The 117,557-nt window shown below is 33.9% G+C and overlaps 14 protein-coding genes and 1 non-coding gene across 18 annotated transcripts; 8 read left to right on the top strand and 7 right to left on the bottom strand.

Moving 5' to 3' along the window:
* Nucleotides 1-3,404: 3,404 nt before the first annotated feature.
* On the bottom strand, nt 3,405-4,181 carry LOC18037134. Its single transcript, XM_006426032.2, has one exon. It carries the CDS (start codon nt 4,075-4,077, stop codon nt 3,577-3,579), a length of 501 nt encoding a protein of 166 aa, XP_006426095.1. The 5' UTR covers nt 4,078-4,181; the 3' UTR covers nt 3,405-3,576.
* Nucleotides 4,182-11,978: 7,797 nt separating this feature from the next.
* On the top strand, nt 11,979-14,489 carry LOC18037656 (U-box domain-containing protein 30). Its single transcript, XM_006426031.2, has one exon. The coding sequence runs from the start codon at nt 12,547-12,549 to the stop codon at nt 13,897-13,899; it is 1,353 nt and encodes a 450-aa protein (XP_006426094.1). The 5' UTR covers nt 11,979-12,546; the 3' UTR covers nt 13,900-14,489.
* Nucleotides 14,490-25,453: 10,964 nt separating this feature from the next.
* Nucleotides 25,454-26,317, top strand: LOC18036590 (VQ motif-containing protein 9). The gene has a single exon (XM_006426030.2). It carries the CDS (start codon nt 25,558-25,560, stop codon nt 26,140-26,142), a length of 585 nt encoding a protein of 194 aa, XP_006426093.1. The 5' UTR covers nt 25,454-25,557; the 3' UTR covers nt 26,143-26,317.
* Nucleotides 26,318-29,684: 3,367 nt separating this feature from the next.
* LOC18037433 (GTP-binding protein At2g22870) lies at nt 29,685-32,360 on the bottom strand. The gene is made up of 4 exons (XM_006426029.2): nt 31,787-32,360; nt 31,640-31,709; nt 30,329-30,491; nt 29,685-30,095 (listed from the first exon to the last, which is right to left on the bottom strand). Exons 1-4 carry the CDS (start codon nt 32,244-32,246, stop codon nt 29,886-29,888), a joined length of 903 nt encoding a protein of 300 aa, XP_006426092.1. The 5' UTR covers nt 32,247-32,360; the 3' UTR covers nt 29,685-29,885.
* A 2,439-nt stretch (nt 32,361-34,799) lies between these two features.
* On the top strand, nt 34,800-37,854 carry LOC18037543. Its single transcript, XM_006426024.2, has 3 exons — nt 34,800-35,592; nt 36,183-36,370; nt 36,949-37,854. Exons 1-3 carry the CDS (start codon nt 35,001-35,003, stop codon nt 37,666-37,668), a joined length of 1,500 nt encoding a protein of 499 aa, XP_006426087.1. The 5' UTR covers nt 34,800-35,000; the 3' UTR covers nt 37,669-37,854.
* Nucleotides 37,855-38,872: 1,018 nt separating this feature from the next.
* On the bottom strand, nt 38,873-45,507 carry LOC18037520. The gene is made up of 5 exons (XM_024180582.1): nt 44,297-45,507; nt 43,173-43,637; nt 41,997-43,064; nt 40,922-41,102; nt 38,873-39,996 (listed from the first exon to the last, which is right to left on the bottom strand). Exons 1-5 carry the CDS (start codon nt 45,356-45,358, stop codon nt 39,002-39,004), a joined length of 3,771 nt encoding a protein of 1,256 aa, XP_024036350.1. The 5' UTR covers nt 45,359-45,507; the 3' UTR covers nt 38,873-39,001.
* Nucleotides 45,508-48,815: 3,308 nt separating this feature from the next.
* LOC18035841 (cyclin-D5-1) lies at nt 48,816-50,679 on the bottom strand. The gene is made up of 5 exons (XM_006426022.2): nt 50,171-50,679; nt 49,986-50,072; nt 49,601-49,892; nt 49,383-49,516; nt 48,816-49,245 (listed from the first exon to the last, which is right to left on the bottom strand). Exons 1-5 carry the CDS (start codon nt 50,456-50,458, stop codon nt 49,033-49,035), a joined length of 1,014 nt encoding a protein of 337 aa, XP_006426085.1. The 5' UTR covers nt 50,459-50,679; the 3' UTR covers nt 48,816-49,032.
* Nucleotides 50,680-57,085: 6,406 nt separating this feature from the next.
* Nucleotides 57,086-60,763, top strand: LOC18037442 (BTB/POZ and TAZ domain-containing protein 4). 3 transcript variants are annotated; one of them, XM_024180053.1, is made up of 7 exons: nt 57,086-57,470; nt 57,951-58,057; nt 58,674-58,947; nt 59,324-59,454; nt 59,665-59,971; nt 60,060-60,373; nt 60,468-60,763. In XM_024180053.1, the coding sequence occupies exons 3-7, from the start codon at nt 58,696-58,698 to the stop codon at nt 60,601-60,603; spliced, it is 1,140 nt and encodes a 379-aa protein (XP_024035821.1). In that variant the 5' UTR covers nt 57,086-57,470; nt 57,951-58,057; nt 58,674-58,695; the 3' UTR covers nt 60,604-60,763. The 3 variants fall into 3 exon arrangements, with proteins under 3 accessions (XP_024035821.1, XP_024035822.1, XP_006426081.1); XM_024180054.1 differs by lacking the exon at nt 57,951-58,057 and having other exon boundaries at nt 57,086-57,484; XM_006426018.2 differs by lacking the exon at nt 57,951-58,057 and having other exon boundaries at nt 57,087-57,470.
* A 192-nt stretch (nt 60,764-60,955) lies between these two features.
* On the bottom strand, nt 60,956-61,037 carry TRNAS-UGA. Its single transcript has one exon. It is a non-coding gene; the product is annotated as a tRNA-Ser (tRNA).
* A 1,420-nt stretch (nt 61,038-62,457) lies between these two features.
* LOC18037717 (formin-like protein 6) lies at nt 62,458-67,161 on the bottom strand. The gene is made up of 4 exons (XM_024180052.1): nt 65,449-67,161; nt 65,160-65,362; nt 63,622-63,863; nt 62,458-63,512 (listed from the first exon to the last, which is right to left on the bottom strand). Exons 1-4 carry the CDS (start codon nt 66,909-66,911, stop codon nt 62,724-62,726), a joined length of 2,697 nt encoding a protein of 898 aa, XP_024035820.1. The 5' UTR covers nt 66,912-67,161; the 3' UTR covers nt 62,458-62,723.
* Nucleotides 67,162-74,150: 6,989 nt separating this feature from the next.
* Nucleotides 74,151-76,334, top strand: LOC18037713 (glucan endo-1,3-beta-glucosidase 12). Its single transcript, XM_006426016.2, has 3 exons — nt 74,151-74,492; nt 74,595-75,812; nt 75,932-76,334. The coding sequence occupies exons 1-3, from the start codon at nt 74,435-74,437 to the stop codon at nt 75,961-75,963; spliced, it is 1,308 nt and encodes a 435-aa protein (XP_006426079.1). The 5' UTR covers nt 74,151-74,434; the 3' UTR covers nt 75,964-76,334.
* LOC112096763 lies at nt 75,972-77,420 on the top strand. The gene is made up of 2 exons (XM_024180427.1): nt 75,972-76,039; nt 76,835-77,420. The coding sequence occupies exons 1-2, from the start codon at nt 75,972-75,974 to the stop codon at nt 77,418-77,420; spliced, it is 654 nt and encodes a 217-aa protein (XP_024036195.1).
* A 5,526-nt stretch (nt 77,421-82,946) lies between these two features.
* LOC112096762 lies at nt 82,947-83,663 on the top strand. Its single transcript, XM_024180426.1, has 2 exons — nt 82,947-83,288; nt 83,373-83,663. The coding sequence occupies exons 1-2, from the start codon at nt 82,947-82,949 to the stop codon at nt 83,661-83,663; spliced, it is 633 nt and encodes a 210-aa protein (XP_024036194.1).
* Nucleotides 83,664-91,681: 8,018 nt separating this feature from the next.
* Nucleotides 91,682-97,583, top strand: LOC18037007 (BTB/POZ domain-containing protein NPY5). Of its 2 annotated transcripts, XM_024180428.1 has the most exons (6): nt 91,682-92,259; nt 92,816-92,851; nt 93,386-93,507; nt 94,709-94,778; nt 95,265-96,443; nt 96,685-97,583. In XM_024180428.1, exons 3-6 carry the CDS (start codon nt 93,446-93,448, stop codon nt 97,258-97,260), a joined length of 1,887 nt encoding a protein of 628 aa, XP_024036196.1. In that variant the 5' UTR covers nt 91,682-92,259; nt 92,816-92,851; nt 93,386-93,445; the 3' UTR covers nt 97,261-97,583. The 2 variants fall into 2 exon arrangements, with proteins under 2 accessions (XP_024036196.1, XP_006426078.1); XM_006426015.2 differs by lacking the exon at nt 92,816-92,851.
* Nucleotides 97,584-110,464: 12,881 nt separating this feature from the next.
* Nucleotides 110,465-112,574, bottom strand: LOC18037006 (probable N-acetyltransferase HLS1). The gene is made up of 3 exons (XM_006426014.2): nt 112,182-112,574; nt 111,776-111,957; nt 110,465-111,612 (listed from the first exon to the last, which is right to left on the bottom strand). The coding sequence occupies exons 1-3, from the start codon at nt 112,392-112,394 to the stop codon at nt 110,748-110,750; spliced, it is 1,260 nt and encodes a 419-aa protein (XP_006426077.2). The 5' UTR covers nt 112,395-112,574; the 3' UTR covers nt 110,465-110,747.
* Nucleotides 112,575-117,557: the final 4,983 nt, after the last annotated feature.

Below are 117,557 nucleotides of genomic sequence, written 5' to 3'. Positions count from 1 at the left end.
CAGTAAGCTAGAGCACTAGAGGATCCTCACTTGGATTCCCTACTGATTTAAGTAGGAGAACAGCTGCTGCACATCTTCATTCTCATCCACTCCAATATATCGGAAGACATAGGAAAAAAAAAAAACTCTTTTTATATACAAATAATTGCTGACTAGAACTTTATCTAGGCTATGAATGATTGGCAATTTACTCTCCCTGTCTCAAGCTTGAAGGGAAGGGGACCAACAAATTCAGGCAGACAATTAAAATAGTTGAAAAAGAAGCCGCGAGTCTGGATGAAAGCATCATAAGGATCTCCAGGAAACATATCAGAATAAAATCGATGGTCCTTGCTAGATTCTTCTCAGGAATCGGAGCTGCCATATTGGCCGATGATCATGAATTTGTGACCCTCAAACGGAATTTTTTTTTTTTTTGAAATTCTTCCAAGTTTTAAAGGATTTAAAATTTTAGAGAAGAGCAAGCATATGTCAGTTGCATGGCCAATACAGATGACCATGCGTTACCAAATTTTCCTGCACGTCAGTTCAAAATCACATGGGCTACTTTTGTCACATTTTGCACAAAGCGGCCAGCTTTGTCTTGAATCAAACCTGCGCAATAGTTGGATTAACTCTCGCTTCATCACCTTGTGACTAACTCTGGTCCCATATGTTACGGAACTATATATAGCCTATGCACAATCTTGCATCGAGTTTTTTGTACGTGCCCATAATTCTGATATTCTCCAATTAATTTCTAGTTCTTGAATCTTGACAGGTGAACAGTGAATAAATTCAGTTTCTGTGGAAGTTGTGATTTCCAGCAGCAAGTTACAAATCAAACAATTGAGCCTTCATTAATACTTCCAGAAAATTGTACAAAAACATGTTCCTCTCTTGTGACATGATTATGTATGATCTGCACTACATAGGTTCGGTTTTTCTGATGTTCTGTTATCCTGTAATTCTGAGTTTCTTTAGTTTTGAGAATTGAGAATTCAAATGGTTGGTCCAATAAATAGGGGACATTAGTTTTGAACATTTCATTCGTCATTCATTCCGCCGAAATTCTCTGTCTAGCTCTCTCTCACAAATATCATAGTCTATACTTCTTTTTTTACAATCTCTTTTATAAATATGAGGAAATTTTCTATTTCATCCACAACATTCTCTTCGTTATAAACTTGATAAAACATAGAACAGAAAATCCAGGAGGATGAGTGCCAAATTTGTCATGCCAAAGTCTATCTCGAGACTACATTGATGCTTTCTGAAATTCTAACAATGGCATATCCATAAGGCGACTAAAAGAAGTTTTTAAGAAAATCTAAAATAAAATTGATCTTTTACTTATATGTTAATAGACATTATTTTGTTATAAATCTTTCCGAATTTCCGTCTACTAGATTTATAAAATAATAATAGAGTTTAGGGGCCAAAAAAAAAAAGCCTAAACACGGCTACTAAAAATATGGAAAAGAGAATTACATATTTCCCGTCAAATATAGGTAAGAATCACTCACACCCAAACTCAAATGAGGCCTTTAATATCTTTACATTAACAGAAGTTGGTATATTCAGTTAAATTATAATAAAAAATTCCATGTTGCCCTAATTCAATTTAAGTTATTTTAGAAATAGTAAACATCCATAAAAATGAAATCCTCTATAGGTGTTATAACAATATTGTCCTTTATAAATTGAACTAATTATCTAATTTCTGTATTCTTCAATTTTATTTATTTTCATATTTTCTAGGCTTAAAAACTAAAAAATGTAAATAAATTGCCAATATAGTATTTGAAGGTATGGTGAAGCTTATTTTATGTGCTATCAATGAGAGAAATGCATTATTTTGTGCAAGAAATAAAATTAATATATAATCGGTGAAATTATGAAAATGGAATAAAATGAGGGTTTTATGAGAAAATTCAATACACAAATATCTTATGTTCATGCAAAGATTCAAAATTAAAAAACCAAATTAGGTAATTAACTTAATTTATCAACTACAATAATGTTATATCACACATACAAAATATATAAATTTCATGGATGTTTACAACTTGTAAAATAATTTAAATTGATTAGCAGTAGTACGAACTTTCCATCATAATCTAACATAATATATTAATTTCTATTAATTAAGTGGATTAAGATTGGCATTTCTAAATTTGGAGAAGGTAAATATCACAACTCAGGTAAGTTTAGGTATAAGAGTTTTCTACCTATAAGGGGAGAATGTAAAATTTTCGCATAAAAATGTTTTACTTCGGTTTTTAGCGGGTTGAGCACCATAATCACATTTAATCTTTACAGGTGTTTTTCTAAATCGAGAAAGGGCTCTATTAAATTTTTAATACAAACAGTAAATTTCATTGGTTAAATTTGTGTGGTTTTTAATGCCAAAAACCACACAAATTCAATTACGCATTGTTTTATTGTTTTACGACGTCATTGTTTTATTTGTATTAAAAGATTATTTTCAATTACGCATTTTATTAAAATATATTATCTGTAACTTACCTTAATTTAAAATTAATTATTTTGTATGACTTAATTGTTGTTCATCAAATGATTAAAAAAAAATTATAAAAAGCCTATTTTTAAGTTTTTAACTGTAAGTTATGTACCGCTGTGTTTAATTGCTTTCGCGCGACAGCGTAAGCCGTAAGGGGATTGCACGATTCTACAGCTAAAAAATAAAACATGATTAAACACATGCATAATAAATAATTCAAAAGTGACCAACATTAAAATATCGGAATTTTTTTTTTCAAATTTTCTACCAACCAGATAAAGAAATGTAAATTACAGTAACTCTTTCTTTCTTTTTTCTTTTAAAGTTTTATTGTAAAAAATGATAAAATTTATAAAATAAGAATTTTCTCCTAATCTGATTATGTACTGACTAAATAATAACTCAATTGTTTGTTAATTAATATTAAGAGGAGATTATTAATCGCGTGGATTCATCCAATTGTGCCTCGTGTAATTGTAGGTTGGTCGGCTGTTATCAAAGAAAAAGTTTTGGAATCAACCCCGCAAGTGGATCTGTTATTATTACAAAAAAAAAAAAAAAATCATTTATGATTGGGTCCTGTGCGACATACGCATGAATGACGTGATATCAACTAGTAGTTCAGTTACTGTGGTCAGTGCTGGCGTCATAGAAGGTCATTCAGGTAATTGATGATTCCGAGAGACATTTATGATAGGCATGCCGGGTGCCACAGCCCCACCACTTTATATTCTATCAGCAGGATATAGAAGTGGGGCCTTCACTTCAAAGACATCCACTGACCATCGACGATCTACGAAGTTTTGATTATAACCGGAGATCTATAAATTTCTACGATTTTTCTAATCGGAAAATCCCGAATACCTCAAATTAATTAATTTGGAATCAAAGTCGTCGAGAAATTACATACACATGCATAAGAAGATGCAAATTTGCATAAGATAATGAAAGAGTACTGGGAATTATAAAACACAAATGAAACATGCAAGAAGATATGGTTAATTAAAATTAAAGAAATTAATCAAGAAATAAAGTGGCATTTGGTTCGGCAGCTTACTACTGTATTTGATTAATTAAGCTGAAACGACGGCGGCAGTTGATCTCCTGGAAACAGCATAGCTTTTGCTTCTCGGGAATACGACAGCAGGCTTCATCTGCAAATCATCTTCGAAGTCACAGGGCTTGTCTTCATCAATCCTCCCAATAGCAGCACTACTGTTACTTCTGGGCATATGGTTCTTACCAGCAGCAGCCTCCTGGTTTTTTGTCCGATGAAACTCCAAGTGACCAATTTGATTTTGACTGGCAAGAATCTTCATAGAATTAGCTCGAACAAGCTCTCTGAAATCTTCATCACCCCTTGATGATCTGGAAGAGTTGGTGCTATAACTCCTAGGCAGAGTGTTGACTGAGCCTATTGGGACGCCCCCTGCCGAGCTAAATACAACACTGTCCGAGCATGCGGTTATGCTCCGGATGTAAAAATCCCTGGCCTTTATCAACATCTTTACAGGTGCCTTTAGGTATCTGCTCAGCTTATTATTTCCTTCTTTGTTCCTCTTCTCGCTGCTCATCGTCTTTAATTTACACAGAAGAATTCATGAAGAAACAAGAGAAATTCAATTAGAAGCTACCAGGCATCACCTATATATATATATATATATATATATATATATATATACAGAGAGAGAGAGAGAGAGAGATGAGTTTGGTTTTGGGAATTTCAAGGGGAAATAGTCGTTAATTATAAATGGACTCAACTGTTGACTCTATATATCTGTAGCGGAAATTGTCAGGCGTTACTGCGGCCTGATTGCGAATTAAAATAAACGACGAGACGTAAATGAGGATACAAAATATGCGAGGCCAAAGCAATGGAAATGGTCTTTATTTGCGATCAAACGATGACTTCATGACTTTGCTAAGTGAGTTATTTATAATTTAACATACAGGCTATAGCCTATTATTTTTATTATGATAAACACGGATTAGTTTTTGATGAGTTCGTATAATTACCAAAACACTTCCATAGCGTTTTTAGCATTTTCATCGTCATGCTGGTCAACAAGGCAACAAAAACCTGAAGCTAACTACCAAATAAATTTTGTAATTATCAAGGAATTAACAGCAATGAAGTTTAATAAGGTAATGACTCCAAGAAGCAGATATTCATGAGTAAATTTGGTTTGATTTTATTCGACCAAAAAAAACATGATCCGAATAACACCTATACCACAAAAATAAGGTAACTGATTTTACACACACACATGCATATATGCATACACATTATGGGTGCTTTTGATGCATTACATTTTATTGTATTAGTCGCATTGTATTATATTGTATTAAGTACTAATATAATATTATGTTTAGTGTAGTATGGAGTGTCTTATATAAGATAATATTTTTTTTTAATTTTAACATTTATATTAAATTAATAATTTAAGATTCATTTATATTTTATTGTTATTTATCTTCAATTAATAATTTGAATTTTTTAAATTAAAATGAATGATTTTCACTATTGGCCGCTATCATATTTTGGTGTCATTTGTACTATATTTTGTACCATTAAAATTCTTGTTGTTTAAGCTAGGACTATATAGTTGTTATGGGCAAAGGAATTTTTAGTTCATTGTAGATCTACAGTCCAAATTTTAATTTTCAATTTTTTATCATAAATTTATGACAAACGAATCCAACGTTAGCTGCATCAATGCATAGTTCCAACAATTAAGATTCTAATGATACTAAATTTTAGTGCAAAAGATGTTATTATGAGACCATATCATTGGTGTGCTACCATCAAAATGTCACCAACAATTCAGCAATACCAACAGTAGTATTTCTGAAATTTTTATTTTAGTTAATAATTATATTTATTTGTTTATTTTGTTTTTACTATTTTAATTAAAGAAAAAAAACTATGTGATTGGTACCCACATTTAACAAATCCAATCTTCACTTGGGTTTGTTTAATGCGAATAGTATTACATGATGTTGTATGACAATTCACCACAATGCAACCTTAAAGATTTACTAAATATAAGATCATTGCATTAATGCAATCTTATATAATACGAATGCGAAACACATCCTATGGCCATATTTGGATGGTAGGATTAAACATGGGATTAGACTAATTTCAAAACTAAATATTTATCCCATGTTTAGCAACCATAGTTAGATTGGACTAAGAGAGACTAAATTTAAATTTATCTTAAAATCATGCGATTAGTAAATCCTAATTCACGCACGGGCTTAGTTGGGATAAGATTAAAAAAAATAGTTGTTCATTTATGAGACTTTCATTTATAACATTATTTTTTTATTTTTGATTTACTTATTTATTTATTTAATTTATTTATTATCTATGATCTAATTAAATTGGTACTTTGACTTCTACTAACTATTGAGATTAAATTTTCATTACTTGTATATTTAATAATTTATCAATAAAAATAACTGTTTAATAATTTATTGCATTATTGATTGTATTAAATTTAATAATCACTAATATAATATTAAAAATGATCTTGAAAATTATAATACAATTAATTAATTGATTTTATATAATATTTTTTAAATATTTGATAAAATTAATTAAATACTTAAATCATTTTATTCATTTTTATGACTACCCAATAACTTATTTATAATCTATTTAATTTTAATTAATTACCTTTTAAATTTATTTTAATTATTGTTATCAAATTTCTTGAATAATTAGTATTTATATTTAAATATCAACTTAAATACTATTTAATATTATTCAAATATAATTTATCATATTTCTATCCGGCACTGAATTAAATATAAAAAAAGTATAATATAATATAATTTAATCCAATTTAATCTTGCAATGACAATCTTACCGTATGTGTACTCAATTATTGAGTCACCCTCGTGCATTTTCTGTAAACACTACTTCAAGCAAATAGAAAATATGACGAGGAATGTCAAAGTATCAGAGAGAATAATAGCGTGTAACACGAGCCAGGATACGGCGACTAGTTTAGTCGAATTAATTAATTAGCCAGCCGGCCGGTGGCCTCAAAACTGACTGTCGAGTCAATAACCCGCAAATTGCGAACCAATTCTACTTATAATAGTTGCTTGCTAAGTTGCCACAACGCCACCCCCTTAAATGACAACTCATGCGTTGAATTTCTTTAATTGCGGGAGATTGTTAATTAGACATTTCTATCACTTCTCTAGTTGAAAGCTTTACTTTCTCATCAAAATAAATAAATAAACAATTGATTTTTTATTTTTTTTTCTCTTTAGCGATATATGATAATATGAGCCGTTTATGAAAATTACTTTCAAAATAATATTATTCAATCATTACTTCAATTGAATAATATAGATATCTGTGTAATATCCACTGAAATATTCCTCTTTATTTGTAAGGTAGGTGAAAGAATCGCTTAATTTTTAATTATACAAGTTTATTCAAATACATATTATTGGCTGCTTGAAAAGAAAAAAAAGTTGCATGCTGTTGGCTGTCGACCTCATATTGGTCTGCCATTTTTTGTCCAATATAATGGACAATAAAAGTATTAGCGGATATGTTTTTTATTAGGATCAAGCAATCGATTTTATAATAAATAGTAATGCTATGCTTGGACCGACCCCTTTAATCAATTGAATTGAAAAAGAACCTGTGATTCAAACTTGAACCTACTTTTTGGCTATATAAACAATAAAATATGTCATTTTCACTCTTCTTTTGCTTGAAAAAAGAAAGGCCAAAAAGAAAAAAGAACCAAGTGCAAATAATAGATATAATTTACAAGATGAAATTATTAAGAAAATTTGTGTTTCAACTATTAAGAACTTTTAAATTGATTTAGAATGTAATTTTTTTCGTGTGTGTATACAAAATATGATAAAAATATACTATAAATATTTATGATAAGAACAATGTTAACATCTTTTTACAAGCATCCTGCCTACTTTATCATATTGTCGTGGTCCTCGTGGAACTTTTAAATATGATGCTAACTTATAAATGACCCAACAACATGTATGTAGTTGAAAAGAAGAAACACAATAAACAAATAAATAAATAAATAAACAGAAACTCAGATATTAGTTAAAGCGCCACATTGACAAACATTTTCACGCAAATAAATAAATAAATAAATGATTTCATTATCTATGTTAAATAATAACAATAATAGGCAACAAACAACACAAAAGTGCAAAAGGAGAAATAGATGTATAAAGTAGAGATTCAATGACATGTTGAGTGATCTTGTGTAGATAAATAATCTTTTCAAAAAAAAAAAAAAAAAGAGATGAGCACATTAATTCTTTTTGTAGAGAAATGCACATACAATAAAGTAAATAAATAATATAGGAACACATATAAGTTTTTATGAGATTGAAGAAAAAAAATTGCTAGATAAAAGATCACTTTGATTGACATCACATAAATAATTTCATTATAATCTCATCAACTTCCCTCACAGATTTCTTTTGTATTAAATCTGCGGGGCCAAATTATAACATAAAATTTTCAAAATTAACTATATAATTTAAAAAATAGGCTCACTTATTTCCGAAGAAGGAGGGAGAAAAGAATTTGTTAATAATAATTTACTAATTATAAAGCTACGAGTTATTATCAAAATTAATGTTCGAGAGACCATGTAACTTAAATGTTATTTTTCTCCAAAGTTTAGAAAATTTGTGAGAAAATGCGTAATGGCCAAAATGAAGATTGTACTCCTAAAATTCATACTATTATCATATTTTATTTAGGAATTTATTGATTCTACAAACATCTGCTGATGCTATGGCACCCTCTGGACTCTAGTTTAAATGAAGCTCTGGCCCAGAGTTTTTAACTTCCAATCCGTGAACCAATAAAATAAAATAAATAAAAATAAAGGTTTGGCCGTGAATTATAAATGTCAAATATCGGGACGAAGTCAAGGATTATGTTCTTTAGAATATATAGTATATTTTCGTTAATTAATGAACACTTGATTTTTTTTTAAGATACTAATCAAGCATAAATAGATTTAATCGCCTACATATATATTGATATGTTAAAACTCAAAACATAAAATTTTGCATCTGAGTTATATGGTGCGTTTGTGATTAAAGTTTGACAGTTATAGTTTAAACGTTACAGTACTAAAGTGTTTAGTAAATACTAGCTGTTGTAATTTGAAAACTATGTTAATATTGTTTTTCACTTATATCATGGAAAATCTATTTTTTAAAAATAATTTTGTCAAAATTATTATTTAAATTTTATATTTACTATAAATTATTAAATTTTGTTTCACAATTATAACTTTTTTTTTATAGTAAATGTAGTTTAAAAGTTACAGTACTTCAATTCTAAACAGAACCATAGTTGATATTTGAGAAATCGAGGAAACCATTTAATGTTATGAGTTTCGATATGATATTAGATGGAGCATTTTTATTTTTTATTTTTTTAAGAAATACACTTAAAAAATCATATTTACAATATAAAATTTTACGCGTATAACAACCATAAATTGTAGCTACAAGGAGTGGCAATACAAATACGATTTCATTATGTATCATATGAAGATGTGAATATAGATAAACAAATACGATTTCATTATGTATCATATGAAGATGTGAATATAGATAATGGTACAACAGGAGAGAAACGAATTGCAGATATTTACAAATCTAAGAAACATACGAGGCAAGTGCCACCCACCCTTTGTATATAGTCTGCACTTCCTAAAAATTTTATCTCAAAATTTTATGGTATTTAGTAATTGGCTGGTGAGATAATATAATTAATTAATTTAAATCTTAGAAAGCATTACTAACTAAACACCCACTAATCGATACATTATTTGAGATGAAATTAAGACCAAAAGTTTAAAATATCTATCATTATTCATAATAATTTATATGTTTACATATTACAATCTGTAATCTTAGCCAAACCGCTCCAAAATAATACATAAGGAAAATTTTTTGAGTGCTCTTAAAGTATTGCTCATTTCTCATTCACTTATTGTTATGTGTATATTTTGTTCTTTATACATATAGAGAGAGAGTAAATAGTGAACGAATAAGGGGCAATGCTTTAGAAATACCAAAAAGCTTCCCCGTAACTAAATTTCTGGTACTTCAAGATAGAGGCCCAAGAATTGGCAAAAATTGGGCTGAAAACTATATGCCCATTGAGACTGGTACGCGTGTGTCCGCTTTCGGCTTTGCAAGGCCTACTTAATTTTCGGTGACAGCATATCGGCATTGGGCAATGCCGGCATATCCCTCTTGGCCTATAAGCATATTCCCAATCCCAGCAACCATCCATTTGGTAAGATCCGAATTTTAAAATACGTTCGCGTCTCTTGTTTTTCACACAAGTATCAGTAAACAATTAGGCAAAGTTAATGTGATATTCATATATTAAAGGGAAAATTTTTAATTTTGCTCATCTTAATTTTGATTATAATACTGTTGATTTATTTGAATTAGATATCCATTGGTGAGGTTTTCTTTTCTGTTACCTTGTTTAAAAATTTTAGAGGAGTTATATGAACGATTTCAGGATTCTTAAAACAGAGTCAGTGTTAAATATTTGAAATGTCAATGAATTTTAATTACGGATCTAATCAAACTCTTGTTAAGATTAGCCACGTGAGGATTCTTTTTTCTCCTTCTCGTACTAGAAGTAGTCCAAAAAGCTCCTTGTAATGCTTATTCATAAAACCACGTAGTCACGCATTCAGCATTATGGTCATGTGACTGAAAAAATTTTTGGGCACTGAAATTAAGATTTGGATCAATTTTAAACTCATATTATCTTAAAATTAATTTACTTTGAATCTTGAAGTTGGAGGAGACTAAAGACCAACCTTACTTTAATTATATGGATCAATGGCAAGCATATGAATCCCAATAAGATATTCATTTTGCATCTTTAAAATAAATAAATTAAATAGAATCTAATCCAAACCCTACTGTTCCAGACTGGAACCTACTCAAAACCTTAATACCGAAATCCATGCCTCTGCCTCAAGCTCATCTAAATTTTTGAAGCAAACCCACCAAATTCCCCATCTAATTACAACACATTCTTCTTTTAGATTAAACACTAATTAGGCCAAATGCTGATTATTTTGTGAATAATAAAATACTTTTAAATTAGGAAAAACATTTTTTTATGTTTGGTTGGTCACATAAAAATTGCAATTGAATTAGAGACATTGAAATTGCATTTTGATGTGTTTTCATTGAAACATATTTTCTAAAAGCACAAAATAAAGTGTTTTAAAAAACGCTTTCTAAAATTGTGTGCCCATTGCCGTTAGTACTTATTTTCTCTGGAGAACACTTGAGGGTTTTTATTTTTTTTTCTCTCAAATTCTTCATTGATTTTTTTCCCCTTAAAATAGCTAACATATAATTCTCATAACAACTTATTTTTAGCATGAAAAGACTTTGAAATATTGTTCATAATTTTTTATTTTTTATTTATCGAAAAAGTATTATGTACAGCCCTACACTTAGAAATTCACTTGAACACTTTTACACAGTGACTCTGCCTGCAACAAAACAACATCGGTTTTAGATCTTTGCCCCCCCCACTCCCTCATTGAAAAAAAAATATATATATATATACAATTCCCAAAACGAGAGAATATTAATTTTATTATAAATAAGCTATAAACAGAGAGGTAGCCAGATAGACACGTGTGCCGTTGCCACGTATCGGTAGCAGATTGGGCAGGTCCAGTCAAACCTAAAGACCGGATAAGCCAAGGAGAGGCATAGGCATAGACAGCCGAGGCGTACAGTCAAAGCAAAAAAACTGTCACGGTCAAACGCTTGGGCTGGCACTTTTACCTAAAATAATATTTTTTTTAAAAAGCAACATTTTGTGGCCCCACCCTCTGCTTTTGTTGTTTCAATAATATTTTTTTTTTGTGGGTGTTTCGAGAGTAAAAATTTGTTAAATCAATTTTTATAAAAAAGAAATGTCGACGATATTCGATTTTGTTAAATCGAGTGGTGGAATCGTACACTTTTAGGCAGTGATTAAACAATAAAGCTAAACGAGCAAACAAAATGTAAAAGTAAACAAAGAGGAGAAGCGGGAGATTACGGCGACAACTGATATGACTGCACGTGTGGTGCGCGCTCCAAGGGGTTCGTTTACCGGCTGCAGCCCGTGCCTCCCGGTCACCACCCCTATTTTTACGAATTTCTATTTTTAGCCGATAAGATTTTATATTTTTTATTATTTAAATATTTACCGTGAAGGGTTATCAAATTTTCAAGTCCTGCGACACAAGCAAAGTGGACCCACAAAAGAAGAGCAGTAAGAGAAAGGCTCCAGCAGGTCATGGCTTTTCTCTGCTCTTTTTATCTCTCTCTCTCTCTATTGAGAATTGACCTGATTAGTAATAGCATGCCCTCTTTTCTTATTTTCTTTTCTTCATAAAATTTCTCCTAATTTATTATCTGGGTCTGTGCTATTTTTTCTCAAATGCATCTAAGCTTGTAGTATTACTTCTTCGACAACAACTACTGCTACTTTTTCTTTTCTCTTTCTTTCTTTTTTTTTTTTTGTGTCAAAGTTGGTGTTTTGAAGGGTCAAGTATTTATTTTTTTGAGCTGTTCTGCTTTTGGTATCTTTTATTGTTTTGGTGTGAAGCTTGAGCTACAAGTGAAAAGAGCTTGCTTGTGTGTTTATGATGAGTGTTATTATGATGGTTAATGAGTCTTTTGACCATGGAAAATAAAGCAAATGAACAGGAGATTGTTTGTGTGCAATAAAGAGAGACCAGTCTTTTGCTGTTTTTGTTGCTTCTCATTTTGTCAATGAGGGAGAAATTTCGAGAGAAATTTCATTCATCTGCTTCGTTCTTTTTTGTTTTCACTTCAGTCACCTCTCATGTCCAAAACCCAGATGTAATATGCCTTGAGGGGCTCTTGTCACTGCTTTGATTCTTGTGGAGGGGAGGGTGTGTTAATCTTCTCCTTTTTTTGGTTCTTTCTTTGAGCTTTGAGAGTTTGTGTCAAAGATGCCTATGTTTCAGCCTTCAAAAAGGGATGTGGTTGTTGGGTTTGAGGGTAGTGGTGATGGGCAAATTCTAGATCTGGACACCGCGGTGAAAGATGGGGTTTTGGGTGGTACTGTTGGTGCTGGGGTTACTGGGGCTGGTGTTGGTGAGAGGTTGGATCTGAAAAAGATGATTGCGGAGCTTGATTTAGCTGAAATTCCTTCAGTCTTTGTCTGTCCAATCTCCCTTGAACCAATGCAAGATCCTGTTACTCTTTGCACCGGCCAAACCTATGAGAGGTCCAACATTCTCAAATGGTTCAGTTTGGGGCGCTATACTTGCCCCACCACAATGCAAGAGCTCTGGGATGATTCTGTTACTCCTAATAAGACCCTTTACCATTTGATTCACACTTGGTTTTCTCAGAAGTATTTGCTTATGAAGAAGAGATCAGAGGATGTACAGGGGCGGGCGAGCGAACTTCTTGGGACATTGAAGAAAGTTAAGGGTCAAGCAAGGGTTCAAGCCTTGAAGGAGCTCCATCAAATTGCTGCAGCTCATGCCTCTGCCAGAAAGACAATGGTCGATGAAGGTGGTGTTGCTCTAATTTCATCTTTGCTAGGTCCATTTACTTCGCATGCCGTAGGTTCCGAGGCAGTTGGGGTTCTTGTGAATTTGACACTTGATTCCGAATCCAAAACCAATTTGATGCAGCCAGCAAAGGTTTCATTATTGGTAGACATGTTAAATGAAGGTTCTGTTGAGACAAAGATCAATTGTACGCGGTTGATTGAGAAATTGATGGAGGAGAAGGATTTTCGTCCAGAGATTGTGTCGAGTCATAGGCTGCTGATAGGATTGATGAGGCTGGTGAAAAATAAGAGGCATCCCAATGGAATTTTGCCTGGATTAAGCCTACTTAGATCAATATGTTTGCTTAACGAAGTTAGGAGCTTGGTTGTGAGCATTGGGGCTGTTCCCCAGTTGGTTGAATTGTTGCCTTCTCTGGATCCTGACTGTTTGCAGTTAGCACTCTGTATCTTGGATGCATTGTCTTCCCTTCCTGAGGGAAAATTAGCTTTGAAGGATTGTGCGAACACAATACCAAATACAGTGAGGTTATTGATGCGGGTTTCAGAGGATTGTACTCAATATGCATTGTCCATATTATGGTCAATATGCAAAATTGCTCCTGAGGAATGCTCATCAGCAGCTGTGGATGCTGGTCTTGCGGCAAAGCTTTTCCTTGTGATCCAAAGTGGTTGCAATCCTGTCTTGAAGCAGAGGTCTGCAGAGCTATTAAAGTTGTGTAGTCTAAACTATACAGATACCACGTTCATTTCCAAGTGCAAGCTTACAAGGACAATCCAATGAGAGTGAAAGTTTATTTAATGTCTTTTGCACAATCCCTTTGACGCCGAAGGCCTAATGGAAGCATCGGTAATGGTGGTTTCATGAATTTGATCTCCTGTACATAAGTTCTTGAATTGCAGTTTGATTCAACAAGCATGAAGATGAAATACATTATGGACATAACATAACATCAACACTTTTGTATGTTGTGGTAAATTGACATCCACTGATCGTTAGTTCCATTGCCAAGGCTTTATTAAAACAAACCCCATGAAGAAGTGATGATGTAAAATGTTGCTAGTTTGTATTGGGGTATAGTTGTTGGATAAGAATATTTTGTATGGGTAGGGAAATTTGTGCAAGTATTTGGAGGTTGCATCTGCAATTGCTTAGCTCCGTCTGGGGGGGTCCCTGTTTCTTCCTATCTTTTTCCTTAGTCTCTCCGGGGGGGCCTCCGATTTTCCTTTTGATTTAGTGGGAGTTTTGCTTTTGACCCCACAAGTGTAGAGACTTTGGAGTGCCTTTGGCCTACAAATGTCAATTCAATGTGTACAATGAAATTAGCTCTTTCAATTTTTCGTTTGATCTTATCCTGCACTGTTGTTCTTTTATCCTCTGATATGTTACATTTTAATTAATTTTATTTCATCTGTTACAATAATTATGAGATGAGGTCCGTAAAAATCTTTCATCACTGATTGCTAGATTGCTTGTGATTCATGAAAGAAGTGTAAAGAGAGAGAGAGAGAGAGAGAGAGCGATTTTCAGGTCTTCAGCTTTGGTACAGTTTCAGAAGAATTACTTTATCAGGGATGGAGTGGTGACAGCCAGAGGCATTGTGTGCACCTTCTTTTACGCTTTTGTGGGAGAAAGTTGAGGACAAGACCTATTGTTGCTTCTCCCTCAAGTCACTGTTGGTTTTGAAAAGAAAGAAAAAGAAAGTTGAATGGTTCTAGTCCTGAATAGTCTGTCATTGAATTACTATTTACTAACAGTAGCCAGTAGTAGCTCCAAATTATGAGGGCAGCCTTGGGCCTTAGGCCTTGGCTGTGGCAAAAGGGCATTGATAGTTTGATACTCCTGCAGGAACACAATGTAACCATGGGAAAAACATTACTTGTTAAACAAAATAGGCTTTCCATAAAACCAAATTTTGCAGACTGTCTGTTGGATTTACCAAATTGAATTGTTTCTGTCCACTGTCCTATATATTGATTTATAGGGAAGCTATTTCTCCCTTTTTTTTTGAGCTTTTCTTTTCATCATCATTTTTTTTTTTAAATACTAATAAATTGAATGGAGAAAAAGCAAAGAAAAGATCCCAACTTTTGAAACCTTGTGTGTCCGTAACCGTAAAGCCTAAGGGGCCCCCTAGTTAAAGATTGTCCCTGGCCATGGCATCTTTGAATAATGGGTTGAAACCCAAAAGCTTGGGGAAAATATATTCACTCTTAAGTCTTAAGAAAGAAGCCTCCTACAGTAATACAAAGAAACTTTGACCCTTCTGTTATCTTGATTCTTGTATCACATTCTACAAGAAAAAGAAGGATTTATCTTACAAGTAATCAAAATTCATATTCAGCTATTAATGTTAATTTCTATTGCATCTTAAACCAATTTGTTCAAAATTTTATTTAAAGTTAAGAATAGATAACTTAGTAGTACAATAAAGTGTATGGGAGAGGAAACAAACGACTTGGCTATAATTACGCACTTTTTACTTTAAAGTGGGACCAATTTAACCATGAAATCTTGTCGATCCATGTAGAGTTAACCATTTAATTTTTTAATACTTCATAAATATATCCACCTTCACCAGACGTGGAGTTACCCATAGACCAATAGGTGCTACAACCAAAATAATAATAATAATAATAATAATAATGCATATGTGTATAATAAATATATAATCAGCTTTCGGGATATTAGTTCAACAATGTTGTAAAATGTATTTTTTCATGCAATGATAACATTATAAAATTTACAACGTTGTCAAAGGATCTCGGATTTTATAAAGTCTACAGTTTAGTACTTTATATATATATATTTCACCGAGAGAATTCATTGCACATATGAATTTTCTCTCTTTCTACCTGTCCTCAAAGCAGGGATGCATATGATGCCTCAATAACACCCGTGAAAATATAGAAGGCTACATATTGAAAGAAAATATGAGATACTTGAGAAAGTAATTATTAAAAATGAATTAGTGACTTATGGAAATGCTTGTACGTGTATAGGGGCGGATCTATCATGATCTGTGGAGGCTTAAGCCCCAGTTCAGAAAAATAAATTCTAAAAATTAAAAAAGAAAATTATTTGAGTTTCCAATAGCCCCCGTTTAGTTCATTAAAATATCTATCATTAAATAAATAAAAGATAGCCCCGTAAACTCATAAATCCATAAAATTAAACCCTAACTTTAAAAATTATATATACCCATATTTTAATTGAAAAAAATAAAAACTCATAGTAACCTATATAAGTGATTTTACTATTAATTAATTTAACCGCATTAAATCTATTAAAATAACCCCTATAAACTCATAAATTCATAAAATTTTAATTTTTACATCTTTTTATTACATATTTTACCCTGATAAATCATTTTTTTATCCACCATTATAGAGCTGGTAAGCATTGAAGGCTTTTTTTTTTTCTATGAAAAGCCTTTACTTGGCCCATTGAGGCCCAAATTAACAAAATCCTAAACTTTGCCCACAGCGACAAAAGCAAAGTAGGAGGAACAGGAAGCAATAAGGACCGCCCTCCCCTGTTAATCACGTTCATGTTTTCAGTTTTCACATGAGTAATTGTGCATTCGTGCCTGTGTAGGGTAGGAATAGAAATCTCTCCTGATCTAAGTATTACTAAAATTTTAATGATATTTTATCATGTGTTTTTTAATAATAGTGTATGAATAAAATTTAACTTTTTTTAAATTTTTATTTATTAACAATCAATCAGTGATTGAATTATTTACTCAAGATATGATCAGATTAGAAGAAAATCTTAATCCGTACTGAATACTGTTGAAAATCGACGGTCCCCATTTACGTACATATAAAAACGATGTAGTACTAGTATTACCAGTACTGTACCACCATCCCTTCTGCTGTTTTGGATGCTTATGGGGCTAATTATGGCAAATGAAGTGAGAATTAAGCCCAAAAAAAAAAAACGAATTGAATTGATGGTTTTAAAACTTTTTAAAAAAATTGTTAATTATAACTATTGAATTTATGACTTTGAGGGTGATTTATGCATATAGGTGGGGCCGTTTTGATAAGACATGGGCTAACATTTTTGTCGTTGGTGGAGCCCTTTTGAATGACCGTTCAGCGGCTGCTTTCCTTGTCTTTGAAAATTGAGCCCAGCTATTATTGTATTTTTATTTAATTTCTGCTCTGTGCTGACCGCTGTATTGACGTTGGATTATCATGTTGTTACAGTAAAACTTTACTATATCCATATCATTCACATCAACTTAGTTTCTTATTATTATTATTACTATTATTATTATTACAAGGAGATTATGATTTAATAAGTGTATAATTATAAAAAATAATATTTTAATATAGTTATTATTTATTTAAGCGATATGAGAATAAAGTGGACATTACATTAATAATTAATCAAAGGAATATGTAAAATTCAATGTATAGATATTGATAAAAAAAAAAAAAGAGAGATATAGTTTTAAAAAATCTATACATGCATCATTGTAATATTATGAAAATTTAAATATTTACAATCTATTTAATGCTTTTCTCTCAATATAAATTTCATAAATATTTTACATCGTATAAATTATTATTCCAAATAACTTAAACAAATTATTTTGTTCCATTTTAAACTTCCCTTATTATTTTGTTCCATTTAAAAAAATTAAGAGGACGAATGAAAGAAAATAAAGGAAATTTTTAAAAGTTTTGTTAATTTTAAAAGACCTCATTTGTAATTTATTTTAACTAAAATGCTTAATCATAAATTAATTTTTTTTGGGTTAATGTCGTTTCAGTGATATATTTTTTTCACAAATATCAAAAAGTTAGTAGAACTTTTTAAAATAGGCAAATAGGTGATAATCCGTTAATTATTTGCCGTTAATTGTTAGGACATAAAGATAAAATGGAAATTGATACAAATGATAAACAACAAATGGTTAATGTCACTTGAGTGACACATGCTTCGACATTGATCAGGTGATAATTGTTTGAAAATACTTTTAAGTGGCAAACTGTTAAGTTTTGCCATTAATTCTGACGATACAAAGATGTTATAATTGATAGGAAACATGAGGGAAAGCTATTGATAGAATGTTGTTGGAAAATATATTGAATACCTTTGTTGTTTCAGAATTGGGCATGTAGATTGGTTGTTGTGAATAGGACTTTGAAAGAACATATTTACTATGAACAAGACTTTAAAAGAATAAATGTGTAACATCCTAGGCAAATCTCACATCAACAAAGCACATGAGAGATGCTAAGTTTATAAAGGGTGATCTACACCTTAATTGGCAGGACGCGTTTTGGGGTATACGAGCGCCTCAAGAACAAAACCATGTAGGTTTTGTTAAGGCCCAAAGCGGACAATATCTTGCTAGATCCGAGTTGGGTCATGACAGATGGTATCAGAACGGCTATGTGTGTCATCTTGAGCAATGGTGGGGCAAACCTCAGCGATGACACTGAGTTCTTAAGGGGGGTGTATGTGACATCTTAGGTGAATCCCACATTGGCAAAGCACGGGAGAAATACTGAGTTTATAAGGAGTGATCTACACCTTATTTGGCAAGACGCGTTTTGGGGTGTATAAGCGCTCTAGGAACAAAACCGTGCAAGCTTTATTAAGGCCCAAAGTGGACAATATCTTGTCATGTATGGGTTGGGTCATGACAAAATGTTCACAAAGCCATCATCTAGAATTCTTGAAGATTTGACAAAAATGTTATAATTGATAGGAAACATAAGGGAAAGATATTGATGCAGTGTTGTTAAAAAATATATTGAATATCTTTGTTGTTACATAATTGGGCATATAGATTGGTTGTTATGAATAGAACTTTGAAAGAACATATTTACTCTGAACAAGACTTTGAAAGAACAAATGTTCACGAAGCCATCATCTAGAATTCATTCTTGAAGATTTGACAAAGATTAATAATTGATAGAAAACATGAGGGAAATATATTGATAGAGTGTTGTTGGAAAATAAATTGAATACCTTTGTTGTTACAGAACTAGGCATATAGACTATAGGACTTTAAAAGAATATATTTACTATGAATAAGACTTTAAAAAAACAAACGTTTACGAAGCCATCATCTAGAATTCTTGAAGATTTGAGTCTAATATTTGCAAAATTAATGCTAATGAGAATTCTATGAGCTTTTTTATATTTGTTGAAAAAAGTATCACTCAGGTGACATTAATTATATGGCTTTGGCTAAGTTACGTTAAACGTAACTTACGTCAGATACAGCAACAGTGCTAGTGATGGGACTTGTCACTGTAGCTGTGCCTGGCGTAAGTTACGTTTAACGTAACTTAGCCGGCTCCTAATTATATTTCTTTTAGGCCTATTAAGTCACTTTTCATTGTCAATACTTAATGTGATAGTTTTTTACATTTTTAATTTAAAGGGTAAAATGGTATTATAGATAATTAAAGTCAATTAATTGATTGATAATTTATGGGTGAGGCTATTTAAGCCGACAAAAATACTCTCTAAATAATTTTTTAATTTAAAATATTATTACCCAAATACCATAAAGTAAAATTACTTAAAAGGATAAGATTTTTTTTTAGAAAAAAAAACCTCTCTGAACCTATTTTACAAACCGAAATTATCTTCTCTAAAAGAAAATAACTCTAATTCATGTGCAATTATATATATTCGCTCTGTATACAAATCATATTTCAAATTTTAATTATTGCAATTATCAGTGCTTCGCTATTGAATATTGATAGATAGTTAGGCAAATAACCAAATCTTTCAACTTCTTGCTCGTTGGCGCAGCCATGTCGGTATCGAAACTAACGAAAATAAAAGTAAGTTCGTGGCACGAATTTGCAGTAAAAGAAAATTCTCCAGTGTTTTTTGTTTTTATGAACCATTCAAAAATTAACAACACTTAAATCATTGATTGTTTCACTTTTAAATTATATCTAATATCTTTTTTTTAAAAATATTTTAATAAGGATATATTGGGTATATGGATGAATTTATAAAGTAAAAGATGAATTTTTAAATTTTATTAATGGGTTTTTTGAGTATATGGGTTTGTTGAGTATTTTAATGGTTTCAAATATTCTCACCCATGATTTATATGTCTAAGGCAATGGCTAACATTAAGATGATAAGGTTAAAATTAATTTTGTTGGTTTTCATTGTGGTGATATTGTAAATAAAATTTGTGATTATTATATTTATTTTATCAATTAAAATACAAGTAAAAGCTAATTTTATTCTTTTAAGGTCTGTTACTAATTTTTTCTATAAGGGGTTTTTATTAATGGATTTATCTTTGTCATCTAACTTAGGATATGTCATACCTCAAGGGATGGAATGAAATTATCATTCTAAACCCCACAAAACTGTCTGTTAGTATATTTAGTTAGGGTTGAGGGTATTTATTGTACTTTAATGAGTCAACAATAACAACAGTTAAATTTAATAAATTTTAAAGATCAAATTGAAGGATTTCATTCTAACCGGGTAAGTTAAAACTTAAAGAAATAGTATTTTTTTTTATACGGTTACAACAATCTTTTTAATAATCAATTATAAATTAATTAATACCAGCCAACTTAAGGCAACATTTAATGTCTTATTGTCTTGTTAATAATTATCTATAAAATTTAAATTATTTAATTAACCCTAAAAGTAAAATAATAATAATAATAATGCATTTACTTTAATTTTTATTTTTATTTTTATTTTTATTTTTATTTTAGTGCTAATTTGATAAATTAACTTTTTTTTCTTTTTATTAATGTCACCAAGGATATTATTACTAAGGTATTATTGTAAAAATAATAAAAAATAAGGGAAAGAATGTCACATATTTAATATTAGAGAAATTTTGTGATACTTTTTAAATTATAATAGTTAAACAAGTACTTAATTTAAAATATAATATAGTTTTGTGATACTTTTTAAATTATAATAATTAAACAAGTACTTAATTTAAAATATAAAGATTAAAAGAACATTTACTCAAAATAAATCCTACTTAATGACATCACTATCTTGCAGATAACTGGATTTTCCACTCTCACACTTCCTTCTGCATTTACCATAGCATACGTGCCAAACTTTTTTTTTTAAAATTTCTTTAATGAGCAAAATATCCAGTTAGCACTTGGCAGTAAAATTTTAGTCTTTGATCATCCATATCATAGCTTATAGTTGGAGCGTGAGTTCTAATTGAAAAATGTGTTCGGTAGAGTTTTTCCTTTTCAAATTTGTCTTCTAAAAATAAAAACATCTAAAATGTCTTTCAATAATCAATACTGTAAATTTAAAAGAAAATGAAAAATTGTGGATGGAAACAAATACTAGACATGTCAACTAGTATGAGGTATTCTAGAATATATTAGCGTATCATGTTAATCATACAATAAGTAAATGATGTTATGACATGTGTATTTATTTTAAAAATCTAAGTAATAGTTATATTAAATTGAATTACATATATTATACATGTATTAATCAATTGTATTACTTCTAATATATGTTAGAATTTTTAATTAATTACACTATGTGTCAAAGGTGTGTGGATCATTGTTGAATGATGGATATAATTTTTTGAAATAAAAAATTTAAAATGTATACTACGCTTTTATTTGATACGAGTACAACAAAATTTATTTAAAAAATAATAATAAAATTGTCTGGTTGGAACGCTTCAATTAGCTTTTAAACTATGGCTGTCTTAAAACTTATTTAAGATAAAGTATGAGTCATAATCACACGCGTAAAATAATAAATAATAATAAAATTATTATAATTATAATTTTATAATTATGAAAAAAAATATTCTACCTTGAAAAGGACCGTTACCGACCCTTTGAAAAAATATTGAAACAAAAAGTCGCGTCCCTTAAATTTTTGAACTCGTGTGAAAGGTTAGTACTCAGTAAAGCTGATTTGGAAGTCTTGGATTGAAAAATGATTTGGCATCTTTAAAAGCTAAAAACAATAACTGGGATTTTTAAGGTGCTTCGGGACTTTCTAGAAGTAGTCCAGCTGGACCTGAAAATCCGAGCAGATTTTTTTGAACAAAAGGGCATTTGGGGTCAAAGAATTCATCCTCAGATCCGATGATTGAAAAGCGAAATAATGAAAAACCGAGTCTACATTTCCGGAGAGAGCGATTGGTTTACGAGATATCGGAGCCGCTATGCGTGACACACGTGTAAACGTCGTTGGCTCGTGGGATTATTTAAGAAACATAAATGAGATGTGCAATTTTGTAGAAAGCATTTCACACTGTTTTGTACGTCACAAATATTAAACAGCGCCGAGCTGCCAATAAATTGACCGGTCACCAGTCGTCTAATTTTTTAAAATTGTTGAATTGAACGACAAATAATTATATGCCCCTTCATTAAAATCCGGATTTTTTTTTAATGCTTATACGATTTCCGTATATTTTTATAATCTTTAAATTACAAACAGTATAATACCGTTCAGAAATCTATCATTTATTAAAATAAAAAATTTACTTCTAACTTATATACAAAGAAATATTTATCTACCCAAGAGAGAATCAAGAATACCCATGGACTGAGGTCTACAAGTCCAAATGACCATTAAATTTGGATTATAATAATATATTGAGTTATGTTGAGTTACAACTTATGTAACTTTTTTTCCCTCTCGCCAACAGCAACTTTTTTCATCTTTTGGGATTGCAATTTCTCTCTCTCTCTCTCTCTCTCTTTATTTTAAAGCTTGGAATACAACTTCTTGTAGATTTACTGAATTCTATCAAAATTATCCCATCATGACTAGATTTGATCATAAACCAAAAAAGCAAAGGCCCAAATTTTATAAAGAAAAATGAATGAGGTGAAAGCTGCTTCATGAAGTCAAAATTTATTTTTTAGAAGGAGTAAAAAACAAACCCATTCTAAGTTTTGAAATCATGCATGTTAAAGATCTCTTAGGCTGTGAGCATATTTATTTGTTTATTTTCTAGATCATATTTCACATAAAACTTGTTAAAAAGTTTGTAAATGCAGAGTGTTTCCGACGGATTCTCGACGAGGACAACAGGCAGTACAAAAAGACAAATAATTGGCGTGCGTGCGTGCGTGTACTGAAAGTCGTAACTTTTACTCATTCAACTGAAATGCAAAGACTGTAGTAAAGTAGAAAATGATGAATGTTTTCTTAATTTGATAAACTGACGCAAATAGCAAGATAATGAGACAGGTGTTGTTGGCTTAAGGCGGCGATAGTGATGGCAACGAGAAAGGCCTATTTAATTCTCCACCGCCATTAAAAATTTTATTTTCATTCTCCATCTCATTTCTTAATAAATTTAATAAGGTGAAAATAAAAAATACTCGCATAGAGATCCCCGTTTCCTCCTCATTATTTATTTATTTATTTTATAATAAATATAAATATATAATTTTAATAAATTAAAAATTAAAGACTTAAATAAAATTAATACTATATTATAAAATATTTAAATTATTTTTAAAAAAATTCAAATATTTAAAATAATATCAAAATTAAAAAATATTTAAAAAGAGCGGTATCTTAAGAGAGAAAAAAAAAACATAATAATATTTTAGAGTTGAATAAAAATTATATTGTAGGGTTTTTTTTTAATTATAACCCATTTATATCAAGTAAAAATAAAAAGAATATTTATTAGCCAACACAGTAATTGATGAAATAAAAATTATTCAATAAAAATTAGAAAAATATTTATATATAATGAGGATTGAGGTGGGAGCGTGGTGAGGAGTGCAAAACTAAATCCCATCATATTAAAAATTTGGGATTATTTTTTCTCAATTTCTCAAAAATTATTTAAAATTCACAACATTTAAGGTGGACCCCCGCGAGACCCCAAACCCATGAAAAATTTTGTCATAAGTAGGCGGCGACTACAATAGATAAATTACTTGTATGGGTGACAGCTGCTACCATTGCTCCAATAGTCTATAACACATTAGACGTTAGTGTTCACTTTTTTCTTTTTAATACTGCTTTCAGAGCTTATTGAGTTAAATAACTTCTTGGCATAAAAATTGTTGTGTTACATCAATAATAAGTGGATATATTAAATCTGGGAGTTTATTAAGAGTCTAAGTATATATATATACTTATAGTCTTTTTTCTTTTGTAGTATAACTTATAGTCTTAAAGATCTATTAAACGAACATTAGTTCAAAATTTACTCGTAATAATATTTGAGAAAACATCTATCCTAACCCGAATTTTTAAGAAAGAAAATGAGATTAGTCCCGCAGAGAATTTGGAGGTGTGAGTAGGACAAGCACTGGGCCATAAGCTCCAGTGGCATATAAAATGCTTGATTGAAGCTAGGGTTTCCGAGAGAAGGAATTATTCACGTGTTGAATTTTCCTTTTTTTTTTTTGATTGATTGAGACAGCTGCAGAGAAAAATAAAAAGAGCAAAAACAAATGGTAGTGTTTATCATATGATCAATGATAACAAATTGAATTGGATGGATCCAAGATAACAATCGATTGAATAGACTTGTCCGATATTAGACCAAACTACAAAATGATCTAAATTAGCATTTGCTCTGAAAATGAATATACTGCACAAATAAACGCGTAGATCAAGTGACATGTGGTTGTTCTATCTTAATCAAGGTCCTCGGTTCGAGACTTGAGAATGTAGCTGCGTTAAATACTTATTGGGAGAGCTTTGACGCCCTAGTGATCCTACCCGGCTCGAAGCTGGATTAGTCGGGGCCCAATGTGGTGTTCGGATACCGGATGATTTAATACACCGAAAAATATATTGCAAGAATTCTTTCTTTTTTTCAGTTCTGTTTGACTTTGACCCTTCAGATCCAGAAAAATCCTTGAAGTTTTACACACATCGTAGCTTAATTAAATGAAATGCAAGCAAATAAAAAAGGTTTTGCATGCACTGCAATGGGAAGCAAATAGAAAATGGTTTTTGTTATCGTAATAATGAAATCTGGTAGCTAATTAACGTTCAGTTGCGTTTGCTCGGTCAAAGGGCCCACAACGAGTTGTGACATTTATCATAAATTGCATGAGTTGGATTGTGTCGCTGTTAGGAGGCGGCTATAGCACCTGCACGCATTACCAAAGCGATGACCGAAGGGAATACGAATTAATAATGAAGCGCACTAGCTGTGGCGACTATAGGGTAATAATCCGGATGGGACCCTATTTTTTATTGTTCATCAACAAAATTGGTCAAAAATTGAGCACTTTGACTACGCTGTTGTACCATGTCAGCAGTCACCTCTGTGGCGGCCGGTCTCAATTTTTAATTAAAAATAAAAAAAACTGATATTTAAATTTATGGGTTGCCTTGCCTTCTCAACGGTTGCATTAATATCTCTGCGTTAGCTGTTTCTATATAAACAAAGTCCAAGTCCATTAGGAATCACATGCATATGCTCATATTTACTTATTAATTACTAACATGGAAGCTCATACTTCGTCTTCATCAACAGCAGCAGCATACATGATCGGGAACAAAGAAGAAGCAATTAGGGGTGTGAAAGCGGTAACAACAGCAAACTCTTCTTATCAATCGTCGCTTCATTCGGTTCGTAAATCCCCGTTAAAGACAGTGAAGAAGCCAATAGCACCGCTGCCACCGACACGACCAAAAGTGTACAAAGTGGATCCTGTAAACTTCAGGGACTTGGTACAGAAGCTGACAGGTGCATGTGCATATGAGAATGAGAGTGAGAGCCAGCAGCCGCAGTCTCAGCGCCTGAAAAGCGTGGCACCCCCACCGATTAATGTTTCCAGTTCCCGAAGCCCATTTTCATTTTGTGGTGGAGAGTTTGCACCCCAACAGCTGCTTCCTTCACCAGCGAAGTCTCCATTCTCTGCTTTGTACAAGGATTTGATGTCAGAAGTATCATCATCGGATGCCAAACCTCAGAAGTTATCAGATTGTGGAATAGCATCCAATTCACTGGGGCTGAGCTTGTCGCCATCCTCTTATAATTGGTTTTCTTATCCTCTCCTGAGTCCTGCAAGTCTTTCCACTTTGTAGCTGAGAGTAGTTCTTTAGTTTCAGATCCCCTTCGGGATTTCATTTCTTTTTTCTTTTCTTTTTTACTTCCTACAATAAAAGTGGTTGATCTCCGTCACCTCGATCAATTTGTGCAAGACAACATTGGATTGTATTGACTTCACAACTTTTAATTTATTCAGCATTATGTTCGAAATTATGACTTTTGAATTATTGCTTCATTTTCAATAATTATTGTATGTATGTATGTATATAAAACATGGAGAGAGAGAGAGAGAGTTGCATGAGGCCAAACAGATAATTAAGAAGTAGCTTTAGACCAACAAGCGCGTAGATCAGCTGGTAAAGGGTTGTTCTATCTTAACTAAGGTTTTCGGTTCGAGACTTGGGAATGCAGCTGTATTAAATACTTATTGGGAGAGTTTTACCGCCCTAGTGGTCCTATCCGGCTCGAATCTGGATTAGTCGAGCCCTAATGTGATTTTCGAATATCAGATGGTTTAATATACCAAAAAAAATTAACTTTAGAAATTAATCTCCTTATGTAAGACTCCGTTTGTTATAACTTTTCAAATAATTTTTTTTAATTAGATATTTTATTAGAAAAACCTTTACAAGTAAAGTTTTCACTAAAAAATTTTTCTTTGTCTAGTTGTTAATAAGAGAAAGTTTTCTAAAGTTATTATGAAAGGGATGAAATAAGATTATAAAATAAGCAAAGTTTTCATCAAAAAAAAAAAAAAAGAGTTGAGCTATTAGCACCCCTTTATTGTTCTAATTAAACACCTTCAAGATAAAATTACATTAAAGGACATTTAAAAAAAATTAAACCTATTATTATTTCTCTTTCCACCAATTCTTTACACCACTCTTGCAAAATTTACCTTTTCTTTTTTCGGCCAACACTTTTGTATTCATCATCAATCCTGTTATGCTACTGTATTATTATAATCTCTTGCTAATTTCAAGATCGGATGAATACAAATAGCTTAAGAATTAGCAACCAACAAAAAGTTTTTTGAAGTCAAATACATACAAATTTTGTAAGGATATCTACAATTCACTCTTGAGAAATTGGTTCATGGACATCCAAAAATAAGAGTTTGGCTTTAAGAATTTTGAGATGAATTTGTTCTATTATTCATTTTTTGTTGTAGTCCTGATGAATTTAATTTTATTAAAGAAAGGAATTAAGAAGGAAAGAAACACATCAATTAAAGTTGAAAATTGTAAACTTGTAGGTTATCCTAGTTTACACGACAATAACTGCCACAGAAGCAAAAATGTTTTATTTGCAACACCTCATGAATCATGATTACCCAATTGTCAGTGCATAAACATCAAGAACAATCTCTCTCTTTCTCTCTTTTTTAATAGTTTTCTTATAAGTCAATCATTTCCTTAAGGATTAGTTTTAAACTCTAAATTAAAATGTACATTTGATTGAAATTAAAGATGAGAAGACTGATGGAAAGAGAACGAGAAACAAGATACCTGTATTTCAAATTTTAAGAGAGAGAAAGTTATTTAGAATAACTGAAATAATGATATTTTTTGAATTAAAGAGGGTGTTAATAGTTATGATGAATTTTCTAATATTATTAAATGGGGTACGCTTAATAGCAAGGTTTTTATAAGATGTAAGAGGGGTGCCAATAGCTCCACTAAAAAAAAAAATAGTTGTTTGATTGCTAATAACAACTTTTATTAGAATTGTAAAATTATTTTAATTAACAAGTTTCTCAAAGTTACTTTATGAAAGAATCAAATAAAATTGTCAAATAAGTAAATAAGATTTTAGAAATTATAATATTTTTAAAAAAAGGTTTTCAACCTATCCTCATAAAATGTTAAAATTTGAGCTTTTCAATCTCAACTGAAAATTTGAGCTTTTGCTAGTAAAAGGAAAATAACTTATTTAATTTTCAAAAGCTATACTTAAAAAACAAACAAATAACAACGTGAAATTTAAAAAGAATTTACAGGATTAAATAGACAATTATAACCATTTAATAACTCATACTAATCAGACACTAAGGCTATGTTTGGTGCAACTTTTCGAGTAAAGTTTATTTAAATATAGCTTTTATTAGTAGAGTTTTTACAAATAAAGCTTTTACCCAAAAGATTTTAATTGTTTGGTTATCAATGATAGCTTTTATTAAAAATTATAAAATTACTTTAATAGGTAAGTTTTTTAAAATTATATTATAAAAAGAATAAAATAAGATTGTCAAATAAGTGGAGGATATATTAGGTATTCTAACATTTAAAAAAAAAATTAAACTTCAACTTCTAAAAACCCAAAATTTGAGTTTTTTCTTATAGAGGTAAAATAACTTATTTAAATTTCAAAAACTCTACTAAAAAATCAACCAAATAACAACAAAATTTTGATAGCTTATGAGATTAAATAAGCACTTATGACCATTAGATAAGTCATACCAAACATGTACTAAATTACATGCTATCTTTTTTTTCTTTTTTTTAATGCTATAACATTAAAATATTTGGTAAATTTTCAAAAATACTACTGTCACTAAGTCACATGATCTCTTACTTTTTAAGTTATAACATTAAAATATATGAAAAATTTTGGTAAATACTACCGTCCCTATTGTGACTTAAAAGTTAATTTAATTTAATTCTATACTTGTAAGATTAAAAAAAAAAAACTTATGGTGTCTTATTATCTTTGCTATTTTTAAAAATTATTACTCAAAACTTATATTAACTACATTAATTTTTATTTTATGTCTATTTTATATCCACAACCTTTTCTCATATAGCATTTGTAGCTTAAAAAGTTACGGTGCTAAACGGGATCTTCGTTTATTGTGGTCACCGTCTTGTTCCTTTAGCTGCTTACTATTCATATCCGAGCCTCAAAGGATGAAGGTGGTAAATTCGTCACCTTAAGCATCGGGATTTTCATCTTGAAACTTGTGAGGTAGACATATACAATTGTCTTGGATACTTTCGACATGATAATTAATTATTCTGTATGTATAAAATAAAGCAAATCTCCAATATACCAATCTACCAACTACGCTCATTAATGTAATAATCAATATCTCCAATACACCAACAAAATAAACAACTAGCAACCAATCCATTTATGAATCCCTCAACCGATAAAGTATTAAACGTATTTTTAGGAACACCAAAAACACAACTCCATACACCTGTGGCTGTAACGCCACCATCCCACATCCATACTGCTAATAACCTGACCCGACATACCATCACAGACATTCACACTACAATTAGCAAGTACAAAAAACTTAATAATCAACATTGAAGATTTGTCTGCCCTGAAATATCTATTGCACAATTCCTGCTTGGACGTGTAGTAAAACTGGAAAAAGTAGTAGACTTGACCTGAGACAATGCATTTAATTTCTTTGTATTTGCCGATGACTATGATATGGTCCAAGGAGTTACTTTATTGACTAAAATTTTCAGTTTTGCTTGCAGCATGATTAATCTGCAGATTCATAAATCTCCAAAACCCACAGAATATTGGGCCCTAGAAAGCATATGGAATAAGAATAATACTGTAAGCCATAAAATATGGTTCATCTATATTTATATATACTCAGAATCACTGTACAAGTCATTTTCCGCATTTTGGTAGGATTCAAACAAGTTCATGAATTTGCCTTGAAATCAGGGAAACAGGAGAAATAAAAGGCAATTCAGATAGAAAACCTATGTGTTCATGTACTATTTCAAATTCAGTTACATGAGGGTTGACTCTGCTACTATTGATCCCAGTAGTTCCGAAGCTGTGACATATGCAAAAGAAGCTCATCTCTTCCCAAACCAGTGACACTGCTAGTCATGATCCAAGGGGGATGATGAGGGTAGTTTTCTCTAATCAGCTGTTGAAAACTCTTGATGTTCTCATCAGGCCTTCTTCCTTTTGCCACCTTCATCTTATCACACTTTGTGAAAACAAAAGTCAACGGTATCTGTACCAAGCAGAAATATCAAAATACTCTTAGAAGATTGAATTTTCACATTGTTTCAGTAGATTGAACCAAACCCCTCCTCAACCCTAGTGTAAACTAGATTGAACCCACAGATCTGTTATACCTCCGCAAGAGGTTTTAACAGTTGAACCAATTGATACCCACTACCTTGTTTCAGTAAGCTAGCAATATAATCTGTATATCAATGAAACTTAAGATAAAGAGCAACATACATTGTTGCGTCCAAGCCAATTTGCACAGTCTAGATCAATCTTTTGAGGAGGAACACTCGCATCGATGAGAAGTAGGACGCCGACCAAAGATTCTCTATTTAAAAAGTAGCCTTTTGTGAATGAGGACCAATCCATCCGAGTAACATCTGGTGCTTTAGCAAAACTGCAAACAAAGTGCACCCCCTAAACATTATGTGACTAACAAATAATCCATGCCTTCACTAGGTTTAGTTAAACTAAAGTGAACTATTAAGCCAAATTACAGATTACAGAGTTTTCAAACAAGGCAAACAAACTCCAGAAGGATGTAAGGTACACACAAACCCCTAATCTACAATTGCCAGTAACATAGTTGATGAAAAAGACACCCCAGGTATAGATCACAGACATGCAATTTCACAACACACCTTCCAAGGTTTACAAAACTTGGTTCAAAGTTCAAGCCAATTTCAAACTTTATGACGGAAGCAGAAGAATATATACTAATGAAGAAAAAACGGAAATAAGACAATGGACCAGATGTGCAAATTATAAGAAAGAGAACATCCTCAATGAACAACAAGGCCGTAACAAATGAACTGACATAAAACAGAGACCTGCCAAACATATCATCAAGAGAACTGTCACAGAGATTTCCAAAGAGTTTCTTACAATCACAAAATAATCCAAAATTATTTAAAATTTGACACCCAACTCCATTGATTGATGCTCATGGAGTGCAGAAAAGTATTAATTTTCTTCGGCTTTTCAGAAATGAAAAAGTCGATGGTATTTTTACTCCGTCCGGTCAGCTATCCAACCATGTCCACTTATATATTACAGAAACCTACACAGCTTCAAAAATAGTCTTCTTTCAGACAAAGATAAATCCGCGTCTTCCATCGCAGAAAAGTTAACATCGGAAACCTTTGATATAGTCAGTACAACAATGAAAATAATGCTTCGTTAGGTCAATTTCCCTGCACTTAACACAATTTCAACTAGGATCAGATACTAAGGGCAGTATACAAGAGAAATTCTATCCTATCTAACCTATGAAAGCCTAGAAAGTTCAACCCAGCAGATTCACAAAACTAGATTATTAAATGGAGTTTTGGATATAATTAGCAGAGGAAAATATAAAAGCAATACTCTTGTTGTTTTTAGACATTAAACTAGTTTTAAATTGTATCTGAAAACTGCTTATAAGAACTCCTGAGAAATCCATTTTCTTTCAACTATTTCGTACCCCCACGTTTTTTTTTTTTAATATTTCCGCATACACACAAATAGTATACTTGATAAATTACTTACAAAGACAGAAGAACTTACCCATAACCAGGCAAATCCACTATATACCAACTTTTATTCACCAAAAAATGATTAATCAGCTGAGTCTTCCCTGTAAAACTCATAATTTAATTACAGCGAACAGTTAAAAAGAAAAAAGTACATTAAACAAGCAACAAAACAAAAAACCTGGCTTTTTGGACGTGAGTGCAAGTTCTTTCTTGCGAACCAGAGCATTAATAAGCGACGACTTTCCCACATTGGATCGACCCAAAATTGCAAACTCGGGTCGGTCATCTTTCGGACAATCCTTAGCCCGACCACTGCTTTTCACAAACTCGACTTCTTTAATCTGGGAATGACCCGCGTAGGGTCCTACTACAATATTCGATCCGGGTAATATCATGTCCTCAGTTACCTCGTCTGGGTCAACACCAGGCGGCACGAATAGGACGGTCCGAACGAACCGGGCCGTGTCTGATACGGTTTGTGATTGTTTTGACGTTTTCGAGGCTGAAGTCGCATGGGGTCTCCGGTTCGGGCTTCGGGTGGAGAACACCAACTGGGTTTTGAGAGAGAGAGCAAACGGATATGGTTTTGGAGATGGTGAAGCTGAGAAGAGAAGGAACAGACGATTTCGAAGTAACATTTTTCAGTGGGAGTTCTTGGGGTTTTGGGATGGGGCACTGGGGCTATGCAGACTTAAGCACCGAGACAGAAACGACGCCGTTCCAGCGATGAATTGAAATTGCTGCCACCTTTGCTTCTCGTTCTTACCATGCTTTTCAGTTGCCAAGTAATTTGTACTAATATTAGCGTTACAGTTTACCCAAGAGTTTACCGAGGTGAACTCAAAAAGCAATTAAAATTTTATAATTAGAAGTGTGTATAGATATTAACCATACATGAGGGGTTGAGAAAGACTTGTTTTAGCGTTTGTTTGGTATGATTTGTTTTATGGTTATAAGTGCTTATTTAATCTAATTAAATTTATCAAAATTTTTATTGTTATTTTATTTTTTTAATAAACATTTTGAAGATTAAAAAAACTATTTTATGGCTTAAATTTTAAATTTTATGGTTTTTGAGAATAAATGGAATTTTTTTAAATGCTAAAATATCCTCTACTTAGTTTATAATCTTATTTTATTATTTTCATAAAATAGTTTTAAAAAAATTTACCTATTAAAGTAATTTTATAATTTTAATAAAAATTCTCTTTGACAATCAAACAACTAAATTTTTTTGAAGTAAAAGTTCTACTTAAATAAGCTTTACTTAAAAAATTATATCAAACGGAGCCTTACTTGGGGAACGGGTTGTGAAAAAGCTTGATATCTTTGGAATCGCCATTGTTGAGAGTGAAGAACTTAGTGATTGAAATCCTATAAAACAATAATCCACGTGCTTAAATCAGAAGTTAGAGTGACATGGTAAGCAAAGAAGAGAGAGTAATAAGAGGAAGCTTGTAGATATTGCACCCTTCCTCTAATATACTTGTCTACCTTTGTCTATACATTTGAGTGATGACGTCTTTATAGAAGAGAAATAATTAAGTGAGAAAAACCTATCTTTTATCTTGTATCATTTGAGTTTTGTGAGGACTACAACTTGTATTGTTTGATCATATTTAGATTAAGACATGTTATCATATGTGAGTTCTCATGAAAAAGTTATAAATTAATTTTAGTATTTGGTAAATTTTTTTACAAATCACTTTTGCAAAATAATATCTTCCTAAAGCATATTTTGAAAAGAAATGAAGAAGTATCTTTTAAAATTAAAGAAGTTTGCATTTGAAAAAATTGATTCATTTAATAAAAAGGAGAATTTGATTTGATTTGATTTGTTAAATAAACTGATTCGTTTATTTATTTAGGATCCATTTGTATTTTTTAGGATATTAATTTTATGATTTTTGTTAGGGGTGGGCAAAAAAAGCATGGTTTTAAAAACACCGAACCGAACCGGCGATTTTTTCTAATTTGGATTGGTTTTCATTTTTAAAAAAAACTGAAATATATCATTTGTAAAAAAAAAAACTGAAATGTCAGTTCGGTATTCAATTCACTTAGCTGAACTGAAAAACCGAACCGAAAAACCGAATTAATTTTAAATTTTATTCAAATCGATATGTGTTAAATTTTTTTTTATAGATCCAAATATTGAGTTGAAAAATGCCTAAAGTTGATGTTGATATTGATGAAGATGAGAGAATGTTGTTGGCGTTTGTTTCTAAATTTTATTTTTATTTTGTGTTGTAAGTTGTAATTGTTATTATTTTTATTTGTCTTTACAACATTATGATTATGTTTATGTAGATGGAGTATTGGAGTTTGGTTATGTATTTTGAAATTTTAATATTTCATATTTTGTGAGTACCTTATTAGTAGTTAGTAAGATATTAGTGATAAAATGTGTTTTGAATACTTTATATTTATTGTTAATATTTGTAATGAAATTAGGATGAACTAATTGTTGAAAAAAATTATTACACTCATGAGACCCAATGAGCTAAAAATTTAAAAATTTAAAATAGGCCCAATAGGTCTAGAACCGAAAAAACCAAACAGAACTGAACCGATCTGAAAAGATCCGTTTGAGTTCGGTTCTTATTCGGTTCTTTTTATAAAATAACCGATTTAAATCGGTTCTACTTAATTTCAATCTGAACTGAACCGTGTCCACCCCTAGTTTGTCATTTTATTTTACTTGATTTTTGCTCATCAATTATTATTTTTGTAATCTAATCCATATTCAAATTATTTTGTTATTAATTTTGCATAAAAGAATTAAATGAATTGTAAATAAATCCAAAATTTATTCGATTCATTTAATTGTACATCAAAAAATTAAACGAATATTTGATTAATAAACAAATTGAATTCGAATATAATAAATTTGGATCTAATTCATTTATAATTTGATTTAAGTTCAATTTGCTTATTCTTTTTGCTACCTTGAAGAAACGCATCGGAGTTTATTGAGTCAAACACATGTTTTTGTTTTTGAGGTGTATGGGCCGAACTCAGGGCTTTTGAATGAAAGCTCAGGTTTATGCTTGGCTCAATGTGGGTTCGGCACACTTGAAGCCCGAGCTCGGACCCTCGTAGACCGGGCTAGAAGCCCAGGGAGCTCGGGCCCCGGTAACCCAGGCGGTGAATGAGATTTTTGGTAAAATTTTCAATTTAGTGAGAATTTTCTGAAACTCGATCATCTGGTTGAATTGAAAGGTTTAATGGCAAGGCATCCGTATGATGTTTTCTGATTGAATTTTGTCCAATCATTGATAAAATACACAAAGCGACCAATAATTCGAAACGACGCCGTAAAGAAGTGTTATCCCTGGTAATAGAAAGTTCAACAAAGGGAATCGCTGGTGACAACTCTCACTCAACCGAAAATGTCATGGCTTGCTAGATCCATCGCCAACTCGCTTAAGCTTGACGATGACGACTACGAAGAAGGACACTCACCTATGAGCAACACCACCACTGCTCCAAATCAAGATCGAAATCAAAATCAGTCAACGGCCGACTCTCCACGCGGCGTCAAAGAGGACCTGACGGAGCTCACGAAGTCCTTCTCGCGCCAACTATGGGGCGTCGCCTCCTTCCTAGCTCCTCCCCCGGAGCCGCAAGAACATCAAACTCAAATTCGCGATCAACGCCAGCAGTCCGATGAATCTGACCAGCAACCTCAAATTAGCGATCGACACGATCCGGAAGTCTCTGACGAGGCCTTGATTGAAGGAATCAAAAGCGATTTCGCCGAGATTGGTGGCAAATTCAAGACCGGAATCTCGAAATTGTCGAATAATATTTCTGTTTCGGAGATCACGAAAATGGCATCTAATTTTCTGCAGTTTGGATCGGAGGCTGACCCGATCGATGCTGTTGGTGTTACTGAAGAAGTGTTGATGTTTGCTAGAAACATATCGCTGCATCCTGAGACTTGGATCGATTTTCCTGTTCCCGACGATGACGATTTTGATGGTTTGTTATTTCTCTATCAATGTGATCTTATTATATCGTAATTTTGCTTTTTTGAAAGTATTAGACTATTTCATTCTTTAATGTATTTACGATTTTGCTTGTGATATTAAGGGCTCCAAATGTAACCAATGAAAATGTATTTTCAAGAGCTTTAGGCATTTACTATCCCTTCTAAGGCGTGTTGTCTTTGGATTCCCACTCGTATGTGATCTGTGAAGCTTGAAATTCCTTAAGCACAAATGAAATTCTATTATCATTTTGATAGAAGTCTGGTCAATTATCATGGCCAAATTTGTTTTCCTTTGTTGTTTCTCTTTTACGAGATCTATGCCTGACATTATTACGTTCTGAACTTTTTCTTTCTATGCTCATTTATACTCATATGCCAAGGGCTCAATATTCTAAATGCAAACAGTGCATCAAACAAGAGTTTTGTTGCTTTTGGCACCTGAGAAACTGATTTGTTTTATAAAGAATCCTTTTGGTTGGGTTAGGTACAAGAGCCACTCTATTTTCATTGTGCATGACTTTTTCTTTTCCAAGAAAAGGAGTCATCCTGACATCAGTTGTGTTTAATTTGTTTTTTTCAGATTTTGACATGTCCGATGCTCAGCAAGAACATGCTTTGGCTGTTGAACGTCTTACACCAACATTAGCTGCTCTCAGGATGGAACTTTGCCCAGGGTATATGAGTGAAAGTTGCTTTTGGAAGATCTATTTCGTACTTTTGCGCCCTAGACTCAGTAAAGAGGATGCTGAAATTTTGTCAACTCCCCAAGTAAGTTGTTTTGTTGCTACATAGTTTTGTATTTCTTTCTTTTACAAATCATTCAATATCTGTTGGATCCAGAGATGCTCAACTCATCGGTTTGTTCTGGACTTCCATATTACCTACATTCGATGTCTGAAGGCAGTTTTGAATTCGTATTCCTCTTTTGCTTGAAATGATAGAGTGTTGATGTTTTTGGGAATTCTCTCTCACTTGTGAGATGTTTCTGGAATTGTTCCATGAAAAATTTGTGGTTCATATGGCTTCTACACCAGTTCACTGCTCCTCCCTTCTTTTTCCTTTTCCTTTTCCTTTTCCTTTTATGGGTGGTAAATATTATTAATGATTGTGCTGATATCTTAACAATTTTTAAGCCAAATAAAATTGTAGGCAACTAAAATGTTGTAAAATACATGGTATTGAATTGCAAAGGTACAGTTTTCCTAACAAAATATGTAGAGCCTTTGTGAAAACTTGACATGAATGTCAGCTAACCACATTCTTTCTGTATCTGTTCTGATGTTTTCCATTTTATTTTGAGCTTATGTTGCCGGTCATTTCTAATAGATGACTGTGAATGCCTGTAGATACTGGAGGCCAGAGCAATGTTGGCGCAAGACCTGCAGAACAGAGCTAAGTCAAAGCCTGAACCAGTTAATTCTGAAGTGCCATCTGGTTCCTACAAAACTGATGAAAGTGGTGCGTCCTGTTTGGGTGAAACTGCTGAGTTACCCGAGAAAGATTGCCATACTGTGCCGTGTCCTGTGCAGTCTGAGTCAGTGCAGAAATCTGCCACTGATGGAGACCCTTATATTGTAGCAATTGATTTTGAAACAGACAAGCACCCAGTTCAAAGTACTGAGGTGCAGGTTGTTGACAAGACTGTTGTCAAGGAAGAGACAGTGGACCTGGCCAAACATCAATATTCACTCTCTGGTTCCTCTGTTGGAGTTGAAGAGAAATTTGAGGATGATGGCGATGATTGGTTGAAAGAGGAAAGTTCAGAAACAGTTGGAATGAGTGGTTCCAAAATGCATCTGGAAAATGACGAGGACGTATCATTTAGTGATCTTGAGGAAGAAGACGGGGATGTGCCTATAAGTTATAAGAAAGTGACATCTGGTTCTGATTCTTCAGCAAAAGACTCACGGGACTGGGTTCAACTTAGCAGGAGCTCCTCTAATGCAGTAAAGGATATTAAGTCAGTAGGTGTCAACCCCACTGCTGCTCATCAGGGAAGCCCTCGCAATCCTGAGTCCAAGGAATCCAATGATTGGCTTGATGTTGATGATATTGATGAGATGTGAAAATGCCATACTCGCCTTCTTGGTTGTCTGTATTATCAATTGTTCTTTCGAACTTGTTAAATGTTAATAGCCTGCATATGGTTTCTCCAGTCCAAGTTAGGCTTTGGTTGCTATATGCTTGTACATAAAACTCTTATCAAAATTGAATAATGATATGCAAACGAACTATGCCCTTGTTTTGTTTGTTTTTTCGCATTCTATTATTTGAATTTTATGTGCGAACAATTCAGCACATTGCATGAGATCCCATTTTAATTCGATCCGGCAATTGCATACTGTTATTTTAAAATCGTTGGGAGAGAATTGAAGCACTAGAAACAGGCAATAATATGGCGACTTTGAAGCTGAAATATTAACCGAATAAAAGGGTTATTTATATTCTAAAGATTAATTTAAACATTCTATTACTCTTTACAGTCATGTATTAAATTTAAAATATTAAATTTTATTTTGTGCACTTAGAAATTTAAGAAAAAATCCTTATTTAAATTAATTATTTTTATTACTAAAAACACCAATAAAATAACACAACGTGCCCAAAGAAAATTTTTAAAGATATTTAGCATATATATATATATACTTACAACAATGGCCAAACAAAAATTTTTAAATGCAATTTTAAGATAATTAATTTTCGTTGAATTTAACAAATAAGTTCATTATTGAAATAACTTGCAGTATTGATTTTGCCAAAGGAAAAAAACAACAAAAAGAAAATTCGTGAACATGACACCGAGAAGAAGAAGAAAGAAAAAGAAGTTGAATAGGTTCAAGATCTTTCTTTTTTTTTTCATTTTTTGGGTGAAATAAAAAGGCAAAAATTGTACTTTTAATTTTAAATTATTTATATTTACGGTACTTTTATTCATTTTAGTTTTTTGAAAAATAAAAAACATCACTCAGTTATAGTTAAAATCTTTTAAATTTTGTTTCAAATGTTGAAAATAACTGTTCATTGTTTAAAACAAGAGAATTACATTTAGAATAATAGGTGTGTTATATGAATTTTCATAGCAATTAGGTTATATTAGTTCATAATATATATTCTTAATGGTAATTCATATGATAGGTAGTTTTAATTTTATTAAAATAAGGTTGTTCAGAGTATATACGTATGTCCTGCATTCACAAGAATTTTCAAATGATTCGTGATTCAACGAACTTTCAATAAAACCAGTATATTGTGTATGGGTAATAAAACATGTCATGAACAAGGAATACCATTTCATCGAAGTCTTAAGAGAATGTAGCTTCCGTAGATACAACGCAATTTGAGTTGTTTTCTACAACGAGGCATATTATATGCCCTTTGTAAACACAAAACCACATCCATTCAAGAATCCATATCTTCTTCCATCACAGAAAACCTCTCAGTTTCAAAAACATGATGCATCCAAACAGGTTCCAGCAACACCTTTGCATCAAGCAATTTCTGTCTTTCATCTTCTTGACTTTGTTCTTCAATTTCTTTCTCGATCCGAGGATATATGTCAGGCAGAGAGACCAACATTGCATCAAGACCATTCCACTCCCTATTATCTGCTCCTATTAACTTCACACAAACAAAGTGTACAAGTCCCAGAAACAAACCAAAGTCCTTCCTTTCCAGCCCAACCACTGAGCCAGTCAAGAAAACAACCCCAACTGCATCCAATATACCAGGATTTCCTTTCAGCAATGGTATTATCAGTTCCATAAATTTCTTAAACTCAGGAAATTCCTCTTGTTTAGAAACCCTGCCATTGTCCTCGTCTGAATTAACTTTACTTATTTCATCAAGCTCAGTCCTTGCCAAAATTAAGAGCCACCATGGAAAATGGACTTTGAAGTGATCAGATGCAGTAAAATGCACCCCTCCTGCCCGACTCTGATAAAATATACACCCAGATCCTAGAGCCAGGATCAGATCAAGCAGCCAAGCCTTTGCTACTACAACAAGACGTGCAGCATAACCAGAATCCATGTGCAGTTCAACTGAGCATATTAGGTTGATCAGTTCATTCACAAGGTCAAAAGCTTCTGCGGGGGGTGGAGAAGCTTCACTGCTATCTCTAAGGCACAGATTGATTAACTTGGCAGCATAGCTGAAGGAGCTCTTCAGAGGGATAAAAGTTTCTTTTAAGTCATTGTGGTTGACCAGCAAGCTATCTCTAGATTGTTGCCCTAAGGCAGATATGACATACTGTACATAAGCTGTAGTAAACTTGGCACAACTTCCTTGGATGTGAGAAAGAAAACCCAACGCAGTGGAATCCACTATGAACTTGAGAACTACAGTTAGCATGTTCACCTTCTTTGACGTTATTTTTTGTCCAGTACAGACAGATCCTGCATAAATGTCAAAGAATTATTGCTTTGAGCTATAAGAATGAAAAAGGCTGAGGAACAGAAAATGTGGAACTTTTCTAGCAAGATGATTTGAGCTAATAATTATGGGTGCACAATTGCTCTAAACTGAAGCAGTCAGAGAATTGGAATGTTAATCAGATGATCCCTTTAGCACCAAGGTCCTAAATATGGTAAAACTATAATCTCTTTAGCATCAAAATAGATGGTCTCTCCTGGCTTATCTTTTTAAAAGAATACAGCAAAATTGGTATCCTCAAGTGGACTAATAAGACATTTAAACAAATGCAAAATTATCTTAGGTATCCTCAAGTGGAATAATATGATATTTTAAACAAGTGCAAAATTATCTTTTCTAGATCAAGTAAATTTTGACAAAGTAAGCTACCTCTGTAGCTTAGCCTTCTAGTTGTGAAACAAAAGCATGGTCTCTTGTCAAAGCAAAATAATGATAGTCCACAATATATACTATCAGGAGAACCAATTAAGCCAATAGATATTCTAGAGAAGCATGCACAGATTTAACGCATCTTTATATGACCATTCCAGCGACCCTGAGAATAACATGCTTCTTACTTCTCTATATATGAGTGCCACCAGCGCTTTCAAGAAGTTTACAACACAAACTCTGGTGTAACAGAAAGTGTCGGTCAACCACCAACAGATATGTGTATCAGTCTTCAACGAAAAACCTGTCTAGTGTATCAATACAAATACATGTTATCTAGAAATTTAACTTTAGCCATCTTCGGAAGAAGTGAAATTAAGGATATTTCCTTTCAGCATCAAGTCAATATCAAACCTAGGCATCAACAGCTCTTCTCAGTAGATTACATGAAACAACTTGAGTGCTTACCCATGTAAGCATGCATTTGGATGATCTATGAACTTTTTCTATATCACTTACCATTGTCATTAGAACTGGAGGCTTCCTTCTGAAGTTCTCTGACTTTGTGTCCACGACCTTGACGCATATTGCTTTTGTCATGCTTAGAGCCTGGAGATAATTTGCTAGAGTTTCCAGAATCACCGCCAAGCAACTCATCTGTACAGCTAAGCAGGTGAACCATTGCCTGGTCTATCACTGTCTGCAAAAATGATAAAAAAAAAAAGACAGAAAACTGACAGTTCTTCATATCAGCATTCCTCAAAACCAAACTTAAAGCTGAAGTTTCAGCAAACAAAAGAGTAGTTGCCGTTTCAAAGCAGAGCTTCTTAGAAGGATCAAACCCATGACCTAGTATGAATTTCTACCAGCTTTCAATGCTAATTTTGACTATACTCAAAACTGCAAGTATCAAAATGATTCTGGTTAACATGGAATTGAGAGACCAGCTATAATGATGGCGTCAACTATTTTCTATTTTTGGATTTTAAAAAAGGCAGTAACAACAAGTAGAAAGCAAAGAGAAACATATGACTAAGAATGTTAAAATATTGACCCAGCCTAATCAAGCATCAAGCAGGATTGACACAAGACCAATATTAGCTACCAGTAGCTTGGCCAATGTTGAATTGGTCGTCAGCTTTCTACGAGTCATAACGAGCTAATGACCATAACGTCAACATAAGACCAGGTACTTTGGCATTTTCAAAATTCAATTAGAACTAGGTCCAAAACACAGTCAAGATAATTTGAAAATGGTCCCCAGATAAAAGATATTTCAGAGTAGCATGCAAATTGTTAGCATTTCAAATGGTGCATTTCAAAAAGATATGTTGCTTTGTAGTGATTTTTCCTTGAAGCAGAGCTTCTAAAACTTGGCAAACATTTTTTCTTACAGATATCTAATTAATATAACAAACAAACATGCAATTTCAGTATGAGCAAATCTTTAGAAAAGTAATAAAAGCAATTTCACAAAAGAATCTTCAAAAAATGATGGAGCAAAATGAAAAATAAAACAACTAAAATATTGATTCTACCTTGTATTGCAAAGACTGGAATTCAAGTGAAAAACAGCTAAAAGAATAAAACTTGCCTCTGAACTGGATCTTGTAGATTCAGTCCTATCATCCTTCTTGGAACCAGAACCACTTGGTCTACTTATCCCAATATTTTGAAGTGTCAATTCAAGAGCAAGAGCTGTATAAGCCAAAACAGGATATACATCCATGTAATCGCAATACATGCAATGTAGAATGCTGACCTCAGAAATGACTTTTAAAGCAAGAAACAACAATTCTAGATGTTGAGACCCCAACATGGCCTTCCTGGAGTCCTCAGATGTAAGCAAGTCTTTTACTTGCCAGGCTATTCCCACAGCAATCAAATAATCCTCCTCAAAACTGGATGCCTTTTTTCCACTCGCATATTTCCACTTACCTGAAATTTTCACTGCAGACTTAGGTTTCTTTCTTTTTACAGATGAAACATTGTGCTTGGGTATTTCAGTGCCAAATTTAACATGGCATCGATACACTGCTTTTTGCAAAAGCATGGTTAGAGCTTCAAGCATATCATCAAAGGCACAAGAAGACAGCAATAACTTGTGGGCAGACCTCACTTCAGCTTGCCTCTCCTCATCTTCTGATAAACCCTTGCATTTACTGATTAGCCCCATGCATTGTTCAAGAAGCCCAACCACATTGTCCGGGGAAACTGTGGAAACAATTTCAAATACAGAAGATCGAGCACGCCCAGTAGATGCAGCAGCAAACAAGCTCTTCACTTTATCATTGGCAAACAACTCTTTAAGGGCATTCTTGTAACATTGCTCACGAGCTATGTCCTTGCAAAGGTAGGAAACAGCAGCTAGTAATCCTTCAATCTGATCTTCATCCAGCTTATCATGGGACAAGACCAATCTGATGAATACTGTGACAAGTTCCACAAGAGATTCAAGTGGTGCCCCTTCTGATACAGCAAATTCACAGAACCTTGCACCAGCCACAGGAGACCTTTTCACAAGTGTCACACAACGACTGCATGCCTCTTTGATATTCACTTTCAGAGGAAAGTATGATGGCATTAGTAGTCTTGTGATTTTCTGAGCAACCTGAGATTGATCGTTTGCAAGAGCAGATAGTAATATATCTAATCCCACCACCTGCAGAAAAGTACAAATTCTAAATTTCAAATAACCCACGTAGGAAAGGTCATAAAAAATAGCAACTGGTGATGCACATCAAATTTTCAAAATTTTGATACCATATACCTTATTAAACTGGAAAGTTCGAATATCACGTAGCAGAAGAAGAAGATCTGCCATAGCAAGTCGGACTGAAAGGACGTTATCCTGCATCAGATGCCCCAACCTTGGTAGAAGCACTTTAAGAACTTCATGTGAGAGAGGGTTGCCTAGCAAATAAATGATGCCATTCACTGTGGCAAGTCTAACCTCATTGCATAGATCATGTGAATTGTCATCAAAAATTTTTGTGATTATCTTTGTAATTGTTGCTGAAGGAATAAGTTCCCAAAATAAATGAAGGATTCGGCAACACCCTTCCACTGCAACAACTCTCACATCTGGACAATCATCCGTGAGTAACTTTTCTAACAAAAAGAACTGCTTATCAAATAATGTATCTTTAACCTCTTTTGTGGCATCAGGATCTTCAAGAGGGAACAAGTCCAAAAGTAAATGCAATGCATTTTGACGAACATTTGAATTCGCAGCCTGCAGGAAGAACCAATCAAGCTCATCCATTTTGGTCTATATTTAAATGAAAAATGTTTCTGAGCCACCAGATTCTTTGAGATTTTTAATCCAAAGTAACCTAAGAAGCTTTCAAACAATTACAGGAACAACAAAGAACCTCCAGTTGTAGTAGCTTAACAGTACAAAAGCATTCAAATACCTCTGCGTTACACGTTTTTTGATAGAAAATAGCCTTATTCTTCAATTTGACCACAAGAATAAGACATCAAGGGGCCTCAGTTTCCAAATATTTACATTACTTTGCCACAGGGATAACATGGGATCATTTGCCTAAATCCATGCAGATGTATTCGATGAAAAAGAATGCACAATAGTAAATCTTTTAAGTCACAATGGTGTCATTAATCAACAAAATTGCTGGCTTGTAATAGTGACTTCATCAGCAGTTGTAAACCCTTCCTAATTCCTATATGGAACTTACTTTGACTTAACAACACACAACAGCCAGAGCAGTCATAAACAACTAACTTAGTCAAACAATCTCAGTAAATCAAAGAATAAAAGATGTTAACGTCAAAGAAACAATAAGAAAGACAAACATCACACTATCTTAAGCAAAACAATTCAACAAATACTTTTGTCTTCAAAACCAAATTACTAATGCAAAAACCACAAACCTGAAGTGATCGAAACATCACTGGCTCAGTTAAATTAAAAAGCATCTTCTCAACACCAGGAGTGGTCCTCTGATTTACAAACCCACCCAAAACCCTTCTAATAGAAGCTGCAAATGCCCTAGAACTTGCATGTATAGCCCCCTCAATCAAAACCTGCAAAAAGCCACTTTCAATATCCTCTCTAAAACCCTCTTCAACCCCTTTCCAAGCTCTGTACAAGACATCCCCATACGCCTCCAACATCGACTTTCTCTCAAAAGAAATCTGGGACTTAATCATCGCCAAAACGTCTTTCAACATTGGCTTACTCAATCCAAACAAAAAGGCTAGAAATTTCCTCCCGTCCTCAGTTTTCAAATAAAGTGGTGATATCACACAACGAATTAGCAACAATTTTAAATCCTCAATACTATTATCATCAAAATCAAACAAAGCAAACGCATCACGGAAACTATACACCCTATGGACATCAACTTTCTTCTTCAAAGTCAGAGACCTCGAAACCAAAAAGGGTAAAAACTGTGAAATCAACATTTCTTTACCTCCCAAGTCGTTTTTCCACCAGCTCTCGCATAAACTCGCAATCTCAAAAGATAAAACGGAATCCGACTCAAAAAGAATCAGATTGTTGTGCAGTAGCTGTACAGCTGGCAACAAGTCTGATGACGAAAAGACCTTTCTTGGATGAGCAGTACATAAATAAGCCACGTGAGAAAATATCTGCAAGTCTTCGAGAACTTTCTGTTTCCTTTCAGCGGCATAATTCTCGTTAGCATTGTCAATAGAACTCGAGGATTTTGCGGTTCTGGAATATCTACGGCACCGTTTTGTGGGCGGCGATTTGGCGTGGCCAGGAATTGAATCGTTCTGTAGGGTTTCGATGGCGTTAGAGATCGAATTGCACAGAGAGTGAGGGAGAGAGGTGACTAGATTTGAGGAACTGGTGATTGAATTAATTAGGGTTTTCAGGACTTGTTTCGAGGATTTGAAATTTTGTTTTGTGGCTGATATTAGGAATTCTTCGGCTGACGACTGGAGTGAGGAACGAAGCCGCTTCTCCATATCATACGCTTAAGTCTTAATTTGCTTCGATCACAGAACACTCCTGGGATTTAGAAAGGGGTGCGGGAACTGGGGAGGGAAAACGAACCGTTTGTGTTTTTTAAAAAACTAAAAAATTGACGATAATAGGGTGACGGGTTGTGACGAAAGTTGAGATGACGGGCCAAATATACATGAGGTCAAAGACGTCCGACTTTGGGAAGTTTTTGTATTAACGATAATGATTGGTTTGTCTTCGGAACTTAAAATCCCTTCGGTGTAACTTTGAATAGTTTAAAATTTTCAAATGGGTTTTTTGGCGCTGAATTTCAGCCTTTCGGATATGGCCCAGCCTTTTTCACCCTGATAAATAGCCATTACCCAGCCCAACCAAGTCAGGTGGACCCTCTTTGACAGCGACTTATGTACGTTTACAAATGTCCTTTATGGAATTTAAGTGTATAAAAGTGTTGAGTAAACAGTCATGGTTATAGTTTAAAAATCAAGTTACTTTAATTTTACACTTATTTGATGAAAAATTATTATATATTTATTAATTTTATTTAAATTATTATTTAAATTTTATATTTATTATATATTATTAATTTTTATTCCATAATTATATTTTTTTTGTACAACTTAAAACACACAACACTTTAATATCAAAAAGTGCTAAAGTATAAGAGATAATATTATAATAATGAATAAGTCAAGTAGTTCATTATAATTATTATTTAAAAATCATATTTATTATATACTATTAACTTTATTTCATAATTACAATTTTTTTACAGTATTAGTAGCTTAAAAGATACAATACTTCAATATAAAAAAGGGTCAAAGTATAAGCGACAATATTATGACAAAGTAGTTAGTTATGATCCATTATATTAGATAGCTACTTATTTTATAATTTTACTGTTGCATTTGAGGGCTACATATATACTACATTGGTTTGTAAAATTTTTAATGACATGTTCACAAGTAACACTAATGTACACTCTTTTCAATAACATAAAAATACCTTACAAATTGACTTCCCTCCTAATCTAAAGTGCCGATAATTTTTTTTATCTAAAATCTAAATAAACGTGAATTACTCTGCATTTTAAATAGTCTATCTGAATCTGAATAACATGTTTATTCTTTTAGCTTAATCTCTTAAAATAAGTACTAAATTGTTTGTTGTTTTAACTTTAAAAAAATTAAATATTTATATTTTCAAATTTTAAAATCTAAAAGTATATAGAATATAAATTAGAAAATGATAGATCACTTCCTAACCATAAAGGCCTAAACTCAAAATCACAGTTTAAAGCGTGAATTAAAATCCAATTTAGTAAAAAAAAGGTTTTATACATATACATTATATAATTACATTAGAAAACTTGAGGAAAATACCTCTTATTATTGATAATGGAAAATTTAAGAACTTGATAAATGAAGCAACTCCGTAAAATGAGGAGGAAATTGGCTGGAGAAAAAAAAAAAAACAAAGATGAGTTTATATTAGCTAGATAGATGTGTGTGAAATTTGGGGGTAAGTATAGAAAACAAATAATAAATTATGGATATTTTTGACATAGAATTTAGTTAATTGATTCAGATCTTTTTCATTCAGTAAAAAGCTAAAAAAAAGCTTATTTTATGCAGCCAAAAGTATATGAAAAGTCTCATTAAGTTATAAAAACAAACATCTCTAATTTACTTAATTAATTAAGTCAAGTCACATTAAGTCGTTAATTAAAAAAAAAGCCTCCTAATTTACATTTAATTTCAAAAAATAATAATAACAAAAATATGATATATTGCCATTATAAAACCAAGTGATTAGGATTTTGTTCATTTACTATTGTTATCGTTTTTAGGTTATCTTTTTTTTATTGTGGTTGGACATGAAATATACTATATTAACAAAAGATAAAAAGAAAAAATTACACCAAATTAAGGAGGGTAGAATAAACTTTACCCTGGATTAATGCACTGAATTATTACAATGAAGAACCCTAAATCAAATTATGGTAAAAATATATGTAAGGGTATAAACAAAAGATAGGAAAAAAAAAAAAGGAACAGAGGAATCATCTCAGTTAAGACGGTCCTAAAAATCATGATGAACGTTCCAACACAATTTTGCTTACCTAAACAACAATTATCTTCATTCTGTAGATTGAGCAAGACTAGTCTTCATGTCTTGCCACAATGCACAACCATTTCCGGAGAGACACGTCGCACATGAAATTTCAGGTAAATAAATATAACTCATTATTGAAAGCAACATCAGAGCTAACACCTAATCATCATCTTATCTTCTCTTAAGAATTCTAGCTAGGTTCTTATCAAAAAAAAAAAAAAAAAAAGAATTCTAGCTGGGTTAGGAAATACAAAACCAAGCATGATCTCCTACCTATGCTTTTGCCAGGGACTACCTTATTTGCTAGACAGTTTCAACGCCCATACGCTACTGCTGAAAAAGAGGCAATTCGTGTTCACTAGAAAAATAAACGGTGCCCCATACAAGCACCAAGAATACTTAACTGGAGACCAAACTACAATGTCGTACTATGCCAGACTGGATCTCCTAAGAACCCCATGAAGGCATGTGGAATGGTGGAGCCTCTGACATCAGCTTGCCATGAACAGCATGCCCCTATCCTGCAATTCCACCCCAAAACAAAGGTCTGTAGCTCCATGATAATAGGTTGGGTCCTACAACACCAATCAAAGGCAGCAAAATATCTTCAGCATTCACGTGTATTGGTAAAAACAATGGCATGGGGTGCATTAGGTAGCAACTTTCAGAAAGGTTGTGCCTTCAATTACCACGAGAATGTTAATTTATGACGGCTTAATTCAGATAATAATTGCTTCTAATCAAACGTCCGAACCTCAGATTATCTTAAGTACACTATAATCAGCAGAGTAGGACGCTCCTTGATTTCCAAAAGGATATTTGGGGCTTTATGACCCCCACTTTAACACAGAGCAACAACAACAGTTAAAAGGGAGCTTCCCACTCAGCAAAAGGAGCCTCCAATATTCCAGGCAAATCTAAATCACATTCACCTTTATTTACTTTTCCATGGCCCAAATGCAATACTGATGTATCAAATCAAACAAAAACAATTCTTCATTCCTCATGGCTTTCTGCCTTTCGAAAGACATAGGAAGCATCCCAAACCCCTCATCAAAATGTGGGGTTAAAAGTGATGTATACATTAAATATATATATATATAGATATATGGCATGTCCCAACAATAATAAAAGTAGAATAAAAGCAATACAACAAACTGAAAAAAGAAAGTGGGTGAGATAGCAGCATTCATCAAAGCAAAGTAGCAAACACAACAAAGAAATACTGTTGATAAATAGTCTCAATGGTATTCCTGCACTCTCTCCGCCACTCTTCCCTCTTGATGGCTTTTGGACGTCAGTCAGCTTCCTGCTCCTTGCTGTAGCTAAAGCTATCCTTTTTTATTTATTTACTTTTCCTTTTCTCTATCTTCTTCGTTGTCAATGGCTGAAACTTTTGTTTGGTATTGGAAAATAAAAACCCCGGTTATAAACTCCAAATCATACCAGAAGATGGTAGATAACACTCAAAGTACCTATAATTAATCTAACAGCAAGAATCAATTTCCAGCAAAAAAAGGCCTATATCCAATCAATAAACCGAAATATCAAATTCCCCCAACTATGGACCACAAAATTTCTTTGGTAGACAATTCCGAGCATAACCATTGAATGTGAGTCTTCTTTTAGTGCCAGCTCCGGAGGTGATAGTAGAATTCTTTAAAACATCAATTGAGCTAGTTGATGATAAGCTGTGGGAAATCACCGAATTGGGCGTGTTTAGTTTTCCCATCTCAATCCCCTGCATTAGACTGTAACAAGAATATATATGTTCCTGTAGAAGTGCAATAAACTATTAAAATTATAACACATACAGTATCCTAACTTGCTCTATTATGTAACTGAAATAAGAATGTGTCTCCTACAGAACTTGGGTTAGACGCATTGATTTATTGAAATAAGGAAGCTCACAATTTCTGGAGAACCACACAATGGGAATACATTCATCTTGAGCTCGATGGTTTCTCTTGTCAATTGACCATCAGATGCAGCTAAAACTGCAGCTGCCGCAATGGCAGATGGTCGATGATTCATCAAATTAATCACTGTACCAAAAGATTAAACTGTATAAATACAAGCACAAAACAATCGTTAATCTATTAATAATTAGTCATTATTAATGCAGTTACCTTTTGTTATAGTCATAATAAGTTCCACGGCTCTAGAGACTAATTCTTTTGGTCTACATTCACCGCATAATTTAATCATGAAGTAATGCAGAAAAGCAAAAGGAGTGATTGAACCCATTTTCCAGTCCAATGTACTCAATACTAATAGCTCCATTCTCTGAATCACCTTGTTCTCAAAATCAAAATCGTCCACTTGAAATTCTGATAAAGCTGGCACTTGGCATTCCTCCATCTTGGCTGCCAATGATAAACATGCCACTGATAGCAATCGAATGGCCCACAATTTCCCATCCTATATCAAAATCAGTAATGTCCAAAATCATTATAACATACTCAAGAAAGCAAACGTTTTAAACAATCATGTACAAAATACAGAGGTGCTTACATCAATGGATCGCTTTGAAAGAAACCGGTCAAGGAAATCCACAGAAAGATAAGCTGTGCGGAACTGGAACCCAAACATAGCCCTTTTCTGGATTAAAAAAACCCAATAACTCAAACTCGAAATACAAAAAGAAGAAATCACACGCAATAAGGAATAAAAAGGAGAGCTTTGAAAGAGAAACAAACGTTGAATATCCATTCAATGGCATCCAAGCGAGCACATTTGAGCCAGCTCTGGGTTCTAGTAGAACAATCATGAGAAAAGCCATAACCTTTGGATCCAAAATCAGTCTCTTTTTCAACCAACTTTTCTATGAACTCTTCATCCCCATTTCCCAAAACAAAACAACATGGGTCACAATAATAGCTCCCGTCACAGCTTTTCTCATCTCCAGATTCTTGACTCAAACAAGATTCATCTTCTTGACACATAAGACTAGACACAGAAAATGAACCATCATCAGAGTCTCCCATTGTTGTTTTCTACTTCTCGTGAATTTTTTTTTTCTTTTTTTTAAGGAAAAACTGAACAATCAAACAACAAAACAAGACATGGGTATTTTATTCTAAGGACGTAACTGCTAAAGACACGTTGCTAAAATTAAGGATGAAATCGAGAGAGAGTTAAAGAATGAGTAAAAGAGTGGGTGACTGGGTGTGTGGTGAGAGTGATAAAAGCAAAGCAGCAGCGCTTTTGGTGCCGCCAAAATAAGCGGATGAGATATAGTCATATAGAGAGGCGTTATTTAGCGGTTTTAAGCTGCGAAGAAAATAACATTTTGGTACGTAATTATACAAGAAATGTCCCCAAATTTCCCCATTTAAAATTACAATGGCTTCTATATTTATTGTATGCGTATTATATATATAGAATATTGGTGAATTCCTTAAATCACGACAGCTGTTGGGATACTATTACTTTAGGCATTTAGTGTTTTTATTTATTTACTTGAGGCATCATTGAGAGGTATTCTATTACCCAACTATTAACACTATGCTGCAACATATGCAAAATCTTTTTCTTTTTGTAATGTTTGTGAATGAGGATTTATATGTATTTTCTTGTTTCTCAAATCAAGATCATGTTTTGTTGCAATCACATCCAAATCAATTTTAGTGAATGCGGGACTAGTCTTAGAAGTTAAAGCAGTCGATTTTGAGATATTACTTCCCCTACAAGGGACCTAACAGAGACTAAGCTACCTTACTAGAGTTGCGTCTTTTTTCTTTCCCCCTCTGATGTATATCTTTATTTTGTTTATTAATAAATCCAAATTTCTGATTATTTGCAACTCAGTAGTACTCTTTTTTTTTTTTTTTTTTTTTCCTTTCGGGGGGGACTTCAAGGTAAATGACTGTTTGGAGTAGCAGAAAAACAAACCATTTTTGTTCTGAAAATTCACTTGTAAGAGGATATAGCAAAAACATTTTCCAATACGGAGAGGCAGATGTTTTCCTAATTGTCTTGCCCCTTAGTTGTCAGTTGTTTCACAAAAAATTATTCTCGAATTCATCTTGGGGCACTAGCCCTCGTAGGTGTTTGACTGTTTGATAAGAATGCTTACTTGTCTCTCATTTTCTATCCTGTGTCAAACGGAAACCTCGGATGTGTATCTTTATAAGCCATTGCGATTCTACCCCGAGATGTTTCTAACTTATTAGACAGTTGGATTTGCTTCAATTACATTCAATTAGTTAATTCAATTTTGTATTGAAGGGTCACATGGATATATATATATATATATATTCCGAAAACTGGCTGCAATGAAATGCCATCTCAGTTAGGCATGAATGGTCAGAAAAGGAATACTGCCTCTTTCAGTCTAGGGTCTCATTCACCAAATTCCAAAATATATATAAGGTGAATCCGACACGTGCGTGAATGATGCGCTTACAATATTTTTCTCCTCTTGTTTTTTCAGAAATATTTTATATGTACAGGGATGTTGTCCTGCTTATCAGCTAAGATAGCATGGCTTAGTATTATTCTGAAATAAAACAATAAAAAGAAGATTAGTGCAAGTAAATAACAATGATTGTGGGGACTGTAAAAGCATCGACCCACAACTTTGAAATAGAGGAAGAAAAGTGAGATGAAAAATGTAAAAATTGATGATGAATTGATAGCAAACGTGATTATAATTGCAGGGAGGAGCGTCTTCACGTGTGAAAAGGCTGGACCACTGCAGTCTGGCTTCATCGAACGAGCAGCACGCAGACGCTCCTCTTCTATCCCCCCCAAACCCAAAGTTGCCTTTGCCTTTCCCCTTTCCCTTTCCCTTTGCCTTTGCCACCCCCACACGTCATTATATTTTTTATATTTATAATATTACATATTGTCTATGACGTGCTGCTATAAATTAATCATACAAATAAGTTAATAAATGAGTATGTGCTACACACTACAGTGTACAGCTTGCAAGGTGTTATTTATGAATGTGTGCTTAGGTCTTGGTGCATTTGACTGAAAATTTTGCAACCCCGAGATGGTCAGCCTCTGGCTTTGACTGTTTATTGTGTTTCTGTTGTGGTGCTTGCATTTGCAGAATAAGCCGGGCAAGATCATGCTTCTATCACCCATCAGAATCAGACTAAAATCTACATATATCAATCGCCATTGGCTTTTTGTTTAATCAGATTTCTTGTTTGTTCTTTTCTCCCTGTTTGTTGCTCTGCAAATACCAACCATTCTTGTTGTTTTCTAACTCTGCACCTGCACCTGCGCCCGTAGAATTACTATCTGGAGCACAGCTCCAGTGGATAAAATTACTCGTCACTACCACTGGTACCAAATCTGATATTTTCATTATGAATTTTCCACAATAAGAGCTTATAATGAATAATTTTTTTTATCACAACATATTAAGTTAAATCACTGAGAGTCATTTCGAAATGCCATAGCGTAACTAAAAAGCTCGATGTGAATCTTAATCATTAATCATATATTCAAGTTGGTTGGTAATGACATTGACAAACATGGCCACACGGGTAGGTGTTATGTTGCTCTGCTCAGGAGTTTGTTTCATTATGTGAAACATGCCAATTTCAGGTAGTAAATATGGAGTTTACAGATAGCCTACTAGTGGGAACAAATGGCGCCAGCACGTTTTACTTGGACCTAGTTGTTTTGGGTTAAGCTGATGGGCCTACATGGTTAGGGCTGAGATTGGCTCACTTTTTATGATATTGTTGAGAATGTCAAATAAAACGGCATTAAATATAAATTATCAAAGACACAATCCGTACTGAACGATATCAACATAGTTGGTGAAAATCTGTTTGTAATACGCATTGAGAATGTTTGAAAAATTGTAACCTCTGCGTCTATAAATATGCTCAATGTACAACGTTTTATTTAAGAAATAAAAAACTTATTTCTTCATATATGTGTTTGTGTGTGTGTACGTACATAAAGGTATAAACACACGAAAACACACTAATTCACAAACCAATGTCAATTGTGGAGATAGAAAAAATATACAGTAAGAGTATATAGAAGCAGAATTATTAAGCAATTTATTTTTCTATGATGTAAAAATAATTAAATACTGCGGACATTAAAAAAAGTTCAGAAACATTAAAGGAAAACAAAACTGCAAGATCACGCAACACACTACGATTAATTAGTCTCCATTGTCCATTGCATGGAAATGCTCCATTCCCCATGTTCCTCTGCACACAGATTCAAAAATCACCGCACAATACAGACATCGTCTGACTCAATTCAACGAAATATTTGTATTATGATCTGAAGATAACATAAAAGCTTGCATACTCAGAGAAGGTTTCCGCTACCTGGTATATGGAGCGCTGCTTCCTCAATTCCTGTCTTGCTGGCATCAGAGCTTGGAGACTTGAACATCCTCTGCATTAGAAAATTAGAGAGAATTGAGCGCAGTGTAGAAGCATTACCACCTGTTTGAATGATCCAGTTCAATCGAAACTAAAACATAATTCCTAACTCAATCTCTTATTGGAATAACCATAGGTACCCCCGAAAATGGAAGACAGTGCCGGTTAGCTTTCTATCTGAAATTTCCTTCTTTTCTCACTCTGATGTCATCTCAAGCACATCGTGAAAAAGCTTATTTTTCTACCCAACGAAGATAGCAACTAAAATGCCTAAGAATTAGCTATTAAAAGGATTTAAAAAAAAGAAAAAAAAAGAAAAACAATTGGCTCAATCCAATTGTTTTGCCAAATGATAGTGCATTGAGAGCTTGTTTGGATACTTTTGCGATTTTAAAAAATGATTAAAATGATTTTCAAACGTAAAAGTTAATTTTGGTGTTTGATAAAAAAATTTAGAAATCACTTTTGGTAAAATCACCTCATTTTACAGTAGATTTTGAAAAGTAGAGAATGAGTAGTTTTTTAAAATCTAATTTTAGAAATTACTTTTATATTTAATACAATTCTATATATATCCTTATATATATTATAAAAATATAAAAATTATCCTTATTAATTAGAAAATGAAATCATTAACTTTAAACAAATTATTATTATTATTATTATTACTACTACTACTACTACTACTACTACTACTACTACTACTACTACTACTACTACTACTACTACTTATATTGAGATAACAAAATAAAAAATAATTAACAATATAAAATATTTATTTTAGTATCAATTATTATATGTACAAAGTAAACAATATTTTATAGTACAATCATTTATATTCTTACAGCAAATTAATAGTAAGATCATACGATTATTTTTAAAACTTATAACTCTTTTAAAAATAAAATTTTCCTAAACATTTTAACTGATTCCTTCAAGACTGATTATTTTTACAATATAACTAATAATTATTATTTTAAAAGTTAATGTATTACCAAATTGACCCTAAGTGGTGGTAGGCCCGCCCAATAAAAATCCCCCCCCCCCCTCTCTATGCATTTGTGCCAGAGTATGTGTGTGTTATCAATAATAAAACATGTGTGCATCACTAACAGATAGAAAAATACAATCTCTAATGTATTTTTTATATTTTAATAGTATGTTAAATTGAGAATATCTTTATTACAGAAATATATATATAAACATACTTATATAAAGTTGTTTATGAAACAATGAAAAAGACAATTTATAATGCTATAATCCATTTAGAATTTTAATAAAATATGGGATTCTCGAACTTGAGAATCGAAATTTTTTCAATCTAGGATAAAATTCTGGAATGAGTTTGCATTGTTATAAATAGATTTTTATAACTTCCTAAGTTGTAAAACAATGAAAAAACAGTTTACAATTTTAAGGTTAACTCTACTTGGAATTGACATATGCCTTTGCCGCCCATATAATTATTGCGGGCAATAATTTTCAAGTAAACATTTGATTCACGTTGGGTTAGGTGGTTTGCGCCAACTGCCAAAGTTCAAAATTGTAGCAAATGGATGCCAGACTGGCGATGAATCGACCTTTTTTGTAGCAATGTATAATATTAAATTTATAGTGTGATAAATTACTTTGAACGTATTGTTTGTACATCGATTTAAATCATATCTAATATCCAAGATTTTTTTTTTGAATGAGAACTTTTGCTTATGATATTTACAATTATATATTTATTGAGATCAATTCAGATATGGCACCGCTGAAATTTTTAACCTTCTCAAATATTCGAGAGACGTCAACTCCCATCATGAGAGAAATACTGCCTTCAGTCAAGTTCTAAGACTCCGAAAAAAGAAATTTAAATTAAATATTTACAATGCGTCTGCTGAGGATCAAACTACTTTCCTCACATTCGTGAGGGAGTGGCTCTAGTTAGACTTGGCAAAATCCGGGTCCGGTCCGGGTTTTGGTGTTGCCCGGGACCGGACCGGATGAGAGAAATGCAAGCCCGGACCCGGGTTAAAACCCGGTTTTTCCGGGTGCGGTCCGGGCTTGAGCCCGGCACCTTCCGGGTCCGGGTTTTGATCCGGGTTTTTAAAACCCGCATGTGATAATTTCAATTTTTTTTCAATTTTTTTCTTTAATTTTTTTTTTCATTTCTCTAACAATGCAAATTTTAAAAAAGAAAATAATCAAATAAACTCATTCAATCTCAAACTTTAAAAAAGAAAATAGTCAAATACAAATATATAACACATTAACAATGCAAATTTTGCACAAATGATAAATAAAAATTATTTCAATCTACTTTCTAATACCTAAATTCATCTAATTTCTAACTTAAACTCATTCAATCTATATATAAAATAAATAAATTAAATTCAACAACACAATAAATTTAAATAACATCTAACATATCATAAATTCATAATTATATATTTATATATAATATATTTATTTTTTAAATTTATTAAAAAACCGGGTCCGGTCCGGGTTCCGGGTTTTTTGTGTTGAACCCGGACCGGGGCCCGGAAATGTCCGGGTTTGAGAATTTCAAACCCGGATCCGGTTTTTATATGCATGCGGTCCGGGTTTTGCCCGGACCGGATTGGCCGGGTCCGGGCCGGGTCCGGTCCGGGCGGGCTTTTTTGACACCCCTAGCTCTAGTGGTTATCCAAATTTTCTTTTAAAAAATAGGTTTGCGGTAATTTTATTTGTAATTTTAAAGGCAGCAACCATGATAGAGTTGCTCGACCATAGAACAATGCTTATTGACCATAGATCAAAGTGAAAAATAATAAAAAAAATAAATTGTACATATAATCGTGTGGTTATCATTTAATAAGTTTGTTTTATGGTGGAACAACTCCATCGTAGCCGATCATGTGATAAGTGGTGATAAGAATTTGCACGGGATGCCAGACAGTAATTAGCTGGAAAAACACAGTCGTGATCGGCTGCTGAAACTACAAAACAAAACAAAACAAACAAACAAAAAAGTCAGCAACTCAGCAATCATTTCGTGTCGCGCTCTTGAAAATATCTTAATATCCAAACGGGCGAGGATCTCGTCTCGCCCATGACATAGATAGATAGAGACCGTTAGGATCGTTTGGGACGTTGAAGTTTTAGATGAAATAGCGGGAAACCGAGTGACGGCACGTAACTTTCTTTCTTTTTTTTGACAGATAAAATTACCAAATGAGAATCACAACAATTATCGAATTTATTAACGGTTCTAATGTGGCCATGACTCAGCATTGAGAACCGATTTTTTTGGGAGCCGAAACCAATGTCGAATGGCAAATAAATAATCAATAAAGCTGTAATGAATTTGCATAAGTTGTCCTTTTGTGTACCTCAACTAAACGAGCGACACCGACATCATTTGTGCCTATCAAGACCCCAACTCTCTCTATGTATATATATATGTCAGCTGCTGATGATAGATGCTTCTCATTGGCTCAAATTTTTTATTTCATTTGTCAGCGAAGCCGTTATTTTTGAGCCGGGGATTCTAATTTCTAAGGGAAGGAAGTGAAACTAGCCCAGCTTCAATTCCAAAGGGGCTGCTGCGCATTAACGTGAATCTTGTTTGTTTGTTTGTTTTTCCCCCTTGAAGATCAATATAACAGAGGTAGGTGCTTCTGGGTGTGTATCATTTCCTTTTGAATCTAATGATTTGGGTTGGATTCTGATTATACAACCATGATTTCCCATGCATATTATGATTTTTATCGATCTTTGATTGGAAAGTTTGCTGGAAATTATTATATACGTAAATGCAATCCTTTATTGAATCTACGGTCCTGAACATGACAAATTTGTTCTATCGTTGTTATTAGAATCCTGACAATAGAACAAGAAACCATGCTTCTGAAAATGATGATTATGGGATGTTTTAGATGCCCTTCGAGGGGCTTCATTTGTTTCTTTCTCGACTTGCATCAAGAAAAATAGTCTGTATTGGGTTAACACTGACAGATGTTAATGTTTAAGGAAGACAGCCATATCTTGAACACTTGGTTTTGTAATTTCATTGATTTTTAAAGATTTAAGCCATTTCTGTTCAAAAATTACTTTGGTAACTTCTGTCTCACATGCTCTATGTGTACAGAGAAATTTGAGGCGTGGTCGGTCATAGCCTCGGGCACCGATATCAATTATGGTCAGATCTGAAGAACGGGCCATTATTGATTTATCAAGTTGGGAACGAATTATTAGGTTGTTGATCGTTACAATCTGATGATTCAAAAATATTGTTGCCTGACTGTTCTGAATGCTTTGGATCTATCGTACACGTATCTCTGCCACATTCATCCTCTTCGAAATGAGGAGAGTTTTGTATTATGCAAATTATCATCTGCAGAGGATACATAATTAATTTACTGAGCATAAAACAAATTCCAAGCAAAACTTAAAAGCATTCTTCTCTTTGTTGTCTCTTTAACATGATATTATAATTTAAAAATGATTGTTTGGTTCTTTCTCAAAGCTTAATCTTTTGCGACGAATAGTTCCTTAACATAGGATCAGAATCAGGTTGATCAAAAGATCCAATGTATAAATCTTCCATTCTGTTAAATTATTACTCAGAACTTGAATTTGGATATTTATGTGATGGGGTGTGCTGACTGATTAAAAAGACAACTTAATATAACCATGGATGCGATCAAAAATAATAATTATATAAAAAAAAAAATTAACCGGGGATGTAAGAGGCTTGTAATGTGTTGATTAACTTTGTTTGAACGTATAAGCTACAGAACTCTTTACAGTTCTTATGCGCTGATATTGAGCCAAAAACTGATAGATTTTCATTGTGCTTTAAATTTTTCAGAAAAGGATCTTAAAAACTTTATATGAAGATGGATGATGCTTACGAGGGGAGCCTTTCCAAGAGCGTTGCTCCAGCGGCACCTCCATTACCTGGTCCAGCAACCAGTTATCATCAAAAGGGGCTCGTGATGAATGGATTGCCTTTAAGAGGGTACAGCAGTGTATCCACTGCAGCAAAGGATTTGTGGGAGCGCCTCTTCGATTCGGGCTATAAAGCCGACGTAGCCATTTATACTGATTACAATGGCATCATCTATGCACATGCTAATGTTCTTGTAAGTCTTGTCATTCCATCTTTGTTAAATGAGAGTAAAATTACAGTGAATCTAATCACACAACTAAGTGTTAGAATTCCTTTCCTTCTATAGGAATTAAATATAGACTTGCTTGTTATCCGAACTGCAGGCCAATGATCTAAATAGCCAAAACTCTTCCTTTTTGTCGATGCCGTTTAAACCTTACAAACAAACGCAACAACAGTACAAAGCTTATGATATAGATGTAACTAACAAGATGTTTGCTTCACTTCTGGGATTGGGTTGTTAAACAGTCAGTGATCTGACAGACACAAAATCAATTTGTTAGCATCTAGGTAATACCTTAAACACCTTAGTTTATTCATAATGTTAATTTTGTGATTTTTGCCAACAGGGTATGGCTTCTCCTGTGATGAAAGGGATGTTGAATCAATCAAAAGGTCATGGGCGGTGGCGATCTCTCTCCATCCATGGAGTCCCACAGGATGCAGTTCGAGTTTTCATAAGATTCTTGTACTCATCCTGGTAATTAAAGCACACTTTTGCTGAACTAATAGGGTTAATATATTAAACTCACGCGATACCAGAAAGACGTTTGCAACCATGTAGAGGTCGCCTGTTTTTGGTAGAGTTACCTATGTGAAGATAACCTCCAGATAGCTATGCTGTTGTTTCTGTTATGTTGTGAAAATTGCTCTACCATTGTGCTGATCGTTATTGGTATTTCATTTGTAGTTCTGAGAAAGCAGATATGGAGGATTATGTGTTGCATCTGTTGGTTCTATCTCACGTGTTTGTGGTTCCCCAGCTAAAGCGGGAGTGTGAGCGGCAGCTAGAGCATGGTTTGCTGTCAACGGAGAATGTAGTTGACATCTTCCAGCTGGCATTGTTGTGTGATGCCCCTCGGCTTAGCCTCGTTTGCCATCGCATGATCCTCAAGAACTTTAAGGTTGTTTCTGATTCTGAAGGATGGAAAGCCATGATGCAGAGCCACCCGGTGCTTGAAAAAGAACTTGTGGAATCTGTGCTAGATGAAGATCATGTAAGCATTTTCTCTTCTTTTTCGATATCAGAAACAGCTTGTTATGTTAATCCCTCTCCCACTGATCTGAATATGTATATATTTTCAGAAGCAAAAGGAGAGGATTAGAAAGCTAAAGGAGAGAAAGATCTATTTGCAACTTTATGAGGCCATGGAAGCTCTTGTTCATATATGTAGAGATGGTTGCAAAACAATTGGTCCACATGATAAAGATTTCAAAGAGGACCAGGCACCTTGCAATTATACGGCTTGTAAGGGACTGGAATTGCTTGTCCGCCATTTTGCTGGTTGCCGGCTAAGAATCCCCGGTAAATGCAGCCACTGCAAGAGAATGTGGCAGCTGTTGGAATTACACTCTAGACTCTGTGATGATTCAGATGTTTGCAGGGTTCCTCTTTGCAGGTGAGCTTCCAAAATGATGGAAATACATCACGTGATTATCTATATGTGACGCTGCTTGAAACTTTCAACTAATATGCGGAAACTTTCGTTACAGGAATTTCAAGGAGAGGATTAAGAAGCAAAGCAAAAAGGATGAAATAAAGTGGAAGAAGCTTGTGGAAAAGATGTTAAGAACAAAGAGAATCGGAGGAACCAATTTTTTTTCTGAGGAACTGGCTAGCCCTTCATGATTCACTGCTAATAGTCCTGTATTTAGGTTTCAAATTGTAAATTAATTGCTGTTATTGCAGACTTAATTCTAGAATTATGTAATCAGAAGGTTGCGAATGTATTTCTCGCTCTTTCTATGTATGTCAATATGAAAATCACAGTATCACTTCCACCCTCAGACCTTCTTTCTCTCTTTTTTTTTTCTTGGATCTCTGAGAACAATGAAAATGAAATTTGATAGTTCATGAACATCACAGTGTTGATTCAATTGGTTTGAACTAAAGCTTCTTGTATGTACGTTGAGTGTTAAATAGTATCAAATTAAATGTGCTTCCGTTATTGTTGACGGTTTAGAGAAACAAAATCGAAATGCGTCGACAGCAGGGTTCGAACCTGCGCGGGCGAAGCCCAACAGATTTCAAGTCTGTCTCCTTAACCACTCGGACATATCGACAATTATTGAAATTATTAATTGTATTTTGAATAAATTGATGGAGATTGTTACTAAAGCTTCTTACATTATCACATAAGATACATGATTCTTTTACAGCCGTTGAATAAAAATTCAATAGTTGTAAAAATTTAAAATTATATATCATTTTATTTCCACAACCGTTGAATAAAAATCCAACGGTTGTGGAAGAATCATATATGTTACATGATGATATAATATAACTAAAACTTTAATTGATTTGAACTTTTTCCTGATTATAAAGACATGAATTGATGTGATATAACTCATATAAGTTACCATGTGAAGTAACCGGAAATGTGAGTAATGGGATCAACGGGGCCACAAAAGGTTATAATAATGTTTATTGAGGACATGGTCTGGTGTGTCCTTTTGGTTCTTTTAGAAATATTCTCAAATAATCGAAACTCATTTTCTTTATATTTTTACAGTGTTTTAAAGTACACAAAAAGTATTTTAGGATTTGAAAGTAATTTTTGGAGAGGTAATTACATCGGTCAACATGCTTTTAGTCTTTGAGAATACTGAAACGTTGTCGTTTTTCCATACTTTGGCATTAGAACACTAATGCTGGCGCCTAGCGGCTCGCCTACTGTTCGTATAAATTAAAAGCCCATCTGCTTGCCTATTGTTACGTTCGACAAAAGGTTTTGGCAATCAGAAATGAAAATGAAAATAATTCGAAGTAGACTGGGTAGCTATCCTTCTCAAGTATATATATTTTAAAATTACTTCAATTTACTTTTTCTGTCATCCTTAATTGATTGATAGCTCATGCATTTTATTCTAATAGAAGCTTACCACTATTACCATTTAAAGGTCCTAAAAAATTGAAGCACTTGTGGGAAAATGAAATGAAATCTCCCATGAAAATGTTATTTGAAAAGGTTTTGGCCATCAATGTAATGCATTGAGTTATTTTGGTGTTCATCTCTATTTCTGGGAGTGTGTAAACTTAAAAAAAAAAAAAAAAAAACTTGGACAACATGTTTAAAAATCATGACATTTATTGTTATATAATATACACCCACCAAAAATCTGAAACCAAAATCCTAGGAAATGCTAGAAATAAAAGGACTGATATTATTATTGATAACAATAAAATAAATGCCGACCACGGCCTTAATCTTAATAGGTAACATCAGAATAACATTTTGATCTCTAAATGAAGAAACCTACCTTCATATGTAATTATGTGTTGGAAGTGAACAAAAAGCATTCTGTTTGTTCTTTTCCTTTTAAAACATTACACCGACGCCATCTTCACAAAGCTATGCAACATGCGGTCTAGTATGAATGAAGATGCCCCTTAACGCCCTACCGTTTGGCAAAACTTTCCCACAATTTGTTCTCCTTATTATTGTATGATGTATGTGGCCTCTGGAGACTGCTAGTCTGTGTCTTTCCATACGAAATGTACCTCTCCTTCCAGAAGAAATCGTAGTTTTGAACTAATTATAACCTCTCTGTGTTTTGGGATCTTGATAATGAGAAATTCCTTAAAAATTACTTTCACTTCTCCGTCACCCAGCTCCTTATCATGCTTTGGACTCCACCAAAAAAACAAGAAGAAGAAGAAGAAGAAGAAGAAGGTTTATATATCGAGCAGCTACTTGAATTTAAAACAATGAGGAAGTGGTCAACTAGTTCTCTTGTTCTCACACAATTTCATGGAGAAGAGCTGTCCTCATCCGAACTGGTATCTTGTCTCACATTATACCTGTTGAGCACCGGTAACGAAGCAGTTGCTGATATCCGGAAGGATCTAGCTGAACCCACCATTGTTCGATCCTGCATCTTTCCAACTTCTTTACAGACATGATCCAATATAGCAAGGAAATCTCTAACAATCATGAATATTCTGAAAGGATGTGCTTCCTCCTTTGCTGCATTCCCATGAAAATATTCAGTAACCTCTTTCACAAGTGACAAAGCCATTCTTTCATCAGCCTTGATCCTTGCAATTTCCTCTTCAGCTTCTTCCAGAAACATTTTCATTGAGTGGAAGAACTTCCCCTGCATGTCTGGCTTCTCATATTGCAAAACCAATCTGACTTTCTCAAGCCCCATTTCAAGCTTCATCACATAGCTGCTTAATACATCTGAGTCCATTCCAGCTGCTTTTTTGACATTGCTGAGGTCTCTACTCAGCCCGGACACAACCTCCAATCCTTGCTTCTTGAACTCATCCTCCCTCATAGAGTTCTTGCTTTCAACATTCTCTTCTGTAGATTTGGTATCTGCACCCTCAGCTCTAATAATTTCCTGGACCACAAAGTGGAGCAATGTTGTCTTCCCATCCGTTCCCTTTATATCTACTAGTTTTAAGAGTGTATCAAGTTTAAAAGCTTTAGCGTCTCCGCGATTAGTACCAACATTCATCCTGTTTCCTGTCTTGAGAACAGCTTCAAGGAGTTTGAGAAATAATCTGCTGTTCTTCAATTCTTCACTTGCTGCCTAACAAGTACAAAGATTATACGTTTAAATTTCTAGAAGTCAGAACTGGCAACTGGTAGAGATCAAATAGGACATTAAACTTATCAATTCATAATTTCATCCAAAATACCTCTAGAGTTTGATATGACTTTCTCAGATATTTTACTTCAGCATCAAAGTTGGCTCTGTACAGCATTGCCTCAACTCTTTTAAAGGCAAATGGAATATCAAGAACTGCCTTGAGAAATCTTTCTGCAGATCCTAGTTTCAAGATGTCACCTTTGTACTCTCGAAGTTTTATTTCTTCCTCCTTGGTTGGAGCCATCTTCACTAGTGTTTCCAAAAGCTCTGCACCTAAGCTTTCAGGGTTACCTGTTCCACCAAAAGCCATATGTTATATGAGAAACTAGAAACGAAGGATGTAACTAAAGACCGTAATAAACATTTAAAGAAATTGTATTTTCTTCTATATGTTACATTTGCTTAATGTTTGTGCCACTGTTATGAGGGCAGAGACTACTACTGCGAGCTTCTCTAAGTTTTCCCAGGTTATTTTGACAAGTAGAAGAGCACTGGAGCTTAAGATAATTGGCTGGAGTAATGGAGCATAGAAAATTTAGGTGTATGAATGTTTTGAAATTTGGATGCTGTAAGAAAGGGAGAGGAAATATTTGCAAGTGAAAAAAGTAAAAAGAACAAACAAAATCTCGTCATGCTTTGTTTGGGGATAAAGAAGAATCAGTGTAGTATTGTCAGTATAATGATTCAGACTTGAGTACCAGTTGACCTTCTCTTTCTTGGTGAAATAGATGGCTCATTCAAATTCTTCAATAAGGAACAAAAAACTAGAAAGAAATTTCAGTTATCATATCCAGGAGAAAGGAAGTAGACAATGGCGAAATTTTATGTAGGAACTAGGAAGAGTTGCTAACTTATAAACACGAGATGAATGGTAAAGTATCTGTGAATAATGCTTCTGATTTCAAAGTAAATAAATGCAAATATGAGTTGGCAATGGGATATCAATCTTTTAATTTGACATTGTCAATGCTTGGCAAGTTGTTATAGAGGATGTTTAAACCTTTTGATTATCTTCCCTTGTGATTTAAGTATCTTTGTCAATTAAAAAAAGAAAAAGAAAAAAAAAAGTATTGTTGTGAACTGAGTGTCCTTTCTTGTTTTTATTAATGAAAAGCTACACAGTTATGCCGGTATCATTATTTATCTAAAACTTTCATATAATTACTAAGAAGGGTAATGGCAATGACTTCTGAATTAAGCAATTGGTAATGACAATGACTTCTGAATTAAGCATTTAACTCCTATTTATATTTTTAGAATTTCTTGACATCACTTTTTCTGTTCTGAACTAAGAGTTTGGAGATGCAATGCTTGGTACTTTTTTATTCCAATTATGTGCTACCATAGACCTATTTGCACCCGACAGTTTTCAATGAACTAACAATTTATGCTCAATCAAATTTTCTGGCACCGATCAACTGTCAAGAAAGGCTGCTGGAAAGTGAATATGCTATAATAAGTATAGTTGTTAAATTAACCCCAATCACATTGGCACTGCCTATTGCCAAGCAAGCCATGGAGCCTGAGAAATGATGATAGATCGAAAATAGCAACATTACTTAGATCGAAAATAGCAACATTACTTACCATCTAGAAGAGCTTCAGACACCTCATCTCGCGTTACATTCAATGCTCTTAACAAAATAGCTATGTTCTGTGATTTCTTTGGGTCCAATACCCTGTTTTCCAGTTCAACAGGGGGGAGAACTGATTTTCTTGTAGTAGGTTCTTTTGGAACTGAATTCACTGAATTGCAGCCGAAAAGAGACTCCATCATGTCCTCATTCAATCTACAAGCACGCGAAATGCCCTCAAAGATCAGAAATTGTACATTAGATGTGGCAGAAAATAGAAGAAGTAAAAAATATTTACTTACTGAAATGAGCTTGATTTCAGCTGATCCCACACTGTAGCTCGGTCTGAGGTTGCCCGTACTTTGTCCCAGTGAAGAGCTTTTAACTTCGGCTTTGCTCCATCAGTACCATCCCCTTCAGTCTTCTCAGAAGTACTTGTACTTTTACTGACCTCTTCCACAGGAGATTTACTTATGCCACAACCAGAAGGGCAGTTTGGACTAGACAAAGATTGCTGCTTAGGCAATACTGGAGCAGGCGTCGAGGAAACAATTGTGTCTGAAGATCCCACTTTTCTTGGTATTGACAGTGGCGGCGGCGGCGGCGGCGGAACTGGAATTTTAGTTGTTTGTGAGGATGAATTGCTATTCAACGATCGAAGAAGCTCCATATTTGGTGGTGGTGGTGGCGCTGAAAATTTTGGCCTTTTGGGAGAGAATGGATTTGCTCGTGAACTATCCTCAGCTCTAGGCTGCTCTGTCCCTCTTTCTGGCATCCCTTGTGATGGGGGTGCTGGTGGCAGCGGCGGCTGCTGTTGCTTGATGGACGGTATGATAACATTCTTCATTTCTGGAGAAGAAGCTGCGAGCCTAGATTTAGGTGAAGTTCTTTTCGAATGAGGAACAGAACTATTATTAGGATGACCAACAGAATTCACCGTGCCATTGTTGTTAACATGAACTGAACGGGACGAAGCCACAACCGGCGTGCAATATTCATCATTGCTGATAGAAGAGCATTGTGGTGTATAAAACGCCGTGTCATGACTCTCCTCATCCGATGATGACATAGCAGCCGGTGAATTCTCATTCTGAGAAGGAGGCCTGGTCAGTTGTGGGAGTGGTTGCAATTCAGGGCTTGGCCTGTACCGATCTGATCTTTTAACAGAATCGAGTTTATGATATGGCGACCCATTCGCAGCAGCTTCACTAACTGACGTCCTACTGGGCTCTACAGTTCCTATATACAGAAAGCTTGATGGGGGCACTCTGGGTTCATCCTGAATCCCTTGGGAATTGGCTCCCACGAGTTTCTGAGACTCTCCGGGATGTTTAACTCTATGGCGATAAAGAAAGAATGCAAGAGCTGATAACATTCCCAGTGTGACAATTCCAACTGATATAGCAATTGCCACTTTTTTGGCTGGCTTTGCTGGTTGTGTGGCTGCTGGTATTGGTATGCTGCCGTTTGATGACGATGATGGTGTTGCAGGCGTTGTTGCTGGTGGTGGTTGGTTCTGATCTTGACTTTGTCCATTTGGGTCCTCGGGGAAAAAGGGCTGGTCTGGGCTTTCCGGTGAAGGCGGCGGCGGCGGCGGCGACTGCGGTGGCTCAGCCCCTGGTGGTGGTGAACTTGCTGGAAACAATGGCTGGTGAAGAATTCTTCTCTGAATTGAACTGCTAATGCCAATGCTAATGTCACTTTCTGCTATGCAGGAAATGGACAATGATAGGATCAAAAAGAGGTTCAAATGATAAGCTTTCATGGTGAATTTTTCTGGGTTGATGTTATCTTCTTCTTTTCCTTCACCAAATTCATCTCTTGCGTGTGTTATTTTTTCCTTTATCTTTTTTGGGCTCTGCAGAAAATGGAAAATTTTGTTTGGTAAGAAAGAGAAGAGAGAGAATGTGAAGGGAAGCTTCTTTTTTCTGCAAGATCTGGATGCTCCAAGTAGCTCATCTCTCTAGTAGTCAGCACTCAGCAGTAGCCGCATTTTTTTTTTAAAAAAAATTTTCCCTTCCTTCATTCTCCTTATTTATTTGTTTTCTGTTTTTTAGTTTTTACCGCGAAACGGAGTAGTATCGTTACAAGTGAGAGGAATGACGCGTGGACAGTGAGAATCTACTTTAGTGCTCCTCCATTTTTTTTTTTTTCCAGATAAATGGACGATGATGACCACGCAGTGTTAATAAAATAAGGACCACGTTGATGTCCTTTTCCGTCCAATAATGAATTGTTCCTTCTTTCGCTTAGAACGAGAAGAGGGACAGTTATATAAATAAATTCCACAATATTCCTTTAATTGCCCTTTAGAGCCGTTTAAGTCCTGTGGCCATTGCCTTGCTTTAGCACTCTCGATCTTAGGTTCTGGTCACAATCCTCTGCAGTCCCGGATACAAGAACCCACAACGTCTGACCGTACCTCACATTAATATACATTTGTATATATGTATAAAACAATTTTCTAGTTTTTATTTTAAACTTTTGTTAATTTTACATATTTCGAATATCCTAAATAATTTTTATATTTGTTTGTAAGAATTAAATTCGAGAAATATCTTTTAAGTATATTTGAAAATTAATTACAAAAATTCACTCTTTATGATCTCACCGAATTGGTAGACTGAAATTTCAACTCGAAATTTATTATATTTAGGTAGAGTTGTGTCGTACATCCAATTCATCCGTATGCTAGAGGAATCCCAGGTATAAAATTGGAAACTTGTTTGGTTGCTTGTGCGGTAGGTTTGACTTAATTGGATGGTGGGATCAATGGAAACGCGCAATCATGCACCATTATAACACGGTGAGGAAACTTGAATTATACTGCATAATAATCAACATTCATTTAAGTGTAACATTAACGTATAAGTGATAGTATGTGGATTCTAGATGTGGGAGCATCAAGGCCACAAATGTAATTGCACCGACGCCAAGTTAACGTTATGCTCTTTTTTATGCTTTGCTTTTTGGGCTAAGATTGATCCACCGACCGTCTCTTTATCACACAACTGTTAGGGTGGGGAAACACGCACACGGCCATTGGCAAGCATTTGCTTTATTTTTTTTGCTTTTTCTTTTATCCCTTTCTTCTTTTGATGGACATCCTTATATGCCATTTGGGTCGCCACCGCCACTTATGTAAATACAATATTATCCTTTCTCTTAAACCACATGGGATCATTTTTTTTAATCATTTATGCACTTTATGTTACTATTTTTGAGCACTCTAATCTTGTGTTTTCTTTCTTTCTATATAATAAAGGATCTTGAAATAGACATTCCACTTTTACAATTTATTACACTCAAAATTCATTTTGTGAATTACAGGAGGAGATCAAATCTCTAACTGTTCGAGTTGTAAACCTTTTAAAGTAGGTAGAGCCCGTCTCGCGTAGCTAAAGTGCTGCACCTCTATTTAAGTAGAAATCTTCTCCTACAATAGAATTGATTTTATGCTACAAGCGAGGTGTGGGGTATATGTGTTGTCAAATCATCACCAAAAGACCTATTTACATTTAATCTTTCAATACTTATTTACTTACGTGACAAATAAAAAAGTTTAAAAAAAAAAAAACTCAAAAGACTCTTTAATTATGAAATAAATTTATATCATTTTAATTAAATTCTTCTCTCACCAAATTTAACTACCCTCTGTTTTTTTTTCAATAATGTAGTTATAGTACTTATCTCCAATAATAATGATATAAAAAAGAGTATACAGATATAAGTTATTCTTCAATATTAAAGAGAGAGAATGATAATTTTATTGACCAATCTAATTTAAAAAGTCTTTTAGAACCATTATTGCTGATGTGCCTCTTTAGATGAGAAGTGAAATATCGTTTGAAAAGTCTTTTGGTGAATTTACTGTTCAAAAGACATAAGGGTGAGCAAATATCAAATTAATTATTGAGTCATCAATTCCTCTTAAAATTTAAATTCGAGTGACCAACTATAAAAAAACTGTTTAAATTATTGGATTAGACATCTAAGGTAGTGTGATAACTGACTATAAACATGTAAGCATTTAGGGCGCAATTGGAGTTGTTTTTGGGAGACTCAAAAATAATTTTGGAAAGATAAAAGTTAATTTTATCATTTGATAAATTCTTTTAGAAATCACTTTTGACAAAATAACTCCATCTAATAATAAAAAATCTAAAACTATCCTTATTTCATAAAATCTTTAATTTTAAAGAAATTATTACTACCAACTACATTAAGATAAAAAATAAAAAGAATAAAAATTAACAATGTAAAATATTTATTTTAGTTATCAATGATTACACATACACAATAAAAATATTTATATACATGTTTATAAATGTGTGAAATAAATTTTATTCAACATTATATCTAATTCAGTTTAGTTTAATAATAAGATTTATCAAATATATACGACTACTTTTAAAACTCACAGTATTTTTAAAAATAAATTTTACTAAACGTTAAATCAATTCTCTTCACAGCTGATTATTTATATAGTATAACTAATAATAATTATTTTAAAAATTACAACATTACCAAACCGGTGCTTACTACAAAAAAAAAAAAAAAGAAGAAGAAGAAGGATTTTGCTTGTAATATTTTAAAGATAGTGTTTGACAATATTACTTCAAAAAAATTTGTAATTGAAGTGTTGGGTGTAGGTCATTTGGTGGAATCTTCAATACATAAAGTAACGACACATTCATTTTGTTAAAAATAATAATATTATTAATAAATTTAAAAAAACACATATTTTTATATATTTATAAATAAAAAATATAAAATTTAATATATTAAAATATGTTTTTTAATATTTTAATAATATATTTACTTTACGAATATGACATTTTTACTTTACCAATGTCCAATCAGAATACGGTCGGAGTTGAATTTCTAGCACGGATCGACATTTAATGAACTTCTGGCCAAATTGGGCCGGCGGTACAATCCAAGAAGTCAAATTTTCTGCAAACTTTATTGAGGAATCAAGAAAGAAAACAAATACCAAAAATCTTCAAGAAACAGAAATATTCATTACTTTTAACAGATATTTCGATGTACTAATAACGATTGAAGCTGATCTACTTGTTTTTATATCAAGAATTTGGTAAAATGACAAACAGAAAAATGGCCCGTAATATATGTTTTTGAAAATTCCATTGCCCATTAATTTCTACTTCAGATTAGAAAAGTTCCTGTTGACCGACAACTTTTGAAGTATTATTAGCCTTGGCTTATTCTGCTGATCGAATTGATTTGCCAATGGAATTATTTTTGCCCACGTCTGATGTCGACTAGTGGTTCAATTTATATGTATCATTGAATGATAATCATCATAAAGTGCTTTATATCTCATGGCCTTATAGCTGTCATCATGAGAAGATTATTAAAATAATCGTCTATAATGTAATTAAATTATTCATGATAAGGTTAATAAAAAGCACAGGATTTCCCTCGGCTGTTTGATTCCTACCGTCAACCAAGAAAGAATAACTAAACTGGTAAATTTTCGATTCACCTTTATTTCAAATGATCTTTCGAATAAGACAAGTTACGTATGGCAGATTAAATGAGTTAATTCAGCAATTAAAACTGCAGTTAATGGCCAAATTACGAACAGTTTCGAAGTTAGAATTAGCACCCTTCTTTCTCTATCTCTCTTTCTTTTTCTAAGAAAGTGGTGCCAAAATCAAATAAATTATTTTAATTAGCTCCCTACCTCTTCGAATTATGCATGTTTTGTTTATGGGTTGCCGACATTTCACGCAATGCATGGCATTGGCCAGTGGCAGTGATCAAATTTCACACCGCGCGTCGAAGCATTATCTAGTTTTGCTTTCGCAGCCATGCATTGGGCGAACGTTTTACTTTATACAATTAACAGATTATAAAACTCACACATCAACTTCACAATGCTCGTTTAGTCAACTTGTAGTCTTGTACCACCAGCCAGATTTTTATGCATAATTTTCTCAACTTTTTTGGGCATTCAGAGGAAAATTGCCCTAGTTCTAATATAGGCATGCAATTGAACGAACAACGTGTGATAATATATGACCCATGCATCTATATATATATTTTATCATGATTTATCCAAACTTTACATTGACGATTACACCCTCTAAACAATTTTTTGTCATTAGTAATTAAGTTGATTCCAGTTTTAGTGGTTACTCTTTAATTCGAGCAACAATAGGGATGACAAAATCTAAATTTGGATCTGAACCTACATTGAAGTTTTGATATCTGTATCCACAAAAAAAATATGCGGATCCAGATATCTACATTGATTGTATGTGGATTTTTCAAATATTTGGATCCGGATAAGAATAAATTCAAATATAATTTTAAATTCAAAAACTTGACCTAACAATATCAAATGAAATTCAATTATAATTCAACAATCAACAATTCAACATAAATAACATACACAATACCATAAATCTACAAATAAAAATTCCACAACATAAATCAAACATAAACAATTAAAAAAATCTAAGGTAAACTGATTCATTACAGCATTCCTTAATTATTATTATTATTCTTTTAGTTTCTTAGTGTATTTTTCAAATTCAATGAAGATTATAGAGTTCATTATGCTTATACATATTACAAAAATAATTTGATTAAATAAATAATTTAATTTATATATTTTTCAATTGAAATTTAATTATAAAATAATATGAATTCAGATATCTAGTTTTCTAAATGCATTTGCATGTATATATGCACAGATCTTATATTTTAGACTCTAAATCTATATTTTTTTAATATATATAGATCCAGATTTTTTAAAATCCGGATCTTTTGAAAATTTACGGACACGGCCAAAATCGCCGGATCCAGATTTTCTTGGCATCCGTGAGCACCAAGAATATGTTTGAGAAAAAGGGAGCCTCTAAATTACAATAATTGTAACATACATCCCTCATGTGAACCACACAAAATTATAAAACCCATAATTTATGTGGTTTACATAAAAAATGTATGTTACAATTATTGTAACTTAGCATTTCACTTGAGAAAATAGTAGCAAGGTCTTTCGTAAGTTGCTTTAGAATTGTGGAATGGGCCCACGATAACTTTTTCTTTCCCATTTGGTTAATCGGATGCAATTCTAGCTCACAAGGCAAACATGCCCTTTTTCTTTTATTATCTTTTTGGTTTCCTATGTTATATTTTTTAAAGTAAGGTGTACGTAGCACATGCATGCATGTTTTACATCTATTATATCAACTAGCTATAAAAATTACAAGACAAGGTTTTCTCTAGGCACATTGTTGCCATGCTTCCAGGTCCTTTCTCCCATTGGATCTCCTTTTTACAGGCCTCTTAATTAATATTATTGTTGTGTTGCTGATATCGGGCTATAGATAATGAAAAAATAAAACATAAATGAAAGTAGTTTTGCATTTTTGTCACCAAACTTGAGGATGTCAATTGTGAGAGCCATGATGGATGATTGGATGTGATAAGATTTCAACTCATCATGCCTAATTTGGTCGTGTAATTTCCTTCAATCACGCTTCTATCCTCGTGAAACCTCTATTTTGTTTTTATTAACCTAATAAATACATATAAATTATAGTATTAAAAGTGCTTATATTTGTATTTTCGTATTTAAAGTATATAATACTAAATGAGTGTCATACTGTCATTATGTAATAAAGTCAAAATTTATAAAAAAAATTTCCTAGTAGTCAAAAGGCTAAATAATTCATTTAAACAAAAAAAAAATGAGTATTTCATACAAATTAAGGGAATTAGCCAGCAGTCACAGCTTTGTATGTCTCTTTTTCAACATGAGTGGTTATTTGTTCAATTTCTTAGACGTCCAAGTGTCATTTTTCCTACAAATTGAGAATGATTTAGCAATAACAGACTACAATTTTATTTTTCCTTGTAAAAATTTAACTTATATTTAGAATTTGTGCATTAATTTTTTTTTTAATCTAGCTACGAGTGAGACCAATAATTAGATGAACAATAATAATAGTATTCTTAATTGTTTTTTTGGCTTCACGGAATCCGATAGAGCAATCAAATGTTTTGGAATGGTATAAGTACTGGTCAAACATAAACAGAAAGCTCCCCTTTTCCCATGAGGCAGAGCATCAACAAGAACAATCAAAATGCTATTGTCGCAAAAGATGAGAAAGAAACCAAAGTAGCCGGACGGCCGATACTATTGAATAGTGATTCTGGTGTGGTGCCGAAGATATCTAATCATACACATTGATGGAAATGTCTAACTAATATCAGTCGTCTGATTGATCATCTGGTCCCACAGATATGCTAGTTTCGTTGTCCTGGTGGGCCCCAAAATCTCTAATCCTTTTTGTTTTCTTCTGATACGTGGGCCCCAACAGGACCTGTGCCTTTCGTACGAATTCAGTCTCACATTTTGCTACTTTTGAAGGGCAAATGGTAACTTACATCTCTCATTATTGTCACTTGCTCCCCTTTTGAAGATGCCCTTCCCTGCCTGCCCAACAAACGGCAAGGTTAAGGCCAAAATACATAGACACTAACGTTATAAATGAAAATGCGACGTCGTATTCTTAAGGGAAGTCGCGACCCCTCACCTGTGGTCTCGTGATTATCTTGTCTGATTCATGAAAAGCAAAAGACGACCTCGATTAAACACTCTCTATCTCTCTCTCCCTCTCTCTCGTTTTAGTCGTTTATTATTACTGTTTTATTTTGTGCAGTGTGTGTCAGTGTGTGTATGTTGGGCTCTTGGGCTGGGTACTTCAAAAATCACAGCTCCCACACCAATAATGCACAGTCTTTTGCTCTTTTTGTTCTTTCTCCACGCGTCCCGATATTCAGGTGCCCAACAATGACCATTTTCTATTCTTGGTGGCCAAGTCTAGTTAAATTCAATGTAACATTTGCAAGGTTAATATCGAGTACAATTTATTAGAATTATTTTAATAATTTTATGTACTCTTTCTTTCTTTCCTTTCTTTTTTTTTTTGTGAAAAATGATTTTTGAGTTTCAAGTTGAAGTATTTTAGAATGTGCAGTGTGTAGCCTGTACAGGAGTAAAGCAAAATGCAAATGGCTTCTTTTGTACTCTAAAACCCCTCAACTCACTATGCATAAACACCTGCAGTATATAAAGAGAGAGAGAGAGAGAGAAACTCGTAAAAGCCAGGGTTCTATAACTCACTATTCATAACCCCTCAACTCACTATTCATAACTTCTCTGTTATGAAGTTACTTAATAGTTGAAAGAGTGCAAACTGTCTTCAAGATTTTACATTTTTCTCTTGCCCAGAGTCTACAACCAAAATGTTGAAGTTATTGTGGCTCTTCCACATCTTCTTTCTTTGTTTCCTGGGGTTCACTGGTAAGCAACTAAGCATCATTCATCAACTTGTGTTGCTTCTTACTTTTGTTTTACGGAGAATGAATGTCTTTAATGCAAGTTTTTCTTTTGTCTTTCTGGCAGGTGCAGGCCAAGAATCTATTGAACTTCTTTATGTCTATGACTCAACTCCAGAGCTTCTTCCAGCAGCATCTCACTCTGGTCTTCCTTTAGCAGTTCCTGTGAGTGAAAAAAACCTCGATGAAATCTCTAGCAGTGTTATAATGGCTGAGAGCTGGCTGAGGACCTATGTTCTGCCCCATTACCCAGCTACTAAAATCACCACCATTGTTGTGGGTAACAATCTTTTCTGCCAAAAACAGCAAGACCACAACTTGGGTCTAATTTTACCATCTCTCAAGAACATGTATCACTCTCTTAAAAGGTGGGGTTTGGAGAATGAAATCAAAGTTTCCCCTGCTTTCTCTTCCAGCTGTTTTATCCCAGATTTAACTCTCTTCAGAGACGATTTGATTAAGCAAGTTATTAAACCTCTGTTACAGTTTCTTCACACCGCAAACTCCACTTACTCCATTATCCCACCTCCAAAGTTATCTCCTTTGTCTGATAAAACTACCATCTTTGCGTCTTCTTACTTAGAATCAATGAAAAAGCTTGGATTTTTAACCGTCAACAAGATCAATGTGCTGATCCAAAACCCAAAAGGAACAAAACCCACGAGTAGAAAGCTCTCAGCAGAGGTAATTGACACCAAGATTATAAACCCATATCCAGCTAGACCAACACCATTACCAGAAATCACACCAATTCATTCCTCTATAGGATTTTCTATCCCTGCCCATGCAGCCAAAACGCCTCAGTCCCCACAACCTTACTCTGCTCCCGCACCATTGTCTTTCCCTTCATCTTCTCCACCGCCATTTGCTATCCCTTCTGCTGCTCCCCCGCCATTCACTTTCCCTTCATCTTCTCCGCCTCCATTTTCTTTCCCTTCAGACTCTCCACCACCAATGCCCTTCTCAATGGCGCCTGAACTCCCTCCCTGTAACCCTATAGATTATAATGTAGCGCCGGCGCCGGCGGCTGTAGGGGTGGTACAGAGGCTGTGGTGTGTAGCTAAGCCAAATGTGCCAGCTGATACTTTGCAGGAGGCAATGGACTATGCCTGTGGTGAAGGTGGTGCTGATTGTGAAGAGATCATGCCTCATGGGAACTGTTTCTATCCTGACACTGTTGTTGCCCATGCCTCTTATGCTTTCAATAGTTACTGGCAGAAGACCAAGAGAAATGGAGGGACCTGTGCCTTTGGTGGGACTGCTATGCTAATCAATGCTGATCCAAGTAAGCTTTTAAGAAACTAAAAATTACTTATAGCCTTCATGTATTCATTCAGAGTTAAAAGTGTTTTAAAGGTCTAGTGGGTCCTTTCTCCTAATTCTTTTGAGAATTGGTTGTTTCAGGTTTTCTTCACTGTAGGTTTCTTCTCAGTTGAAGACAGCAATGCAAATGGTTATGGAGACTGTTGGATCAGTGGGGTCTAATTCCGGGTTGATTTTCTTCAGCTTTTGGTATATTGCTGGTCTGATGAAGTAGTATTTAGAGATGGCTTTTTTGCTTTCTTTCTGACTGCTGTATTTATGGGGGGTACCCTAGGCAGGACTCTTTTGACTAATATGCTTTTGCTTTATCCAATAGATCTTGCTTCTCTTACAACTTCAAATTTTTATTTGCCCGTTATTTTGGCAATTCTCTTTATAGCATTTGACGAGGCTTGCTAAGAAGATGTGCGTTTAAATTGGCTTTACTAGTGAATTGTCGTCTATCATATGGACATGATGCATAAAATTAATTGGCTGCTTCAGACCATTTTGTTTCTCCAATTTGGTACGTTGATTTTGTTATGATAAGGATCATCGATAAGGGATGTAAAACAAATAGGTTTAACCTCAAGCTTCATATAGAAACAAAATGAACTTTATAAGTGAATTTTGTTGAATACAGTGGATTTGGATGGTAGAATTGAGACTGAGTTCATTGTGTGATATCGTTTTGGAAAATTTGCTCCGGGTCAAACCCTGAAAATGAAACGCACCATTTTTATTAACCCGCAAAACGCACCGTTTTGCCAAGCCCCTTTCCTTTATCGATTAAGTGCAGCACAGCCATTCGAAGTCCTCAATCCACAATCAGTAATAAATTCCGATTCTTTTCAAATCGGAAGGGAGCCCTCCAGAAGGTCAATTCCATGATATAATTAGATTGATGGAAGATATGACAAAGCAGCAAAAAAATTGTAGAGAAGGAATCAATTGCAGCTCTACTTTGGGTGATATGAAACGCTAGGAATAAATGGCTTTTTGAAGGGAAACAAGAGGCTCCAGATTAGTAGCAAGAGTTGAATCAGTTGTGGAGTCTCTTAAAAATGTCAGCCAGTATGATGGGTTAAGGCCAAATCAGAAAAGGGAGGCTAAGGAAAACCAGGGGCATTCTCTTCCAAATGGGTGGCTAAAGGTAAATGTAGATGCTGCAGTGAACGCTGAGAAACAGGTAGCTGGGCTGGGGGTGGTAATAACAGACGGGAACCAAAATTGTATAACTGCTGCCATTAACACTTCTAGATACTTTGGCAACGTGGCAATGGCTGAAGCTGCGGCTGTGAAATGGGGATTGCAGGTTGCTTTGAGAGTGGGGGGAACCTATGTGTTGCTTGAATCGGACTGTCATGAAGTAGTAGAGATTATAAATAACAGAGACAGCAGAATTTCAAGGCTCAACACACACATAGATCTTGAAGGGTTTTGCAGTTGGGGTTATGTAGTTGGGTTTTGTGGTGAAGTGAAAAATCGAAAGAGAAAGATGAGTTTTCTGTTTCTTTATTACAAGAGAAAGATGAGTTTGATACAGAGCTGGAATGCTCAAGCAAAACGACGTTGTTTTAAGAAAAATTAAAACGACCTAAAAAAACTAATAAAACGGTGTTGTTTTATTAAAGCTTCGGGGCTTGACCCGGGGTTTGACCCGGGGCATCTATCAGCGCTCTATCGTTTTATTCAACTGATGGATGTAGAAACTTGCTAACCACCAATTTTCTTCACGGATGCCAACTATAGTTGAGCCTTGAAGTGGAGAATTGCCATCACATGCTGATTTTTAAAGTGCCAGTGTAAACTGTATACTGTTCTTCTCAGTCTATTGCTGAACAGATATGGGAGTCTCTTTCCTTACGTTTTTTCTCTGAAAACAACTAAGGATGAGAGAAAGTACAGAGTCGTCATGACTTTCATTAGTCACTCCTGAGAGTGAGTGGTTTTTTTAGTTTCCTCTTTCGTTTGTTTTTTCAAGTTCCTTGATAGCAGCCTTTATTGATTTTCAGCATTAAAGTCTCCTTTTGTTTTGTTTGGTTGGTTGGAGTAGTTGTAGCGACTGGAAAACAAGCAATTTCAGTCTTTTTTGTGTGCGTTTTTTCAAAAATTAGATGGATGCAGAGGATTTAATCAAAAGATGTAGAGCGATAAAGTTAAGTGACGAGGAAGAAGGGAGATTTTCTTTCAAGAGGAGTATGAAAGCAAAGGGGGAGAAGATCGTGGCAGGTTGTCTGATTGGTAAAGTTCTTCATACGAGGGAAGTGAGTATAGAAGGTTTGAAGTTAGCAATGAGCAGGGTGTGGAAAATCTCTCGTGAGGTAAAAATTGAGAAGCTTGGCGATAATGTTTTCATGTTCAAATTCGGATCTGAGGTGGATAAACGAAGCATACTGGTGGGTGGTCCGTGGCATTTCGATAGAGCTCTTATTGTGCTTGTTGAACCGGTTGGAATAGGAGACATCAAGAAGCAAAGCTTCAGTCAAGTTTCTTTCTGGGTACAAATACATGACGTGCCTATTATGTGTATGTCCAAGGAGATGGCAACACAATTGGGGGCAGTGATTGGCAAGGTAGAAGAAGTAGACACAGATGATGCAGGGGAATGCTTAGGCCCATTTTTAAGATTGAGAATCTCGGTGGATATATCAAAGCCTTTGAAGAAGATAATTGAGTTAGAACAAGAGGAAGAAGATGCAGAGGATATCCCCATGAGGGTAATGTATGAGCGGCTGCCTGATTTTTGCTTTTGCTGTGGGAGGATTGGCCATCAATATAGGGAATGTGCCCACTACATATCTCAATCAAAAGATGAACTAGCATATGGCCCATGGCTCAGAGCAATCACCATAACGGAAAAATTAAGACAAAGCAGGAGAAAGGATAGATGGGATACGGATTTAGGCGGGTTCCAAAAAAGGTTTTCAACTCCCACAAAAACAGACTTAGGGCGAAATGGAGAACCAGAAGGGCAGAGAAAACCAGCAGAATCAGGTCAAAGAGAAGAACCAGACGGGGCCCAAGTAAACCCGGGTTTGGATAACTTGGATATTGCAAAGAATGGAGACCATATGGCTATAGAAGGACATTTAATGCATGATGCTACAAAGCAAGGTGGGCTAGGAGCTAGCTGTAAGGAAAAAATGGATGCAGCTGACAAGGGCACAGTGCATCGGGAAAGAGATATGAGATCAGAATGTATGGGCGGGAAAGAAAAAGAGAGGGAAGCGGGAAATCAAAACAAAAATTTGGAAAATGGACAGCTCTCCAGCCTGGAAAAAGCGGGAAAATTTGTGCGGGTTATTGATGATAGTAAAGGGGCTTTAGTAACTATAGTTGAAATTCAAAAAACAACTGAGGTGACATCACAAATGGAGTCGAAAATTGAGAATGTAGACAATGGGCCGAGAGAAGACAGAATAAAGCCCAAAAAAAGAAAATGGAAACTCCAAGCCCGAAGTGTGGAAGACATCGTGGGGGCAAAGGAGGGGATGCCCAACTCCAAAAGGCTTGCTAGTTCGATGGATTGGGAGAGCCCGCGATCAAAAAAGAACAAAACTAGCAGCTCACAAACTGAAAAACGTCCATCTCACTATCAGAAGGTTCCTGTAATAGGAACGAAGTTGAATTTTGAAAATGAAGAAAGTGCAGGTTGGGCGAAGGATCAAAATGAGAAGAAAGAGACATTGGCGGAGGCTGGGAGTCAGCCCCGCCGACAACCATGAAACTCATCAGTTGGAACGTTCGAGGGCTGGGCAAAGCTCGAACGTTCCGTGAAACCCAGCAAATGGTGCAGGAGCATAGGCCTCAAATTTTGTTTCTTTGCGAAACAAAAATGATGCCTAAGCAAATGCAAAATACAGCAAGAAGATTACAGTTCCAAAATTGCTTTAAAGTCAGTCGGAAAGGTTTGGGAGGTGGGTTGGTTATGATGTGGACTTCGGAGGTAACGTTAGAGGTAAAATCCTTCAGCAACCACCACGTGGATGCTGTTGTTCATAGTGAGAATGGAAGCTATTGAAGATGCACTGGGATTTATGGGCACCCAGAATCAGATCAAAAAAGGCACACCTGGGAGTTGTTGAGAAGGTTAGCTGCTTTAACATCGCTACCTTGGTTATGTTTTGGTGATTTTAATGAAGTGCTGAATTTAAATGAGAAGCTTGGTGGGAAAGAAAAAAGTGTGAGTAGGGTTAATGATTTCAGGGAAACAATTAGAGATTGTGCGTTACGGGATTTGGGTTACTCTGGTTACCCCTTCACATGGTCAAATAAAAGGGCTGGTTCCCATATCATTGAGGAGAGATTGGATCGGTTTTTGTGTGATAGTAGCTGGGGAAACTACTTCCAGGAGAAAGCAGCTGTGCATCTTGTCTCTTGGAGTTCTGATCACACTCCAATTTTGATGGAGGTCTTGGAAAAGGGTAAGGGTAAACGGTATATGAGGAGAACTTTTCATAGAGTCCATTACGAAGATATGTGGAGTCCGTACGAAAAATGTAGGGAGATAGTAAAGCATGAATGGAAGGATGGGAGTTGCTGGACCAAGAATAACCCGGTTGAGTTGTTCAGGAGAAAGTCAAAAGACTCCTTGGCTGATTTAAAAATTTGGAGCAAGCAAGAGTTTAATGGAAGAGATAAGAAGCTGAAGCAGCTCAAAAATAAGCTAAAAGAGATGAAAAATCAGTTTAGCCACTTTGATAATAGGGAGGAGATGCAAAGGATTGAAAATCAGATTGACAATATTTTGATAGATGAAGAAATTTTTTGGAAGCAAAGATCAAGGGCAGATTGGTTAAAAGAGGGAGACAGAAATACGAAGGTTTTTCACGCAAAAGCTTCAGCTCGGAAGAAAAAAAATCGGATCAGTGGGCTGGAAGATGAAAATGGCAAGTGGATTGAAGAAGATGACAAAGTGGAGCAGCTGATTTGTGACTACTTTACCCATATTTTTACCACGACAAACCCTTCACAGAGCCAACTACATGCAGCCCTTGAAACTGTTCCAGCAAAGCTCACAGAGGATATGAGAAAGTTTATGGATCAACCGTTCACAACTGAGGAAGTAGAAGGAGCTCTTGCTCAAATGTGCCCTACAAAAGCACCAGGTCCAGACGGGCTCCCTGCAGCCTTTTTTCAGAAACATTGGAGCTCAGTTAAAGAGGGAGTCTTCAAAACATGCTTACACATTCTAAACGAGGGAGGTAACCTAGCACCCTTAAATCATACTTTTATTGCTTTGATCCCAAAAACCCAAAAGCCTAGGAAAGTGTCGGAATTCCGGCCAATTAGTCTTTGCAATGTCATTTATAGAATTGTTTCTAAGACAATGGCTAATAGGCTTAAGCAAATTTTAGATGACATTATTTCCCCAATGCAAAGTGCTTTTGTCCCTAGTAGACTTATCACCGATAATGTTATCATTGCATATGAGTGCCTAAACAAAATCAGGCAGAGTAAGGGAAATAGGGAGGGTCTGGTAGATATAAGCAAAGCTTATGATCGCATTGAGTGGGTTTTTGTTAAGGGTGTAATGCAAAAGCTGGGTTTCCCTAAAAAATGGATAAATTTAGTAATGAACTGTATTTCTACAGCAAGTTTTTCTGTGCTGATAAATGGAGTGGCAAAAGGGCTAATTCATCCCCAACGAGGGCTAAGACAAGGCTGCCCCCTCTCACCATACCTTTTTATCATGTGTGCTGAAGTTTTTTCTAATATGTTGGTGCATGCAGAACATCAAAACCTTGTCCATGGTCTGAGATTCAGCAAAAACATTTCAGTCACCCACCTTCTTTTTGCAGACGACAGTCTGATTTTCTCAAGAGCCTCTAGCTTTGATTGCAAAAATTTGAAGAGGCTTTTTGATTGCTACACTGCAGCCTCTGGACAAGTTTTTAATTATGAGAAATCTTCTATGTTCTTCAGCTCTAATACAAGCAGCAGCCATATGGAGGAAATCAAAGGAATTTTTGCTTTAAATGTGGTCTCAAAACATGAAAAATATCTTGGTTTACCTTCTATGGTGGGGAGGAAAAAGACTAGCTTTTTTAATAATATAAAGCTGAGACTTTTGACCAAGTTATCTAGTTGGGAAAGCAAATTTTTTTCCAATGGGGGTAAAGAAGTGTTGATTAAAGCTGTTGCTCAGGCTGTGCCAGCCTATGCAATGAGTGTTTTTAAGATCCCTCATAGCTTTTGTGATGACATTGAGAAGGCTATTGCTCGTTTCTGGTGGGGTTCCTCTGAAACAAAAAGAAGCATTCACTGGATAAGGTGGGAACGGTTGTGCCACGCCAAGATAAGGGGGGGATTGGGTTTTAGAGATTTCTCTAGTTTTAACCAAGCCTTAATTGCTAAGCAAGGGTGGAGAATTCTGCAGCACCCTGACTCTTTAATGGCAAAGATTTTGAAAGCCAAATATTTTAAGCATTCTGGTTTTATGGATGCGAAATTGGGTTCACACCCCTCTTTTGTTTGGAGAAGTATATTATGGGGTAGGCAGGTGCTCCATAAAGGCCTAAGATGGAGAATCGGCAATGGTAGTCAGGTTTTAATCTCCAGTAGCAATTGGATAAAAAACCATCAGCTTCCCAGTTTGGTTCCAAATCCAGATCTACCTCCTGAAACTGTAGTTGCTGACCTTATTGATGAAAGTCACCAATGGAAGGAAGATATGGTTTTCCAGCACTTTCCAATGGATATTGCAAAGAGGATCACAAGAACCCCTCTCCCAAAAACTCCCCAGCAGGATCTTCTCATTTGGAAATATGATAAGCACGGAATTTACTCGGTGAAGAGTGGGTATCAATTGGCTGTTAAGCAAAAATTCCAAAATTATCCAAGTTGCTCAGATGTTACCAAGTCAAGGTGGGAGGTGATATGGGCTACGGATCTTCCAGAAAAAGTCAAGATTTTTATTTGGAGGGCTGCTCAAAATCTTCTCCCTACAGTTGGAAATCTATGGAGGAGGAGGGTGGTGAAGGATTATTTTTGCCAAAGATGTAATTGCAGAGGAGAGGATGTCTTCCATGCTTTATTAGAGTGCAGGGCAGCAAAAAGGGTTTGAAAGTTGACTGAATTTTATAAGGATGTAAAGCAATTAGCTCGGCAAGACATGTTGAGTGTGCTGCAGGATTTAACTGTGAAGAGAAAAAAGAATGAGCTGGAGCTTGTTGTTGCGGTGTGCTGGGCCATCTGGTACTCTAGGAATCGTTTGGTGTTTGAAGGAAAGGATGAAGATCCAAAAAATTCAGTGGCCAGAGCAATTGCTATGGTGGAATCATACAGGCGAATAAAAGTTCCAAATGAACAAAATTCTCCAGGCCATAGCAGAATCAGTCAACTAGAATGGGCAAATCCTCCAAAGGGGTGTTATAAAGTCAACGTTGATGCTGCAATCAATGTTTCAAACCAAAAGGCAGGGTTGGGGGTAGTCATTAGAAACTCTGTAGGTAAGGTTGTTGCTGCAGCAGTCTAAGGAACTCCATATAGGGGAGATGTGGCGTGTATGGAGGCTGAAGCTGTTCTGTTTGGTATTCAGAGTGCCCAACAAGCAGCTGTTTTCCCAATAATTATTGAGTCCGATTCAAAGGAAGTGGTGGACCTATCTTTAAAGAAAAAGATCAGCAAGACTGAAATTGAGTGGAAAATTGCAGAAATCCAAGCAAATCTGGAAAATCAGAATGTGTCCTCGCTGTCATATGTCCCTAGAAGCTGTAACTCTATTGCTCATTCTATTGCAAAGATAGCTCTAGGTTTTGAAAGTCAAGTCTTTTGGCTGGAAAACTTTCCAGAACATATCAGATGTACTCTTGCTAAGTTCATCAATTGAAAAGCTTTACTTTTCTCATCAAAAAAAAAAAAGTGTAAACTGTATACTTGCCTGCCTACTCAGTCAAAGCTCATTAGCCCTTTCACAAATGGCGAAAAACTGCATCGGTTTGGAATCATAATTTAGAAATCTTATTTTGAGCCAACCAATCAATTCCGATAGAGCAAGTCTATATTATCTATTTCTTAACTAAAAAAAGTTTCTATCTTTTGTGAAACGAAAAGTGAAATACGTTGATCAGTAGTATCATCGAATGCATTTTCTTACGAAAGTTATACCAAAAGTCTGGGGACTGCTTGAAATTAACAGGACAATTTTTTCCGTTGTTATCTGACCTTAGTTACATAATCATAATTCACAAAAATCTCCTTATGTGATGTGGGTTGACTCGAAAGCTAAAACTATGAGATAAGGGCCCGAGATTTTGCCGTTTTGGACTTAACTACAATGAACTTAATTGCTTTGGAAAATGTATGTTCTTCACTTCATTGTTGTGCCCTCTACGTCTTCTTCACTCTCTGTTTCATTGCTATTATTTCTTTTATCTAATAATATAATTTTTAGGAACTTGGATAAATTGGATATCCTTTGTGACTAATCTGACTGAGTGCTTCTGGCATTTTATATAATACCTATGGAAGCTTGATTGATTTAGTGTTATATCTATATATGTATATGCAGATTCTTTAAATTCTTTATTTATTTTCATTAGAAATTATACATTATATTATCGCGTTGCCTTCATTTTCACAAGCGAAGTGAATTTTCTGGGAGCCCCCCGCCCCCCCCCCCCCCCCCCCCCCCCCCACCCCCCCACAGCAAGGTGTATCTTTGTTACTGCTTGAAACTCGTTCAAGCAAGGCCCGGCTCGTATGAGTCAGCTTCAGGCCCGGGGGACTATTGTTACTAAGATTACTCCAATCGCACGGATAAAAAATACAAAAAACCAAAAAACAAAAATCTCACACATATCATAAGAACAAATGACAAATGAGAATAAATTTGAAGTCAGTGATATTGACTGACCCGAAAGCTTAAGCTATTAGCAGTCATTAGATGAAGGTTAGAGGTTTTAAGCCACAGCACACCTTATTGCCACGTGTAGAGAGGTTCAGACCAGTCGTTGTGCCCCGGTCCAACCGAACCCCCGGTTTTGTTTCATATCTAAATTGTGAGAGAAATGAATCAAGAAGTACACCTGTCCCTGAGCAGAGAGTCCGTTTGCCAGCGAATACGGATCATATGATACTACTGATGCGAGGAGGTGCAACCAGCCAGTAGCACATTAAAATTACAAAAAGATTGCAGGCTTGCAGCAAATATAGAGTGGGCCTCCAGGCAACCCAAGTACACAGGTCCTTTCTCAATTGCTCACTTTTCAAAACTACATTATTTATTACTGTATCCTATCATCCAGTTCAAGAAGATAAAATTTCTGCCATACACTCAATTTGATTAGAATGATAACAAATGTTTGAGACAAGATTAAGAAATGAAAGATTCTCATTCTCACTGTTGATCATTGCTTGGCAGACAGAGCAAAGAAGCAGAGTTTCCAGCTTTGCCTTCTTCTGAAGCATTAGCTCTTTCTTCATTCTGAGCAGAGCGTTAAAAAAAAAAAAAAAAAAAAAACAAACACATTAGGCAAACAAAGATAATACATTGAAGATCAACTACAAGCCAAAATTTGAACATTCAAGCAAAATCATCAAATTGCCAAAAACCTTGGACCGGATAGAAATCCATTTAACTCATCCAAAAAAAAAAGACTGGTTATATTTCAATACTCTATTTTCTTTTGAATAGGTAACATCTCATCGTAACACCAGTCCAGCCACTACTAGTCGCGTTAATAACGAAGAGCAGCTTTTGTTCTGCTGGATGACCCATCAAAGGATGATCTTGTTGATGACATTTATAGAAAGCAATTTAGAAATATTTCTCCAGACTTACTTCTGATCTTTGCCTGTTTGTCATTGTGAACAACAGAGAGCCAGCTATAAGAAAGGATGTGCCAATCTGGCTATGCAAGTTGCCATCCAGTTATTTCAACTAGGTTGTTTCTAAGTGGAACTTAACTCGATTATTCACGGTGACTAATAACGAGCAAGAAAAACTGGCATACCTAGGTATCGGAAAGTAGTTTATGAAAACAAAACCAAAAATATGTTTGTTTCTAATCTCTCACCAAGTGTTTAAAAAATACGAGTTCATCTAGTAATATCACATAAATACATAACTATAGTGGTTTGAAGTTCATTATAGGTACACATAACTATAAGATCGTAAAATTTACGCACAAGCATGTCTACGGGAACCTGCAAATGATAAAAAATGAGATTTCAAGCAATTTACTATTGTGGAAACAAATAGTAAAATCCAATATCAATTAAGAATGGTAAAATGTCGGGCAAAGCCCGCTCGGCCTAAACATGTCTTTTTTGGAACCAAACTAGGCCCAACTCGAATCAAACTTCTTTCGGGCCTAGCCAAGAAACCAAAATTTTACATTCTACACTTTTTAAAATTTTTAATATGTTTTGTAAAATTTTAATTTATAAAATTTATTTTTTAAATTGAAATAATATAATTATAATTTTCAAAAATTTTAATTATTTTTGGAGTTTTTGGGCCTGGATGGGTTTCACTTAAAAAATTCGAGTATTTATAAAACATACTTGGGTCAAGAAGGCTTTTCTTAGATAGTATCTGATATTGATATAAATGATGCTTGTGTGAATAGAAAAATATATGGATTATGAAACTTGTATGAGCAAGAAAATTAAAGAAATTATAATGCAATCTTTATATTTATGGATAAAAAAAGTCCAGTAAGTTTTGTATAATTTTGTGGAATGGGTGTTAGAAAATGAGAACAAAAATTATAAAAGTGAAAGCGTCTTCCCTTTCAATTGTTCATTAAAAAAAAAAAAAAATCACAGAAGAGCAATGGTGTATAATAGTAATTATGTACGTGTACGACTATCTCAAACCCAACAAAATAAAGACTTCAATTTTAAGAAAGATTCACAATTTTCATGGTCCTAAAACTTCTTTCAAACCTGATAAAAATTAAATTTTTGTCTCATCAAAGGATTCTCGTTGTTCTATCCGCTCCTTTTATTGGTGTGAAGAATTTCAATTCAAGTGTGAGCGCGAAGCTTTAAATAGACATGAATTTGTCTTCTTAGGTAAAATTTCACCTTGGGATAAAAATGTAAATATATTCACAAAGAGTTTGGAGGGGGGCTGCTAATAGCTCAACTCGTTCACAAGTCCTTCTGAACCGAATGGCCTCTGGGCCAGCCGGCCCCTCTCATTACATGGACTCAAGTCTGGCGGGTAATCATGATGTCAAGAGCTTTCATTTGCTTTCTTGCCTTTTAGTAATTTACCCATCAGTAAAATGATGACATATATAATAGATATATGCCACGCGCAGATGAAATAGCAGAATCCGATCGACCTACTTTTTAAATGGAATCTGTCTTTTAGCAGATTCCATTAACAGCAGGGAACAGAAGACACAACTGTCCACCAGCTAGCCTTAATGTAATGGCAATTCAGGAATCTCCATGACTGAATGTCTAAAGAGAATTGCTGAATCCTGAATCATGTACAATGATGGACTGAGCTGTGTCTCATGTTTTGTTTGCTTCTTGTTTTTCTCCCATACAAAATAAAAAAAGCCTGCAGCCAATGCCAAGCACCCCTACTCTCTCTCTTTTTTTTTTTTTATTCCAAAATAATTCAAGTTTCAAAGTTCAGAATATATCATCAACAGTAGTATTAAAGCATCTTATGATGCAGTATTGGTGATACCGAGTGGCCGTCGCCGTGGCCCCCCTTCATCACTGTTTGTCGTCTTGCAAATCCCAGTCTGTAGATTCTTCTGTGCCGTGATCAATCTCTTTTGTCCACTTATGTTCATGGTCGCTTCTTCAATTTATATAATCAATGACTATAATCTCTCTCTCTATATATACTCTCCTACAAATTAAAATTACCTAACAATTATTAATTGAGTGTTTATTTCATAAATTTAAGCTTTGTTTGGCATCTTAGTTGCGGCTCTAAGGCCACATCTTCTTCTGTGGATGGAAGTTCTAATATTAAACATCACTAACTATGATTTGTGAAGTAAAAGTTATTCGTTAAAAACCAAAGTTGCACATTTAAGCTTGTCAATACAAATAGTTGTGAAGGAACTAACCTATGTTATATATATAAAAGATCTGATGATCATGTGATAGCTGAATGGAGGCATGATGAATTCTGGGAAAGATGATGAGCAAAACCATGCATGGTCATTATTATGGTTGGTTACTTGGCACTTCAAAGAAACTACAATATAATAATTATAAAGCTTAAAAGAATATCGCAAACTCTGAAAAAGAAAAGCCTAACTCTCCGGAAAATGGTCCGTCAAGATTAAGGACCACACAGATCGATCGTTTGAATAATGTTAAAACTCTCTGTCACGGTATATATATATATATATATATATATATATATATATATATATATATATATATAATGATCAGGTTACATGTAATTATATCATATCATATCAACAAAAATTGATACTGGCAACTCAACTGTATATATTAACAATAATGATATTTGCACGGCTCGTGAATTAATATATACAAAACCCTAACTGCAGCAACTCGTTCGATAATTTCAGTAATTTGAGTATAAATCATGGCAGTGGCAGAGCACATTAATATATGTATATATACGTAATTTTTTTCCCATTGACGCAAGCATTGTCTGATCATGTACAAAAATAAAATACTAAAAGTAATTTTTATATTCCGTGATTACGGGTGGGTGGGTTTGAGACTTTGAGATTCCTCTCTAATATTCTTAAACACACTCCAAATAATAATTTCAAGTATGCATACATACATACATACATACATACATGCATACATATTATATATATATATATATACACACAATACACACACACACGCATGCACATTTTTGTTTGGAGTCAGGAAGAGAAACATTTTCGATCTTCCAAGAAAAAAAATGAAGAGAAAACACTCGAGTCTCGACGACATATGCTTCTTCAAAGAATACCATAATTTTTTTTTTGGTTAAAAAAATTATTTCTTGTTCTTTAATATATTGATATTTATTCTCAAGTTGAGTTTTTTAATTTATTTATTTTTATTTTAAATATCTAGTTAAAAAATTAAGAACTTATAGATAATTATCCAAGTGCCATGAACAAAATCACTTTTGAAACCGGAACTTCATGCATGCATGTGTGTTTTCTTTATTTAATTATTGAAATGATTAAATGGCTAATCAACATCATTCGCTGCAAATTCATTGAACCCCGATTACTGAGATTAATTTAACTTTATACAAATTATGATAAATATTATTAATCTTTTGTGTCAGGGAGATCTTTTTCTTTTTAATTAAGTTATCACTTCAAAACATTGAGTAACATGATGAGTTCATGGTCCTCACTTGATGCCCATAGGTTCCCAATGCTCTTTATACTCATTTCTATGACTAAACATAAGAATCCATGGTCATGTGCATTGCCATAATTACCTAAATTTGAGTAACAAATGTATATAAAGCTTCTTCGTCTTTTTATTTTTTTTTCCTGCCTGAATTAATGCTAATAAAGTAGTCTGTGTATGAATTGTATATATAAACAAATGTATCTTTATTTTTTTAAGAAAATTTTTTATATATATTCGAGTTCGAGTTCTCTCGTTTTTAGTAAGTTTCAATAGAATCAGCTCCCAACACTCTTTATTATAAATGCTTTTTTGGTGCTTTGCTGTTCTTACAAACAGTTTCATCAGTTCAATCAAATTTGATAAAACAAAGTTTATCAATCTTCTAACTATCCAAAAACATTTTCCTCTAGAGGAGTAATAGAGTCCAAAGAAGTACCTAAAAATGGTGAAGCAATAAAGGAGCTCAGTCCTATCCTAAAATTCAGGAATTTGCGATATCGCCAGAAGGATATATAGCTTCCAATAAAGTACTAGAACTACATAAAGATAATGCCTTGCAAAAATCTTCACCAGAAACACCACATGGTGATGGGTCAATTGTTCACACACTCCAAACACAAAAGTGACATTCATAATTGTTTCAAGTGGGCGCATACATCTACAAAGCCTGTGGAGCTCCAAGTGGTCGATAGGTATGTGTGTGCAGGACATTTCAGTCTCCACAAGCTCACCCACACTCGCAGGGAAGCATATTTTTTTTTTAAAAAAAAAAAGATTATGCAGGACTGAGAAGATAATTGATTCAAAGTGATGTGGTGATATAAATAAAACTGAGCATTATCATTGGGATAAGTTATTTAAAGGTTGGGGAGAATGTGATAAATTCATAGTGACTATGTATAAATACTGGAGCTTTGCATTGAATGTGAGGTGAGAGGAATATAAATGTTGTTAATGAAATCGGATAAGGGAAATTAAATATTGCGGTCGCAATTTGTCCACTGGGAAGAAGGAGAAGAGAGACTTCATAATTTTGATTGGACTAATTAATTAAGAAATTATCAAATAAATGAAACATTCATGAATGGATTTTTTTTTTTAATCCTGCTGTCGGATTCATAGATACGAAAGCATATAGCTTAATTCACGAGAGTCAAATGAACCAAGACCAATGTATTACTTGTATGCTGTTTAATAAAGTTCATGCTAAAATAATTTTTTAAGGAATTTTATTTAATTAGTCCTTTGAGTTTAAATTTTTAATGCTTTTCAAATGATTATCACACTAATAAATGAATTGGTCGGTATAAAATCCATTGCCACGCTAATTAATTTATTGTATATCGATAAAACAAAAAAGCTAGCGAATAAATTAGTGGAAAGGATATTTATATCAACACTTCATCTCTTTGAAATATTTTTGTACAACGCACAAATTTATTTACCATATGAATGATTTAAAATGAAAAAAAAAGTTATATCTTGTCAATTGTTCATAATCTATGTTTAGATATCTTTAGTTCCGTATTAAAAAAAAAAATATTATTAACATACTAGATTCGTTAGAATGAATCATTTATTAATTGAGTGTCTTCATTTTCTTTTTTATCCAGACACACTATTAAATTATAGTTAATTTTTAATTTATTATTAAATTATACAGTTTAATAAAATTGTTTTAATTAATTATATTAAATTGTATGATTAAATAGTATGTTCACACGAAAAAATATATAAATACTTATATGAAAATGATTATATAAAGAGAGGGGGGTACTTTAATAAGTAATGGGGATATTTTAACGTAATATTACAGCGGAAATAGAAAATGTATAAATGAAAAAAGAAGGTAGACAAAAGAAAAGTGGCCAAGTTCGAACTGAAAAGCCATCACTAATCTAAGACCATGTGATGATACCCAGAATCCAGCCGAAGGTCCACTTAATATTGTAATCGAATGAGCCGATAATATCGGCAATATATCATATTATCGCGAGAGAAGAAAAACAGGAGGCAACAATTAAAGTCAGTTGGTTGGTAAAGTCAGTTGGTTGGTGTGAATAGTTCGGCACTCTCATTTATTAAGAGAGGTTAGGGGTTCAAGCTCCACTCTCGTACGTAATCACCACTTTGAGCAGTACTTTATCCTTTACGAATAGATCTGATAAAAATATTAATTAATCTGAATTATGATACAAATTTAAAAATATATTTCACAATTATAATTTATTTAGGACCATCTCGTGATTAAAAAAAAAAAAAAAACAGGAGGCAGCCTTAGTAGCAATTATCTTTTACTCTTTTAATTTTCAAAATGTTTAATTTAATAAAGAAGAAAAATGAGATGGATGGCATTGTTATCAAAGTACGCGCGAGATGATGGACGTGGATGGGTCGTTTTCTGGTACATGGGGGCTGTTTCTCACTAAAACGGAGGTAAAGTAAAGCAAAGTAATGGGATGGAGTCCGAGTCAGGTGTGTAAATTGTAATTTGTGTTACACAGGGGAAACATCGAAGTTGTGTCTTGTCAGTCTTGGCGTGCAATTGCATTGTCTTTGTTATCGTGGGGGCCTCATGTCATGCTCTTGCTCGTGCATGCTTTTCTAATTCCCTTCTCATCATCTTATTCTTTGTCTCTTGGGCATGATAAAGCAACAACCCTCCTTTACTCTTTAATAACTTTCTTTCCTGTGGTTAAATCTTATAATTATTATTAAGTTTTGCAAAATCAATTAAAAGTAAAGAGAGAGAGAGAGAGGCGGTGCTCGTGCTGATTCAAAGGAAAGAGAGGGAGGAGAGGGAACATTCTGGGTTCTGGCTTTATGTGTAAGCAGTGGTGCCTGTCAAAAGATGAGGAAAGGATAATCTTTTTGAAGGGTGGAGAGGGGGTCAATCTTTTGGGGTTTCTGTTTGTTGGGTGGGTTATTTTGTGTTATGTGGGGTTCTTTCTTTTGTGTTTTCTTCTGCTGAGATGGGACTGTTAATCCTCATACTCTGAGCGTCAACATTGTCATTTGTCATACGGATGTTTGATTCTTTGTACTTGACAATTCGCTCATTTTAAAGAGAATCGCGCTTGCTAGATTTCTTCTGAAACCATTTCAAGGTAAGCTAACACTGAGCTCGTCATATATATTAGATACTATTGAATTTGTCATCTGGGACTGTGACTGACCCTGGCTTTGTCATTCTTTCGTTTGAGGAGGGTACTTTTCCTTTCCTCTTACTCCTCGTTGTTGCAATTTGTGGTTTGATTATTCTGTGTCTGCATGAGTATAGCTGATCTTAGTTATTTATGTGAGAGCGAGACCATTAATTTTCTGTAGTTAGGTATGTTTAATATCTAACATGTTGTGGGAAATGACACGGAGAGAATTTTTTTGGGTTGTGTTTTCAAGCCGAGCAGGAGTTCTAGCTTGTTGGCCGATTCTTAGTTCTTTATTTGGTCAAAAAGAACAGGGTTTTTTAATTCATTTTTCCGTGTTAGAATCCGCAAATGTTATCCATTTTTCAGCACTTTCTTGAAACAACTTTGTTGGTATTGATAATTGATGTTCACTTGTGTTACCATCTTTTTAGAAATCTCCAAAATTAGTGCTAATTGTCAACCATTTTGGTAGTTTCTTCAACTCATATCGAGATAAGCTGTTTCTTTGTTGCAGGTTGTGTTGTAGTTTCAAAGAATTAAAAGAGCAAAGGTGAGACTATGATTTTGTATTGTAAGGGAATGTATCTGAGTTTTGGGTTTTGAACTTTGTGGACCAAAAAAAGGCATTGGTGCTGGTATGATCCTTTGAAAAAAGAAAACAAAGGAAGAATAGTTAAAAAATTATTTTAAGGGCGGTGGTGTCAGTTTTGAGCTAGTGGGGGTGTCTCTGGTTTTGAGAATTATATATGTTTTGAGTCTTTAGGCATTGTCTCCTTAACACTCTTTATTTGTCCGTGGTCCTTGGCCTCTGTTGCCAACTGAGGAAGCAAACACTTCTTTGAGTCTCTTCACATTCAAGTGAACATTTTATTGATATATTACACTTTTACCACTTTCTCTTTCTTTCTTTGGCCTTGGTTTGTGGGAAAGATTCGGTCATACTAAGTAATTCACCAGATTTTGCTTTGATCCATTTTATTATTATTCTAACGCCAGAGAATTCTTAAAATTCTGTGGTTAGATTCCCACTTCTGTGGTTTTACTTTAAGTCTTACTGGCAATTTGGTTCTGATTGTCGGTCCAGGAATTTGAAGATTGGAATCTTTGGACAGAAAACTGAGGAACTGATCTTTCATTTGGCAAAATGAAGTTTATGAAACTTGGATCCAAGCCTGATTCATTTCAGACTGAGGGGAACAATATCAGGTAAATCTTTTTGATCTCTGATTCTATCGAGAGCTACTAATTTTACTTTTCTGTTTTGCTAATTTATTTTACTTGGTAACTGGGAAAATCCTTTTCCCAGTTGGTTTTGTGTTGTTGGAGGATGTTTGTTGAGTTTTTTAGTTCCGATAATTGATCAAGCTTCAAATGGCTAAGCCTTCTCTGAGAAAATCTGAAAAGTTAGGAATGAGAGAGTCTGTGTAGAATCATTGCAAGCATTATGCCATTGGTTTAGTATATAAAGATGTTGTTTTCCTTGTGCCTTCAAGGATGTAGAGAGGGAAATAGACACCGCACTAAGAAAATTTTTAGCTTGAGACTTGTTCAAGTCATTTATCTATGGAATCAAAAGAAATCTGGCAAATTTTTTGTTATTGTTAATATGACAATAGTGACAGGACTGACTCACTACATTTTCAAGCTACCTTTTCAAGCCTGGATTTTCATAGTACAATGACTATATAGATAATAAAAAGTAAAGCAGCATAAGCTCACTTTCATTTTTTCCTTCATTAGAATTAAGTAGTGTTCTCCGGAGAATAATAGACATGTAGATGCATAAAACAGCTATTTTAGCGTGCAATCCTCTGTGAGTTTTTGCAATCTGCTGTATTCCTAGAAGTTAAAAGGGTTGAGATGTTAGCATCCATATAGTTTGTCAAATGGATGTCAATTAATTATTCACCTTGTGTTAATCTTCTTTGTCTTTCCAATAACAAAGTTAAGCTACAATGACAACAAGATGCTTTGCAAAGCAAATCTATTATTTTTACCAGCAAAGATCTCTATCACTAGAAGAAATTTTAGTTTCTAGGACTTGTTAAATTCAAACAGAAAGTACACATGAAAAAATCTCCAACAAATGCACATTTTTATCTTATTTACTTTCTTCCCACTTGGTAGACTCTACTTGTGCTCACTGTGTAATGCTTTTTCCATGAGGTCAGAGATTCTTGGATATTGCTTGAAAGTTAAATGCATTGGCTTTAGTTTTATTTAATTTCAATTTAGCTGTATGCCTGTATTCTATGGAACGTGGACTGCACTTTTTGCACCATCTGCCACATGTGGGTATTTTTTTCCCACATGTTTGGAGAGAGCTTCTTAAAAGATATAGTTGTGCTTTCATCTTTGTGAGTTCACTTTATTGTTAATATAACCTGACCAACATCTTTGTGTACAGATATGTGGCAACTGAGTTGGCAACAGATATAGTTTTTAATGTTGGGGACGTGAAATTTTATCTGCATAAGGTATGAATTACATATGATAAGGTAGTTCCTTGATTACAACTTACCATTCACATTTATGGGATACCAGTTTAAAAAAAAAAATTTAGTTCTTCAACTTAACAATTTAGTACATGTATCTAGAAAAGCACAAATAGGATCTGTCTTTCCTCCTTTTCCCAAAATCTCGCCCCATTCTGGCATGATTAGCACATTCTCTTTTTTTGAATCTTATGGATTATTAGGAATTGAGACCTAGAATTTGATTCACTTGGGCGAAATTGTCTAGATCCTAATTTTCTCTTCTCACTAGTCTGTGGAGTCCATGGACAACCAATTGCAGGTCTAAGTTTCTAACCATTTGATTTGTGCCTGTTAATAGTCCTATTTACTTTACCAGTCAGAGTGGCCTGAGTTTTAGAAACACTAATTTAATCTTACTTGTATTGGCATACACTTGAGTGTTAGTTGCTTGTTGGGTATTTAGTAATATCTACAATATTTGTGCAGTTCCCCCTTCTATCCAAGAGTGCACGCCTTCAGAAGTTGGTTGCAGCCACAAATGATGATAACAGTGATGAAATGCCCATCCAGGATATTCCTGGTGGACCTGCTGCTTTTGAAATATGTGCTAAGTTCTGCTATGGCATGACAGTCACTCTTAATGCATACAATGTGGTTGCTGCTCGATGTGCAGCAGAATATCTGGAGATGTATGAAACAGTAGAAAAAGGAAACCTAATTTATAAAATTGAAGTCTTCCTCAACACTAGCATCTTCCGTAGCTGGAAAGACTCAATCATTGTTCTTCAAACTACGAGGTCTCTTCTGCCATGGTCTGAGGAACTTAAGGTGGTCAGCCACTGTCTTGATTCCATAGCTACAAAGGCCTCAATTGATACTTCCAAGGTGGAGTGGTCATACACCTATAACAGAAAAAAGCTCCCGTCGGAAAATGGAAATGATCCACACTGGAATGGTATGAGGAAACCCCAATCAGTTCCAAAGGACTGGTGGGTAGAAGATCTTTGTGAACTTCATATTGATTTATATAAGAGGGTTATATCAACAATCAAAACAAAAGAACGAGTCTCTGCTGATGTAATTGGAGAAGCCTTGAATGCATACGCCCTCCAAAGGTTGCCAGGATTTGGCAAGGGAATGATCCAGAATGGTGATGTAACTAAGTATAGATCATTGGTGGAGACCATAATGTGGCTGCTACCTACAGAGAAAGGTAGTGTTCCCTGCGGTTTCTTGCTTAAGTTGTTAAGGGCAGCAATTATGTTGGAATGTGGAGAAACGGAAAGGACAGAGTTGATGAGGAAAATTGGTCAGCAGCTAGAGGAGGCTACAGCGGCTGATCTTCTGATTCGAGCTCCATCTGGAGACACAACTGTGTATGATGTTGATACAGTGCAAAGCCTCGTTGAAGAGTTTCTGGCATGTGAACAGAATGCTTACAGTGATCTTTCCCTGGAAAATGAATTCCAGAAGATTAGAAGCCCCCGAATGACTTCAGATGCTTCTAAAGTGAAGGTTGCAAAGGTGGTTGATTGCTACCTAGCTGAAATTTCAAAGGATCCCAACTTACCTCTTGCAAAGTTTGTTAATCTTGCTGAAATTGTATCTATTTTCCCAAGACAGTCTCATGATGGACTTTACCGTGCTATCGACATGTATCTGAAGGTAAGTAGCAGGTTTTCTAGTGTCTGCAGATAAATTTATATTTTATTTTTCCTCATATCTTCCACATGCATGACAAGTGTCTGCTGATCATTACACAGCTCGCTGCTACTGATACAGAGTATCAACTTTGTTACCGGAATATATAAAGCTGTGAACTTAAAATGCGAGTGCAGGGTGTATGTGCATGGATTTAATGAAGGCTATTGGGTTTGAATTAACTTCTCTAATATATCTGATACAGGAGCACCCTGGGATCAGCAAAAGTGAGAGGAAGAGAATATGCAGGTTGATGGACTGCAGGAAATTATCAGTAGAGGCCTGCATGCACGCTGTGCAAAATGAGAGACTTCCCTTGCGGGTGGTTGTTCAAGTCCTCTTTTTTGAGCAGATACGAGCCACGGCATCAGCTGCTGGCAACAGCACACCTGACCTACCAGGGTCCATTAGGTCCTTACTCCCCGGTGGGTCTCATGGAAGCTCAAGGTCGACTACAACGAACACCGAGGAGGACTGGGACTCAATACCGACAGCTGATGATATCCAGGCTTTGAAAGGAGAGATCGCTACCCTGAGGTTAGCAGGTGGTAACAGTGATAAAAATGGGAATGATGGTTGTAAAATTGATGCTGAGAAAGTCACTGCCGGTAAAATGAAAGGCATTCTCATGTCAAAAATATTTTCAAAGCTCCGGTCAAGCAAAGACAAATATGGTGAAATCAGCAGCTCCGATACATCAGAGAGCCCAAGTCCTGGTTCTACAACTGCAGAGGAAACCAAGTCTACCCCATCTAGAAGTAGGAGGCACTCAGTATCTTAGTCATTGGCATGCTCAGTAGAATCAGGGCACGCCTTGTTTGGCCTGTATAATTGTATCACTTATTTGACCATTAGGATATTAGAAACCACTGACTTTATCCTGGGATATTTTGAGCAACAGAATCATGTTGAAGGGTTGTGGTTGTGGGGAAAATGAATTTCTTTTGGATGTCAACTTTTACTTTGGCCCCTCAAGAGATTAGAGGTTCTGGAAAAGTACTGATGGTTGATCTTTCTTGTGTTAGAGATAGGCTGTGACGGCGAACCAGTTTTGCTGTACTATGAACAAGACGGAATCTCAAGTTTCTGCTTGCTTTTCTTTTCTTTGGTTGCCTTTTTACATCGTTTTAAAAAGCTTCTGGCTTTGCAGCCACGCTTGCTTCCACTGCAAGGCCACTCTAGGATCTAGGAAGCCATCTTGATGGAGAGTAGATTATTCCTATGAGAATATGGAATAACAGAATAAGCCTGGAGCGGCGAAAGACTGTGCATTGGCCCATAAATGGGGCCCAATTTTGGAGAATATAGGCCTAAACCGAAAGAGCTGCCTGCGTCAAGAACCCAACGCGTCTGGGGCAGATAATCTCTTCGCAAACGTGGAAAGAGCATATGCATCCTTGAATATTAAGTACAAATATTTATAGACTTCTACTTATAATGTCAAAAAAAAAAAAAAAAAAAAAGGTCACCTGCAATTAATTAAGTGAGAATTTTTTTTCTTTAATCTTGTTAAAAAAATTAAGACATTACAACTTATCCAACATTCAGTCTTTTTTATTAAATCAGGCTAATTTTTCCTTTTCTTATTGTTGATTATTCAATTTCTCTTGTCAACTCTAATTTGAAAAGATATCTCACTATTTACTAATGGAAATATCAACAGCGGCAGAAGCATCTGCATGTAAAGGTCGTTTTGACAATGCTATCTTCCTAATTTCTTGCATTCTGGGACCTAATTTCCCCACTCTAAGCTCTAGATTTGATGACTTTTTGACTTGAAAATCGAAAGCCCATGAGCAACCCAATCTAAATCCATGGCCGACTATTTTTAATTTCGAGCCCGTTCTCACCTAAAAGAACCATAGATATCATTTGAACTGGGCAAAAAGTACATGCACTCAGTCAACCCACATTTATGGAATCCCATGAGCCAAAAATGCTGATTCAAGTTCAAAAGATGCCCTTCCAAGTATTTGCCTTGCTATGATCCTGCAACACCCACCACCAAAAAAGGAAAAAAAAAAATGACAACCCACTTTAGCTCTTCAGCCATTGACTTCAAAGGAAGACTTGAACCAAAAAGATAATAAAGCAAAGTCAACAAAAAATTTACTTACCGATGTTGTTAATGTCTCCTCCACCGCCCTCATACCTAAACCACCTCCAAATTTTTTAGTGAACTACAAAAGGACATTGGCCAAAGTGACCGACCATTGAAGATTTTTATTGAGCTTCTAAATCGAACCTATTTTCATTGGAACAACTTTACTTGAAGAAATTGGCATTGTTGAATTGGAGAGCGGGCTTTCATACGTATATGATAAGTTAATTAATTATAATTAGGCTTATAACTTTGCATTAATGAAAACAACCTCTAGTCAAAACTTGCTGAACATTCCTCGTCTACTTGCCTAATTTGAACTTTAATGAATGGCGTGCAAGTCATAGAATAATGAAAGCTTTTTCTCTGTAATCTGCCTTCTTTAGTCTGTGTGAATGGATAAATTTATGTTTAGTATTATCAAAATGTTTCAAGGTGGGTATGATTAATATATGAAACAAACGGTTCTGGTTATATTGAAACCACTCCACGGTAGAATATTCTTTCATGACCACACATTTAAAATTATAATATATTTTTTACTGTTTATTACTTTGTGTTTGTGATTATAATTCACGTTATATCTTAGAGCAACTCCAAAATAGTAATGCCCCAAACAAAAATATCAAAGGAATCTATTAAATTTTAACTTTGTTGTCCAATTCGTCCATTTAAATTATTCGAAATTGGGGTAATTTAATGAGATCAGGATCTCTCCTAATTTGATGTCTTCCTGTGCAAATATACATGTGGTAATTGGTAGTTAATAACATAAATAAAATAAAGAAGTTAAATCATATGCATACACTATCACTTAAGGACACATAGCATAAAATCTTTAAAAACTTATGAAAGCTCAGATCAGGAGATAATATTTTTTTCAATTTAATTATATCAACGTCTTTTCAGTAATGTGTATATGTGTATCTATATATTATTACTGAAAAGGCATCCATATCATTAAATTTGTAGTCATTGTGGCACTCTTTTTTATAAAGGTAGTCAAGGTGGCACTTGCTCCTAATGACTCAAGCTTTTCTGTTTGTTCCATCTTGCAATTTGGTGCATTTGCATATACACTCCATGAGAAAAACTTTGAAAGCAAGTGGATATGTGATGCAAATTCTTGTGTTTAAAAACAAGACCAAAATGAATACTTGGTTGGTTGGTTTAAGTAATGAGAATGTAAGAAATTGTCATTAGGATGTTGATATCACGTTTACTTTTTATTTTTATTGGTCTTGAAAGAAGTGGTTAATTTTTTGTTATTAATAACATTGACTCTGACCATTTAAAAAAAAAGGGTAAAAGTCTATTTAGTCCCTATATTTTAATATTAGTATTGATACCCCTACCGTTATTTTTTATTTCTTTTGGCTTACTTTTATAATATTACCATTTTATAAACATTTTTTTGTTTGGACATTAATAAAAAGAAAATAATTAAATTACCAATTTAACCCTAAAAATTATATTAATTTTTAATTGTCAAAAATTGTATGCAAACTATCGAGTGTGCAAATGTTTGTTTGCAAAAAAATTAATATGATTTTTTTATTTTCTAGGGTGAAATTGGTAATTTAATTATTTTCCTTTTATTAATGTCTGAACAAAAAAAATTATTATAAAAGGGTAATATTGTAAAAGTAAGCCAAAAGAAATAAAAAGTAACGGTAGGGATGTTTCGAGGCATTTTTAAAAATACAGGGACTAAACGGACACTAATCTTAAAATATAGGGACTAAATGAGCATTTACCCAAAAAAAAGAAGCAATCATTTTTTTTAATGAACAGACTTAGAATTATATTTAATTCAATCAATTCATACAAGGATTAATTTGTTATTTTTTCAATATAGTAGAGAATCAAATATCATACAACATTAGATAAAAATACATGGATCTTGTAAATGTTACAGAGTTATCTAAGAGAAGAATAAGAGAGAAGCTTATTTTTGGAGTGAGGTGATCAAGTTCTTACATGGAGTTATAAAATGGAGGAAGAAACCTTAAATATCATGGCAGAAGAGAAAAAGAAAAGAAAAAGTCTAATTCTTCCAAAAGTTCAAAATTGAAGATGTTTAGCTTATATAAAGTGTTTCTAAAGGTGTTTTGGTAATTTTAGATAGCCGGCAAATTCTCATTGGCCTGCCCTTCACAATTGGGACTATTTCCATCTTTTTCTTTTATTCACTTGAGAGTGACCAAGTAAGCTCAGTGAACAAGTAATCCCTCTAGCCCTCATGTGGTCCTTACTCTTTACCATATGGTGACTATTGGTTGAATGATCTTACTTCTTTTTAAGGGCAGTTGAGGAGTGTTGACATATCCTTTCCTTATTGTTCTGCTTAACTGATCTATTCTCTCATTAATCTCTTATTTTTAACTTAAAGGACAAAGATATTTATCCTTTTTTTATGGCATGTAGCCCACAATCGTGAGGGCTCAACTTATTATTATTTTTGAATTCTACTACTTTGCCCCTTGAACTAACTAAACAAATCTGCTGAAGTTGTTCTTTTTTTCAAAGAGTACCCCTGACTCATCTTGAGTTATACTCCCTTTACTCCATAGTACTGATTTTTCTTATTTTTTATTCTTTACTGCCATTCACCTGCCCATTGATATAAATCAATGCCCTAAATTTACCCGCAAGTAATAACTAATATTAAAAATATTTCGCAATGAAAAAAAAAAGGTCAAGATTTCTAAGTCTAAGAGGAAATTTCTTCTTTTTTTTAAAAAAAAAAAGTTTAAGCAAAAATATTAAATTTGGGAGTAAAAAAAAAAGATGAGGTTCGTACTAATTGATCGGACAATTATATTTTAAATACATAAAATGTTACTATGGCCATAAATATTTTTATTATGAATTATAAATTTTTATTTCCGATGATAATTTCTTCTATTATATTTATAAATTTTGTAAAATATAACAATCAATCAACAAAGCTTTATTAAAGATAAATTGATAGGCAACATACATATTTTAAGAGTATTGATTTAGCGGGGGATGTTGCTTACTTTGTTGTGAGCACAATACTACCAATGGTGATGCCTGCGGCATTTTTTTTAGGGTAAGTGGAATTTTTTTTTCGTAATTTTTATTGGCTTTGATTGATGGGTTGTTTGACATTGAACTCTCTAATAATGATGCTACCAATTCACTAATATCTTCAAAAGAAACAAACATCACATCCATTATAAAGTAGGTGCCTTTCCACCAACTAGTTAAATAATAATAATTAGGTCTGTTAGTGACGAGCTCAAATTTAGATCCTGCACTTGTCCACTTAGATGGTTAATGTTTATTGGCCGCGAATTATTATATGAATTAAAAAATAAAACCGTACTTCACGTGATTTTAAAAAAATAATTTAATATTATTATTATTTTTTATTTTATATTTGATGAAATTAATAAAAAATATAAATTAATTTTTTTAAAGATGAGGCAGTCTTATAAAAAATAAAAAAACTATTAGCCAGCAATATAAATAAAGAAACAATGCAAGATAAAAAATAAAATGAGAGAATATATTATAAAATAATTTTATTCATTCCAATTGTATGTGTACAAAATAAAAAGATGAACTCTCATTTTATAGCTACATAATCACTCCATGAAATTAATGAAAAATTATGGATTATAATTCCTTGTAAGATAGTGGGAGTTATAGGGAAGCTAAAGGTTACTAATGAGAGATAGTGGAGAGACTAAGAGATATATATAATGAACATCTTCATTTATTTTAATAAATTCATAGCACTCTCTCTTGGATGTTCATTACAAAGAATATGCCCTATTAAAATTTTTATATAATTGTTATTGTGTAATAATAATCAAATTAATTATGAGAAAATAAAAAGTCAAATATAAAAAAAAATTTATCTATTTATTAGATAATAAAAAATATACAAAAATAAAAAATAATAATATCACATCACCTCCTCAAATTTGAACTTTATATATATATATATATATATATATATATATATATATATATATATATATATATGTGTGTGTGTGTACGCGCGCGCGTGTGTAATAATTACTGGACTACAGTATTCGGAATTCGATAGATGAACAGACTCATGAACTCTCTCTCTCTCTCTCTGTGTCCCCGCGCAATTCTCTGTATTCTCTTTTCTTTCTTCTCTCTTTGTTTGTTTGAGTCATGCTCCATGTGCTTTTGTTTATTTATTTTTAAAGTAAACCTCCAGAGATGAATAACACATTATATGAAAAAGAAAGCGGAAAGTTGATTTGAAAGAGACAAAGCGAAATCCTATAAATAGTCTATACAATATTAAATTATTATGGGACTAAGAAAATCAGTACTTATGCATTCTTCAAGAGTCATTGGAAAGGAATTTTTTTAATTTTTAGTTGAAAAAAAATTCTCCCACGTCAAATCGGACAAACTCAAACAGATATAAGTTAAAGTGTTTGTAACATCATAATCTTCTCCATAAATATAAAAATAACGAATAGAATAGATTTTAAGAAAATTATCTATCATATATTTTTAAATGAATATCTGTATTAAATATGTGTGAATATTTTTTAAGTATATCACTCGTATATTTTAAATTGACAAAACACTTCTACAGTCCATCAATCTATTAACTGTCGTTTGCAAGCGCTGACATCATAAAGGTAATTTAGTCTTTTAAAATGGACGAAACTTTGATTAAAACAAACGACAAGTCATCCCATTTACCTAGTAAAAAATGACATATCATATGATATATATTAATAAAAATGACATGTCATCCCATTTATCAGATAATTACTAATAATTACTAAAAAACATTATTTTACAACCGAATCTACTCCTCCAAAATTGAACCTAAATTTTTGAAGATCTACTCATCTAAGCTCCAACTGGAATTTTTTATGGTATAATATGTTGTTAATAATTTTTTATGGTATAATATGGATTTTTTATGGATAATTGTTAATAATATGTATTATTAATAATTCATTTTTTAATAAAAATGTATTGTTAATAACAAAATAAAAAAAATTATGTATTAAAAATTTACATTAATTTTAAGGATAAATTTATCTTTTTTACCTCATTTTGAGTTTCAAGGGCGAAATAGTCAATTTACCACAATTATGTTAACTTTTTAATGGAAGTTAACGGATTAGTGGACGGCAGAAATATTTTGTCAACTTAAGATATACGAGTGAACACTTAAAAAGTGTTCACACACGTTTGATACAAGTATCATTTAAGGATATATGACTCATAATTTTCTTATATTTTATTATAATTAGACAATTGAGCCATCTAATATAAAATTATAAAGAAGAAAATAGGATATCACTTTTGAGGAAAGAATAAGTAGTCATGTTTAATCACTTACTGATGTTTCAATATATTAAAAGAGAGACTTTAGATGAACCGAGCTACTGCCCAAGTTAAGCTTCGCCCTTTGGGTATTCAACGTAATTCTAATTGTTATTTTGCAGTTGCTATTTATAAAAATTATAAAATCATATTATGTGTCTTAGTGCTCATCAAACAATGACATTGAAACTAATTGAAACTACTACAAGGTTGATGGAGTTACAATGTAACGTAACTTGACAACACCTTTTTTCTTCTTATACTTTTAATAATTTATAAACAAAACTGTTCAAGCTGAGATGGGCCACATCAGTGATAAGGCAAGTTAAAAAGCTGACATGTTTATCCAATTATGAACCCAACGCAATGAAACAGTAACCATTCTCTTTCTTCCTCATTGTTGACCTGAGGGAGGCTGAGCCTGATCAATCCTATATTTTCTAGCTGGAAGTCACTGAGCCCACTCAATGCACCACTTTATCAGAAACCAATGCCAGGCCAGCATTTGGTGAGATTACCGAGTCCATTGAAAGTTTTTACACTTCATTAATATATATATATATGGACTTGACTAGCTTACAGACTCTGTAAGCTACAGACAGCAGCATCAGCCGTTGGATGTGGTTGGATGTGGAGTGAGAAACTAAACAATAGAAGATCGGATGGTGGGATGACGGGAGATGTTTGTTACAGAATATATATATATATATATATATATATATATTAGAAGTGTTTGGCTTCATAATTTTAAAATACAGAAAAATACGAGAAAATTTTAAAATTGTGTCGTTTTAAAATTTTTTTAGATTTTTTCATATTTTAAAATTTTTGATAAAAAAACTATTATTATTATTATTATTATTATTATTATTATTATTGTAGGTAAAAAAAATTGTCTTTAGCATATTAATATTAATATTTTTGGTTATATTTTAGTGTATATTTTTACTTTAACAAAATAAAATATCTTCATTATAGAAAGATTATATATATATATATAAATTATCATATAATTAATAGTTATATCTAATTAAATTATATATATTATGCATGAATTAATTTTTTTGATAAATATATATTAATTAAGCATAATAACTCTGATATATCATAAAATTTTGTATGATGTGATGTGAATTAGATAGATAAACAGCAAAGCGCACGGTAGAGACTAAAGACACGGCCGCTATATAAACAGTGGTCACATTAATTCATATCTTAAATCTCCTGTTATCCACCTTAATCTCCAGCGTGATTCATATGATTCTTCTTATTAACAGTAGTAAACTAACCACGTGAAGAACCGGTCCCCAAAGTTGCTGCTTTACCTTAACGAGCCGTCATTGCATTTGCATGCATCACCTATCTCCTTATTTCGACGACAATTGCTGAGTTACAGCTACTGTAGCTTACACCCTTTCAAAAACATGTAAAAAATTATAACAGACTCATATGATTTTTGCATGAGACATAAGTTACAGCAGTCGTAACTCAACGGTATCCTCATTTCATCTTATATTACTCTATTTATGTTCGCTCCTTTTAGTTTCTTTTACTAAAGAGGTGGTCAATTTTGAGTTATATTTCGTGTACTTTACACTCACTCACATAAAATTTATATTAGGGATCCCTAAAGAAGCTTGTCTTATTCTGCCGAGGCCTATTCACAAGCTAAGACGGTGGAAAGTGAAGAACGTACCTATCAAACATGCCTTACTTTTTTGCAGTTTTGTATATATTTATAAATTTATATTTTTTCACTTGATAACTCGGTTTGATTTGAAAAAACGTCACCATCCCGGAACCTGTTGTTTATGGTCCATAGAGCAAGATGAAAAGTTCAAAACCCACTGAAATTGCCGTAAGTAAAAAGAGGAGTTGTGTAGAGGAAAAGACAAACAAACAAATAACCACAAATATATATAATAGTACATTACTTGCTTTCTCTGTCAATGCAAAAATTGCAGCAAAAAGCCAAAATCTCCAATCAATTTTATCATCATAATATGAAAAGCAAACCCCTCAAAGACAATTTCGTCTATTAAAAGTGGCCCACCATAATTGTGTCTTGTCTTTTGAAAGTAGTGTCATAGCTTCAAGTACCTTATCTTAAGGCACTTTTGCCCTTATTTGAGGGCAATATTTGTTTTCTGAGGTCTAAGATAATGGGGAGGCGGCCTTTAATAAATATATATATAATCCTTGGCATCAAATCGGAGGGAAATGTATCGGCATAACAAGTCCTTTTGAAAGATTTTAGCTTGAAACGACATTTGGATTACACATGATTTGTCATTACCCATCAGAGAACCAAGTTGTGACTTTTTAAGATTATATGTGGATAGAATAAGCATAAAGAAAAAGCCCTAAAAGATGATGATGATGATCAATTCCATATGAAACAAGGTGCGTCTGGTTACAAGAAGATCTTAAAAAGCCACGTCCATTTACAAAAGTAACCCAAGAAATTAAAAAAACAAAAAGACTTGGGGGATATTCCTCCCTGTGCATAAACATTCATATCTTGTCATTCCCTTTCTTTTATTCGTTAATATCATCACTAAAACTTTAAAAAAAAGCCGGAAAAAGCTAATTTTAAAAATTTTACAACAAAAACCTCTCCTCCATTGAAATTGAAAAAGCCTTGTGCTGCTAACATATTCTCTCCTCTTTTCCTACTATGATGTAGCGAGATAGCAGGAGCAGATTAATAGGATAAATAAATATTAGATATTATTTTAGTGTCAGACCAAGCTAACATGAGTAGATTACGCTCTAATCAAAGTGTAATTAGATCTCGTTCTAATCTAAATAACTCAATGAGATTTTAATAATGCATTAAATGAGATTAGATGACGCTCTAATTCAAACGACTTATAAGAGAGATTTTGAAATATAATACCAAAGGCAATTATAAAAGAAGTTTATTATTATTATTATTATTATTATTATTATTATTATTATTATTATTTCGCAAAGGTTGAAGTTATGAAAATAATAATAACACCTACCAATTTACAATAGGATAAATTTACTTCTTCAAGTTTCCTTAGTGAGAACAAAATTACAATTATATTAAAAATAAAAGACTAAAATACATACCATAACAAACTCTAATTAAAAATAGAAAATTTCAAAATACCTAAAGTAGCAAAATTCCACAACTCTAAGTAACGTCCTACATCAATCTCCCCTCTTAAAAGAAAGCTCGTTCTCAAGTTTATCTAGAGGATATAACTTGTAGTGGACCATCAATGCATCTTGGAGCTTGAACTTGTAGCATTACTTATCAATCATGCTTGAAACTCGAAATTCTCGATACTCTATCTTTTCTTTGATCTTATGAGTAACTCTTCGAGAAGATGAAGTCTTATATAAACAAATCACTTCTAAGCCTTTCAAGTCTTTTGCCAAACTCGTTCAATGTTTTTGTTAATTAACTTTATTTTTATAGCCAAATCTTCTTCAACAATAACCTTTTTGTCTTCAACTTGGATAAACATAATCATGTCAATCATTACTGAGGTTTTTTCATCTTAATTTTACTATGGAAACTCATTCACACTATTAGGCTCAATGCGCAAATAAAAAGTAAGTTGTACTTCTTCTTTAAAAATCTCATATAGACCAATAATCTCATCATCTTCTATTTTTATTGGTGTAACAAATGATGGTTCGATACCAACACAATGAACAAAATGGTCTTCTATCAATTGCCTCATAGCAAACCATTCTTTGATATCATCTAATCCTTGTCGAATCTTTGATTCTTGTAATTGTTCCTACCAATCTAAAGCATCACCTATCAACTTAAATGATTGCATGAAAGATAGCAACTTTTAAAGTGACAGTTTGAAGAAATCATCTTTTTTGCAAATCTAGCAAAAAAATATCATTAGGATTACTATCGAATCTCGGATATCCTCAAACTCAAAGAGATAATATAGACCCTGATATTCTATCTTTATCATTTTCTTGTCAAATTAAAAACATAAATGATGACAAAAATGTACATAACTTGACTTTCAAGGTTTGGTGTTGTCAGTGGTTAGTGGCCATGATTAGGACCAGAGGGAGACGGTGGCTAAGAGCATGCTGATGTCGAAGATGACAGTCAACTCATGGCAGTAGTGGCAGATTAAAATGCCAAAAGTATGGCTACATGTTTGGTTTGGTTGCGACGATTTCGGTAATTTTCAAACTCGACAGTGGGTAGAATTTGGATGTGCGACTAGAGGAAAGTTTGATGATGGTGTGATTGATGATGAAACAACAACACTGGTCGTGGTGCTTGTGGTGGAGTCATGGGTTTGTTGTGGTGGTAGTGGAACGACTGCGTAAATTAAGGTGTGTTGCAAGGGCATTGGTTGCCGACTAATGGTGATTCTAGTAAGGATGGTTGTAGTTAAGGTGGCGACAATGGCGGCTCGTTTTTCTAATTTTTTGGATAAACGATGTTGAATAATTTGGGCGAGTTGTGGTGAACGGACATGATGATCAGGAAAGCTGTGCAACTAGCACAAATATGCTTTGATACCAACTAATGAAGTGCGGTAACAGAAGCAGATTGATAGGATAAGTAAATTTTAGATATCGTTATAGTACCAGACCAAATCAACATGATTAAATTACACTATAATTGAAATGTGATTAGATCTCATCCTAATTCAAATGACTCAGTAAGATCTTAATAACCGTTAAGTGAGATTACATGATACTTTAATCCAAATGACTATACAAGAGATATTAACTCTACAAGAGATATTTTGATTGATAATCCCTAAAGGGAATTATAAAAAAGATTTCCCATAATTGAATTGGGTTTTCACTAAAATTTTTATTAAGTTTTTCTCAAATTATTATAATCATATATGATTTGATTGGTTTTTATATTTATATTGAAATCACCACAATGACTACTTCAAAAATGAAATATTTGAATTGTTCGCCTCATGGGTTTTAAATCCTTGGTGTTATAATTGAATGATTACATGACGTTTTAAGAGTAATTATTTTTATTAGTCATTATGTAAATGAACCAACAAAGGAAATTTACTCCTAAATGTATATATGTACCATATGATCATAAGACCATAATATTTGGAGTAAGAGGTTGTTTAGTCTTTATATTTTAAGGCTAGTGTCAGTTTAGTCCTTCTATTTAAAAAATACTTCAAACCATCCATATTGTTAAGAGTAATGATACAGCCACAAACTCTTGTACAAACTTATTTTGTACAAACTGACGTGGCATTAATTCATTGGTTGAATGAAAATATAAATTAATAAAAACAAATCATGTGGGCCAAGTGATATTTAATTCAACCAATCTTATCATGCCACATCAGTTTGTACAAAATAAGTTTGTACAAGAGTTTGTGGCTGTATCATTACTCTATTGTTAAACTATTGACACTTTTACTGTTATTTTTTATTTATTTTGTCTTGCTTTTATAATATTACTATAGTACAATAACATTTTTTTGGGACATTAATAAAAAAATTAATTTTACTCCAAAAAATAAAATAAAAACAAAAAGGATATATATTAATTTTTTTAAAAGCTTATGTATGTCCAAAAAGTTAATAGTATGAAAAAATTAAATTACCAATTTTTTTGATATTAATAAAAAAGATTAAGATATTAACTCTCCAATAGAGTGTTTTATAAAAATTAATATATATATATATATTTATCTTTTAGGATTAAATTGATAATTTAATTTTTTATTAATGTTTAAAAAATTATTATAAAAATATAATGTTATAAAAATAAGTTAAAATAAAAAAATAACAGTAAAATATTTTAAGATATTTTAAAAATATAATAATTAAATAAATATAAAAAATAAATAAACTCTTATCCTCATATTCGTATCACTTTTTATGGTCCATAGAACAAGATGGAACCCCACTGAAATTGCCATAAGTAAAAAGAAAAGTTATGTGAAGGAAAAGACAGACAAACAAACAAACATCCTCAAATGTATAGAATAGTACGTTGCTTGCTTTCTTTTTCAATGCAAAAATTGCAGCTAAAAGCCAAATCTCCGATCAATTTTATCATCCATAAACCCCCCTAAAAGACAAATTCGTCTATTAAAAGTGGCCCACTATACTTATGTCTTGTCTTTGGAATGTATTGTCATAGCCTCAAGTGACTTATTTTTAGGCACTTTTGCCCCTTATTGAGGGCAATATTTGTTTTCCAAGGTCTAAGATAAGTAGATAACGGTGAGGTCTTTAACTGTATAAATGTTTTAATTTAGAATTTAAAATATGAAAATATTTTAAGTTATAAATTTTTTAAACTCTATAATTTTAAAATTATATAATAAAAATCAAAGGGAAATATAACGGCAATGAAAAGTCCGTTTGAATATGTATAGCTTGAAAGGATATTCGGAGTACACATGATTTGCCATTACCCATCAAAGAACAAGCTGTAACTTTTTAAAATTAGAATAAGTAAAAAAGAAAAAGCCCTGAAGGATGATGATGATCAATTCCATATGAAATTAAAGCCGCCTTTGGTTACAAGAGGATCTTAAAAAGCCACATCCATTTACAAAGTTAACCCAAGAAAATTTAGATTACAAAAAAAAAAAAAACTTGGGGGTATATTCCTTCCCTTGTACAAAAATTCAGATCTTCGTCATTCCCTCTATTTTCTTCCTCAATATCGCTAAAGACTTCCAGGCCAAGTGGGGGAAAAAAAAAAAACACTACATTGAAATTGAAAAAGGCTTTTGCTGCTAATAATATATTCTTTCCCCTTGTCCTTACTAATTTCTTTCTAATTCTCATTTCTTTCAGAATTCTCTAGGGTCAACAAAAATGGACAAGCCAGGGGGTGATTTAGTCCAGTCACCGAGAGACCCATCACTGTAGTCTTCCCCAAGCCTCTTAATGCACCACAGGTCCTCATCGCAAGATAGCATTTTCCAGTGCGGAATTCCTAACTTCAGCGGCTCGCGGCTTGACACCTCTGTAGCCACCACGCCGCACCCCCGCTCCTTTGCCAAGTTATGCGCGTGGCCACACAGTGCTTTCACCAATTTCGCCGCGCGTGGGCCTTCACCTCCAAGCCCGTACAGAAAATGCAACCCGAAGGGGCTAAACACCTCGGGCACGGAAGGTATCCTCAACCAAGGCAAGACCCGATCGACAACCCTCGTCGTTTTGGCCAGGGTGCGCTTCACGCGCGACGCGCCACGGACCTCGAGTTTAAACACGTCCTTGGAGTTCCAAACGCTCAAAATCGCCCACGACTCTGGCGGGCAGGAGAAAAAAGAATCCGACCCGGCCCACGAGTCAGGAGAGTAAGTGCCACGTGGGACAGCCAAGAAGGTTCCGAGATTGAGTTTGTTATTTAGCACAGAGTCAATGTCGCGGGGGAAGAACTCCGTTGTTGAGAATTTACGACGGTAGAAAGCTTCAGCGTCGGAAGGATTCAGTTGGATGATGGTGACTTGTTTGGGAACGATAAGTCGGTGAGCGAAGACCGGGTTGACCAGGATAGAGGGTGTGCGGAACTTCGAGTAACCGCATTTGTCGGTGAAGAGTTTAACGGAAGCGTAATTGTCGTTTTCAGTTGCTATGTAAGAATATTCAACGCCGCTCTCTCTAAACCACTCTTCCATTCTTTTCACCAGCTTCAAGCCTATGCCCATTCTCCTAAAATAAAAAACACGTAAAATTAGGACTTTTGTGCTTGTTCTTTTGTTTAACAGTAAACGCGTACGATCGGTATACACGAACAAATTCAAAATATATATATTATATAAAAAAAAAAAAAAGAGTCAAGGAAGGAAGGAAGGAAGAAAGATTGAAACCGTACCGGTGAGAGGGGGAGACACGGAGACCTAAAATATAGGCGAGTTTGGTGTAAACAGGGAGAGGCTTTGGGGGTTCGATATCATTAGTGGTGTATTTGGTGTTTCTGGAGATTCTTTTGCCACACGTAACGGTTTTGATGCAGCCTCTTATCATGCCAACTATTTCGTCACCTACCTCAGCCACCTGCAGAGCAGCTCAACACAGCACAAAAACACCAATACGTTAGTTAGTAGAATGGAATATGAAGAAGCTCTCAAAGTGAAAGGTGACATTTTTAAAGAGGGTAAGTCATATGAGTAAAGTGTGTACATTTTTATAATCACGGTACAAAATAAAACGTAGGTCTAGGTAGTGATGTTAATTATTAGAGAAAAGGGCCAAAAAAAATGACAAAAGGAGTAGAGTACCAGCATGAGAAAGGCAGGAGAGTGGCGGACCCTGCAAATAGGGTCACCCAAGAGGTCAGTGAAGAGACAGAGCTTGCCGCTGGGACCAACCTCACACCTTCTCTCCACGTCTTCTACTCCCAAACAATCTTTGTTTGGATCGAACTCTCTTACCACTATATTTCTCATCATCATCTCCACGTTCATGTTCATGTTGTTTTCTAACAAGTTCATTTCTTAGACTATATATTAATCCACAATCACAGCCAAGTTAAAGACAAGACACTCAGAAGTCAGAACTAAGAAAACACAGGCAGCAGTGGCTCTCTTGTTTTCTCTTCTTCTCTGTTGGAGGGTGAAGGATATGAACCAAGTGAAAGCCAGTTTACTATATATAGACTCGAGGGAATCGCAGCTTTTTCAAGGCCCGAATTTGCCTGTATAACGTGTGATATAAGCAAGCCAGTCATAAGGGCTAATACATGGCTAGGCGATATCACACATTTAATCAAAAGGAAAAATAGAACAGATAAAATAATTCGCTAATAAAATTATCTTCTCTCTGGTGTTACCTGCGCAGAGCTTCAAGCTGGTTTTGCTGTCTATAAATACTTGATTTCTGGGCTCACTCTCTCTCTCTCTCTCCAGAATCTCTATTTTTTTCTTTTATTTATTTATTTGGGGTCCCTATCTCTTCTTCTCTCCTCTCTTTTGTCTGTCTATATATCTTTATTTATTTCTCTTCAGGCTGACACTATTACTTGGGTCATAAATCTAGCTGATAATTTTAATAATAAATTACCCAAAAAACTATAAATTGCCAAAAAAAATTAATGCCCATAAAAATTTATTTATTAATCATAGCAAAAAAGGGTAGAGGAAATGGCGGCTATGGCTGCGCAGTCCTGTGTGTTGTTGTAATAAGTTTTTTTTTTTCGCCTTCTCTCCCACTCGTCCGATTTATAATCATTTATTTCTGCGGAAGGAGGCGTTGCCATCATGACCCCATTTGTAATCATTGCTTCTCTGTTTCTCTTCATCAATGTCTTATGATTCATCGGTTCACCATCCATCATCATATTCACATCATGGCCATACACTCCGCCAGTGGGTCCACCTTGAACTCTATTCATTTTTATTTTTCTTTTTCTCTCGGCAAACTCTTTACTCCTCTGATTCACGCGTTCTGCGAGAAGCTTTAATCGAAAAGGATAAAAAAATAAAAAAAAACATATACTCGTCAAAATTTTAAAAAGAATAGAAGTGTAATCGAATTAATGATATAACGAGGGGTAAAAAATAAAATGCAACGTGGCAAAATGGGAGGCGTTACTTTCGGGGAGGCAAGTACCAGGAATAGCGGCCGGTTGAGTAAATGGCCAGTAAAAGCGGGTTCTGTTTTTGTGCTGGTAGCGTGGATTTTCCGATCACGATGAAATCAACGTTATCATTATCTGAATCTAAATGGCCTGCTAGATGGACGGTCATGATGGCCTCAATCAAGGGTAGCTCGATGAAGATTCGGTGACTTCATGAACGATGCTATGATACAACAGAGTCAGAAACAATATCAGACTATGAGTGCTACGCGATGATAGCACAGAGCTCCCCATTATGAGTGGGCAGCAACCACAACAGCAGCGGAAACAGCACACTGTTGAATTGAATATTTGAATCTACCCTGTAGTCTGCTTTTTGTTTTTGAAATGTCATCAATCATCTTTTTATGTGGAAATCAGTGATGGAACGTGACTCCACGCCACTTGATCAAAAAGCACATTTCCGCTTAATCAAGAAGGATTGAACAAAAAGTGACACTCCTTTTCTTCTTAATAAAATTACTTTAACCAAATTATAAAAAGAATATACTTGATAACATTTGAAAAAATTTGGAAATACTTAGAATTTTTTAATTATGAATAAATCTTTCATATTTATTTATATTCAAATTACAAAAATAAAAAATAAAAAAATCATAGTTGCTGTTGGTTGGCTGGGTTGGTTATGAAATAAAGAAAATATTTTGTTTATGAATTATGACGGATCAGCCCCATTGATGATGGAGCACGGAAACACGTGACTCTTCGCCCTTTTAACTTGTGCAAAGTTGAAGTGCTTAATTAATTGCCAGCCACAAACGGCTCTGACAATGATTGAGGTTTAAAAGAAAGAAATGGGGAGACGTCGCATTAAATTGGGTTATTATTGACAATTAATTAAATTATTCTATCATTTACAAGGCGGGGAAGTGGGGCCGCCATCATAACATAAGAACCGTTTGATATTAATAATCAATATTTGTTCCGCTGATAATGACCTAAAATTATTGGCTTTATTAATAACAGACCAAACTATTGAAGAAGCGAAATGGAAGAAAAGCCAATGGCGAGTAGTGAGAAGCAAGAACTAAAAGTTTCTCTTTCGTATGCGATAATATATATAAAATTCATTTTACTGTACGGTGATGAGAGCATCCAACCAAATCATGATTGCTATGTTAACTTATAAAAATAATACAACATCTAATCTAGTAAGTGGGGGCCTATGACTGGTTACCTTGAAATATCTATGTGGGTTTTGTGTCGTGGGGTTGTTAAAAGATTATTATTCGGGTGACAATGATATGGACTCCCCTCCAATTGGAGATTAGCAATTATTCCTTAGAAGTTTTTTTTTTTTTTTTTAAAAAAAAGAAGACACTAGCATGTTGCCAAATGTTGATTTAACAAATTAATTATTGATCCACAACAATTCGACTTCAGGATATTTATTAGCTAAGTGGATAACGGTGATAAAGGCCATAATTGAAAAAAATGAAAAGCTTAGTCTGATTAATCATGTATGCCAAAGCAAAGGAAGTACTCGATTTTGAATCAAAGTTGTTTATATTTTCTTGAAAACTATCGACCTAAACTAATTCTTAACCCAACTTTAGTACCAGCATGGGGTGCCCAATGATAATGTCATTGTGCACTACTCAAAATCAAGTTGTTAAGTCAATTCTTATGCAACGTTGATATTTTTAAGAGTAACGATAGAGATGCAATATCGTGCCCCTTTCATCATGCACAGTATTGTATATACAACACGCCAAAGGAAGAAATAATTGTCATAAATCATTGATTAAAATTATAACTAGTAGCACATAGTAATTAGATGAGAAATTGATAATGAATGGTGATGGTGACAAAGAAATTAATGAACGAATAATGACGATTGTAAAAGTTAGAACAATTATAGACTGGTTAAGATTATAATGACATCAATGTGGATTGACACAATATGTGTATATACATACATATACATAAAAACATTATGCTAATTATAGTAAATAGATTAACTTAAAAAAAATGGTCATATAGCTCATACGGGCATTAACATAGCTCTTTCAAATCATTGTTGGTGATCATTAAAAAATGCTTGGCAATAGCATATTACATATCTATTATTCTTCCTTTGGAAAAAAAAAAAAAAGAAATCAAAGAACGAGATTAGAATAAATTAAAAAAGTGATGAAAAATAAAATAGGTCAAGATTAGAGATTCTTTCTCATGATTATTTAATTCTTATTCGATCAAGATGATCCTAAGAACTCAGAAACATTATACTGACCATATCATTTTTTATATAGACTCTTGTTGGGTCTCCATCGAATTTGGAATCAAAGGAAATATTTGAAAAGATTTCAATGCTAATGAAAGCATTGAATTAAGATCTCTATTTATTGACTATCTTAGGCTACCTAAGAAGAATAATTATTTGGAATATAGCGTCTCTCGTTCAAGATATACATGTTCCGGAATCTTTCTTAATTAAGAGTTAATTACACAAGGAATTATACTTTGATTGGATCTTAAATATAAAAGATGGTGCCGATGACGAAAGAGCTTACGGGAACGATAATCATACAATAAACACATGATTCTTGCGTCGATTCTGGCTTTTGTTCCATCTTTCTGTTGCAATCTTATTCTTGATCAAACTTTAGATATTGATTGGGTCGATGATGGATCAAATAATTAAACTCCTGTTTTGAAAAAATAAAAAAAAAGGAAAAGATTAGATCAATACATGAGTTGTTCTGCATTAACCAATCAATTGTAAAACCTTCCCAAAAAAATAATTAGGGTTTGGACCAGGACCAGGACTAGGACCACTACGTCGTTTGAATATATTGATATATATATATATATGTATGTATAAAACCTAATACCAAGACTAGGTTAATTATATAATAAAAAATGCTGCCAGTCAAAAAGAAAATGGGTCCTCGACATGTAGCATGTTAAAAATTTTCACCTTGATGAAAAAATAATTGGAGAAAGAAACAGTTAGAGACAAATGCCAAGACAATTGCCTCGAAATGATAATGGAAGAGATCTTGTTCCCTTCAAATATATTAGCCGTACGTACAGCACCCCATCATATACAAAATGAATAATATCGGTTGCGAGGCACAACTAGCATTGTAGGGCCGGTGAGAAACAACAATTATTTTCACTAGACTTTGTTTCTTCTTGCTTGGATACGAGAGAAGAACATGACGAAATTAGGGCAAATATAACGTGCGGATTGAAACCAACAAGAAAGAGTAAAGAATTTAACACGTAGGCAGCATGTTCACAATCATCTTGCATATTGTCTTGTTTAATGGGAACTAAGATATAGCAGTGTCGCTTGATGGAGGCGATTTAAAATTGATTAAGACAGTTGGAAAGTTTAGTGTTGGATCGTTAAGTTGACTAGACAATATGAGAATTATGTGGCTCGAGGAATGATATATGTGATTAGTTAACTAACTGCCCTTTTCTCGCTCTTTTTTCTTTCTTTTGTCCTCCATAATTGTTTTTTCAGATTCCTTCTAGGTTCTTAAGCATCGAGACCTTCAAATTGACCCGGAAAAACTGATATAAATCTTATGGGTCCAAAAAGGTATCGAAAATTAACATTATTAAGTAAAATGAATGACCACAAACAGACCCTTGTTCCCTTCTCGTTACATGTTTTAAGGGTCGGTGACGGAAAAGAGATTAATTAATTAAGTTATAGTTTCTACATGTCTACAATGACCTATAAATGATCTACTAAACCATTTACAAAAAGCCAAATATTGAGATATCATTAATCAAGTTATATAATCTTTCTTTAATCTAATCCCGATGTTAATTAATAGGCAAGCTGTATATTCAACCTATTATTAATATCCTCTATCTGTACAGCTGCTTTGATTTGAGCGGGCATGCATGAGGTCACTGACTGATGAATCACCCTTCTGATATCGATATTTGTTCAAGTGTTGTACAGCTTTGGTTGCTGGGGCTTGGCAGAAGAAATTGGGGCACATGAAATTAAAAGAGCAGAGATAGAGAGGATTTTGGTGCAATTTTCTTACAGAGT

The sequence above is a fragment of the Citrus clementina genome, unplaced genomic scaffold, assembly GCF_000493195.1.
Source record: "Citrus clementina cultivar Clemenules unplaced genomic scaffold, Citrus_clementina_v1.0 scaffold_7, whole genome shotgun sequence".
NCBI classification, from domain to species: domain Eukaryota; kingdom Viridiplantae; phylum Streptophyta; class Magnoliopsida; order Sapindales; family Rutaceae; genus Citrus; species Citrus x clementina.
This window is presented reverse-complemented; position numbering and strand designations above follow the sequence as displayed.

Coding starts and splice junctions, on each gene's coding strand:
- LOC18037717 (XM_024180052.1), bottom strand. CDS start 66,911: ATGAAAGCTTATCATTTGAACCTCTTTTTGATCCTATCATTGTCCATT. Junction 65,363..65,448: donor CTGAAATCAAGCTCATTTCA/GTAAGTAAATAT, acceptor GCGTGCTTGTAG/ATTGAATGAGGACATGATGG. Junction 63,513..63,621: donor AGTCATATCAAACTCTAGAG/GTATTTTGGATG, acceptor TGTACTTGTTAG/GCAGCAAGTGAAGAATTGAA.
- LOC18037442 (XM_024180053.1), top strand. CDS start 58,696: ATGAAGATGGATGATGCTTACGAGGGGAGCCTTTCCAAGAGCGTTGCT. Junction 59,972..60,059: donor CTGTGCTAGATGAAGATCAT/GTAAGCATTTTC, acceptor ATATATTTTCAG/AAGCAAAAGGAGAGGATTAG. Junction 60,374..60,467: donor TGCAGGGTTCCTCTTTGCAG/GTGAGCTTCCAA, acceptor CTTTCGTTACAG/GAATTTCAAGGAGAGGATTA.
- LOC18037134 (XM_006426032.2), bottom strand. CDS start 4,077: ATGAGCAGCGAGAAGAGGAACAAAGAAGGAAATAATAAGCTGAGCAGA.
- LOC18036590 (XM_006426030.2), top strand. CDS start 25,558: ATGGAAGCTCATACTTCGTCTTCATCAACAGCAGCAGCATACATGATC.
- LOC112096763 (XM_024180427.1), top strand. CDS start 75,972: ATGCAAATGGTTATGGAGACTGTTGGATCAGTGGGGTCTAATTCCGGG. Junction 76,040..76,834: donor TTGATTTTCTTCAGCTTTTG/GTATATTGCTGG, acceptor GGCTTTTTGAAG/GGAAACAAGAGGCTCCAGAT.
- LOC18037006 (XM_006426014.2), bottom strand. CDS start 112,394: ATGAACTTGTTAGAAAACAACATGAACATGAACGTGGAGATGATGATG. Junction 111,958..112,181: donor CTCCTGCCTTTCTCATGCTG/GTACTCTACTCC, acceptor GCTGCTCTGCAG/GTGGCTGAGGTAGGTGACGA. Junction 111,613..111,775: donor CGTGTCTCCCCCTCTCACCG/GTACGGTTTCAA, acceptor TTTTTATTTTAG/GAGAATGGGCATAGGCTTGA.
- LOC18037713 (XM_006426016.2), top strand. CDS start 74,435: ATGTTGAAGTTATTGTGGCTCTTCCACATCTTCTTTCTTTGTTTCCTG. Junction 74,493..74,594: donor TTGTTTCCTGGGGTTCACTG/GTAAGCAACTAA, acceptor TCTTTCTGGCAG/GTGCAGGCCAAGAATCTATT. Junction 75,813..75,931: donor GCTAATCAATGCTGATCCAA/GTAAGCTTTTAA, acceptor TGGTTGTTTCAG/GTTTTCTTCACTGTAGGTTT.
- LOC18037520 (XM_024180582.1), bottom strand. CDS start 45,358: ATGGAGAAGCGGCTTCGTTCCTCACTCCAGTCGTCAGCCGAAGAATTC. Junction 43,638..44,296: donor TGATGTTTCGATCACTTCAG/GTTTGTGGTTTT, acceptor TTCTTCCTGCAG/GCTGCGAATTCAAATGTTCG. Junction 41,103..41,996: donor CTACAAGATCCAGTTCAGAG/GCAAGTTTTATT, acceptor TCATTTTTGCAG/ACAGTGATAGACCAGGCAAT.
- LOC18037007 (XM_006426015.2), top strand. CDS start 93,446: ATGAAGTTTATGAAACTTGGATCCAAGCCTGATTCATTTCAGACTGAG. Junction 93,508..94,708: donor ACTGAGGGGAACAATATCAG/GTAAATCTTTTT, acceptor CTTTGTGTACAG/ATATGTGGCAACTGAGTTGG. Junction 96,444..96,684: donor CTATCGACATGTATCTGAAG/GTAAGTAGCAGG, acceptor TATCTGATACAG/GAGCACCCTGGGATCAGCAA.
- LOC18037543 (XM_006426024.2), top strand. CDS start 35,001: ATGTCATGGCTTGCTAGATCCATCGCCAACTCGCTTAAGCTTGACGAT. Junction 35,593..36,182: donor CGACGATGACGATTTTGATG/GTTTGTTATTTC, acceptor TGTTTTTTTCAG/ATTTTGACATGTCCGATGCT. Junction 36,371..36,948: donor AAATTTTGTCAACTCCCCAA/GTAAGTTGTTTT, acceptor GAATGCCTGTAG/ATACTGGAGGCCAGAGCAAT.
- LOC18037656 (XM_006426031.2), top strand. CDS start 12,547: ATGCCTATGTTTCAGCCTTCAAAAAGGGATGTGGTTGTTGGGTTTGAG.
- LOC112096762 (XM_024180426.1), top strand. CDS start 82,947: ATGTTGAGTGTGCTGCAGGATTTAACTGTGAAGAGAAAAAAGAATGAG. Junction 83,289..83,372: donor TTAGAAACTCTGTAGGTAAG/GTTGTTGCTGCA, acceptor TTTGGTATTCAG/AGTGCCCAACAAGCAGCTGT.
- LOC18037433 (XM_006426029.2), bottom strand. CDS start 32,246: ATGTTACTTCGAAATCGTCTGTTCCTTCTCTTCTCAGCTTCACCATCT. Junction 30,492..31,639: donor GTGGATTTGCCTGGTTATGG/GTAAGTTCTTCT, acceptor CTTTGTTTGCAG/TTTTGCTAAAGCACCAGATG. Junction 30,096..30,328: donor ATTGGCTTGGACGCAACAAT/GTATGTTGCTCT, acceptor TGCTTGGTACAG/ATACCGTTGACTTTTGTTTT.
- LOC18035841 (XM_006426022.2), bottom strand. CDS start 50,458: ATGGGAGACTCTGATGATGGTTCATTTTCTGTGTCTAGTCTTATGTGT. Junction 50,073..50,170: donor CCATTGAATGGATATTCAAC/GTTTGTTTCTCT, acceptor TTTTTAATCCAG/AAAAGGGCTATGTTTGGGTT. Junction 49,246..49,382: donor TGTGTGGTTCTCCAGAAATT/GTGAGCTTCCTT, acceptor GCACTTCTACAG/GAACATATATATTCTTGTTA.